We start from the raw sequence: 122698 nt of genomic DNA, 5'->3' as shown, positions 1-122698 counted from the left end.
CCACACCCCTCGCCTGTCCTCAATTCTAGACCTGAAAACTAGGGCACCAGACTGGGCAATCGCTCCAGGCACTCCTGCTCTGGAAGATGGGGCGTGGGCAGCATGCAGAGCCACTGGGGGCCCAGGCACAGCCTGCAGGACAGATGAGGCCCTGCTGTGGTCACAGCGCCACATGCCATTCACACTTGGAGTTGGGAACGACCGCTGCAGAGCTTTGGGGTTTTTTTGCTGGTTTTATTGTTTTAGTCAACAAAAGTCCTTTATTAAGACCAAAACTACTATAGGATAATTCTATCCCAAATCACGCAACCTAAAATAGAGATTCAGGTGGCACAATATGTTCTCAGGACTTCTGAGGGTCCACAGGGCTGCCTATCAAAGTACACAAAACTTTCCAAGATTTTGAGTTAAATATAACCAGCTTTTTATATACTTTGGAAAGATATGAAGTTGTAAAACTAGAGAATTTTGAAGTTTTTAAACATTTTGTTAGTTTTAAATGTATAGAATTAGTAACTAATTCAACTTTTTGTTAGATGAATAATATGAGACTGCTGCGTTTATTTTTTAGCTGAAGTATAGTTGATTTACAATGTGTTAGTTTCAGGTGTGCAGGAACTGCTGCATTTCTTAAATGTAGGTTATGTTATTTTCAGTGATTGGAAATAGTTTTATTTCCTACGTAGTCCAAGCTGGAGAAAATACTTTATAAATACTGGTCATTTGAAGCTGTCCAGACAATATTTTTACCTGACTTTTTTTTAAAAAGCCAACTCCTGACCCCCAAGAGATAGTAAGGCTCTCACAGATCCCAAGGGCTCCATTCAGTGGGGTTAGAATTAATAATACTGATATTTGGGTATTGGGAGACAGGTTGAATTCTCCTCTGCTTTTTTTGGTTTGTTTTTAGTTTGTTTTGACCGTGCTGTAAACCCAAAGCTGCAGGCCGGACCTGGGTGTTTAATTGTGGCATTTGCAGCCCGGCCCCATTAGGTCCTTCAGTGGCATTCCTGCCAGCACTTCATCCTTTTCTGTCGTCCTCGCCTGAGCTGAGCACCTGGCAGATGTCCCCAGGGCTGCCCACCCCAGAAGCCTTCGCTTTGGAGGAGCGGGTCGGGAGCCACCCACGTATAACAATGAGTTGGCAGCCAGACTCGGGGGGGGGGAAAGGTATCGGTGAGAAGATTGCTGCAACCATGTCTAATCTAATCTCTTGAGCGTCTGAAGAAGAGAGTCGAGCCGTCTGTGTGTTCTCCGTCTCCGTCTCAGACAGCCCAGGCAGCTGAGAGGCCAAGGGCTCCTCTCCCCTCCCGGGCCGCGGCGGGACTCCCTGGCAGCCTGTCATTACTGCATTACAGCAGGATGCTGCGGCCACAGTCCCGGCCCTGGTAGGGAGTCCAGAGCTCGCTTACACGGAGAAGGCTCAGGGCTGTTCAGCACTGCCAGGACCTGAGCTGACTCAGAAGAACCCCCACCGGGTCCCCTCCCGGTTCCCACTTGATGCCCATTTCCCACTGGGGTAGTAGCCCCAGAATAGCACCTGGCATGTTGCCTCTGAGCCAAAGAAATCAAGACATCTCCTGGAGAGGTCCGCAGCCGGAGCTGCATGCTTGCTCTGTGCCTCCCGGCTGCCCCTCTGTAACGAGGGTTGGCAATGATGCCTCTGGGTACCTCTGAGATGTTGTCAGGATAACATGAAGAACAGACACAAAAAACACTCAGATTTCTAAGGAAAAAGAGACGAGGATGTGCAGCAGTACCACCGTTATTTACAAGTAACAGAAGCAGTACACATGAAGAAACATGAAATCTTTTCTTTACACCCAGCCATGCGGAGGGCTAAGGAAACCACATAGCTGAGGGGCTCAGGGCCCACAACTTGGAACTCAGAAAGACCTGGTTTCAGTCACTTAGCGGCCATGTGATCTAGGCAAGTCACCTAAGTTTTGGGCACTGCAATCTCTTCATCTAAAAGGGGAGTTTTATAGGGTTTTGTGGGGATCGTTTATGCCTGGGAAGCTCTAAGCCCAGTGCCACAAGGGGAAGGTGACTGTCTCTGGATGCTTCCTTTGGAGGGGTGGGGGGCTTACAGGAGGAAGCAGGAATAAAAGCAAGTGGACACCCAGAGGAAGCCCCAGGTCAAGAGGGACCAGGCCCCCCTGTGGCCCCCACATGGGCCCCATCCCTCCACCTGTACCAGGAGCTTAATTACCTGCATCTGGCCTATTTGTCCTCACTGTGTTTGCCCAGTGCCAGCTGCAAAGCCCAGGAGATGATAGATAACCCAGGCTGGGGCTGCCTGGCTTTGTCACATTAATACCTGCTGCTCAGGTCAATAATTTACTGGAGGCTCAGGGTGGGAGAGCGGCTGGGTGGGCAGCCCTTGGCCCTGCACCTGGAGCAGCTCCCTGAGCCCGTGGGCACCTGGACCATAAAAACCCACTGCAGACGCCGGGGGTTGGGGCCTTGGGGGGAGGGTCGGCAACGGGCACGGCAGTGACCTAATTTTCTCTTATCAGGCATAAGGAAGAAGTCCCCATGGAATCTTGCCCATTTTCAATATAAATAATGTAATTCCCCTGCCTGCCTGCTCAGGGAGGAAGGGGCAGCCTTTGATCCGAAGGAATTAAGTCAGTAAACAAAAGCGAAGAAGGCTGCTGAGGTGTCTCCTTGTAGGCACCTGCTGTGCCATTTACCCGAGAGTGGATTGGAGTTAAATCCAGAACGAGTGAAGTGGACCGGTGGGGACAGCCTCTCTCCTGCCCACCATCCCACTGGAGCTCCCTTCATCCAGAGATACCTTCCAGTCCCCCCCACCCTCCCCAGCAACGGCCCAGCTTGGCCCTGCATAGTTTCCAGGGGAGGGTGATTCCGAGGGAAATGCGTGTGCAGAATTGGAGTGGTCTGGGATTGTCTGGGCTGGAGAAGGGCTCCCCCCATGGGAGGAAGGGGCCCGTGGCTGGCAGAGCCACCCAGACTGATTGTCCCACCCTGGCCTGTCGGGGTCCAGCCTGCGCTTCAGGAGAGCACCTCCCTGCTTCCAGCCGTGTGGCCTTGAGAGGGTCCCTTCCGCTCTTGTCCTCGGCTGTAGGTCAAGTTTGGACCAGAGGAATCCAGACCTCTTCCAGTTCCAGCCGTCTACGAATGTCATGTTTCTAAAAGAATTCCTCAGGCTGGTCTGTTTCACCCTCCAGGGAGCCGAAAAAGACAGACCCAGGATACCAGAGGGACAGCCGCGGCGCAGCTGGTCTTGAACCAGGCACCCTGCAGGGCCAGCGAGCTTCACCCCATCCTCTCTCCCAGCCCCAGTCTCCTCTGGCACAAACTGGGAAGTGGCAGTTCTGGTGCCAGCCCCCGAGTTAATGTGAAGGGCAGTGGGCACCATTGCAGGGGCCTGGCACTGCCACCTGGGCTTCCCCGCAGCCTCCTGCCCGGCAGCAGGTTCAGCTCCTGACAGCCCAGGTGGTGGCTGGGGCAGCCGAGTGCACGTCGGCAAGGCCTGCTGTGGCAGGTGCTCTGCTCTAAAACCCACGGGGACCCCGCCTTCTTTGTCCACGCCTACACCCCTCCCCCAGCCTTCCTCTCCCAGCCGAGTTCCTGAGGCAGAATCTATTAAGTCCTTCATATTAGCCGGCAAAGGGGGAAACGGCCCTCTTTCATCTTAACTGGAGTGAATTTGCATTAACACCTGGGGAGTTCTGTTTGCCTTGAGAAAGCACATTACTATTCTGAGCTGCACACGCGGCGAAGTATCCGTACAGCTTTTTCGCGAAGTATCGGTACAGCTTTTTTCTCCTCCCCCCTTTTTTCCCCCCGGAAAGGGGAGAGTGGCTGGGGATGCCAGGGCTCCCCGCTCCACATAGGAAGGTCCCCGGAAACGCCGAGAAGGGGGAGCAGGGAGCAGCTCTCAGGGGGTGCAGGCGTGCCCCGCCCCCGCTGCCCCCTCCAGGAGGCCGTTAGGCTCCAGGGGCCGCCCCCACCCCAGTGCCCTTATTTGCCAAGCTCTGCTGTAACCAGTTCGTACTGGGCGTAGGGTAGAGAGGCCCAGCAAGGCAGCATTCTGGGAGCCGGAGCCCCACCCCGAGGTGCTCCTTAGTCAGGGAAGGGGGCGGGGTGATGCGGATAAATCAGGGGTGGCTCCCGCTGGGCGGAGGCCAGCAGTGACGACGATGTGGAAGTCACAGCGTTCCAGGTGGGTCTGACCCTCCGGTTTCAGAACCGGCGCCAGCCCACTCTCCCGTCCTGTCACGGAGGCAACTTAAGAGTGTTCGCACCCAGGAACCGTGGGGTCTAGGCCGAGGGTGGTTGGGCATGGTTGTCACGTCTCAGATCTGGAGATGGAGGATCTAAAAGGAGAGAAAAGGGAGGAGGGCAGGGGAGGGAACGGTGCACAGGGAAACACCCCCCCCTCAGCCCCTCGTGCTTTCCAGTTCTCCAGAAGGCCCAGCTCCTCCTCCCAAACCTGGAAAGGATGTGTACCCCCCTCTCCCCCACTCTAGCTCCCATGGGCCGGGAAGCTGAGGGGGGCTGAGAGTCCCATGATGAGCAGGGGAAAAGCAACACCCTCCGACCCCAGGCCACCCCCACCCCACCTCCCACCTCCTGGCAATCCCAGGCAACAGGGAGGGGAGGAGGATGCAGGGCAGACAGGGGTCCAGGCCCCATCCCCTCTGGGTTGGGGAGCAGGGCAGAGGGAGGGCCCCACGAGGACCGGGGGTGGCACCGCAGGGCTGGTGGGGGACAGTGCTGTTCGGAGGAGAGGGCTTGGCCTTTCGAGCTCCACATTCCTCTTCCGCAGGATCGATTCAGTTCCCAGCCCACCACAGGGTCATCAGGTTCTGAGCCAGCACCTGCCACAGCGAGAGTTTATTAAACAAGGCCTGCTGCTGTGTGGTTATAGCTCTTCACTATTAGCTCGTCCTGATTCAGGTATCAAAGGAGACAGCTCAGGGCAGCAGGGGCCATTGTGGGCAGGGAGGGCTTCTCCCACAGCTCTGCTCCCACTCCTGAGCCCTGGGCAGCTGTGCCCCTCTCCAGACCACCCTGAACTGCCCCCCTCCCATGAAGACAGGGGCAGGATATGACCAGCCACAGAGAACCCTCCCTGCCGTGAAGCTGGGGCCCTCACAGGTTGACAGCAGGAGAGGGGCTGGTGGTTGCAAATATCCTTGAGTGGGTGACAGCTGCAGCTGCCTGGGCACAGCCTTTGGGACCTGGGGGGAGTCTGGAGGGTCTGGGAGCCCTGGGCTGGCATCAGCATTCCATGGGCATCCCTGGCCCCTGCCCGCCCCCACCCAAGACTGGGTCCATGCCAGGTGCCACAGCTACCTCTCTCCAGTGACATTTACCAGCTGGGAAGTGGCCACCGAGACGTGAAATCAGGGCCGGCCTGGGGCTGGCCCACTTCGTTAGAGCTGGCTCTGCTCCACTGGGTAGGTCGGCACAGGCCAAACACAGCCCCGCCCCACCAGCCCTCCAGCTCCTCCCAGCCGGTCCAGCCCCACTGCCTGGCTCAGGGGAGCAGGCCCGGCCCCCCACCCCAGCACCGACCCTGTCTGCTCTGGCCAGGCCCCGAGGAGGATGAGATTTACTACAACAGTGATCCGTGTTGGCCTTGGCACACCTGGCCAGTCTCTAATCCTCAGCCCTCCCAGCAGGGGCACGTTCACCACCCTACACACCAGTCCCAGTTCATGGCAGCAGCTCCCGCTTTGGTCCTGGCTGCATCTTGAGGCCACACGAGAGCCCTGTGCTGTCACCATCGCTCCCCTGCGGGACAGGAGGAGAGTGAGGCTCGGAGAGGCCACGTGACCTGGAGCTGGGGTGCGAACCCCGTCCTACCTCCGCCTGGGCTGTTCTGCTCCTCAGCTTCCCAGGAGAGGCTGTCCCTCGGGCCCAGCCCAGAGGCGGGTGGGACAGAAGTCCTGCCCTCAGGTGATCTGGGTGTGGCCACCGGCCCCCTGAGGGGGCTCAGCAGTGGGGACAAACCCCAGGGGCAGGAATGGTTTGGGAGGGGCTGTCAGGTTGGGGCTGGATTCTGGGAGAGGCGTCCTGGTGCTGGCTCTCACCCCCACAGCAGGGGAGGAGCTGGGGATGCAGGGTTGAGCTCGGTGCTGTTGGGGGGCACGGGTTCATTCACGAGCCCCCCGCCAGGCACTCCTCGTTGAGCCTGTCCCTGGGCCGCATGGAGCGAGTGCAGGTCTGAGGCGCAGATGTGGGCGCCTCCCTCCTCCTCCTCCCAGCTGGGGGGCCCAGGCAAGTCAGGTCACCCCTCTGAGCTCCAGGTTTCGAAGCTGGAAAACAGGGTCACCGATGTCTGCCTTGGATGACTAAATGAGAAGAACGCACTTTAAGTGCAGACTGTGCCTGGCCCCCAGGGTGCCATCGCTGCCAGGGAGCACACACCACAGCAGAATGCTGTCTGCCACATTCCCAGTATCTACCATGAGGGATGCAAAACCCAGTCCTGTAACTTCCAGGGTGCGTGGGGCAAGCATGCGGCCGAAGCCTTCTTGTCTGATTCCCTGGTGCCCAGCACAGAGCCTGGCCCAGAGTGGGTGCTCAGTACTTAACTGCTGGGTGAATGGGTCTCAGGCGCCCCCATCTGTGAAATGAAGATCTTTTTTTTTTTTTTGAAGACCTTTTCTTTTTTTTAATATTTATTTATTTACTTAGGCTGCGCTGGGTCTTAGTTGCGGCATGCAAACTCTTAGCTGCTACATGCATGCGGGATCTAGTTCCCCACCCAGGGATCGAACCCAGGACCCCTGTATTGGGAGTGTGGAGTCTTACCCACTGGACCGCCAGGGAAGTCCCTAGAATGAGGCTCTTAATGCCCAAGGATCTCGCCCCACTCCCTAGGCCGTTGTGCAATTCAGGTGAAATGATGGCTCAGAAAGCATTTGTTTTGATAATTAATATGCTGAGGAGGAGGGGGAGGGAGGCAGTGACCTCCCAGCAAACTGGGTGAGGGCTGGGAGAGTCCAGGCCACGATGTCCCCCGGCCGCTGGTTGGGTCAACTGAGCTGTACTTACCGTGGGGCCTGGTCGTTACTCAGCCACCCCCACCCCCAGCCCTCCTGTCCCAGAGGAGCATCCATCAACGTCTCCTTCGCCCTGTTGGCCCAGACATCACTGCTTCGCCCCTCCTCCGCCAGGGGCCGGGCTGGGGGTCAGGGGTAGGAGTGGGGGGTGCGAGGCAAGCATGGTACCTCATCTCTGTGACTCCTCTCCTCTTCTGGGTCAGGGGGCACTGCTGTGTCCCCATTTTACAGATGAGGACATTGGCTCCCAGAGGCCAGAGACTTGCCCAAGTTCACACCCTGGAGCTGTCACTCAAATGCAGATTGGGGTCACTTTTTACTTCTGCCGCCCTTATCCAGGCCTCAGTCTCCCCTGTGCTGAGAGAGCTGCAGACTTCCTGCAGGCTCCAGCCCCGCCAAGCCTGCTCACCCCATCCCAGCCTCCCAGGGACAGCGTGATGGATGAGGGTCCCGTGGAGGGGCAGGTGCAACACGCCCACACACCTGCGGGCTGACCGTTGGGTGATGGATCTCTTCCTCCTCTCCCCTCCCCAGGGGCTCGGCTCCATCTGGTCCGGCGCCGCGCCAGCCTGATGGATGGGCCACCCGCCGGGCCACCCTCGCTGTCGCTGCCACCCGCATCCTCGTAGCTGTGCTCCAGGGTCAGGAGGGCGGCTCCGCAGCCCCTCATTCAGTCATTCAACAAACACATGTTTATCAAGGGCCTACTATGTGCTGGAACACAGAGCAGGCAAGACAGATTAGGAAACCAGTTGTCACCCTCCAGTGTAACAAGTGTGGCCACAGGGCAAATAGAGGGCAGCTGTGAAAGCCAGAGGAGGCCTCTGACTCGAGGGACCAGGGTGATGGTCTGACTAGGGCAGAAGGAGCAGCTTGTACAAAGGGCCAGAAGTGAGAAAAGCAAGGGATGGTCCCACAGCTGTGACAGGTTCAGAATGACGGAGGCGTGGAGACGGGATGGGGCGGGGGCCCAGGGAGGCTGGGGGCTGGGGCGAGGCCAGCTTGGTCTCGCCTCTGGATGAGGGGGAGCCAGAGCCAGGTTGGCGCTTCAAAAAAACCCCACTGCTCCTGGGGGAGGACGGCCTGCCGAGGGTCTGTAGAAATTCAGGAGCAGAAGCAGGCCCTGGCAGGTGGGACTGGAGGGGGCAGCAAAGGGGAGGGAGTGAAAGATTCTGGAGCCAATAGTGGTCAGTGGCAGAAGCCATGGGGGTGATCGCGTTAGCCCCATTTTATAGATGAGGAAACCAAGCCTTGGAGACGGGGCAGGACCTGCCCAAGGTCACACAGAGAGGGAGAAGCAGAGCTGGGCTGGAGGCGAGGTTGTGTGGGAGCCACTGGCCCCTTGAGCCCTGACATCTGAGCCTCGACCCCAGCCTCAGCCTGGCTTGGTGAGGGAGTCCAAGGGCAGCCCCCACCGGCACGGGCACCAACTTATTCAGGGAGGCAGCTGTCCCCTTCGTGCTGCCACGGACAGGAGCCAGGCAAGAAATATCGCATCATTAAAATGACAAATCCCTTCACTAACTGAACTGGAAGGCCTGCCTCCCTGCCTCATATCCCTTAGCCCCCTCCTCCCCCGCCCTGGGCTCATCACCCCTCCCAGACCGGCAGGAGAGCATGGTGGGACCACTGCCTCGCCCCCGAGACGACCTTGGGTCTCCAGCCCTCCAGCAGGGACCCGGGAGGAGGGGTCCTCTCCATTCTACAAGTGGGGAAATAGAGGCTCGGAGAGGGGACGAGACCCTCCAGCAGGGGCTCCCTCCTCTGCAAGGGTCCCGGCTGTCAGGCCCCCCCACCCCACCCCGACTTAGCAGCAGGGGCTCCCCAGGTGACCTCAAAGGCCACATCACACCCTGGGGTTCTGCTCAGAAGAACGAATCCAAATTAAGACTCCCATTCCAGAGTGCTACCGCCATCTGCTGCAGAGCCTTCCCCATCCCTTACCTTGAGGGGTACACTTTCTTGTCTGAGCCCCACCTTGTGAGGAGGATGGGGCACGGGTGGTTCTCCTGGATTTACAGGCAGGAACCCTGGGGCCTTAGGCAGGCTGCTGCCCTCAGTTTCCCCATTTGACAATTCCTTTGGACCAAAGCTGAGGCCGAATTGTGCGGGGCCTGGTGGGCGCCGAGTGAACATCTGTCTCTCCCCATGCCCACCTGTGTACTCCCACACCTCATCCATGCCTGCGTGTCCAGAGAGGCCCACACGTGCAAAGTGCATTGCACACCCAGACACGTGTGACGTGGGCCCCAGCCCTGGGTTCTAGGGGCCCAGGTGCTCAGACCCCTGCACGTGCCTATCCCCCCTGGCACACACGTGTGCACACACCCTTGGCTACAGACGCACATGCACAGGCCCACACCCCTCATGCGTCCAGCAGACCTGTCCACGAACATCTGTGTCACGTACCGACAGCCGTCGGGAGCCCCACATGGAATCCGGGCTCCTCTGGGGAGCAGGGAGTGAACAGATGCCGGGAGATGCCGCCTGGCTCCACAGGCAGCCTGGTTCCCAGAATGACCCCCCCACACTCCCCAACCCTCCTCCAGGCCCAGCCAGCAAGGACGCGCCATCCGTCCGCCCAGTGTCCTGGTCTCCTTGGATGCAGACAGATCCCACGGAGGCGTCTGGCGCATCCTGACTCGGCCGCAGCAACTGCACCAGCCCTCCCGGCCCCCTTCCCTGTGCCCAGCGCTGTCCTGCCCGTCCTTCCCCATCTGCTGGGCAGCGGCACCAGCCCCTCGCGCCCCACCCTCCTGGGGTGGAGAGGCGACTTCTTTCAGGAATCACCACGAGGGGTCTCCCAAGCCCTCCCACCTGACCTTGGGCAGTCCTGCCTCCTTCAAGACCTCAGTTTTCCCCTCTGGAAAATTGGAGGGAGGTTGAACTAGAAATTTGCCAAAGTCTTCTACGTCTCTGGCTGCGCGATTCTCCCAAAGGCCAGGAGAGGGAAGGTGGGGGAGGGGGTCAGGGGGAGACACAGGGAGGAGGAAGCGGACTTTTAGGGATAGCCCCTCCCTGGCCCAGCACCAGGCCTAACAGGGTTGGGAGTGGGAGCGCCCCTGAGCCCGGGGCTGAGCCCGTGGTGAGCATCCTCTCAGGTAATCCTCCCTGCCGCCTCCCAGTGGGTGCTTCATTGCCATTTTACAGAGGCGGAAACTGAGGCCTGGAGAGATGCCAGGAGGAGCCAAGAGCCCCCCAGCTCCCTGCACTTCCCCACACCGAGGGCCACAGTGTGAGCGCCACGCGGGAGACAGCTCCCTCCGCTCTTGCTGTCCTGCCCGAGGTCAGGGAGGGTGGCATTCCGGGAATGGCTTTCTCCAGAGCCAGGCGCCTCCCCACTGCCCGCTCCCGCTCTGGCTCTGAGCCCACCCCTCGGCACTGCCCATCCATCTGCTGTCGCCTCCTGGCAGGGCCACTGGGCCATACATCACCCAACGAAGAAGCCTGAGGCAGCCTGGCCAGGCAGGTGGGCTGGCGCTCGCCCTGGAGGGACCCACCCTGGTGCTGATGGTGGGGTTTGGGGCACTGACTCTTGCCTGTGAACAGGGAGCTGGGGCCAGCAGAGGAGGGGTCTCCTTGGAGTCCCAAAGCCCACCCCAGAGGTAGCCGATTCCTGCGGGAGGAGCACAAAAGAGGCAGTTGGAGGCCATGGGGTGACCCGAAAGGGAGTGTGGGTCAGGCTGATGGCCGTGCAAGTGGAGGGAACCGAGGTGGAGCACTTGGCAGGAGGATGGGGATTTTTATCTCCCCAGCCCCCATCTGCCGAGTAATTTGCTGATGTAGGTCGCTGGGGCACTGCTCCTTATGGAGCCATGCTGGGGGGTGGGGAGCCAGAGGGAAGGCTCACAGGTGCGGGGGTCTCAGTCACCACCCCACCCCATGTCAGCCTCCTGGCCCCCTCAACCTGCACAACACACCCCCACACAACCTGCCTTCACCTCCCAGGGCTGCCTCGGTAGGGAGCCTCCAACTTTGCATTCATTCATTCAACACCTATGTATGAGCATCTGCTCTCTGTCACAACACTAGGGATGCAGCCGTGAACAAAATCCAGCAATAGGCAAGAAAAGTGCAAGCCAGGACAATAAAGCAGGGCAGTGGGAGAACAGGTGTGGTTTGTCTTTTGCTTTGTTTTTTTTAAGCAAGTGTGTGGCCAAGGAAAGCCCAGCAGGAAGGTGACTTTTGAGTAAAGACCTGAAGGAGTGAGCGATGAAGATGTCTAGGGGGAGAGCATTTCTAGCAGACAACACAGCAAGTGCAAAGGCCCTGGGGCAGGAGTGTGCCTGGCACTCTGCCAGGTGAGGCAGCTGGAGCAGGTAAGCAAGGGGAAGAGTCGAGGGCAGAGAGGTGAGGAGAGAGGTACACTGTGCTCCCTTGGAAGAAGGTGGAGGGAACTACGCCTAGGTTAGGAAAGTGACCAGTGGTAGTTTAGCGGACCAATGGGAGGGCCTAACATTGGACAGAGGCCCTCTGTCCATGGTCTGTCTGTCCTCCCTCCCTCCCTTTTCTTTTTTCTTTTTCTTTCCTTCATTAATTAATCCAGCAAATGTTTATTGAGCGCCAGGAATCATTGTAGCCTCTTGTGAACTCAATCCAAAGGATTCTCCACCCTGCCCCCCTGACAAGACACCTCACAACGTCTGCCCCGCATGCCTGGGGTGGGCCTGGACCCCCCCTCACCCCCTCTCTATGCTCCAGATGTCAGCCCGTGTGTCCCTCACACAGGTGCAGAATGGCAGCGATGTGTGTGCAGAAAAGCCTCCAAATGCCGGTTTCCAGGGCTGGTGAGTCTCAGACGCACATATGAGGCCAGAGTGGAGCACACACAGGCTGTCCCCTCCCCTCCCTGGGCCTCAGTTTCCCCATCTGGGAACTGAACAGGGAGAGAGGACCTAAGACCTCTTTCTGATTGCCCAGAGCCCTGGGAGCACAGGGAGGGGCTGGGCTTGAGGGAGCCCCTATACCCCGTTCTATAGGGAACTGAGGTTTGAACTTACAGGTCCCCTCGTGTCGTGCTCGCCAAGGCCTCCTCCTCTCCTCTCGACACGATGGAACCCCAGGTCTGAGAGGGGCATGTGTAGACCCTGGCTGCCCCCGCCCCACTCAGCTGCCCCAGGAGCCCTGCTTGGAAGGAGCGGCACAAGAGCAGGAGGTCCCAGTGGTGACCCAACGCCAGCCAGGGAAGGGCCCCCCCGACCTGCTGCTCGCTGGCCCTGGCCCTGCATGGCCCCCCAGTTCACCCTGGCCCTCCGTAGCTCTTCTAATTACATAGCCATAAAGCACAAATCTCTAACAATCCAATTAGTAACGCCATTACTGCTCTGTCCAGGATTAAAATTACCAATTAAACTGCTGTCGATTTTATCATCACTTAGGCTCGACACAACCAGGGCACTTCAGGCCACAGAGGCCCATTAGCGGCCCCTTTAGTGGGGTCTGACCAGGGCCAGGGCTGGGGGCCTAGCTCAGCAGCTCAGAAGGAAGTCCCTCCACCCACCACCCCTGGCGTCCTAGTGCCCTGTCCCCCAACATCAGGGACTCCAAAAGATCATAGCCCTGTTCCCTACGGAATCAGAAGCGGGCAGGGGAGGAGGGACTTCGGCAAAACCAGCCTCTACCTGGGCAGCACCTCCAGTCTGCGCCTCCCCCACGTTCTCCTCAACAGACTCACCGTTTCATGGCCCCGTGTTTCAGTGCCAGGCCAACCTGCACAGCTGAATCCCAGGACGAGGGGCCGTAAGCACTCATCTGAAAGTCTGGCGCCCACATCCCCTGCCCCCTCTCTCTGCTACCACAGTGCCCTCTGCCCACAGCCTCGAGGTGCCATCCTTACACGGTATCCCCACTGTGCTGGGGCACCGCTCTGATGAGCTACTCACAGATCAGCACTGTCCATCTCCCAGGTGACAAGCAGGTGCTCCTTTGGGGGACCCTCAGTGACTTGTCTCAGCACAGGGGAGATCTTGGAGCACAAAGCCAGAGGCCAGGGAATAGGCAAGTGCTTACCCTGTCTGGAGGTGGGGGGAGTGAGCTCCCCGTCCCTGGAGGTGTGCAAACACAGGCAGCACCCAGGCCTCATGGTGGCAGGTGGAGGCAGAAGCTCACACATGGAGAAAGGTAAATGTTAGGCTGGATGATTGAAGCCAGGTAAGTAATTTGCTTCTCCTGAGAAAGAATATGAGATGTTAGGATCTGAGAACCCCCTTGGGAGGGCCAGAGGGTTCAGTTGTCTGATCTCCAGCCCTTGCCCTGGAGGTGCTTCCACAACAGGGGAGGGGCAGGGGCAGAGGAGGGGAGGGGGAAGGGCCCGGGCAGCTGGAGACGGAGGTAGGGACCAGCTTGAGAACTCAGCCTGGTGTGCTAAGGGCTGCCGGTCCCCGGCACCGCAGTGACCCCTCTGAGACACCACAGGAGCAGTGACGGCGAATGTTTGTGCTGTGCCCTGGACCCCGGGCTCAGTGCCTTCCCTGTCATCCTCCTCCTGTGCTCATCCTGAGAAATGGGTACCCTTATTCCCAGGTGAGGCACCAAGACTCTGAAGTCCAACAACTTGCCTGAGGTCGCACTGTTTCTCTCTCCGGTCTGATCCCAGAGGACATGTCATGTGCAGAGGGGGCTGCAGGGCCCTCCCGCGAGGTCTGCACATTTCAGCAGCTCCTTGTTCAAGTGGAAGCTTATGCACGAGCTCTTTATGTCACCCAAAGAAATGCAGAAAAGGAGAGGCACCCTCGTCCCACTCCAGAGACGGCCAGAGCCTGCAAGGAGAGGCAACCTCCTCCCACCCACACCCTTGGCTGGCGCTCGGGCCGGCAGGACTTGGGGCCTCTTCTGGAGGAGCGGCTGCCCTGGGCAAATCGGTCAAGCATCTCATCAGAGGCGACAGACTGAGGCAGGGATCTGGGAGCCCAGAGAAATTAGAAGCTGCCTTGCGCCTGTCTTCTGCCAGCTGCCACAGCTGTCACTCAGGAAGTGGGCCTGAAGCAGGGGCTGGGCCCCTGATGCCCCAGCCAGTCAGCAGCCTGCCCAAAGGGGGAGACCGAGGCCCAAAGGGGAGCAGGGGCAGGGATCGCTGTCATTTCCTGGGATGGACATGACCAAGTTCTTCTCGCCCTTGCCCAGGCTCAGTTTCCCCGACCAAGCCTTCTTCCCTGGAGCAGTGGTTCTAACCCTTGGAAGCTCCTGGGAAGCTTTTTAAAAGTGCCCTTGCCCAGGCCCCAGCCAAGCTGATTCTCTGGGGTGGGGGGGCCTGGGTGGGTGCCTGAGTCTGTCTCTCCCAGGCCAGGTGTTTCGCACTTATTGACATCAAACCCTGCTGCAAGGACTGGAAGCTTCTCTGCTCCTATGGCCATGCCTCCCTCTGCCTGCCAGACCATTTCTGGGCCCAGGGTAGTGTGAGAGCCAGAAAGGGAGGCGCTAAAGGTCCAGCTCTCAGCAACGCGTCCCAGCACTGTGTGTGCTGGACAGGGCACCAGGCACCTGTGTCATCTCATCAGATCCCAGCAGTCCTCGGTCGGGTAGTGGTAGTCAACCCTATCTTACAGAGGAGGAAACTGAGGCAGGACTGGGTGTCACACCCAGGGCACAGAACTGGTAACAGCAGCCGGGTTTCATGCCAGCCACAATGGACTCCAAGTTCAGTGCTCTTTTTCTACCACCAAGCTGATTCTCAAGGAGTAACAAATTTAAGGACTTGTCCCTTTCACCCTGTTTCCCTCTCATGGACTCTGCCTCCTGCTCTGTCCTGTCTACCCCTGTCACCTGTGGGAGCTGGGCATCTAAGGGCTCAGAGAGGGTGCTCAGGGGAAGGCAAGATCAGAGCAGACAGGGGCCTCTGGGTCCTGGCCCGCACCCCTCATGGCTGGGTCTGCCTCTGCAGGTCTATAAATTCCATTATTCATCAAGTGACTGTGAGTTTTCCCGGATTATGAATATTTTATTCATCTCCACACACTGTCCCCAGCGGGTTCTTGGAACAATATTGTTCCCTAGCCAAGGATCAGAGGCCAGAGCCTCTGCCCTCCCTGGATGTGCCCTTCCCCCACCAGCACCTCCCTGCCTCCCCCAGCAGTCCCCAGGTTTGGGCAGGGCTGTGGTCAGTGGCCCCAGCAAAGCCTTGAGCTTGGTGCTTGCCCTCCCTCCATTTTGATATCCTCTTCTGGATAATGGGTTCATGTATTGCCTGTCAGGCCCTCCCGGATCCTTCCACAACTTTACCCAGTATGGCTTGGCCCTGGGCTCTGCCAGTAGCTCTCCCTGGTGCTGAATGTGGGTGGCGACAGGATGCTGGGGAACATGCTGGTTTTGAGATGAGAGGGCTCCAGTCTCTGGCAGGAAGGCAGCCAGCCTCTGGACAGGGTAGTCCCCACTTCTCTCCTCTTGCCTCCCTGCCACTTGGTGGATTCTCCCAGAGTCACAGATGGGGCACCTCTCCTCGGGTTTCCGGCACCCTGAGACAAGGACTAGTGGGGGAAGTCTGTGGAGACCCCTCTCTGGAGGGCCCATGAGTCTCCTGGTGGCACCCAGGGAGTGCAGTGTGATGGCAGCGGCACCTTCCCCAGATGGGGGAGTGACAGACACAATTCACACCCTGTGATCTCACCATCTGCTCCCCTGTGACGTGCAGAGGAGAGGACGGGGCTGCAACGCCGAAGGGCGGCTGGGCTGGTGTGTGATCCTTCGTTCATTCATTCATTCTCTCATTCATTCTTTCAGCAGATGTTCATCCAGCCCCTGCCACTTTCCCAAGCCCAGCCCAGTCCTGCGCCAGGCTCTCGGATCTGGGAGGTGCAGACCCGGACCCTGCCCTCCAGAGCTGAGTGGGGTCCTCACACATCTCTGAGCTTTTGCCCACCCTTGCTCCTCCTCCTGGAGTTCCCTTGACTCGTAGTAAGAGCCACCATGTTCCGTGCCTGAGCACTTCGCGTGCAGGAACTAAGCATTCACTCTGGGGGCTGGATGTGTTCCTATTTAACAGGTGAGTAAGCTGAGGTTCAGAGACACCCAAAGGCACATGTCCAGCTCTGGTTTCTCCACGCAGAGCTCTTACTGCTCATGGCACTGCCTCCTCAACCAAAAGCCCCGTTTCCATGTCCTTCCTCTGTAAAAACTGCCCCCCCGACACCTGCCCTTCAGCAGGCAATGAGCTTCGGCCTTAACCATGCTGCCCAGCCCTCTGGTGCTTGCTCTGTGAGCCCCAGGTACAAGCAGCTCCCCCTCATCCTCTGACTCCCAGCCTGGCTTGCTCGCAGGACCTAGCACCCAGGGGCTGCCCACCGGAGGGCCGAGGAGGTCGATGAAGGTTCCCAGAGGAGGTGGTGTTCCTCTGACCCTGGAAGGGCAGGGAGAGAGCAGCATGGCCCAGAGCCTGGATTCCCATCCCACCCCTACCCAGCTCCTGCCTTGAGCTTGAACCCCAGCTCTATCTCATAACTCTGCATGACCAACCTGGTCCCTTCAGCTCCCTGAATGGGGTTGCCCTTGACCGTGAGTGGGGTGTGGCCAAACTGCCTTCAGAGTCTTAGGGGACTCTGTGCAGGTCATATGCACAGCCCAGGTGTAGCCCAGGTGCAGCTGGTGGCGTGTGGAAGCTCCCTGGACACACAGCCAGCTCCATGGGCCTCCATAAATATGCCTGAGGTCAAGAATGGCCCAAGCAGTGGGTGCACCACGACCTTGGTGCTATAATCTCTTGGTGCTATAAACCTGGAGGGTCCTGTCCCTTTGGCCTGGTGGGAGCCTGTCCCAGGGAGCAGCCTGGTCACAAGATGGTCACAGACCAAGGCTGAGGCCAGGAGGAGGGCCCATGTCTTAGCAGACACCCACACCTTCCCTCAGCACAGACCTGCAGGTAGTGCTAGTCAGGCCCACACAATTGATTTTTGCTTGATTTACTCGGGGACTGTTTCTGCCCGTCCTTTGAAGATTCTCTGCCTGGACAGCACGGCGGGAGCCACAGGGGATGCAACGGGAGCTCCGTCTGGCGAGCGCCAACATGCTGTGTGGCAGCCTCTTGGAAAGTCACCAGGAGCTGGGTTTCCCACCAGCCCCTCAGCAGGTCCCAGCCTACCTTCCCTAGACGTGGGGGTCCTGATTTAGAACTGGCTAGCCACTCAGTAAACACCAAAGGATTGAGCTGCTGTCATTCACACTCCCCATCAGTATGTTGCAGCTATAATTATTATTATTGCATATTCCTTGGGGGGGGGGTTATGCTAATAGTAAACTCCCAAGAGACACAGGGAGGCCCTGCCAGGCACCTCTCATATGTTACATCTCTTCATCTTCACACTGCCCGGGAGGTAGCACTGCCACCCTCACTTCACGAGGGAAACCGAGGCCCCAGGAGGTTAAGGGAGGTGACTAAGTTCCTACAGCAGCAGCCCCAGGTCTGTCTGGCTCCGAGGTCCAGGTTCTTTCTTCCCCATTCCTCTGCTCCAGCAGAAGACCCGAGGGAGCTCAAAGCACTCAGTTTTAAGGGTGGAACGTCAGACCCGGGACTGGTGGACTAGGAGGGCTTCGGGAGGGGCTTTTCTGGGGCCTCACACAGCTCCCAGCCCCAGGTCCTAATGGGCACCCAGCTGGCCCATAGCGGCTGGGGAGACAGACAGACAAACAGCTGGGGTCCTTCCTGGCTTCTCTGCAGGTTGTAGATGCTGCTGGGAGCCGTGTCCACAGCCAAGTCCAAGAAGTGCTGGGGCCCAGGCCTGGCCCAGCCCAGCTCAGCCAAGGCTGGCATCTCTCCCTGAGCCCCTCTCCCCAGGCCATGCGACAGGGCTGTGATTAATCAGCGACAAAAGCAGAAAAACGTAATCAGCCTGGGAAGGGCAGGGCCGTAGAGGGCCGTGGCAATCAGCTTTCCCCTGGGGCCGAGGGCTGATTGGACCAAAGGGGGCAGGGAGGTGGTTCCGATGGGGCCTCAAGGGGCGGGGTCCGCAGCTGGGGCCATGGCGAGGCCAGAGGGTCAATCCCTCCTTCATAAATATGCATGGCGTCTGCGAACACAGGCCCACACCCAGGGGCCCGCACACTGTCCCCCACCTGCCCACGGGTTCCTGCCCTCCCCTCCCAGCTTACAACCTTGGCACACACAGGTGTCCACACACACTCCCAACATGCGTTCATCTGCGTGTGGACTCGAAAACACATGTACACACCCTCATGGATAACGGATATATGCACAGGCATACTGCTCCCACGAACACCTGACCCCTCACTCCACGCGCACACAAGCTCTGGGGCCTGGGAGAGCCCTGCACAAGTATTAGGTCTAACCTGGAGCTATGTGAACTGACAAAGCCTCACACCAGTCCCTACAGGCACCCAGCCACCTCTGTGTCCCGCACTGCCTCTGGGGCCTGGCTCCCTCTCTGCAGGCTGAGCAGTGGTGAGGGCTTGGGAAGGAGGCTCCACTGTTGGAGGCAAGGTCAGGTGCGCGGTCTCAGCCACAGGGCAGGGAAGCCTGCCCCAGAGCTGTCCCCAGCTCCTGCCTGCCGGCCCTGCCCCATGACCTTGGTCAACGCCCTTCTCTCTCAGCCTCAGTTTCCCCACTTTGGAGCCTCTCCTGGCGCCAACACTGTGTGATTCTCTTCGAGGACCCAGGCGCCTGGGGCAGACCTCCCCTCGCTGCCAGTTATCTGGTCCTCAGTTCCTAGCTCTCAGTTCATGGGGGTGGGGGCCAGCCAAGGGGCTGGAAGGGCCCCACCCCCACCTTAATTTAATCCTGGTGGCTGCGGACTTGGTTTGTATGGGCGCTGGGGGGGCAAGTTATCCTCCTCAGGGAGAAAGGGGAGCCCGGGACAAAAGGGAGAAGGAATCCCCGGCGGGCGACGGGCGGCCGCACAGGGGCCGGCGGCGGGAAGGGGCGGGCTGGGTTGGTGGGGGGAGCGCGAAGGGGGCGGGCGGCGGGCGGGGGAGGCGGGGAGCGCAGCCAGCGCGGCACAGAGCGAGCGAGCGAGCAGGGGAGGCTGCGAGAACCGGAGCGGCGGGCCGGGCGGCCGCGCCGGCGAGCGGACCAGCGGGCGGCGAGCAGCGCGGAGCGCGCGGGGCACCGAGGAGCGGGAACGGCCGGCGTAGCGCGCAGCGGCCCGAGCGGAGAGGCCCGAGCGGCGCCGCCCCCGCGGCCCCTGCGGGGCCCCGGCCGGGAGCCCGACGAGGGAGGGGACGGCATGGACCGGCGGCCCGGGGCGCGGGGGCGCTAGGCCCCCGGAGGGGCGCCCCCCGCCTCGCCGCCACTGCCGCCGCCGGGCCGCCCTCCGCAGCCGCGCGCCCTGCCCGCTCCAGCCGCCCCCGGGGCCGCCGCCGGCCCATGAGCCCCGACCTCAAAGTTTGCGGCGGGCGGGCGGGCGCGGAGCCTCCAAGATGCCGTTCCACCCGGTGACGGCGGCGTTGATGTACCGGGGCATCTACACCGTGCCCAACCTGCTGTCGGAGCAGCGCCCCGTGGACATCCCTGAGGACGAGCTCGAGGGTGAGTGCCCCGCCGGGACCTCCGCCCGCTGGCCCTCCTACCTGTGCGCCCAGGTGAAGCGCGGTCTAGGGGCGCAGGGGCGGGGGGCTGTCTGCAGGTGCCGCTTGCCAGGTGGGCACTCCAGCGAACAGCTGCGCGGGGAGGCAGGACGAGTTCGCACATCTGGGCGCCGCGGTGGGGGTCGCCAAGGCGGAGGGGCGGCCCAGCCCCTGCCCGCGTGGTCCCCCGCGCTGCGGAAACTTGCCGGGCCCTGCAGCGGGGTCACGGGGCCGCGCAATCCGCGGTGACGGTGCGGCAACGCGGCGGGTTGGGTTGGGGGTCTGAGCTGTGTCCCCTCCGCCGGCCCGGCCAGAGCACCCGCATCTTGATCCCCTCCGCGGCGGCCGCCCGCGGCTCTGCGCTGGCATTGACATTCCGCTCGTGTCGCTTTTAAAATCCAGTCTGCTCGGGCAGCGAGAGAAGGGGAGAGGGCGACTGCCCTGCTCCTGCCGGCTCCCGGGATGCCCGCAGCCCCTCTTACGGCCGTAGCCCCTTCCCTACAGCCCTGCGGGGACCCCCAGCCTGGAGCGCCAGGAAGGCGGCCCGGGAGGTGGTGGCGACAACAAGTGGCCAGATTGGGCGGCTTGGTTGAGATAACCAAGCCTGGTAGGGAAAGGCAGAGAGGCCGGGACCTAAATCTGTCCCCCTGGAGTCCCTCCACCTCTGGACATGAATGGGGACCTTAGGCAGCAGGCTAGGCGAGATCAGAGCAGATGGCAGAGGCCAGGGTCCCTAGACAGAGGCTTCTGAGGAGCGATGAGACCCCTGGGGCCTGCGAGCTCTTTCCCTACTGGGCTAAGGACAGGTGCTCAGGTTTTCCCTCCCCCCAGACCTCCTGGGGTCCCATATGGAGTGGAGTGAGGGACTCTGGGCTGATGGGAGTCTTGGCCCCCTGGGATCTGCTTGTCTGCTGTTGGGGGAGGGGCTGCGATCACCCAGAAGCTGGGCCTCTCTTCAGGTACCTTAGGTCCAGGGGTCTCTGTGATCTGGGACTCAACAGGGCCTTTGGGGGGTGCAGCTGAGACACCAGCGCAGTCAGGGATGATGGTGGGAGCACAAGCCATGGAGAGAGATCCAGCCTCATCCCCCAGCCCTGGAGGGAGCAGATCCTGGGGGAGTCAGATGGGATCAGGGGGAAGATCAAGGGGAGAAGGCAGCTACCCCCACCCCACCCCACCCCCACCCCCGCACTGCACCACAGACTATGAGCCGCCTGCTTCTCAGCAAGTCCCCCCAAAAGCCTCCAGAGGTTGGGAGAGCCATGGAAATGGAGCCTGATGTTTGAGGTGGGCAGGACGGATGGATGGGTGCCGCTACTGGGTCTCTGGCCTTGAATTCCAAAGCCCAAGTCCCTGCCCTGTCTCGGCCGAAGCCCAGGAACAAAAAGTCTCATCCAGGGCTTGGGAAAAGGAGGGAGTATGATGAGGGACAAGAGGGCGGGGATGGGCATAGGCTTCTCTTCCCTAACGCTGTCTTCTCCTGCCCTGGGCCACTGCAAACCTCTACCAGTTTCCCCTCCACAGACCCTCACCCACACCTTCCTCCTGGCTACGCGGGCAAGGGTAAACATTGTCCCCCTACACCGGCAGCTTTCCCCTCATTCCCTCCCCTTGCTCCCAGCACCCCACCATGACCCTGGCAGCCCTGCTATGGGCCTCAGTTGTCCCTCCTCTCCTGATCTCCCAGCCCTGGAGTACAGACCCCAAGGAAGGGGAGAAGCTGAGGAGGCTGGGGTGCAGGGGTGAGCAGGGCACAGGGAGGGCAGTCCAGGGGCAAAGAGGCCGCAGGCTCCCCTTGGACCGCATGGCGGACATGCTGGCAGGAGCCCAGGAACGTTAGTCACCAGCCACACCAAAACGCACTCCCTGCTTCTCTCCTGTCCACTTCTCCTGGGCCCTGTGAAGCAGAAGGACCTGGCACAGGGGGCATCTGAAGGACAGAGCCCTCCCTGGGGTGGGCGGGGGGGGCGTCATGGAGCAAGCAGATGCCTGGTGGCCCCAGCCCATCTCCCGGCCTGCGGGCAGCCATGGATGAAGACAGGAAGTCCTCTGTGATCGGCCCCCTTGTTGGCTGCAGGCACTCTGGAAGCCCTTCTCCTAGGAGACCAAGTCTCTGCAGGCCCCAGTGGGCCTTGAGTGCCAGGGGTGGGTGGGAAGGGTGACCATCCACAGCACAGATCCCCCCTCTACCCCCTCCACCTCCCCAGTACCTCATCAGTGCTCCCGCCCCAGGGTAGTGTGGGTAAGGCCCAGGCTCTTTGCTGGGAGGATGCCCATCACTGGGGGAGCCACACATGCCGAGGAGAGGGAGCCCGGTAGCTTGGGATGAAATGCTACAGACAGTATGTGCCTGCCTGCAGAAATCCAGGGGGTGGTGAGTCCGAGGGGGGAGGAGGACTAGGGAGGGAGGTGGAGAGCACCGGTTAAGGTGAGGGCTTCCTAGCCAAGCAGTGGTGGGTTCGAGTTCTCTGCTCCCTCAATTTATGGAGTGACCTTGGGCAATCACTTGCCTCTCTTGCCTCGGTTTCTCCATCTGTAAAAGGGGGTTGACATTGCCCCTCCCCAGGGCTGCCAGTGACAGAGGATGTGATGAAAGTGCTCAGCACAGGGCCTGGCATGCAGTGGGGACTCGGGGACCGGGACGCAGTAGCAGGGAGGCTGAGGGGTGGGGGTCAGGGAAGGCCCATGAGGAAGGAACACGGGATATGCAAGGGGGCCAGGCCAGAAAGGCAGGCTGGGGGAGAGGGTGGGTGGAAATGGCCTTGAAGGTCTGGCAGAGGCACCTGGGGACCCCTGGATGGCAGTTGGCAGGGTAGACGTGGCTCGGCAGAGCTGGTCTGGGTCCTCCAGCCTCCCTTGAGGTGGAGGTACAGGATCTCCCAGATTCTCCCTGAGATGCACACAGCAGAGCTCCCCTGGCCTGTGGCAGTGCTGAGGCTGACCCCAGTGGCATCGACGGGCTTGAGCACCTGAGGGTGGGAATTGGGGCAGCTGCAAGCCCTAGACTGGCCCTCCCTCTGAGAGGGGAGGAGGAAGACGGACGGACAGGCAGACAACCACCAGGGCAGAGGTCTGGGCTTGACACTTGACCTGCTCAGTCAGATGGTGGAGCCTGCAATGAGAGTGGCCAAACGGGGGCGTTCGGGGTATGGGGGGGCAGAGGAGTCCCTTTTCCTGCCCCTCTTCTCTGCGAGCCCAGCAGCCGCCTCTGTCAGGCTGGAATCTCAGGGAGGCCAAAGTGCTGGGGTGCGGGGCCAATGCTGCAGAGAGTGGCTGTCGCCGCAGAGGACAGACACTGCCCCCCTCAAAGTGACCTCCAGCCCACGCACCCCCTCTCTGGACTCTGGCTCCCTGACAGTGCTGGCATCCCTTGGGGGCGGTTGGGGATTCAGGCCCTAACGCAGCTTCTTGGGCCGGGGAGGGGATTGAGGGCGTCAGGCTGGAGGTGGCAGGTAGGGACCAGTGTCGGCCCAGAAACCCAGAGGCCCTGCCAGCCCTTGCCTGGGCCAGGCTTCCCCATGCCAACGTGGAGCACGGCAGGCTTTCCCTGGCCTCGTGGGGAGCGAACAGAGTGAGGCTTTCGGGGAAACGTGCCCAGCTGGGATGTGCCGATGGCGGCAGCAGCAACAGGACACCCACCCCACTCTGGGAGCCCCCAGCAGAGTCCAGGCTTCAGAGATGGGGCAAGAGTCACGTTCCCATCTCACAGGCGAGGCTCTTGAGGTTCAGAGAGGGAGGTCACTCGGCTGCTGAGTGGCAAAGCCAGACTTCAAGCCCGGGCCCCCGAGTCTTGGCACCAGCAAACAGGAAGGCCGGCCTGGTGCTTGAAGCTCCCCTAGTCCTCCCTCTCCTTCCGGCTCTGCCAGAACGTCTGGGATGTTCTGATTTATAGCATCGTGTTCTGAGCCAGGCCCAGCCCCAGCCAAGCACTTACATGCTTGATTTTCTTATTTAGTCATTTCCGCAGCCCCATTGTACAGGTGAGCAAACACCCACTCAAAGGCACCCGACCAGGATGTGGGAGAGCTGGGCTCTGACCCTGAATCTGTGTGACTTAGTGCTGATTCTCTGGCCGAGAAGGTGATCCCCGAACTTGGCCTCAGAAATCAGCTGGTGCTGGGTCACAGCTCTGAGCAAGGGCGAGGACACAGAGTAAGACTGAGGTTGTGAGCCAGGCGTGCCAGGGAGGAGTGGCTGAGGCGACACATGAATGAGGAGGTGGCGGTCTTTGGATTGATCTAGTGGTCTTGGAAGGTTAGTCCTGCCTGAGAAAGGGCTGCCCCTGGGCCTGTCGCCTGCCCACGGACCCCAAGATTCACCTGCCCTCCACTGTCTCCTGTGCATTTTCTCAGGACTTTTAGGAGATCAGGGGCTCCAGTTGAAGCAGCCCTGGGCTCTGGGAGCCACACCTGGCCCCTGTCAGTGTGGGAGGGACAGCCTGGACCCCAATTCATTGCAGGGGAGAGCCAGCACCCACTGCAGGTCCAGGGTTTTGCCATCCCACCCTGAGCTCTCCCGACCAAGCACCCAGAAGGATGGGGTGCCTGCCTTGGGTTCCCCAAACCAGCCCCTGACCTGGGTGGGTCTGAGGATGGTTCCCCCACCCCTGACTTCGGCTTGATCCCCCTCCTCTGGGTGGCCCATGGAGTGAGGGGGTCCTTAGGGACTGCACAAGGGGACAAGCGGCATCCTCAGCCTCCCTTTCTGCTTCTTGCCTGCTTGGGGAGTAGAAACCAAACGCCTGCCCTTACTAGGATCATTTGTAAACTAAGGGTAAATGGGCTCTGAGCGATGACCCCACACCAAGTGGAGCATGAACTTCTGGTCAGCTCCTTTGTGTGTGTGCTCCAGATGGGTGGGCTCCCTGAATCAGTCATTCATTCACTTAACCACTTATTAGCAAATGGTTATGCTTGAATGACAGGCACTGTTCCAGGGAGCGGGGACACAGCGGTGAACAAGACTGACCTGGCTCCTGCTCTCATGGCGTCTCATAGTTCACAATCTGATGTGGTCAGGAAGGAATCCTTGGGGGAAGAGTGGGGTCTGTGGGAGCCCAGAGGAGGGCCAGAGTCAGCTGGGGGGGCGGGGGGGGGCTCCAGGGAGGTGATGCCATCCACGCTGGGAACCAGGGATGTATCAGAATTCACCGTGGTGAAGGGAAGAGCATTCCAAGCAAAAGGAGCCTCATATACAAAGGCCTGGAGGTGGAGCAGCCCTGGTGCCCACCATGACTGAGGTGGGCAGAGCCCATGGCTGGGTCAGGAGGCCAACAGTGCCAGCCAGAAACCTAAGTGTGTGTGTGGAGGCCTGGGCAGAGGGTGTGCCTGGCTGCATGGTCAGTGCCCTCCTCTGAACCCAAAGACTCCCAGGTGATTGGAATTCCCTCAGCAGCCTCTGTAACTGCTGGGCCTCTGCTCACACACCTCTGGGGATGGGGAGCTCACTACCTCCTCCGTGGCCCTGGAAAATTCAGGTGGGAGTTGGCCTGGAGTTCCCAGAGTCCAGGGTTTATAGAAGCCTCTGGGCCTGGCCCAGATCTCCCTTCCCAGCTGCTCTCCTGGCCAAGGGGCCACTGGTTAGGAGACCAGGTTCTCAGGACCTGCCTGGGATGGGTAGGGGGTGGTCCAGAGTCAGAGGGTCTGGGGGCCTAGGCAACTCAGGTGTGGCCCACTGACTCTGTCTTGGCCTGCATGTCAACTGGAACCTCCAGGCATTGGCTATAGATGCCAGGTGGGAAGAGCCTGATGAAGTTTGGGGCTTCAGCCCAAGCCACCTTGCCGTGTGGCTTGGGACACATGGCCACCCTCTCTGGGCTATAGTGGGTCCAGCAGAATCAGGGGATGACCCCAAGGTGCAGGATCCCACAGTCAGTTTCAGGGGCTCACAGACCCTCTAGGCCAGGCCTGGGCCAGCCTAACTCCTGCCCTCACCAGAAACAGCCCTGACCCCACACTGGCCACCTAGCCTCTCTGGGCCTCATTTTCCAGGCAGGCAGCGTGGAGCATCTCATCTGTCTCTCCTTCCAAATGCACGCACGCACGCTCGCACGCACGCACGCTCGCACGCACGCACATGAGCTCACCTCTGCCCGCGAATTGAACAAGGAGACCCCCGGGAGCTGGAGCAGAGAGGGTGGGAGTGGGTTGAAATTCACTCCCCATCAAAGGGAAATGTTCTGTAGGACCCTTCTTGGGCTGAGTAACAATGAAGGGACAGCAAACAGAGAAAAAGAGGTGAAAAAAGGGTGAACTGGGGAGAGGTTAGGACCCTTCAACCCTCAACAGTTCCTGGATGTCCTTGGTAAAACCCTTTCATCCTTACACCATTACCGCCCATTTTACTGTGGGTAAGACTGAGGCTGGCCCAAGGCCACTCACTGGGTTGCTTGTTCCCAGGCTCCCAGCCCAGTGCCTTGCTCCCCACCCCTGAGTCACCCAGGTCCTCAGGCCTGTCTCCCCCTCCATACAATGGGGGGGAGTGACCCCCCGCACCTGAGCTGGCCTGAGGCTGCTCCAGCCCTCCTCTCTCTTCCCCCAAACCTTGGGCTCCATCTGGGAGGCAGTCTGCACTGAGCTGTCAGCCCATTAGCCCGGAGCCGCCATTAATGAGTGCTGGCTGGTGTTAAGGAGCTGAGCCTGGGGAGGAAGTGCGATGGGGATGATGGGAGGGGGATGGAGGGGGGGTGGTAGGCAGGGAAGCCTTTGGCAGCTCACAGAAGCAGCCGGCGTCCTCCCCTGCACCGTGGGACCCGTGGTATCGGCCACACGGGGTCGTCGTGAGCACGCCTGGAGAGGCTGTGGGAGCCTGGCACGTGGAGCCGGAGACCCCCGGGGCGGTCTTGTCACTGCCGCGGGGCCTGGGCACCTTTGCTGCCTGCTTGGCCTGCCCTGAGCTCCAGGGAGGCAGCGCTGTAGTGGACTCTTGAGCCACCTGCTAGTTCTCTCTGACCAGACCTTCGGGCTCTAGAGGGGAAGGGGGGATTCTCCATCCCGGTCTCAGGATGTGGCATCTGGGATCCTGGAGGTCTGGGGAGTGGGCTGTCGGGGACAGGAGTGAGGTCTTGACCTGCTCTGCTCCTCCCACAGAGATCCGAGAGGCCTTCAAAGTCTTCGACCGCGATGGCAATGGCTTCATCTCCAAGCAGGAGCTGGGCACGGCCATGCGCTCCCTGGGATACATGCCCAACGAGGTGGAGCTGGAGGTTATCATCCAGCGGCTGGACATGGATGGTGAGCCCTGCCCCCTGGCTGTTTCCTCACCCCTCACCTGGTGGTGGGGGGCAAGTCTGGGGCCTGAGCCCATAGGGGGCCTCTCACTCTCCCCACTCCCAGCCAGCCTTCCAAGCCCATGGCTTGGGTTTGCAGCTAGGTCTGGCCCCATTTCTCAGCCTGGAGAATTGAGGCTAGAGAGCGTGACAGCCCTAGCCATACCCAAAGGTTGGAGATTCTGCCCCTCTCACTCTGTGTTCCAAGAAATTTTTTTTTTTTTATTTTTTTTTATTTTTTTGCGGTTCGCGGGCCTCTCACTGCTGTGGCCTCTCCCGTTGCGGAGCCAAGAAATTTTTAAAGTACAGGAAAGCAGAACGGATATACTAAATACCCCATTTCCCATCACCAAAAATAAAAAATCAATTTAGTTGTAAATATTTGCCACCTGGCATTTAATCAAGGAAAAACTCATAAGAACCAGTAATGCCCAGTGCCCTCCGCTCATCCTCCTCTGGCTGCCTCCCCCACCTCATCTCCACCCAGAGAGCAGGTGATGACCTGGGCAGGCGGTCCCCCATCCTGAGCTTCATTTCCTGTCTGTGTGGTGGGGAGGATGTCCGGCCCCACCCCTGCTCCGGGACAGCAGCAAGGTGCTGGGAAGCCATGTAGGGTTCAGAGGGAAACGCGTCTCCCACACGCAAGGCCTGCTCAGGGCCCACCTGCTGTGCGCCCCCCCACACTCCCCACCTTGTCAGGTGGGGCCTTAGCACACTTGGTGGCTTCAGCATCAGCCCAGAGACTGGCACATCAGGCTTTGAGGAGGGGACCTGCCTGAGGTCCCATGGTGGCCCAAGGTGCCCAGGTGCAGCCTCACCAGCTGACTGGAACTGTGCCCGCTCTAGGTGATGGCCAAGTGGACTTCGAGGAGTTTGTGACCCTTCTGGGACCCAAGCTCTCCACCTCGGGGATCCCAGAGAAATTCCACGGCACTGACTTCGACACTGTCTTCTGGAAGGTACTCCCTGGCTGATTGGGACCCAGGGCTGTGTGCACAGTGAAGGGCTGTACTGGGCCAGTGAAGGGTCGGGCCCACACCATAAAGGGGGGGATGACACCCCCAGGCTCTTTCCACTGGACGTCTTGTCTCCCAGCGGGCCATGGGGTTCCCTGGGGAGGCTGGTGTTGGTCGAGGACTCAGAGAATGGAGTGAGTGGTTCCCAGCCCTCCAGAATCTGGAGGCTTGTCCCTGGCTTGTGTGGCTGCAGGTGCTGGGCGGGGGGGACTGTGGTGGTGCTGGTGGCCAGAGCGCTGTGTCTCCCCCCACCCAAGTGTGACATGCAAAAGCTGACCGTGGACGAGCTGAAGCGGCTGCTCTACGACACCTTCTGTGAGCACCTGTCCATGAAGGATATTGAGAACATCATCATGACGGAGGAGGAGAGCCACCTAGGCACAGCAGAGGAGTGCCCCGTGGACGTGGAGAGTGAGTGACCCACCCCGGGACCCCACGGGCGGGCCAACTGCTCGGGCAGGGGAGGAACCAGGGGCTTGCAGAGGGGGGCTGGGGGCCTCCTTGCCTGCCCCAAACCTTGCATCCCCGTGTGCCCCGCGGGACGAGCCCATGTGCAGAAGGGCAGACAGCCCCTGAGTCCGTCACTTGGCTGTCCCCTTCTCTCTCTGGTGCTCCCCGGTGGCGGGTGGCCACAGCCTGCTCCAACCAGCAGATCCGTCAGACGTGCGTGCGCAAGAGCCTGATCTGCGCCTTCGCCATCGCCTTCATCATCAGCGTCATGCTCATCGCAGCCAACCAGGTGCTGCGCAGCGGCATGAAATAGGCGCCACCTGGGCGCTCCATGGGGCGCACGGTGCGTGGGGCCCCCTCCACACCCACCGCCGTCCACAGTCCTCTCCCTCCACCAACTCCCTGGGCCACCACCGCGTGTACTTCAGGGCCTGGGCGTCCAGCGGCACCACCCCGCCCGCCCCACAGGCCTTGCATGGAGCTGTGGCCCAGCTGCAGAGGGCCTGGTGGTGGCTCTGAGGACGGCCCTGGCCCTGGCCCTGCCTGCACCCTGCCCTGCCCCACCCTGGCCTGTATGTAGCACTAACTTTTCTCGCTGTGCAGGGGCTCCTGGGAAATTAAGGAGGAATTTATACAGGGCCCAGTAGCTGCAGGTCCCTTGGGCAGGAGGAGGCATTGTGTGCCCAGGGCCACATAGCCAACCCAACCCTGGTCCCTCAGGTCTGCCCAGGGCCATGGAGGGGAGTGCAGGGGACAGAAAGCCTCCTGCTGGAGGGCAACATGAGGCTGGGGTCTCCTGGGCCCTTCTCCCTGGCATGGCCTGAGGAAGCCCCCGGCCTTCTGCTGAATCCCTTCCTCTGACCTTCCTTAGACTCAAACCCAGCCCTCCTCCACACACCCACTAGGGCTAGAGAATCAGCCCATTTCAAAGATGAGGACCCTGAGGCTCAGAAGGCTCCCAGATTTGGCCTCAGTTCCCCCATCAATGGTGATTTTTAGGCAGGGCAGAAGCTCACAGAAGATGGAGCATCTGAGGTGGCCCAGCTGCCACCTCATGCATTGGGCCCCCCACCAGAGGCCCAGTGACCTGAGGGCCACATTGCCCACGAGCACCCCAGCACAGTGGAGTGCAGTGGAGGCAGGAAGCAGAGTTGGGGCCCAGAGGCTGCGAACCCTCTGAGCAACCTATGTGGTCTCCCTACCGACTGGGGGGCTCCTCCAGGGCAGAAGCCACCCCTGGTGTCAGTGCCAGGAAGTTCAGCCAGGCCACTCTCCCAAGCTCAGGGCCCGTCCTCCTGGGTCGCCCACTTCTCCACACCATCCAGGCTGGAGACCCGGCTCCCATCCCTGCCCAAGCTGTGCCATCTCACGGTTGGGCACCAGCTCAGCACGGGCTGATGTGGGGGCCAGGACGGCAGACTGAGTCCTCAGCTCTCCTCCCCAGATCTGGGGCTACTGCGCGCCTGGGCGAGTCACAGCCACACTGGCTGCCCCCTGCCCGGCTGTGCTGAGCCTCTGCCAGCTCCCAAGGGAGAAGGGCAGCAGGCACCGGTCACCCTGGAGAGGACCTCACCTCACTCCAGCCCTGCCCATCATCTGACCCAGGGCCAGAGCACGGAGCTGAGGGCGCCAGGCAAGGGGCAAGAGCAGCCGCACGATGGTGGTGACAGACTTTCTTTATAAACATCTGGAAGGAAGTCTTCTCAAGATGTCCCGTTGGGGTGGGGGGTGGTGGAGCTGCCTGGCTCAGAGCCAGGACCAGGGCTGCACCTGGTTGGGGAGGACTTGGGCCTCAGAGAGGTCAGGCCAGGCCCGGTCTTTAGTTTCAGATGCTCCATGGGGTGCAGCAGGAGGGGGCCTGGGTGTCCCCCATACAAGCCCTTATCTTTATTGTGGCTGATTGGAGGGCTGACTAGGCAGGGATAAGGGACTCAGCCCCACTGGACGCTGGGCTGCAGGGGCCAGCCCCCAGGCGGGGGTGCCCGCAGGGATGGAGGAAGCTCCTGGACTGGTGGCCAGCCCACCGGGTACTGGAAGACGGTGGCTCTGATGGGTTCAGCCCTAGAGGGAAAGAAAAGAACAGAGAATTAGTGTGGAGCACAGCTCAGGCCCAGGCGGGGGCACCCCTCTCCAGCTCACCCTCCCCACCACCCCAGCTGTGGGCAGGGGCAGCTGCCTGTATCACCTTTCTGGAAGGCAGAGTCTCAGAAACACGCAGACCCTTTGAGCCAGCCACCTCACCTCTAGGATTGAGCGCAAGGAAATAGGGGGGCTGTGGGCAGAGACTGAGCTATAAGAAATGGAAATAACCTAAGTGTCCACCTCTGGGGGACTAATTAAATATATATGCACGTCCACAGCAGAGAATGCTATGCAGCCTGCGTGAGAATTAAGGCAAACTTATATGCACTGACGAGGAAAGGTGTCATGATGTATAATACTGTGTGAGTAGGGAGAAAAAGCAGCTTATAAAATAATGTATATAGCATGATACTATTTTTGTTTAAAGATATATAGCATATATAAATGCATAAAAAAAAACCTGGAAGACACAGCAAAATGTTAACAGTGGTTCTATCTGAGCGGTGCAATTATGGGTGATTTTTTTTTACTTCTTTATACTTTTCAAGAAAGTTTTTCAAGCACGCAAGACTTTGAAATGAGAAAAAAATATTGTCTAAAAATTTTTTAAAAGCCTTATTTCTCATGCTACTTACTCCCCTTCCCCTTAAGGTCCACCGCCCCAGGAGCCACCTCCTAAGGCCCGGGGCCTATCTGAAGCACCCACCCTGTGTGCTCAGCCCGGGGTGGCCCTGTCCTAAGGGAGCCGCTGAGGCGCACAGGCGGCCTCCCCACCAACTGCTCCACATTCCGATCCTTCTGGACTCGACCCCCACTCAGACTGCCGCTCCAGGGCTGCTCTGCCCCTCAGGCTACCTTGAACTCACTTGGGAGCTCACGTCGCCCCTGTAGGACTGGAGCTCTCCAAGGGGGAGAGACCAGGGGATGGGGTGGCGTCCATCTGCTCCCGCAGTGCCCAGAGCCGGGCCTGGCACAGGGAGCCACCCAGTGAATGCTTGCTGATGACAAACAGCCATGCTGAGCGCTATTACTGCCTGGATACTTCTCTGGGCCAGACAGCACAGCCGAGAGGAACCTCAAGAATCCTTACTGAACCCCATTTTGTAGATGAGGCACTGAGGTGCACGGAATCAGCCCAAACGACACAGTCTAGAATGGGGGGGTGAGAGGCCGGAATGCCACCTACACGTGGACCCCAGATGTTGGCCCCTCATGCTTCTGCCCCCAGCCCAGCCCAGCCCAGCCCACCCCCAGGTCCCACTTTCAGTGAAGGTGAGGCCCTGGCAGGCTCAGGGGCCCAGTGGCCAGGCCTCTGCAGGACGGGAGCGTCCCAGGCCACTGAGAGGTTTGAAGCCTCGACCAGCCACCCCTCCTGGGCCTGACCTGCTGTCGGACCCAGAGCAAGGGCTTCAGGCAGCCCCGGTGCAGCCTCTGCGGCCTCCCGTGGTGCGAGGACAGGGGAATCCCTGCTCGGCAGCCTGCTGCCCACTGGAAAGCACAGAAAGCGGCTCCCAGCATGATTTATGGTGCCGGGGAGATTTTATAAACTCCACCAGGCGCAGAGAAGGGTGGGAATGGAGGAGGCTCCGCAGTTGCTGGAAGGGAGAGCCCCAGCTGCCAGCCAAGCCCCGGCTCCCCGTGGGGCTGGGGTGACCGCAGTTCTCCTGAGAGGGTGTGATCCATCGGGGAGCCCCTTCTTGTGAGCCTCAGGCCCTTCCTCTAGGACACGGGTCAGACTCCCGGGCAGCTGAGGCCTCCCGCCAGGAGAAGGGTGCGTTCCCCGGGCCTCAGACATGCGGGCCCTGAGGCCTTGGAGCACACCCCTCCAGTCTGCACAGAGCAGATGGGGACACAGGTGCGTAGGACTGTGCTCGTGGCTTCCCTCTTGGCCTGTCTGCCCCGTCACAGGGACAGGGCAGCTCTCTTTCACCTGTCCCCAGCTATGGTCCTAATTAGAAGGAGAGAGTCTTAGGGAGGCACCTGGGCCAGAACAGTAGCACCAGCCCTGAGAGGGGTGCAAAGGGGAAGATTAAGACGGTTAAAGTCACAACCTGAAGAGCCAACAGTGGAAAGCAGGGGCGAGCACTGGCCTCGCAGGGATCAGCCTGCTCACCTGAGGCTGGCCCCTCCCTCCCCCTACTGTCTGCTCCCAGCAGGTGCCTCAGGGTCGGTCTGCTGGGGCACGGGGGGGTGGGGGGGGTGGGGGGGTGAGGGGTGGGACAATGCACCAGGCTGGGGCCCCATTGAGCCTCCATCTCCCCTTTACAAGGATGGTTAGCCTGGCTCACCTTGAGGGCTCCGCTCAGCCTGTGAGGTCAGAGCCCTCGGGTCTGGGTGGCCCCAGGTGGGCCAGGCAGCCATCTCTGCCCTGTGTCCTGGGGGGAGGACACAGACACCCAGAGAGGAAGAGGGGCCACCAGACCCGTCCCCACGAGGCGCCCACGGCACTAATACTCAGGAATAGTCCTGCAGGCCGGGACCCTGCTCCCCCAAATGCTCTCTCATGCAGCCAACATGTCCTGGGTCTGCACCAGGCTGATGACAGTGTGAGCTCAGGGCCGTGAGCGGGAGGCCCGGGGGTGGAAGGGGAGAAAGGGGAGATGTCTCAGCTAAAGCCTGAAGGATGAGTCTGACTTTGCCAGGCAGACGTGGTGGTGGTGGGGCAGTTCCAGGCAGAGGAAATAGTGTGCACAAGGTGCCCGCAAATCAGAAACGCCCCACCACACCTAACCAGCTGCCAGGCGTCCGGCGGGACTGACAAAGAGGCCAGATGGGAGAGGTGAGAAGGTGACCCTCAAGGGCCGTGGAGGCGGCAGGGAAGTTCTCCGGGGCCCTGCAAACTGGGCTGTGGAGTCCGGGTCCCCCCGACGGGGAGGAAGCCCAGGAGGGTTTCAGCAGGGCCGGGGCCAGGGAGTGTTCTAGAAGCTGGTTGGGGCTGTTGTGTGGAGGATGGACTGGAGGAGCAGAGGCAGGTAGGAGACCAGGAAGGGCTGCCGTGACGTCTAGGAGAGCCAGGGTGGGTGAAGGGCAGAGAGGGCACTGTTGCCACAGGGCTGCCTTGATGGTAGACTCAGGGAACAGAGAGAGGCAGCCTCCTGGCTGCAATCCACCCCCCTGACCCCGCGGAGTGGGGGCCAGGGACGCAAGGGCAGAGCCCAAAGCCTGTGGGCTGCAGGGGGTGGGTATCATTTTTCATGAGACCAACCTGAGGGGAGACGGCTGAGGAAGACCGAGGCTGTGATGGCAAAAGCAATGATAAATGGTCACCTCCCTCCTAACAACCTCCTTTTCTCAAGGCTGGACTGGCCTGCTCTGCCCAGGGAGTAATTCATTTTGGCCCCAAGCCCTCAGGAGGCAGGTGGACTTGTGCAAAGGCACAGAGAACAAGTGGAAAAGCAGGTCCCCTGGAAGGGGCCAGGTTGGGTGGTCAGCGGGAGAGGAGCCCAGGGGATAGGGTTCAGCCTAGGGTGGTCCCCAGCGGCAAGCTCTATTCCAGTCACTGCCATCCCAGCAGCCGGCTACTGCCACTACCACTGCAGACTTCCGGCTTCAGTGGCCAACCACTGCACTGGCCCTTGGCCAGCCCTAGACCTGGTAACAGAAGTGGCCCAGGGTCCAAAGCCAGGGCAGGGACCTAAGCTCTCTCTCAAGTGACAGCTGAGTGCTGCTAAGGGTAGTAGGTGTGTGACCAAGGCAGTCACAACCTCCTGGAGGGGAAGAGATTCCTCAGCTACAAACCGGGGGCACCAACCCCCCTAAAGGCCGGGGCTGAGTGCCGGGCACACCACAGCACCAACACACCTGATTATCACGTGGTCACCACTCTTCCTGCGACTCTGGGCCCGTCATTCAGCCTCAGTTTCTCCATCTTGTGCCCTAGTCCTCTGAGTCTCATGGTCACAGGCACGCTGCCTTAGAGAGCACAGGGACACATCTATCCCTAGGAAGGGACTTCAGGGCACCCATCTCTACCCACCCCCACGCCCCCTCAGCCCAGCCACAGGGTCTCCCTGAGCCCTCGGCACAAGCCCAGGGGGTGCCCAGGCCTCTGGGGCTCACTCCCAGCAGAGGAACCATGGTGGCGGAGCAGGGAGGCAGCTGGGTCCAGGGAGTGGGGGAGCGGGGAAGCCCCCAGAGTTCTCTGAGTGGCCTCAGCCCCGAGCTGGGGTGCAGGACATGGGTCCCTGGACCAGTCCCGAGGGAGGTGCCCACACTACCAAGATCACAACCACTTCTGACAGGACCAGACGGAAGGGATGTCACATTCCAACACAGGAGTCATGACTGTACTATATATTTTCAAGGTCGGAGGACAAACTGGGCACAGATTTAAAAACAATTAAAGTTAATTTTAAAATAGCTTAACAAGCTCTCCTCACTGAGGCACGGAGAAGGCAAGAAGCTTGGCCCTCATCTCCTGGCGGAGCCTCAAGGGAAGCCTCACCTCTCCCACAGACTGTCCCAGCCAGGCTGCTATCCCATGAGGCCACCGGGTCCCAGTGCAGGACAGGAAAGGAGGCAGCCCAGCACGGGGTGACTTTACCAAGTCAGGCAGGTCACAGGCACATCCTTTAGCCCTTTTCCTCCCTTCTCTCTCTTTCAATACCTGGTAGAAGACCCCAGGAGCCCTGGCTTTGGTCTTGGCTGTGACCTTGAAGAGGAGAACCTGGGACGGCACACAGCACACACCTGTGGGCTCCTGACCCAGGGTGCTCCCCATACAAGGGGTAAAGCGCACCCTGTCCACTTATGAGCGTCCTGAGTGCTGGGCCCAGGCAGCAGCTGGGCCAGCCCCACCCCAGCCCCCTCCTCGAGGAGGCAGTGGGACAATGACAAAGAGCCTGTCACATGCCTGTGCAATCCCAGCTGTGCCTGCTCCGAGCTGTGTGCCCTTGGACAAGTCACATCATCCCATGAGCCTCACTTCCCCTTCTGCAGGGTCGGAGCAACCATGCCTACCTGGCAGGGCCTAGAGGGGACAGTGTGGTGACTGGCTTTCTGGGGCCTCAGTAACCACAGTCAGGCCTCTCCCTCTGGCAATGGACTTGGTAATGTGGAGTCAAGCTGGCTTGGCCACCTGCCCCCTTCAGCCACTGCAGACTCCACTAAGGCAGGGGGATGAGGCCTAGGCCAGGAACCTTCAGGCAAGTGCCCTTCAGCCTCTGGCCAGGGCTTGGGGACCCAAGAGCTCCCGATGTGGCCCCCACCTGAGGAGTCCTTTGGGGGCACCTGTGTCTGGTCCCTGGGAAGTTCGTAGAGACAAGGGCAAGCTGGCTGGGGTCTTGCAACTGGAGGGCATGGGAGAAGTGGACCCACAGGGCCTGTACCTGCTGCTTGGGGCCGAGCTCAGCTGCTGGGCTCTCTTCTCCAGCCAGTCCTCCACGTGGACCTCAGGGAGCTCGGTGACGTCTAGTGGCCACTCCCTGGCCCACCTCTCCTCTGTGGGGATAGAGAGACAAGCAACTGAAGGGCATACTCACCCCCATCTGAACCCCACACTCTCACAAAGCAGCTGGAACCTTCCAGAGGCGGGGGGGTAGGCACGGGCTGGGAGGCCAGGAGCAGGTCCTCTGGCCTGTCCCCATCCTGCAGCCACCTCCCCAGGTAGCCCCTCTGGGCCTCACTCTGCTTCCCCATGAAGTGAAGGCAAAACACTGGCTGCCTCCCAAGCTTTTTGGAGTTGGACACAGGACAGTTGAGAGCCTGGTCCTCAGGAGGGGTCCAAACCTGGGGTCAGGGAGGCAGTGTGGGCTGCAGAACAGGGCAAAGCCTGCGCTCTCCCACCACGAGTCAAAGGCTCTGAGAGACCATGGCTGGAAGAGCTGGAGATACAGCTGTCACCAGGACTCGCTGGCCTGGCCCATAAGGCCTCACTTCCACCCTGGGAAAGCTCCTAGAAACCTGTGTTTGTGGCAGGGCTGCTGCTACACTGTCATCAGATCCCCAGGGCAGGGCACTGCCCACAGGGTCTGACTGGTCGGAGGGGAGTGAGGCCTATTGGTGGATGAGGGTGAAGGCCAGGCCACCCCAGACGCTCGCTGGCTGCCCGAGGCCACGTGGACAGAGGAGCCGCACTGGATGGGGGCTCACATGAGGCTCAGTTTCTCCATCCATTCAGTGAGGGGCTGCATGCGAAGATCGATAAAGACCATCTAAGTGGGAATTTCCTTATCTCTAATTGGAGCAGTAGGAAGTGAATTTCCCAAAGGCAGACATGCCAGTTTCCAGAGGGAAGCTGAACTTGCCCTTCCCTGTAGTCCCCAGGCCTGAGCATCCTGAGGGCAGGGGAGGTGCTCTCTTTATCCCCTTGTCCCCAGAGCGCAGTGGGGGATCTGCCAGCGGCCGAATAGGGGCTCCAAACACGTTGCCTGATTGAGGAAGGGAGGGTGGGTGTACATGAATGAATGCCAGGCTAGCAGGGCCCAGGTGGGGCTGAGGCACACCCTCGGGACTCCTGGACAGGAAGCCATGCGTGTCACTTTAAACCCAGCCAGGCACATGGATGGGAGCTCCCTGGCTCCTTCCCCACTCATGCCTGGGGTGGTTTGAAAGCAGTTCCTGATGCCCTGGATAGCCCTCAGCCTACCCCACATGGCAGCCACAGAAGAGGGGGAAGGGGGGAGACACAGGGCAGCATTCCCCTACATCCCCCCAGCACCCACCCCTGCCCAGCCCAGGGTCCCAGTGAAACGCACCCTCCACCTGCATACTCAGGTCCTGCAGGTCTCGCTCTGACATGTGGGAAAATCTGCAGTTGGAGCCAAAGTCGCACTGGCCTGCAACAGGAGGAGAGAGTCACTTGCTGCCCGGGATGGACTCCTACCATTGAGCTGAAGGGCAGCCTGATGAGGGGCCACCAGAGTTTTAGGGGCAGGGTGTTAGGGACTAAGGAGTAGCAACTCCAGCCCTGAGGAAGAAGCTGGACTCTCTCTGGCCCAGCCATAAGAGCAGCCAGCATGGCCTGTCTGGTCCACTAGGCCCTGCTCACAGCCCTTCCCTGGCCGGGGACCAAAGTCCACTGAAGCCTTTCATGATTGGGTTCCATAAGCCTCTGCAGGCTTGTCTCCTGTTACCTCCCCTTGCCCTGGCCCGTAGCCCCGACTAACTATGGGTGGGTCCCTGAGAGGGTTCTGCTTCCTCACACCCCCGCCTTGGTGCCCCCTGCCCATGGCAGGGGGTTGGGGGGGAGGAGAGCACAAGTAGCTGGACTGTGCCCCAGAAAGGCTTTAATGGCAGCTTTGTCAAGGAGGTACCAAAGTCCAGGTTGGCTTTCCAAATCTCAACTGGGGAGACCAAAATGTTTCTCAAAATAACAGGAGACTAGGGGGAGCAGGGATAAATTGGGAGATTGGGACTGACATATCCACACTACTATATATAAAATAGATAACTAATAAGAACCTGCTGTATAGCACAGGGAACTCTACTCAATACTCTGTAATGGCCTATATGGGAAAAGAATCTAAAAAAAAAAAAAAAAGAGTGGATATATGTATATGTGTAACTGATTCACTTTGCTGTACACCTGGACTAACACAACACTGTAAATCAACTACACTCCAATAAAAATTATTAAAAAAAATAGGGCTTCCCTGGTGGTGCAGTGGTTAAGAATCCGCCTGCCAACGCAGGGGACATGGGTTCAAGCCCTGGTCTGGGAAGATCCCACATGCCGCAGAGCAACTAATCCCGTGCACCACAACTACTGAGCCTGTGCTCTAGAGCCCGTGTGCCACAACTACTGAAGCCCGCGAGCCTCTCTGTGCTCCGCAACAAGAGAAGCCACTGCAGTGAGAAGCCTGCGCACCACAATGAAAGAGTAGCCCCTGCTCGCCGCAACTAGAGAAAGCCCGCACACAGCAACAAAGACCCAAAGCAGCCAAAAATAAATAAATAAATAAATTTAAAAAGTCATAATAATAGGAGACTAGAGGTGTCCTAAGACAGCCTTGCCTACCAGCAGCGTGTTCACATCAAGGTGCAGCCCATGGGGAATGGCAGCCCCTGATTCGCAGGCCTGGTGCCCATTCTAGGGGCAGCATGGTCTCCTGAGGGGAGCACAGCCATTCACCCCGCTCTCCTAGGCCAACAGCAGTACCTCTCCTTGGTGCTAAGCTCCCTTTTACACCATGTTAATCATCATGGCTTTCCTCTTTGCCTTGGCTGCTAGGAAACTCAAGGCCAAACCCTTAGAGTATACAGGACCTCAAGGCAAGCATGGAGGAGACTAAGCATTCTTCTGGCCTTGTCTTATTTTTCCTACCCTTATTTTCATCTGCCTTTGGCTCCTTCACTTACTGAGGTTTTTGTCTCTTTGAACTATATGCATCTTTATTAGCTGCGTACTGAGCAGTGAAATCAACACCCAGCGTCCTTTGTTCTAACCCTGAAGCTTCTCGGCATTGTCAGGCCTGTTCCTGTCTCCAGCCCTGCCTGCTGGGAGGGAGGGCACAGTGGAGGTCGGGCACAGTGGAGGTCAGGCTCCCAGGCTAACTTAATCAGCCAGTCTATTACACCTATTAGTATCTCCTGGATTTACTTGCAATCTCCCAGCCCTTGCTTGTTCTGGGTAAGCTGATAAAATCACATTCTAGGTCTGAAGAGCTGAGGACCAAGCCCTGGATGTCATAAGGCACAACCCCTGGGAAGGCCCCTGTTGACTGTGTCAAGTCAGCTGACACACCAAGGCCACAAAGCGGGCTCAGGCGGGAGGGTGGGGGGAGGCTGTGCAGAAGTCCAAGCAGACCAGACAGGGCACGCTGGTCCCTAGGGGGACCTGAACGGAGTAGAACACTTTACCTGTCAGTAGAAACTTCCTGCAGGGCCGCTTGTTCTGCTCATCCAGCAAGATGGCAGCTGCATCTGCGAGGAGAGAGGATCTGGGTTCAGACTTTAGCTGCACACAGGCACTTCCTACCACTGAGATCAGGGAAGGAAAGAGGTCCTCATCCACGGAGGAGTGTAAGAGGGGATGACCACAGGTAGGGATGCTGGGCAGAGGGATCCGAGCTTCAGGTGACCTCAGCCCCACCCACCCCACCTAGACCCAGCCAAAGGCCAGGGCCAGGTTTGAGGTCAGAGACCCTCAACTTTGCACAGTAGATCATATTGGGAAGTGTTTTTTTTTGAAGTCTTGGTACCAGAAGAAGACTTCTCTGTACTGTCTTTGCAACTTCCTGAGACTCTCTAATTATTTCAAAATAAAAACCTAAAAAGCCCACCAGTAAACCCCAGGGCCCAGGCATCGCTCCATGGCCAAGGCTGTACCCCACCTCCCTCTGTTCCCCTCTCACACTAGCCACTGGCCTCAACAGGACTTCCTGGCAATCTTTCTGGATATGAACCTTAACCCCGGTTTCCTCCGATTTTTCCTACTTTTACTTTCATCATATAGGTACAGTTTAAATCTTGTATGCTCCTTGGTGGGCAAGGAATCAATCAGTCAAAATCTGTAAGTGAGTGAGACAAGTGAGGAAGGTGCCCTGACTCAGAGGCCCTCATGTCGCCCTGGAGGAAGGAGAGGCCAGGTCTGAGCTGTGCACTTTCCCCGTCCATCTGCTGCCTTTTCTAGAGGCTGCTGGGGTAAAGGAAAGACCATGGGCTACTGAGTCCAGGTACACAGGACCACATCCACCAAATGTCACCATGACCTCCACCTCAGAAGTCTAATGGCTGTTGGAAGCCTTATCCCACCTGACTTCTGACTTCTATGCTTCATTTCATGGTGTTTGCTATTGCTTTTCACTGGATTCCAAAGTCACCGAGTCAAAATAGTTCCCCTGGTGTTTCTGACCTTCACTCTAAGAGCCCCCTGGGTCCTCTGCTCTTCTTTGTTTAGATTTTCTGTTACACTTTCTTGTTTCTTTCCTAAATTTATTCGGAAGTCAAACACATCTCTGCTGGTTACTCCAAGATGGAGACCTCACCACTAAATTCCTACTTAGCCCTCAAGTCAGACTTTCCAGCTGGAGCAGGTAACAAGCATTTCCAATCGAATACTCTCCAGGCCACGTCCAAATGGAGTGAGGGGTTAGGTGGGCTCCTCATTAACGAGCCCTGACTGGTAGATGAACTCTAAGTCTCAGTTTCCCCATATGTAAAATGGGAGGAAAATTCTCACCTGGTAGGGCTGCTGTCAACATTTAATAAGATAACGGATGGAGAGAGCACAGGGCAGAGGAGGTCCCACATTAGAATTGTGGGAAAGTGGGGCTGGGAACGGCTTCAGCATCATGGTCCCCGGGTGATGCTAATGTGCAGCCAGGGCTGAGAGCCTCTGGAGTGGCTGCTCAACAAACAGGAGCAGTTCTGACTCCATTTCCTCCTCATAAACCCACCATTTACATGAACATCCCCATTTTGCAGACGGAAAAACTGAGGTTCACACAGGGAAAGGGGGCACACACATAAGAAGTGGCAGTGCCAGGTCTGAACCCTGGCCTGTGCATCTCAAGCCCCCACCCTTTCCTGTGTGGTTGCTGATTTCCTGGTGGCTGGTGAGTAGCCGACTCTGAGGGAGGCTCCTCACTTCCTCAGGGCTGGCCTGCTGGGGTCGAGAGTTAGCTATCAGAGGACTTACTCCCGGGGCGGCCTGCAGGAGCGTGGGTGGGCCAGCAGCGTGGGGAGAGGGTCAGCACTGGACTTGTCAGACTCAGCCCACCCAGCTGGTGCCAGAGGCTTTCCCTGGGGAGGAGGGCTGGTGGAGGGCGTGTGGACATTGCCCAGGGCCCCACTGGGGTAGGACAGCTAAACTGGAAATGGGGCTGAGTCTGAGTCTTAGACAAGGGGCCCTGGTGGGGTAACTCAGTATGGGAGAAGAGTTCCAGGCTGCCCAGCATCTGGCTGGTGGTTCTCAACTCCAGCCACACGGCGAATCACTAGGCAGCTTTTAAAGTATACACAGCCCAAGCCCATCTTTCTCAGGTTCTGTTGTAATTCATCTAAGGGGAGGGCATGAGAATTGCTAAAAGCTCCTTAGTGATTCTGAAGTGCACCCAGGATTGAGAACCCCCAGCCACAGGCCCTGCTCCTCCGCCTGGCGTTCAAGGCTCCTCATGATCTGACCCTATTGGTCCTTCTCGCTTCAGCTCCCCAAATCAACAGCTGCCCTGCTGCCCTGGGTTTGTTTGCTTGTTCATTGAGATATTCATCTAACAAACATTTACTGAGCGCGTCCTGTGTGCCAGGCGCTGCGCCAGGATGAGGATTTAGTGGAGAACAAGTCAGACCTGGTCCTTCCTTCCACTCCAATAGTCACACTAATCCATGTGGATATAAACGGGGTAAACAGCCAGCACGCAGCCAAATGACCTGACCTGGCCCAGGAGTTGGAGAGGGCGTCCTGGAGGACTGTCTGGGGTGGGGAGGACAGCAGGAAAGCCATGCCTGCAGAGGGGACAGTACTTGTGGTGGTCAGTGTGGCTGGAGCTTGGAGGGACAGGTTAGCAGGGCTTGGAGGCCTGGGTGGGACAGGGGTTCCACCCAGAACACACTGTTGTAATGGGGTGTGAGGTTACACAGGAGAGGGGCCCTGTTTTATTCACCTTTAAGTCTTCAGAGCCTCTCTGGGAGCCAAGGACACGCTAAGCGCTCACCAAGTGTTGGCCGAATGCATGAGCCATGAGATAAAGGGTACAAGGCCAATCCTTTTGTGGACCCATAAGCATCGTTCTTACTTAGTAAGTCCTTACGTGCCATACAGTCATCAGGAGATTACTGAGCCCCGTCACACCCTGGGAGGGGGGGTATGGCTATTACAGCTGTTTTACACATGGCAAAGTTAGGGCTACAGTGCTAGTGAGTGACACGTTGGGACTGACATCAGGCAGCCCAGCTCCAGGGCCCATGCCTGTCCTGACCAAGGCAGATACGTTGGCACTGACATCAGGCAGCCCGGCTCCAGGGCCCATGCCTGTCCTGACCAAGGCAGATACGTTGGGACTGACATCAGGCAGCCCAGCTCCAGGGCCCATGCCTGTCCTGACCAAGGCAGATGGATCATCAGCCCTCTGAGGGTTAAGGGACTTGTTCAAGGCCATGAAGCCGGGAGCAGAGCAGGTCTCGAGTCCTAGCTGAGGCAGGGTACCCTATGCCCTTGCAGAGACTGTGCTGTGTGGTTGTGCAGGTGAGCTGGAGCCCTGGGGAAGCCTCCCAAGGAAGGGGAAAGAGCTCATATGTCAGCTTGGGGACCAGGGTGAGGTGATGCACTGCTCTGGATTTCTAAGTCACCACCTGTAAGTGGGGCTCCCTGGCCTGCCCAGCTTCCCTCGAAGTGCTGTTTTAAGGACTGGATATGGCTGGGGATGTGAGCGAATGCTGGGAACCCTGAGAAGGGGCTCGTGGCACCCACTGTTTCATCTTTTCTATAGCCCTCTTCCAATCAACCTGTACCCACGGGGCCAGGGTTCTTGGCTGAAAGTCTGGGACTAGGAACAAACACCAGGATAACCTTGAGGCCTAGCACCACACCAGATCGCAGCCCCTACTGGATTTGGGGTACAGGGAGCCTCTGCCTGACACCAGGTTCAGAGGCCTCTGAGGCACCTGGGAGACCCCTCCGCCCCTGAATTCCCCTCTGCCCCCACTCCCAGCCCCTTGCAACCATAGCCACGCCTGGTCTGCTGAGTGGCTTGGCCACCCTCCCTCACCCAAACCTGCCTCTGCGGATGGGGGTCAGGGGATCAGTGTTTTTTATTTTAAGGTCTCTAGGTGATCCTAACTCAAAGGGTTTAGATCTGCTGCCTTACAGAGTTACTGAGAAAAGCAAATGACAGACCATGGAAGGCACCTGGCATACAGCAGGCACTCAATAAAATGTGAGTGATCTGAATCTGAGTCACAGACCAGGGAACTCTCTGTCTCCCCTTCTGAGCTGCTGGGACTCAGCTCCTTCCTTCCAGCCTCTGGGCCCTGTCCTGGAATCCTGCTCCCCAGCTCATGGAGCACCGGCCCTGCCCCGGCTCATTCCAGGAGCTCCTGGTCACCCCACCCCACTGCCACAGTCCCCCTCCATTTGTCCAGCTCCTGGCGCCTCTCTCACTACGGCTCAGTGTGGCTAAAGACAGCAGAGCAGCAGCAGCTCCCCTCCAGCCAATGCTCCTGGGTGCCAGGCCCTGTGCCAGGTGCTTATGGCCTTAATTCCTTTGCCTCATAAGCCTTTCCCAGAAGCAGCTCAGTCATTCGACAGCCATTTACTGCGCCCCCTGCTCAGGCAGCAGTCGGCCATCGCCATCAAACGTAGCTCCGGTCGTGGTGGCTATTGCCCACAGCCCTTCAAAGGCTGCCCTCTGCCCATCCCCCTTACCGTGGCCTCTGCAGGCCTGCACGATCTGGCCCCGGCCCTGTGGCCAGCCTTGGTCCTTACCATGCTCCTTCTCATCCTCTCTTTGGCTCCGAGAGCAGCTGGCAATTTGCCCTCTACCCAGGATGGAGCACTGGCTTTTCCCTACCTTTCAGCTGTGGGCCCAGACATTAGCTCCTTAGAGAGGCCTTGTTCGTGGCCACAGTGTCCCCAGAGCCTGGCAAGGCGTCAGAGAACGGAGCCCTCAGTCAGGATTGCAGGGAAAGGAGCTCACCTTCCACCTGCCCTTCTGAGGGCCCATCTGCCCCAGGGGCCAGCAACCCAGGCCTCCTCTCTTTTGCTCCTCAAAGAGCCCAGCTGGCCCACAGCGTTTCCCTGTCTGATGATAAGAAAGACTGGAGAATAGGGCTTCATCAGCCCGGCCGCCAGGCCGGCAACACCCACCTCGGAACATGTCGTACCAGAGCTTCTTGGCCTTGAGGTGCTGCAGCCCGTTCAGGTGCTTCTTGCGGTTGTGGAGGTTGTCCTGGAAGGAGCGGTCGCAGTAGTCGCAGAAGTAACGCTTCCCCATGGTCACCCCCACCAGGTGCTGCTGCTGCCTGGGAAGTCGCAGGGCGCTGGGTCAGAGCACAGAGGAAATGCCACCACCCTGCCTGAGCACGCCCGGGGGCCAGGCCTGCGCCACGTCAGGAAGGCTCTACTTACCCACACCAGCTCGTATGAACTCCGCAACAGCCCATGAGGGGCTACCCGGGCAGATGCTTATGGCCTGAGAGGCCTCATTCCAGAGGGGTCTTTTAACAGTTCTGACACCCAGCTTCCACCCCAGGTCGGTTAAAGCAGAAACACAGTGGGTGAGGCCTGGGCATCAGCATGTTTTAATGCGCCCCAGGGAATTCTTGTCTGCAGCCAGGCTGGAGAACCACCACCTCACCCACTCTGGACAGCACCCCCCACCACCTCTGACGTCCCCTCTCCTGTTCCTCCATGCTGGCCGCACAGCCCCCCTCTCTGCTCCTCACACGCGCCAGGCACACGCCAGGCACACGCCCACTTCCCGCTGTTTGCACCTGCTGTTCCCTCTGCCGGGATGCTCCCCCCGCATACCTGCCCCGCTTGCTCACTTGACTCCTTCGATCTTTGCTCAAATACTACCTTCTCAGTAATCTCCCATGACCACTTTATTTAAAATTGCAGAACCCTCCACCTAGCTTTCTCCATTCCCTGCTTCACTTTTATCACCTTTGAAGTAATAAGTTACTTGTTATGTTTATTATATTTTTCTTTCCTTCAACAGGAATATAAATCCATGTGGGCTGGGATATTTTTGTGTTTTTGTTTTTAGGACACTCACACTTTATTTTTCTACATAAAATTTACAAAGCCCCAGCCCCCAAAGTGGTGCACGGTACAGAGTAGGCAACCAAATATTTGTTATTCAACAATGAGTTAATTCCCATTTTCCTTATGGGACAACTGGGGTTCACAGAGAGGAAGCGATTTGCCCAAGGTCACACAGCTGGTAAGCAGAAGGCAAACCCAGGTGCCCTAAAATCCCGCTGCTGGTGTCCTCCCTTCCACAGCCAGCTTAAGGCTTAGAGAAGCCAGAGGGCTCAGGCAGAAATGCACACAGCTTCCCAAGGAGACCAGCTAAGCACTTAGGTGGCAATCACAGAGGGAAATGAGAACGTTTCAGGGTCTTCAGACACTTAAGATCCCTCAGTCCTGGTGACCACAGCTGCCACTCCTGACCCAGGAGATCTGCAGCCATGACTCAAGGCCAGCCCTTGGGTCCCCGTTTGGTGTCAGAGGACAAATGGGTTCACTCAGGGCCACCAGGTGGGATCTGCAAAGGCTGAGCCCAGAATAGCCTCTCATCTTTCAAGTCCTATAGTCTGACCCCTCATTTCCCAGAGCAGGTTCCTGAGGCCAAGAGGAGGAAGAAAAGTGACTTCCCCAAGGTCACGAGGTAGCAGCCCAGGCCAGCGGCAAAAGCCCCAGACTCCCAGAATCTGGCAAGTAAAGTTAAAGCTGAGACCTGACCCACAGGGCAGAGAGATGGGGGAATACATGTTGGGAAGAAGAGAACGGGGAGAGACACAGAGACAAATAAGCCCCTGGACAGTCCAGGCAGCCAGGCGAGGGATGGAGGAAGCCGCTCCTGCGGCAGACAGCAGCCATTAAGTCAAGGGCTGTAATGGGATCACGAACAGTCATTCAAAATGAAAACGTATAAAACCTCTCTTCTCCCATTACTGCTGAGAAACCGCATCCCAGACACGCGGACTTGATATATTAAATTTGGCAGCTCTAATACACCCCGTCTTGCCAATAAACTTATAGGAATTGGACTGAAATTGTAAGAGATGAACGTTTAACGGCCGAGTGCTTAACTAAGCCATTCATGAAGGCTGAAGCTCAGAGGAGCCACTGGCTCTGGAGCATAAAGGGGAGGGGACGGGAGGGCCAGTGGGAGGGGCGTTCCTCCAGGAGACTGATAAGGAACAGTGGCTCTGCGGCAGACTTAGCTAGGCAAAACCACACAGGGCACTGGGAAGCTAGCTGTGTGACCCTGGACCTCTCCAGGCCTCTACTTTCACTGTAGGAATATGGGGCGGTGGGTCCAACGGGTTGGCTGATTGCTTAGGGAGCAGCACACAGAAGTTTGAATCCAAATGAATTATTAATAAAAGAGTAACAGCAATACAAATGACACTAATAATGTCTGGCATTAAGCAAGTGTACAATAAATGTTATGTAATATTTGATGCACTAAGCACCTACTATGTGCCAGCACTGGGCTAAAAGCTTTATAATCCATCATCTCACTTAATCCTCAGGACAACCTGTGAGGTTTCAGATGAGGGAACTGAGGCTCCAAGAAGTGAAGTGACTTAGCCAAGATCATGCTGCTAGAAAGCAGCCGAGCTGGACTTAGGACACAGGCAGGATGGCTCTAGAGCCCACACTCCTAATCACTTATGAAAGTCGCCTCCTAACAAATCATACTGATGACAGCTTTCCTTTACTCACTACACCCCCAGGACCATGTGGCCCCTTTAAACCCCAAGAGGTATGTATTACAACCTCATTTACGATTGAGGAAACTGAGGCCCAGAGAGGTGCTGTGAGGTGCCCCAGATCACACATCCAGGAAGGGCAAAGCAGGTCTCCAACCAAACCACCAGGAAATGAAGATCGCATGCCCCTCTCCCAACCTGCCCAGCAACACCGATTCAAATGATGAGCCCCTCGGGGCTGGGCTGTGTGTGCCTGTGTGAGCGTGTGTATTTGTGTTTTCCCCTCTCTCTCACATGCACAAACCATGGGGGGCACACCAGCCTCAGCTGAGGGCCATCGTGGCAGCGCTGCCCACCCGTGCCTCCCTCTGCTCACCCTGGCCACCCCTCATCTGGCACAGGGGAAGTGCTCAGCCGTCCAGGACGGGTCAATGGACTTTGTGTCTAGTCCCAGCTCTGCCAGGTGAGGATGTGGCTCTTGCCCTCTCTAGGCCTCGGTTTCCCCACATGTGAAGTGGGACGCAGACAGCTAGACCAGGTGATCTCTAAGGGCACACACACACACGTGTGTCACTTAGCACAGAGCCTGGCCCACAGGAGGCCCTCCAGAAACATTGGCCATCATCACCATCATTATTATTAGCCTCCAAAAGCCTGTATTTCAGAAAACTGAGACTCAGAACAAGGAACAGGATATCAGTGCCCAAGTGACCTCTGTGGTCAGCTATTCCATATTACAGATGAGGCAAGGGAGGCCAGTAAAGGGAACTGAGTTGTCCAAAGCACACAGCACAAGGCAAGGGTGGGACTGAACCTCAGCCCCTTTGGCAGGCTAAGACCTCTGCCTGCACAGCAGCTCTGCAGAGCCCCCAATGCCCAGGAACGGTGTCAAGGGAGCAGAGCGGCTTTAGAGGGGCCAGCACTTCCTGCCTCCTTCACAGGCCTGACCCCATGGAGGCAGAGGCCCTGTCCCTGGTTAGGAGCTGGCCTCCAGCAGGGTGACCTCACCCAGGCATTGTCCAGGTGTGAAGTTCTAGAGCTCCTGACCCAACTCTCTCCCGCTCCAGTGCCCCGGCGCACATTAACAAAAGATGCGGCTGCAGAATCCTCTGGACAGACACAGCACCGGGCCAGACACACAACTTGGCAAGCAGAGTGTATTTCACTCTGCCTCACCTCATAGCCAGGCGTCCTTGCACAAGGCACAACCTGCACCACCGCACTTGGCAGCCCTGAGTGGGAGGTCAGGGAAAGGGGAATGGGGACAGCCGGACGTCTCTACGGCACCCAGACACCAGCATGGGGTGCTGACTAAGCTGGCCCTCTCTGCTGTGATTCATCCTCGTCCTCTGAGGCTGGCGCGCTCTGCAGTGTGTGAGCGAGGTCCTGTCCGGAACACAGGACCATCCGGCCCGACTCCCTCACCAGGAACACAGGCAGTGCCACCCACCCACTCCCAGAGACCAGGTCCACGGTGGCGACAGCATCTGCTGGCTCCCTGGAGCTTCGCCAGGTGACAGGGTGGCTCCTCATGGGCACGGGGCAGAGGGCAATGCTAGTGGGACCACCCTCTGAGGTCACACAGGCCTGGGTTCAAATTCTAGCTCCACCACTAGAAAGTTATTTCATCTCCCAGAGTCTGTCCTTAGCTATAAAACAGGGACCCCGCCGCTGCTGTGAATTTACCACCACAGAGAATGGAGGCCGTTACTGCTGTTGCCATCATCCCCTGGGAGGCTCACTCCCCTCCTACCCCCAGCGCGTCCTGACCAGTTGATTTAAAATTGCAGCCAAAGTCACAGCAGCAAACACGTCTGCCCCCTCACCACCTGCTGTTTTCCATAGCTCGTCTCACACACTGATTTACTGTCACAAGAGCTGCCTCCCCACTAGAATACAGGCTCCACGAGGGCAGAGGGTTCTGTCTGTCCAACTGCACCACCCGGAAGAGAGGATCAAATGCATAACTGCTGGTGGAATAAGCGAGGGAGCCACCTGTGGAGCCCAAGCCCTCCCGCCCTTTACTCACTGACCCTCTTCTCCACAAGCCTGAATCCGGGGACAAGGACGGGGATGAGAAGAGAGACATGTAAGGCCCCCAAAAGCAGGTCTCTGCCACCCCCACCCTCCCTGCAGGGCTTCTGTCTCCAGCAGGGCCCCCACTACCGACTTAGACCACACCTGGCGAGCCCACGGCACCTGACTGCAGGCCTCCGGGCTCAAGGAAAAGATGACCAACGAGTTGAGACGCTGTGGGGTGGAAGAAGGAAGAAAGGAGAATCAGATTTGACTCCTGTGTGCTAGGCGTTCTCTTATTTAATCCTCACAGACCCTCGGAGTAGATATCAAGGCATCCACTTCGCAGATGAGGAAACAGGTTCAGAAACTCTCACTCCTATTTTGCTCAAAGCCACGACCGGGAGAGACACTGATAAGGAAGATTTCTCATCAACCTGAGTGCTGCGGGTGGGCCAGTGGTGCTGAGGGCCCCCGTGCACCTCCTGTGGAGCCCTCACCAGGCGTGCCAAGGCACACCGGAGCCAGCATTCACACTGGGGCCTGGCTGACCCGGGACCCATTCTCTCCCCACCCCACCGCTCCACCGTGAGGCTGGCTCAAGGCAGACATCTGTGCTTCACTGATATTCTTGGTTGCTTTCATCACGTGCGTCTCAGGTACAGAGCTGGCTTTGGCACAAGGCTAAAATCAGTCAACAGCTCGGCCGTGGCCAGGGGCTGGGATGCATGCTGTAATTATACAGGACTTGTGCTCACCACATGCTGCCCTCGAGCTTACCTGTCATTTCTTCTAATTATGGCACCACCAGACCCCAGGTGAACAGCAAACCGCAGCCAGAGGACGGCTTTACTGCACGCCCACTAGGAGCATGGCAATGTCCCAGCGCCACATATGCCCGCCATCTGGAGTTGGCGGCATCGGACCCGGCCCCTGCAGGTGGTCTGCAGACTGCCTGCTCAGGACCCAGCTCCAACAAAAGTGCCAAGAAGATCCAGATGTCTCCCCTGATAGGAGCCCTGATATGTTAAGGGTCTCCCTCAGATGTCCCAGGGTTTTGTAGCAACCACGAAGCTTTCTCATCCTGACCTTATTCACGTGTTCACTTTTTTTTTTTTACATCTTTATTGGAGTATAATTGCTTTACAATGGTGTGTTAGTTTCTGCTTTATAAACGTGTTCACTTCTTAAAGTAAAGTATATCATCCACTCTCAGCAATATAAGGCAGTGGGGACTCCACCCACAGCGATTTCTTAACTCAGCAGGTCTGGGACAGGGGTAGGGTCTAAGGAGGCCCTGATGCAGAGTCCACAGACCATACTTGGAGAAATGCTGGTCTAAGGGGGGAGATAACAGACTGAGGAACAGAGAAGGAGGGAGTTTGCCTGAAGTCACACAGGCCACACAAGTCAGCCCTTACTGTATAGCCATCCACCCAGGCCTGAATCCCAACCCTGCCACTCGCGGGCTGTGATACTCTCATCAAACTACCTACCCCTGAGCCTCATCTGGAAGTCGGGGGTAATAATACTTTTCACAGGAGTACTGTGAGGATTGAATCATGCATGCTAGGTGCTTGGCAGAGTGTCTGGCAAGCCAGTGCTGCTTAATGCACATCTGTGGACGTGGCAGCCAGCCTCTGTGGCACCCAATGACCCCACCTCCTGGTGTCTGCACTTTGGTCTCCCGTTCCAAAGCATATCAGGGTTGGTCTCTGTGACTAAGAGAAGAGAGCCGAGGGATGGTATGTCACCCCCAAGATCAGGTTATAAGACAACGTGGCTTCCATCCTGGTGTCTCCCTTTCTCTGATCACTTGTTCTGGGGGGAAGCCAGCTACCATACTGTGAGCAGCCCAGTAGGGAGGCCCACATGGCAAGGAATTGAGACCTCCTGCTAACAGCCAAGTGAGTGGGCTTGGAAGCAGACCGTCCAGCCCCAGTCAAGCCTTCAGAGGAGGGCAGCCCTGGCTGACAGCTTGACAGCAACCTTGTGGGAGACTCTGAGCCAGAACCACCCAGCTACGCCACTCCCAAATTCCCAACCATCGGAAACCGTATCAGATAATGTTTGTTGTGGTAAGTCACTAAATTCTAGGGTAATTTGTTATGCAGCAACAGCTAACTAATACAGTGAAATAAATGAATGGAAAAGCTAAATCACTTTATAATTTGTGATGGCCACAGGTACAAAGTGCCCCACAATGCAAAACTCTCCTGAGTCAAGTCAAAGGAGGGCCCCCCTCCCACTTGCATATGCACAACCCTAAAGTTCTATGATTCCCTTTTCAGTCATTCATTCACCAGCCAAACACACTGAGCACTTCCTCTATGCCAGACTGGGGTTCACGCTTCATGACACAGAGTCCATGCTCTCACGAGAACGTGAGCTGAGTATGTGCTGGGGATGGGTAGCTGACAGATGTGCCCCCAGTAACAGTCATAGGTAACAAGCTCTGTGCCGGGGGTCCCAAAGAGGGGCGCCTGCATCCAACAGGGACTTCCTCCAAGGAAATGATCAGAGATCATCTCGAAGATCTAGGTACCAAGGTGAGCACTGCAATGTAGCTTGTCCTGAAACCAAACTCCAAATGTCCAAGAGTAAAAAGAGCTGACAGTTATCCATTGCTCACCACATGCCAGGCAGACCGCTCAGGGTCCTGTGTAGAGAGGGGGAAGGGGTTCAATGATGATGCACAAAGCCTACCATCCTCATTTTACCCTAAAAATAACTTTGAGTAGAGGGAGCCCACAACTGGCAAGGAGCAAGAGTAGGGTGTAAGCCAACCTATTCAATGGTGCCATTAAAAATCAAGTCAGGGTTTCCCTGGTGGCGCAGTGGTTGAGAGTCCGCCTGCCGATGCAGGGGACACGGGTTCGTGCCCCGGTCCGGGAGGATCCCACATGCCGCGGAGCGGCTGGACCCGTGAGCAATGGCCGCTGAGCCTGCGCGTCCGGAGCCTGTGCTCCACAATGGGAGAGGCCACAACAGTGAGAGGCCCGCGTACCGCAAAAAAAAAAAAAAAAAAAAATCAAGTCAAAGTAATACATCAACTATACTTCAGTTAAAGAAGAATCAGTCAAAGGGAACAATTCCCTACAGGGACAAAATGTTCATTCCATATTGTAAATGAAAAATGACTCATTGTCACAACAGTATGTACAACATGATACCACTTTTTTAAGGAGAAAGAACTTCCCGCCTCAACACACACATATACACACAGACACACATACAAAGACTGGAGAAGACACAAAATATTTACTGTAGTTATGTCTAGAGAATAAAATTATGATGTGCGGGATTTTTTTTTTTCATTTTGTGTTTTTCTGTTTTTCTAAGTTTCTACTTTTGGTGTGTATAGTTTTAAAATTTTCCCCAAAAATTCCCTTCAAAAAAGTGGGAAATTTGTCAGGCAGGGATAAACCCTATTCCTTCTTCCTTAGGAGGCTGCCATGGATGGTTCCAGTGACCCGGTTCACCTGGATGAACCGGCCAGGGGTGGTGTTGAAAGGGATCTAGCGTAAACATTTTCCTCAGTCCAGGCTGACGGTTGATAGGACAAGCCCTGATTCCAAGTGGACCTGGCCCAGTTAAGGTCAGCTGAACCCAAATCTGGGCTCCAGGAGCTTCAGGATGGAGACAGTTTCTCACCAGATAGTTAGAGGTCCCAAGAGGCCAGAGTTTCCAAATTGGAAAGGCAAAAATAGTCTGAAAGAAGCTCTTGAACCATATACCCTAACTCATATAAACACCTCTGCCTTTCCCTTCTCTCCCCACCACCAAGTCTGGGCTCCAAATACCATGTGACTCTCTGCTACCACTGCCCAAGTCAGGTCTCACCCCTTCACATCTGGACCAGCCTCCTTAGTTCAGCCCACCCTTGGCAGCATCAGATCAACCCTCTCAAAACAACTCCTCAAAATTTTCCATTGCTCCTGGTGAGGAGCTTATTAAAAATGAAGTCTCCTGAATCAGATTCTCAGGAATTCTGGCTCAGCAGATCTGGAGAGGGGCTCAGAAATTTGCATTTTAACCAGGGACTCTAGCCACCCCCAGTAGGTACCCCCAAGAAATAAAAGTCTGGAGAACTGAGCTTCCACTGTTCATTGACCTCTTCATCCCCTGCATCCCAAAGGCAGCCTTTGCTGAAGGCAGTCACTCTGGGTAGACACAGCCCACAAATCTGTGTCCCAGTCAGAAACTGGTCGGACTATGAACCACCTCAGTAAGCTGAAATGGTAACCCCGACTTGATGAGAATGCTAAGCACAATTTGTTAGAGTGGATAAAAGTGTTTTCTTACTGGCTAAGCGTCCTGTCACACTCCAGGAAAGCTTAAAATTGAAAACAGAGGTAGTAGACTAAATCAATTATTGTACTAATGTTCCTGTCCTAAGATTATTAATAATCAGTGTCTACCTGGTGCTTAAAAGTATCACATTGAAAAGAATTTGACATGTTGAGTATATAACAGAAAAGCACTGTGATTCCAGTTTAAAATATAAAAGTTAAAATATGTAGTTAGGTAATTGATAAAGTATCTGTCAGTAATTTATATGAAACTTGTGATTCTAAGTTGAGGGGTCAGCAATGGTTGGAAACACTGGCTGCACGTTAAAATCACTGAGGTGCTATAAAAGCTACTAAGGGTGCCCGCCATATCCTAATTTCTTGTCAGAGATGGAGCCTGTATTTTTTGAATCCCCCGACTGAGAACAAGTTGACAAAACAGAATTTGACTAAGTTTGTTAAAAGTATTGAAAAGTATTAAAATTTATTACATTTATAAGGTTAATTTATTAGATTTTCTAGTAACTGTTTAAGTATTCTGGGGAAATTATGCTTGTTAGGTTATATATCTGAAGTACTTAAAAAGAAAATCAAATATATTAAATGTATAAGTGGACTTAAACGTGTAAGGGAATGTAACTGAGCTGAAGATAGGGCTGAATGTTTAAAGGAATTTAGTTTGTTCAAGTTGAGTTCGACATTAATCAAAGGGAAAGTTAAGGTCATTTTTCTAATTTTTCTAGATTTATGTAAAGAATAATAATTTCTAAGTTGAAATCGATGGCCTAAAGAAAATTAGATTTTTAAAAAATTGTTGCTCCAAAATGAGAATGAACTAAAAAGGCAAAAAAATAAAACAAGTCCCACCTTAACTCCCTGTGGTCTTCCCTACCCATCTCACCTAAAATAATTCCTCCCTCCTCTGAACTCCTCATCTGGGAAGTTATCAGCAAGATATAAGTATTCTTTCCCAGAAGCTTCACAACTTCCTGCCCGAAAGGGCTACCAGGACGCTTTGCAAATAGAAAATAACTGCATGGTGGATATAGAGCATTTCACGTTTTTCCTACCAGTCCCCAAACAAGGCATTACTGTTGCTTTTACAAGTCAGAGGCAGATCCAGGTCTCGAATCCAGTCCCTGGTTTTCAATGCCACACGTACGCCAATGACTTTTATCTCTGGCTCAGGCCTCTCCTCTGAACTCCAGATCCAAATCCCAATTAGCCTCTGGACCCTCCATTTGATGCCTAAGGGGCAGCTCAAACTTAACGTGGCCAAACAGAACTTAAGATCATCCTGTTGATTTTAAGTTGCTGAGGTCAAAACTTTGATGCCATTCTTGAGTCCACTTTCCTGTAAGCCCTTACATGCATCTGTCAGCTTGTTCTGTTTGTCCCACCTCCAAAAATACATCCCAAATCTGATCACTACTCTAATCCACACCCTAATCTAAATTACCACCCTGCCTCAATTGACCCACCACAGCAACTTCCCCTCTTCAGTCTGTTCTCCAGAGCAGCCAGAAATGACGACATTAAAATGTAAATTAGATCATGTCACACCGCAGCTGAAAACCCTTCATTGGCTTCCTAGTGCAATTAGAAAAAACTAAGACTTTTTACCACGGGTTACAAGGCCAGATATGAGCTGACCTGAGCCTACTTCATAGTCCACTCTACTTTTTCCCCCCTCAAACACCCCAGGATAGAACAGCCTCAAGGCCTTTGCACCAATGTTTTCCTGTTTGAACGGCTACCATTCACTCAGGTCTAGGGTTAAGTGTCGCCCTGGGGCCCACCTTGTCTAAAATATTACCACCACCACCCCCTCCCCAATCAACCTTTCTTCAGCTCTTCAAAGCATTACTTGTCATTACTGCACCTTCCCATCTACCCATACACAGTAGAATGGGCGCTCCATGAAGGCAGGGACTTGTTCACCGCTGGGTCCCCAGCGCAAGGCCCAGAGGCACTTAGAAAACATGTGCTGGACGGCCCTAGTCCTCCAAAGTCCTTGCTATTTCTATTCCCAAGAAGGAATGAGTGGATCTAGGTCTCCTGCCTTCCAAGCCAGGATTGCCAGCTGCGAAACCCAGGGATGAGGGTAACATGAAGCATGGGCAGAATCGCCACTTCCCCTGAGGCTGGGCAGAGGGATTCAGTCCCCAGGACCCGACTTGTTCCACAGGCTCCAACTCTAGCCCTGGACTTGGGGCTGACAGAGACAGGACGGGGGACAAGCCTGGGACCGGGCACCCAGGCCTCGCTCCCCTATCCACTCCGCATTCCGTTTAATAGTGTGGCCCGCCGCGGGGCTCGCGGACTTAGATGGAAGAGCCCAAGCCCTCCTGTGGGGGTAAGGACACTCGCCCTCGACATCCCGCCAAAGAAGGTACCTGGCTCCGCGGGGCCCAACGGCTCTGAGCTCCTCCTCCTGCGCCCTCACGCCACGAACTGCTTGCTGGGATTTGTAGTCCTTCCTTGGGTATCGGTCCACCCTTCCCAGAAACCTTTGCGAATCAAAGCTGAGACCGTGCAGGAGGAAGCGGAGAAAGCGCGAGGGCTTCTGGGTGTTGTAGTTTAAAATATTCAATCAGCAAGAAATGATTGGGGAGAAAAATTCGGTAATACATTTTACCAACTATTTGGGCTGCCGTGATCTGGATTTTAGGAGATCTGAATCACGCGCAAGCCATCAGTTACTTCCATAGTTCAAAACGACGAGCGCTGAGATCCAGAAGAACTACAAATCCCATAAAGCGTTACAAGTTGAGGACCTTTGGAGAGAAAGCTCGGTCGCGGTGCATGCGCGGTGGCGCTAGTTCGGCAGCGGACAAACATGGCGGGCCCGACGTTGGCTGCGAGGTTGTACTCCCTGCTGTTCCGCAGGACCTCCACCTTTGCCCTCACCATAGCCGTGGGCGCCCTGTTCTTCGAGCGCGCCTTCGATCAAGGCGCGGACGCGATCTACGAACACATCAACGAAGGGGTGAGGGCCTGGGCCGATCCTGACCTTGGGGCCCTCTGAGGGGTGACAGAGTGAGGGTGGGGCGGGATTCAGTCTACCTTTACGAGGAGGGGGGGATCCCTGGGTGTCTTCTGTCTGCAGACTGCCGTCTGTCCGCTCCGCCCGGTGTGAATCCTAAAACGTTCAACGGGGTCAACAGATCCCACTTTGCAGGGGTTTTAAGTATTGCTGTCTTCCGCCCCGTACACCCACTTGCCCATTTGCAGAAGCGAAGACTAACCTAGTGAGAGCAAAGGACTTGTTAGGGCTACATCACCAGGGAGTTAGAGGCAAGTCAGGGCTGGACCCGGGACCCCCTATCTCGTCTGAAGGTTTCAAGGGCAGATTTGAGCGGGCGACGGTCGTGAAAAGAACAACTCTTTAGATACCGTGGCTGGCCTTTTCAGATAGCACTTTTCAGTTACAAAGTCTTTCCATGCTGTCAGCGGTGGTATTAGTAATGGTTAAGAGTAGGGTGGGTGTGAAATCAGAGAGCCCTGGATGGGAATACTGGGCCTTATCAATTAATAACTGTGGCATTAAGGTGGGCGAGTTTCTTAACCTGTCTGAGCTTCACTTTTATCTGTGGAATAGAAATGATAATAATAGCAACTATCTCAGGGAATTATTGTGAGGATTATATGAGATGCAGGCAAGGTGCCACAGTACCTGGTAGGTGGTACTCCCAAAAAATGTCATTTGTTACATTCCTCACGAGAAAGTGGAAGCATAAGATAGAGCATAACAACACTTTTTAGACTCACTGTGTGCCAGGCACTGTGCTGGATGCCTTGCCTGCTTTCTGTCGTTAAATTGTGGCTCATACTGGGGAAGGTCTTGGACAAATAAGGCCTGTGCCACCACTCACTCTGTTTTTAACTTGAAGCGGTCTGGCCCTACAGCCCAGGCAGGCTCTGTCCACTGATGTACTGCCTGTGGCCAGGTCAACTTTCTGCCCTTATGAAAGTGCTGCTACTGTTCATTTTCAAGCAGTTCCTCTGGCCGTTTCCAGTGTGTGGGGAAGGCATCTCAGGATGTTGTCATAACCCACCCATCTTTGTTGCTTTTAGGAATGAGAATACAGCTAGTTCCTGACCCAATGATCATAGGTCTGAGGAAATTTTTAAAATGGCTCAATGTGAAGTATTTGGGGACCATGCACTTAGGACCTCTTGAGTAATACCTGGGAGTTGAAAAATGAGACATTTTCCAGCCTCTGTTACTTAATAATTGTATGCTCAGGGGGTAGGTCCCTCAGTCTCTCTACCTGTTTCCTGTAAAGTGAGATCATGCCTTCCCACTTACTTCACACACTGATTGAGAGCATCAGAGCATCCTGTAAATGTTAGGAATGTACATCAAGCCTAGTACTGCTTCCAGTTTGCCCACTGCACACTGTCAGCATGTGCTACATGTTTCTCTCAGGTTTGTTTTAGAGACCAGGGCAGTGGGAGGAGTTATAAAATGTGAGAGGCAAAACTAAGTTTGTGGTTCTTGTCTTTAAAACGCAGAAGCTATGGAAACACATCAAGCACAAGTATGAGAACAAGGCGTAGCTCCTTGGAGGCCCCAATCCAGGCCAGAAGGACCAGGTCCACCCACCAGCTGTTTGCCCAGAGTCAGGGCCTCAGCTTGAAGATGAAGCTCATGTCACTCTACACGGGCCACCTTTAGCTGTTGGCATGAGATGACGTCACCTGAGAGACTCTTTAACTTCTGCTATGTTTGAAGTATGTTTAGTCAGAGTCATCAACAAATAAATGTAAATTGTCCTTGAGACCTGCTTCTGCATGGGGTGCTTTTTAACTACCTGATCTTCACTTAACAGTTATTTGACACCACTTCAAAGTCCTCTGCGAATATCTGAAGGGCAGATTCCATTATTTTGGGTTTCCCATTAACTTCCAAAGAAGAATTGTAGTTTTCAAACCATGAGCTAGAGTTGGTGATGTTATCTTCAGCTTTGGCTTCTAAACCAATAACTCCATTCTTAAGTCAGGCAGAGGATAGCTAACTGGCTTGGCCCTAGGGAAGCTCTGTGGATCCAGCGGGGGAACAAACCATGGCCTGAAGGTTTAGTCTCCATTCTGCCTTTAACTTGCTGAGTATCTTTGGGTAAGCTGGCATACCTCTCTGGGCTACCGCTTATCTTCTGATGGCTGTAAGGGACGTTGGAAAACATGCAGCATGGCTGGGAGCAGCCATGGAGAGCACTGGGATGTGCTGAACAGGAGAAGAGCAGTTCTGTTTGGTAACTGGCCTGGGAAGATGAGTGACTCACCTGTCTGCCATATTTCACCTGGAGCTTGGCATGATTGGGCCAGAGCTGGATCAACCACCATCAACTAATGGGGAAGAGTCAGGTCGGGAAACACAGGGGTAGGAGAGAACCTAGGAATTGCCCAGTTTGCCCTACCTGAGGCATATCTTAATGAAGATGAAGTCAGGCCCTCGAGAAATCATGACATGCTAAAGGTAGTACAGCTCTGGGGGCCAAATCAAGACCTGAACCAAAGTAGAGGTTCATTCTAAGACTGATTCTAAGAATGATTTCAGCATTAATAGAGGAACACTCTGGGGGTTGAAGATTGCCACTTACTTTACACTGTTCCCAACGATTTGAGGGCAATGTGCTGGTGAAAAACAATAAAGCAGGGAGCATTCTCGCAGAGTTATTCTACATTATTCTTGAGCACCTGATGACGAGCTCAGGGCAGCAGGGTTAGAATGAGTTTAGTTGATCACTTGTCTCGGGGCACATTCAGCCCAAGCAGCAAGCGTATTCCTAAGCCATTCTACATTAAAATGCCCTTTACTGGACTTCCCTGGTGGTCCAGTGGTTAAGGCTCCGTGCTCCCACTGCAGGGGGTGCAGGTTCGATCCCTGGTCGGGGAAGATCCTGCATGCATTGTGGCCCAGCCAAAAAAAAAAAAAGACGCCCCGTTATTTATCATCAGCATTTCTGGGCTGTTGAGGTTGTTTGTGTGTGTATTTCCTTTCAATAAGAGCCAACATTAAAATAATCCCTGTTTTACTTATTTTAGGGGATTGAATATTTTCCACCCAGAACCTCAGAATGTGACCTTATTTGGAACTAGGGTCTTTGCAGATGTAATTAGTTAAGTTAAGATGAGGTCGTAATAGGTTGGGGTGGGCCCTAAATCCAATGACTGGTGCCCTTTTAAGAAGGCCATGTGAAGACAGCAACAGAGATTGCAGTTGAGCTTTCATAGGCCAAGGAATGCCAGAGATTGCCAGCAACCACCAGAAGCAAGGAAAGGGACAAGGAAGGATTCTTCCCTAAAAACCAGAGGGGGAATTCCCTGGCAGTCCAGTGGTTATGACTCTGCGCTTCCACTGCAGGGGGCATGGATTCGATCCCTGGGTGGGGGAACTAAGATCCCATATGCTGCATGGCGCAGCCAAAAGAAATGATATGGAAAATTGGCACAGATGCACTACCGGAAAGAGTGTGTGAAGTGGTACTATTTCCTGGAGGATGTTTTGTACATATGTATTAAGATCCTTAATATACATACCCTTGATCCAATAAATTCCACTTCTAGCAACTTTTCCTAAAAAAAAATTAAATAAATGAAGGTCCACAAGAGATGTTCATCATGTTGTTTATAATGGGCGGGGGTGGGGGGGGGATGAAATATCCAAAATAGGAATTACTATTGAGGTGAAATATGCAGTCATTTAAAACCAAGTTTTAACTGGGAGACAATATCTAACAAACATGGCATATCCAACCTCATTAATATGAAGGAAATATCCAACAAACATGGCATATCCAACCTCACTAATATGAAGCAGTCTTCCAAATCCATAAGACTAAGTAGAAGCTGGGTGAATGACAGGAATAGGCAATTAAGGAATACAAATGGGGGCTTCCCTGGTGGCGCAGTGGTTGAGAGTCCGCCTGCCGATGCAGGGGAAGCGGGTTTGTGTCCCGCTCTGCGAAGATCCCACATGCCGTGGAGTGGCTGGGCCCGTGAGCCGTGGCCGCTGAGGCTGCGCGTCCAGAGCCTGTGCTCCGCAACGGGAGAGGCCACAGCAGTGAGAGGCCTGTGTACCGCAAAAAAAAAAAAAATAAATAAATAAAGGAATACAAATGGCCACAAACATGAAAAGAAACATGAAAACTAGTGGCCCAGTTTCACTAATAAAGAAACAAAATGAAATACCATTTTTTGTGCATCAAATGAACAAAGATGGAAAAGATTAGCAGCACCAGTATTTTAGTGAAGAAGCAGGCACTGCCCACAGGCATTGGGACAGTGATTTTGGACGGTACTTTGTCGACATCTATTTTATTTAAATGTTTGTTCCTTTTGACCTTGATCTTCCACATCTAGAAAAATATCTCCAGAATCCCATGTGTACGTGAACCCATACAAAAAGTCATTGGAGCATTGTTTGGAATTAAAAAAGAAGAAAAATGCCTTTCAATAGGGGAGTGGTTAAATACAAGGTAGATTCATACCACAGAAATCTATGCAGACAATAAAAAAAAAAGACTGAGGTGACTCAGCGTGTAGTTGAAAAGAAAAAGTGAAAACGAAATCAAGTTGCAAAACGGTATGTTTAGTTGTTTAGTTTGATCTCACTTATGGTAGACACACACACATTGATAAGGGTACACACAGAGTACTGTAGGATGTGCACTAAATTTTCCTGGGAAAACACACACCTGAGGGCTAGGATTTCAAACAACCTTCACTTTGTGCAACAGTGATTGACTTTTTCTTGCAACAAGCAGATGTTGACGTTCTAATAAAAATATTTTATAGCAAAGAAAGCAATTCATTAAAAAATGTTTAAGGCAAATGCTTAGATAAAACAGTCAAAATATAAAGCTGAGTGAAAAAAAAGGAGGTCACAAATTCCTATAAAGCATGATACATTTTTTAAAATTATTTGTTTTTATTTTTGGCTGTGTTGGGTCTTCATTGCTGTGCGCGGGCTTTCTCTAGTTGTGGCGAGCGGGGGCTACTCTTTTTTGCAATGAGCGGACTTCTCATTGTCGTGGTTTCTTTTGTTGCAGAGCACGGGCTCTAGGAGCGCGGGCTTCAGTAGTTGTGGCACGCAGGCTCAGTAGCTGTGGCTTGCAGGCTCCAGAGGGCAGGCTCAGTAGTTGTGGCACATGGGCTTAGTTGCTCCGCAGCATGTGGGATCTTCCCGGACCAGGGCTGGAGCCCATGTCCCCTGCATTGGCAGGCAGATTCTTAACCACTATGCCACCAGGGAAGCCCAAGCATGATACATTTTTTAAGACTCAGCGCTTTCACTGCTGTGGGCCTGGGTTCAATCCCTGGTCGGGAAACTAAGATCCCTCAAGCAGTGAGGTGTGGCCAAAAAAAAAAAAAGGAAATGCTCACACCAAATTGTTCACGGTGGTGAACTGGCTGAACTATTTTCTTTTCCATTGTATTTCCCCATGATTTCTAAGTTTTCTGCATCAAGCATGTACTCTCTTCATAATGTGGGAGTTTAAGTAAAAGGGGGAGAGAGCTTGATCACAGAGAGATGAAAAATGTGAGCCCCCAGCCCTGGCTCCAGGCCTGGAACCCGGCTGCTGGGTGGCCCAGGGCTCCTCTTCCTGAGGTCCCAGTGGGCACTTGTCCTTGATTGGCACTGCCAAATTGGAGCTGGACCTACCCAGGGCTGGGTGGGTCTGTCCGAAGGTGGGGGAAGTGAGGATTAGCACCCTCCTCAGACTGACGCAGAGAAGCTGTTTATTACTGGAAAAAATTCACCTCTGTCCCAAGCTCAGCCGGAGGCATGTTTTGGAGATGAGAGCTGTCTTTACAGTTAGAAAGCCCCAAGGACTCTGCACCTGGTCCCCTTGCACAGGTGTCAGGAAAAGCTAATTGCCTAGGTCCCTCATAAAGCAAGTTCCAGAAGGTCTCTGAAATTGTCTTCAGAAGTTAGCATCTGGTATAGCTCTGAGCAAGTAGGACTGCTCTCTGGGCAAAGAGTTTTGTGCTGATGTCCTATTCCTCTAGCTTCTCTCTTGCATTCAGAAACACCTCTCCAAACTGGTAGAAACCATTCATTCATTCATTCAACCAATACATCTCTGCTGAGTGCCTGTTCTTCCTGGTGCTGTCCTAGACCTTGGGCAAATAGTGGAGAACCAGAAAGACCCCTACCCTCTTGGAGCTTAAGCATTCTAGGAGGTGAGACAGACAGTAAACAAGAAAGTAAATAAGAATTATAGCTCATGTTAAGGGCTATGAAGAAAATAAAACTGGGTAACATATAGGGAGTGACTCAGATTTGAAGAGCAACATTAAATGGTCAAGGAAGTCTTCTCTATGGAGATGACATTTGAGCTGCGATTTGAATAGAAATCTCAGTCAGGTAAAGACCCAGAGTAAGAGCATTCCTGTAAATGAGAACAGCAAGTGCGCAGGCCCTGAGGTAGATGTGAGTTTGGTTTAGTCACTGTACTGAAGGAAGAGAGGGAATGATAGGGTCAGATGCTGTGTGGTCTTGTAGGCCACACTAAAAGAGTTTGGATTTCATTCTTTTTTGTTTTTTTAATAAATTTATTTATTTGTTTATTTTTGGCTGTGTTGGGTCTTTGTTGGTGCACGCGGGCTTTCTCTAGGTGCGGCGAGCGGGGACTGCTCTTCATTGTGGTGCATGGGCTTCTCATTGCCGTGGCTGTTCTTGTTGTGGAGCACGGGCTCTAGGCATGCGGGCTTCAGTAGTTGTGGCTTGCGGGCTCTAGAGCACAGGCTCAGTAGTTGTGGAACACGGGCTTAGTTGCTCCACGGCATGTGGAATCTTCCCAGACCAGGGCTTGAACCCATGTCCCCTGCATTGGCAGTTGGATTCTTAACCACTGCACCACCAGGGAAGTCCTGGATTTCATTCTAAGAAGAAAGGGAAGCCCCTGGGGTGGGGGTGGGGTTCTGATTAATGATTTACATTTATCAACCATTTACTATGAGCCAGGCATTGTACTCAGTGCTCAGCAGTTCACATGTCATTTAATTTGAACAATAACAACAATCCAAAAGGTCATATTATTGATATTATTCCTATTGAATAGCTCTAGTGAAGTGTAAAGAGCACTAATTTTAGAATGGACAGTCCTGCGTTGGAATTAAAGCCCCACCACTCACTACCTGTGTAAACTCAGCCAAGTTACTTACCCTCTCTGAGTTGGTTTCCTCATCTGTAAAATACTCACTGTGATATTCACAATGACAGCTATGATTCTTATTATTTCTGGAGATGTTGTGATCTTGGAGGGGTGTCAAGGGGAGTAAAGATTACTTACCGTAAATCCTCACCCAGCTGTCTGCTTAATTAACCCAACTAGGGGCTACCCTGGAAACTTCTGGCACTCCAGGGCAGCCTGCCAAGGCTCAAAACTTTTCAGCTCTGGATGGAGTCCAATTTGTCCTGGCAGCTCAAAGAAAGAAGGAAGGCCCAGCCCTCAGAACATTCTAGGCTAGTCCACGGTAAACACAAGAATGCCACCTATCACAGGCTGGGTTCCCTGGGAAGCAGACTCTGGGCTGGAAGTTAGGGTTCAGGAGGTTTATTAAGGAGTGCCCTTGGGGTTAATATCCTTCAGGTTGACAAAGGAAGGATAGGAAATAGGGCCACCAGAGGGAGAAGCCAGATGTAAATGCTGTCTTAATGGAGTCCTCGGGGCCGTGTATACTTGCATCCACTCCTTGGGGCTCTGCAAGATCCAATTTGCAAAATAAAGATAACTAGACATGCTTTTGCCTGTTAAAGGATGCAGATGAGAACTGGAAAAATGTTCACAATGTTTTATTAACTGAAAAAATGGTGAGAACAGCATGTGTCGAATGATCTCATTTTTGTAGAAAACCAATGTTTATATTCCTTTTTCTAAAATAATGCTAGAAGGATGAGAACTAAAATCCTAACAGCGATTATTTCTGCTGGTTTTTCTTTCTTTGCTTATTTGTGTGACCCACATCAAGCATGTTACTGCTTTTGTAAGAAGGTAGAGGGAGGCCAATGTAAGTTACTAAAAAGAAATAGATTTCATCCTGTAACACAGCCAGCCCTTCCAACAACAAGGAACAAGGACTGTCCTACAGTTGAGCTTGAAGTCTTCTGAGGAAAGGACAGAAATCAATGAATTTAAAATGTCTGAGCACGTAGAGAATGGACTTGAGGACATGGGGAGGGGGAAGGTTAAGCTGGGATGAAGTGAGAGTAGCATTGACCTCTGTACACTACCAAATGTAAAATAGCTAGTGGGAAGCAGCTGTATTGCACAGGGAGGGGAGATCAGCTCCATGCTTTGTGACCACCTAGAGGGGTGGGATAGGGAGGGTGGGAGGGAGACGCAAGGGTGAGGGGATGTGGGGATATATGTATACATATAGCTGATTCACTTTGTTATACAGCAGAAACTAACACAACATTGTAAAGTGATTATACTCCAATAAAGATGTTAATAAATAAATAAATAAATGAAGAAAATAAAACTGGGTAACATATAGGGAGTGACTCAGATTTGAAGAGCAACATTAAATGGTCAAGGAAGTCTTCTCTATGGAGATGACATTTGAGCTGCGATTTGAATAGAAATCTCAGTCAGGTAAAGACCCAGAGTAAGAGCATTCCTGTAAATGAGAACAGCAAGTGCGCAGGCCCTGAGGTAGATGTGAGTTTGGTTTAGTCACTGGACTGAAGGAAGAGAGGGAATGATAGGGTCAGATGCTGTGTGGTCTTGTAGGCCACACTAAAAGAGTTTGGATTTCATTCTTTTTTGTTTGTTTTTTTAATAAATTTATTTATTTGTTTATTTTTGGCTGCGTTGGGTCTTTGTTGGTGCACGCAATCATCCAAGTGACCCCTCCCTGACACCACCGTTGTCCCAGCTGCTTTAAAACCACGTTCCCTACCTCCTTTCCATCCCTCTGAGGATGGATCACTTTCTTGTGTTCCCCTCTTTGTCCCTTGACAAGCTTGTTTTCGGTGTCTCTAGCACTGTTGTAAACCCAGCAGCCTCGTGTCTTCCTCAGGCAGACCTTATCTCTTCCCCACACCTTTCACTGTGTAACAGAGTCCTCTGCTTCCGGCCATCTTCCTTCCTTCCTGATGTCGAAGCAGACTTCTGTCTCCCTCCTGTATAGGCTTCCAACAGAGAAGCCACTTCCTGCCCTGGGGCTGAAATTCCACGAGTTGCCTTGTCTCCTTGGTTCACTAAGCTTTCCTTATGAAACCCCTCCTTCAAACTGGGCCGTCCAATGATTATCCTTTCCTTCCACTGGCAGACAGGAGACTGTGGCAGAGTAGGGATTTGGAAAATAGGTCCTGCCTGGCTTTCTACTCTCCTCTCCTTTCCCCTGCCCCTCTGTCAATGGAATGACTCTATTAGAGGGGTTGTATCATCAGAAGTATGGTATTTAGAATGAAGGAGGTGATAGGTCCTCTTTTTCATGCTAAGCCAACCGCATGTAGAGTATTGTGGCTTCCGGTTCAAGTGCCAAGCTATGGAGAAGTAGGAAAACCAAGAGGCTGAAAATAGGGACTTTGGAGGCTGGCAAACCTGGGTTTGAATCCTGACTTAGCCACTATCAAGCGACTAACCTGCTAAATGGGGCTTATAATCACACCTATCACTGGCTTTGTTTCAAGGATTCAGTGAGGTAGTTTACAGTCCCCTGGACACCTCCTCTGGGCTCCCAGGGCACCCAGCACATACTTACCAGGCTGACTTGTACCTGTCCTCTTCTCTCTCTGGCTCCTGTGTGTCTAGGTCATCCTGAGCCCAGAGGCCTCTGGGAAGACTGCCCTGGAGGAGTCAGGGCAGCTGTGCTGAGGGGTTGAGACGTGGGGTGCCCAGAAAGCTGGCTGGAGCATTGGTGGGAGGCACCCACCACCCCTCACCTGGGTCCCTGTGAGCAGGGCCCTGCGAGTTCACTGGCCACCTCACAGCAGGCCACGACTGTACACACCTTGTCCCAGCCATCCTGCCAGCATCTCCAATTTACAGACAAGACAACTGTGGCTCGGAGAGGTGAGGCCACCTTGCTCAGAGTCACACAGACTGACAGTGGCTGAGGCCAGCTGGCTTCTGACCCCAGAGCCTGGCCCCTGCTCTGAATGGCAAAAGCAAAATAGGCTACTGGCCATTCAGAAGCCCCAGATCCCCAAGGAAAAGTTCTGGCCTGGCCATTGCATGTTACTCTGAGTTAACGACTCTCAGGGAGGAACCAATGCCTTTTTGTGCGGACCCCTCCTGAGCGGGGGAGTCTGGTTTTCAAGGTGTAACAAGCCACGTGCATCCCCTTTAGCAGGTCACCAAGCTGGTCCTCACCTGTTGCTCCTCTCCTGTGACAGAGGCTGACTGGACCTGGGGGCGGGGCTCTGCCCTTCGTCATGTGGACCTGGTGAGCCTGTCACAGGAAGAGACGGCAGCCTCACCTGCCACTAATCAAACTCCCATCCAAAGGGGTCTCAGCTTGACTGTTCCCGAGGCTCCCTAGAGGCAGGGGCCTGTGGGGAAGGCTGTTTCATGAAAGAACTTGCCCACGGAGGTAAAAGCCATCCCTGATTCTGTCCTCCTGGTGGGAGCTGTCAGCAAAAATACAGATAGAGGCAGCTCTAAAACTGTTCGTGGCCCTGGGACCCCAGAATCCCACGTTTAGAAATGTGCCTCCCCTGGAAATAACAGGTGATTTGTGCAAAGAGGTTTGCGGCAAGGTGATTAAAAGAGAGCAGAGTAATGCAGGGCTGGACAAATGCAGAGTGGAGAGGGCTGCCCACCAGTTTTCTTCTTTCCCGACTGAACAAGTTCACTGCTGTCAGAGTGTCCCCCAGTTGTGACCTCATCTGACCCTCACAGTTACTGGTCCCCACGAGGCAAGAGGGCTTAGAGAATGATCATCCCTGTTTCGCACAAGAAGAAATCAAGGCCCAGAGAGTCCGAGTGACTGACATAAGGTCACACAGCTTATTGAAGTCTAGAACCTGGGCCCCAGCCTCCTCATCCTCCATCCGGTGCTTTTTTTCACCACCCCTGGCCACCTTTATGAGCAAATTAAAAATAAAAAGGATGGACACGTGAGGCCTGGGAACGTGCATGTGAAAGAATGCTAAGTAGATCAGACCATGAGATGGGAGACAGGGTGGGTGCCTGCGTGTAATCTCTGTAAATAAAATTCCTAAGTGTACAGGAATGATTGGTGCTCATCCTGCTGGAGGCTCTTTTTCTGCCAGGATCTTCTATGAAAACCACTTTAAGGAGGAGAAAACCATAATTACCCCCTTGGGATGGCAGAGCACTTAAGGGACATGTCAGGTTGCTGAGGGTGGGCTCACGCAGCCAGACAGAGCATATTCAATGTCATAATTTCATACGTGGAGAACTAGAATTAAGGACCCGTTGTTTTTGTAATTCAGACCAAAGCAAGTGAAGCTCCACACCACCTCCAGGGCTGGGAGAGACCCCCAGGAGCCCAGTGAATTCTTAAGCAGGGCAAACTTCCCCATCCCCCGGGGAGGAGGTGGAATCCAAAATCCCAGGGCCTGAGATTGGGGCAGGTTAGGGGTTTTAAATAGGTTGAAGAACTCTGGACTAAATGCCCTTTAAGGCTCTCCAGTTCTGCCAGTCTGTGTAAAATTCTCTTGGTGATTATCGATTGTTGGAAGAGAATTTCTAGTATGATGTGAAGTTGGAATTTAATGCTCATTTTACAATCCCTCCACCCCTCATCACACGCACACACAGGACTGGAGATGGTAACCTTTAGACTGAATCTTTCATCTCGGTTCAGCCTGCAGAATTGCAATAGCTTCTGACTGAGGTCAAGGCCCCTCCCTGCTGCCCCGGCACAGAGATCTAGGTAAGAGCTGATGCCAGGCTGCCCCTTGCTCCACTGGGCTGATCTGAGAGCTCCATGGGGGCTCTGGCTCCACCCTTCCCCTCCCTGGGGACTAGCATCCCCAAGGTGGGTCCCCTAGGCACCTCCCCAGTTCCTTCTGAAGATCCCATAAACATGCTCTGGATGCCAACACTCCCTCCTCACCTCTGAGCCCCCTCTTCCTTCTCTTTGATGCCAAGTTCCTCCTTAGGTGGGCCCACTCTCCTGCCTCCTCTTCCTCATTTCCCATTCTTCCCACTGGCTATCTCCCCACGACTTCCTGGCAAAGCTGTGCAGTGAGCCCCATTCTTAGCCTGCTTGACCTCTAAACTGCAGCCTAACACTGCATTCCCTCTCCTCTGCACCCCCTTTCCACATTCACCCTGGATCTCTTGACTTTCCCACCTCCTGGCCCCCTCCCAGGTCTCAGTGCTCCCCAGCCTCTGCTAGCCCCATCTTAGCCTCCAGCCCTAGAGAGACTGGACACAAAAATGAAGAATCATTCAGTGGGCTTAATGGCAGACTGGACACACAGAGGAAAGGATACATGAATTTGGAAATAGAAAGTTTAAAAATGGAACTCAGAGCATCTGAGATCTGGGGGACAATATCAAACAGTCCAACATACATGTAATCAGAGTCCCATCAGCTTGGTCTGCTGAAATGGCATTTCCCATCCTCTTGTTCTACAGCTACTACTTGTATTTTTCTTTCTTTGTAAGAACAGGATGCGGGGGCTTCCCTGGTAGTGCAGTGGTTGAGAGTCCACCTGCCGATGCAGGGGACACGGGTTCGTGCCCCGGTCTGGGAAGATCCCACATGCTGCGGAGCGGCTGGGCCCATGAGCCATGGCCGCTGAGCCTGTGCGTCTGGAGCCTGTGCTCCGCAATGGGAGAGGCCACAACGGTGAGAGGCCCACGTACCGCAAAAAAAAAAAGGATGCGGGTGTGGGGGAAATGAATGGTAGGTGGCTTGGGGTTCAGAGTCGGCTTTAGGAGACATCCTGAGACTAAATCCTCCCTCAGTCACTTGCTAAATGTGTGACCTTGGACAGGCCACCTACCCTCTCTGTACCTCGGGTCTTCTCATCTGTACCTGTGTGAGGATTAAACAAGATAATGCAAGGAATGAGCCAGGCAGAAACTCTGGCCACAGTTAAGTGCTTTTTATTCTAATTACAAATAATTGTGGTCTCACCACCATTGTCGTCCATGCTCTTATCATCATTTTCAGTTACACACAATCCCTTCCAGACTTGGAAAAATGCAAAAAAAATTTTTTTCTAACATTTTCACAATCATGGTGCATTACCATGGATTCTGCTTTCACATTTATTCTTAAATAAAAAAAAAAATTCTTGAATATTTAGTTTCTCATGTTGCTACCAAGTATTCATTGACATCATGTTAAAGGGCTACACAACACCCCCCTGCATTTTTGGTGGGTTTAACTTTTATTTTTGTTTGTTTGTTTCTCTCCCTGTATTATTTAACCCAAGCTTCTGGTGTGGCTGGGACAGGCAGTTTCTTGCCAAGTATTTACTCTTCCAAACTGCACCTAGCCATCTCAGAGGGCCACTCAGAAAGGATCTGTATCCATGGGCTCCGGGCATGTTACTTGCCCTCCCTGGGCTGCCAGGGCCCCTTTGAATGGCTCCGCCCACCCACCTCACAGAGGCACAGGTGCACTGTTCAAACTGACATGTCCACCGTCATTGCCAATCATGGACTGGAGACGAAGACACTCAAATCTTAAGTCCTCTTGGAGGCACAAGGTCTTAAAAGCTTCTTGGGAAATGCCTGTGATAGTCATGTTCTCTGCCAGGGTACAGAGAAGGCACTTAGAAAATTCCTGCTTAGGAGCAGTCATGGGGGTGGTAGGGCCCAGTGAGTGAGTGGGCAGGGTTCAGAGCCTCCACCCCACTTCACTTATAGTGCTGCCCATCTTAAACCCTGGGGCCTCCTCGGTGGATCTAATTGGCACCAAATGGAAACCATTCATCTGGTCCAATGTACCCACTTTATATGTAGGAAAACCGAGGCCCCAAGAGGTGAAGGGGTACGTCTGCCAGCACTATTCTGGATGACCCCTGAGCTGTTTCCAAAGCAAGCCCGAAAGGATGCCCTCATGATCTGAAATGGAAAATCACCTTGAGGTGATTCTTCAAGGGAGATTAAGTTGGACCTGGCACTACATTCTGGAAATTTTCAAAAATCCCCCGTCTTCTCAAATCGTTTAAACCAGGACGCTAACGTGAAGCCTGAACTCCAGGTGGTCAGGAGGTACAGATGACAAGTGAAGGTGTGAGGGGCTGTATAAACAGTAACAGGTAAGGCAGGTAAAGCGAAGGAGCCCCCCGCAACCCACCTTACTTCGCTCCAGGGCCAAGGGCTGGGCTTGAGCAGCTCAGACAGAGAAAAAAAATGGGCCTGCCACTGAGCTGGGTCCCTGGCAAATGCCTCCAGGAGGAAACAGAGTCTTCCTGCTGCCTGTCAAGACGGCTGTCCCTGGGCCTGATCTCAGCTAATTTGACAGCGCGAGGGGAGGACACCACCCCCATATCTACTCTGCATCTCAAACACACCGAGAGAACTGGCGCGACAGAGGAATTGCTATTGATTTCCACTTGTGCAGGCTGACCTAACAAAACCAATTCATCAAGTGCCTGTCTGCCTCGCTGCTTCAGACGCTCATCCTAACCACGTGCAAATAAATTGCACTAGCATCTAGGGTGATTTGTCAAGGTCCAGCTGGGCAGGGGCCCTGGCTTCCAGTGATGGACTCCGGGCCAGGCTGGCGGGGGGTCAGCCCAGCAAATGCCCTGCTGCTGATCCGCCACCGATCAGCCACATTCTGGGTGGCCCAAGAATCAGGACGTCTGGCAGCTGCGGCCATGCTAGGAGCTGGTTGGCCATGCCTGGGAGGGGGCTTTGAGGAACAAGGCCCAAGTCCCTCTCGCTTCAACAGGACTTGGTAGTGACATCGTCACTTGTTTCTTCCTGTCTCCGACCCCTTGATTTTGGAGGATTTAATGGAACGTCTGTGCAACCAGGAGGCACTGAGTTCTGGTTTTGGCTCGGCCACTGGCCAACCATCCTTGGGCAGCTATAAGATGGAGATGACACCACCCGTGGGGGCCCAGGACCCTGAAAAGGCCAGGGGTCAGACTGGGTGTCCAATCCCTGTTCTCCCACCTCCTAGCTGTGGGCGGACAGCCACCTGCTGTTCTCAGTGCCTGGCCTCCTTCATCTGTACTATGGGGCTGAAAATCGTACCTACCTACCTCCTAGGGTGGCAGTCATGGGGACTGAACGAGCTCACAGAAAGGACTGCAGGGCCTCACACACTCAGCCCCTGCTTCTGCAGGCAGGGACCGGAGGCTCAGAGAAGGGAGTGATGTTCTCTGGGCCACACAGTGAGGCAGAGCGAGATCAGGAGGCGTGAAAATAAGAGGCAAGCATGAAAGGCTGATGAAAAGAGCACCGCCCTGCCGCCTTCCTCTCCTGACGGTGGCTGTCATCGAAGCACTGGGACACAGGGGGAGTGGGTCACAGGCCCGGCATGGATCATTTCTTGAAAGGGTCAAAACTTTATTCGCAGGGCTTTTTTTGTGTTTTTTTTTTGTTTTTGAATACACAGGTTTCCTGCCGTCCAGGGAGAAAGGGGCATGGTATCCGGCTGCACGAGGTTTGGGGGCTGGCCTTGGGGCTCCAACCCCGTCCCTTGCACCTGTGTGCTGGCCGCTCAGTTCCTCTGCTGTGGATAAGGCACTGTGTGTTCTGCAGGATGGCGCTCATGGCTGGCTGGCAGACAACGAGGCAGCCTTCTCAGGAGCTGCGAAGCTGAGGCTGTCGAGGGGTGGACTTGAACTTGGGGCCTGGCAGGGGGCCAACTGGCGAGGAGGCCCCAGGCTATGGTACCTCAGCCTGGCAGGTCCAGCTGGCCCTGTTGCAGCGGCCTCAGGATGGAATCATGCCTTTGCTTCTTTTGCGGTCAGTCATGGTTCTCCGGTTGTGGTTGGCTCGTGTGGCCTTGCTGGATTCCTTCTTCCTGCGTTCCTGTGTTGTCTCTCGGCTCTGCCCGTGGCCCCGGGGGCTGCCAGCCACTGCCATCGAGCTGTCATGCCGGTACCTGAGGGAGGAACAACCCGCCCCCACAAGAACCCATCAGCCGAAGGAGGAGGCCCTGATGGGAAGAGCCCTTTGCCTTCCTCGGAGGTCCCTGGGAGAGGACCCAAAGCTTGGGCCAGGATACCCCCGTCCCAGCTTCCAGGGGGAGGAGAAATGGAGCCCGGCAGGGGCAGGGCTGTGGGGGCTCCAGCCAGCGCCGTGCCCTCTGTTTACTCTCCTCTGAGCTCTGCCTCCCGATGGGCCTCTGGCTAAGATCTGAGGGTGGACCAGCTAGTGGGCTGAACGCAGCCCACAGTGCAGAGAGGACGAGGGCCTGGGGATGGGCCCCTCTCTTCTCCACCCAGGGCCACGTGATACAGATGAGGTAGGACTCCAGTTCTACACCCCAGGGCCTTGCTTGGTGGCCTCCCAAGACCAAGTACACTCAGATATGACCTTGGGCCTCTTCAGACCACATCAGCTGCTGGGTTTACCCAGAGCTCTGTGCTCAGGGCGCTGTGATGGATCAGAGGTCAGAGTCACTCTGCTCTCTGCTCAACGACCTTCTGTGGCTCCCGGCTGCCTTCAGAATGAGATCCAATGTCTTCCCCACTTGGTTAGGCCCCCTGCACCCAGTGCGCAGGGCTGTGGGAGTCCCAGGGCCAGGATGGGGGACTGGGCTTGAAACCCCTGGCTTGGCTTTAAGTGGAAAAGGGACCTGAGGCAGGTCCTTGGCCCCTCTGGACTGCACCCCACCCCCAGGAAGACAACGGGGTGAATTAGAGGAGTCTCTAGTTACCTGTTCCCAGCTCCCCTCCGAAGGCCCCCTCCCGGACCACCCTGAGCTTTCTTGCCTTTTTCCCCTCACATGAAAAACTCCTTTGCACACTTTCCACCTTTAAGGGCCCAGCTCACATGCCCCGTCCCTAACATGCCTCTCTCGGCCATAAAGGATATGTGCCTGTCTGTCTATCTGGGCTCTCCCAGATTTTACACTCGGCCTGACACCAGCGAGCCGTGGACACATCATGCTCCCACACTGGGTGATAAACCCCTTGTAGTGTCTATCAAGTAATGGTTACAAGTGTGGACCCCAGAGATAGGCCACCTGGACTCAATCTCTGCTCTGCCACCTACTAGCTGTGTGACCTTTGGCGGGTTACTTAACATGTCTGGGCCTCAGTTTCCTCATCTGTAAAACGAGGATAATGGTAATAGTAGCTACTTCATAGGTCTGTTGCCAGAACTAAATTAACACATGTAAAGCACTTGGGGTTTGTGTGTGGGCTTCCTGTGTGGTTGGCTGGGCTTCCCCCTCCCACCAACACAGCCTATTAAATGCTCACCCCTTCCTGGCCAGGAAGGCCATGCGCCTGGCTTCTGCTTTTTCCCGCAGCACTGCAGGGTCCTGCACAAAATGGTCAGGCTGTGGAGGGGAGGGGAGAAAAGAATCATGAGCTGCTCCATTTCCCTAAGCTGAGGTGAGGCTGCACCTGGCCCAATCCTGGTGACACCCCTATGCCAGGAGTGGGGCTAAGCCACAGTGTGGCTGGGCAATGCCCCAGAATGCAGCTGGCTTGCTATGGTCCAAGGTTTCCACCAGAAGCCCCTCCTCTGACCCTCCCACCAATTTCCGGAAGAGAGGCAGCTAAAGATGGCTCCATCATAGCAGGAGCGTGATGATGACAGGTGGGAGCAATGGGGGAAGGCCAGGATGGCCGCCATGAGAGACCACACAGGGCCTGGAAACCCAAGAGAGCGCCCTGGAAGCTGACTCCTCTCCCCGCTGGCGCCACAAGCAATGGGCTGTGGGAGCGCCCGCCCTGTGCCAAGGTGGGGAGAGACTGGACTAGCGGGAGAAAGCGGGACCCAAGGACCACAGACAGGCTTTGGGGGCCCGGGCTGTTTCACAAAAACAACAACAAAACAAGGGGAATTAGTAACTTTTGAAAACTTCAGGATTTGACATAAAAATCCAGGCTGATCCCTTGCCTGGAAGAAGGGAAAGCCCTGGAGGGTCCGGGCCTCCACAGTGCTGAGGAGTCCCTGGGCAGGGCACGTGTGTCCCCCCACCTCAGTTTCCATCAGGCCCCGCTACTCATTTACGTTGGTGGCCTGGCCCCGGACATGTCTGAATTTGTCACCCTGGTGGGAGGACATGGGGGGGGATCCGGGGTCCCAGGCTGCTGCCCCATTCAACCTGAGCAGCGCTGCTCTTATCTATTTTATATGAGGCTCTAGTTAAGATTTCACTTGAAGAAAAAGTTTAGTGGCTAAAAAACTGAATTTTCAAACCCATCGTCCCAGATGACCTCCAAAGGGCCCTTGGGCTCTAACGCCTCTCTGATTTCAAGAATTGCCAACCTGGGCACAGAGGCCAACAGCTGTCCCTCTCCTGGGCCCCAGGCCTAATTAACCCAGCAGCTCGAAGGCCCGGCCTCTGATCCATCCTCTGGGCCCTCACTGGGCAGCAGAGGCGGGTTCTAAGCTAGCAGCTCTCCAAGCAGACATCCCGGGCTCAGAGGGACCCCCACCCTCCCTGGCAGTAATGCTGGAGCCGCCTCAAGGCCAGGTTCAGAGAAGGGGGGCACAGATCCCGATTCACCTCTCAGAAGTGTACCCTCCCCTTCACCTGCCACCTGCCAAGGAGGTACCTTGGGGGCCTCGTCCTCAGCCTCCTCCTCCTCCTCCTCCTCGTCCTCCTGCCCTTCTCTGGGCACTTTGGTTCTCAGCACCTGAGGGATGGTGAAGGGCCTGAGGGTTTAGAGAGAAAGTGAGATCAAAGACTAGACTAAACCTGGAGAGTGAGCCTCAGGGAGGGGGAACCCCACTGGGTGAGAGGGGCTGCCAGGACGGGGAAGGGCTCAGGAGGCCGGGAAAAACCAAAGTGCTTTTGAAGCCAGCTTTGCTCCAGCCCCTGGATTCTGTGTGGGTACCAGGGTCTGACGTGGGGGCTTTGGGGAGCCTGAGCTGGGGCTGTGGGGGTCTCCAGTTCTCTCTAGTCAGGGCAGCTCTGCTTTCAACGGGGAATTGGGGAATCTCCATAAGATCCCATTGGGAAAAGTTTTCTGCAATTAGGAAGAAAAATGTAAAACTCCTGAATGAGACCTAATAAATGCTGCCTCACTCAGGGTAGGTTGGACCAACCGGCCAAGGGGGTGGCTGGGGTGGAGGGAGCACTGGACTAGGAGTCAGGAGGCCTGGGTTCGGGCCCTGGTTCTGCCACTGACTTGCTCACGTGACCTGGGCCCTGGCTCCCACATCTGTATAAACAAGAGGCTGCGGGAGGCCACTCTGCCCCTGGAATTTGACAGCCTCACCTGCGGCTGATGAGCTCATCATCAGAGTCTGCATCGTTGGCGCCCACCTGGTTGCCATCGTATGTGTCATCATACTCATCCTCGTAGTCGTCACTGCGGTAAGGCGAGTCCTCCCCTGGCTGCACTGGCACCTGAGACGGCAGAAGTGTGGGTCCGAGGGGCCCGGGGCTGGCCGGTCTCCCCCCGCAGCACGGCCGGTGGCCTGGGGACGCCTACCTCCTCTGCCACCACGCTGTACTGCTCGTAGCGCCGCCGCTGCGCTACCACCTCCCGCTTGTCGTTCAGCAGGCTCCGCGCGCTCTCCTCCTTCCTGGCACCGAGAGGGAACAGCAAGGAGACACAAAGGAAAACCATTAGGCTTTGAAGGCATGGGAAGGGGCTGCAGCTTCCATGGCTTACTTCTTCCCGCCTCAGGCCGCCACAAACCAAGATCAAGCACTGGTGGGGGCGTGGGGCTCACCGCTGCTGGTGCCCATGTGACTGGGTCCAGCCACTCTAGAGGGCACCCCAGGAGCAGCTGTTAAAGTGGAAAAAATGCGCCCCCTTCAGCTGGGAGACTCCCTTTCAAGGCGTCCACCCTGGAGCAACACTGGCCATGTGCGCACAGAGGTCTGATTGGGGATTTTCTTTTCAGCATCGTCTTTAACAGTGAAAGATGGAGAGCAACTCATGTCCATCACGGGTGAAACGGCCAAAGGACCTGTGCTCCCTCTGTGCCACAGAATGCTGGGCGGCAGCTCTCAAGAATGACGGTGATCTATTTGTGTTGATGGAGAAAGAAATCTAAGACATTCTCCAGGAGAAAAGCAAGCAGAGAAAAATGCACAGTATGATCCCATCTGTATAAAAAGCAGAAAGCAAACCAGAACAACTGTCTCCTCTTGTGGGCACATACCTATCTATGCACGTAAATGCAGAGAGAGAGGGCTAGTAAGCCCCCTGCCAAATGCCTGGTTACTCCAAGGAGGGGCCTGGGGTTATCCAAATCTTTTAAAACAAACACAAACTGAAGAAAGAGCAAGGCCACATGTTGCTTTCTTAGTGAGCTCAGGGGAGCCCTAGGTGGCCTCAGGGTGTGAGGGGCGAGGAGGGGTCCCAGTCTCTCACTTTCACCCCCGCTTTAGCACAGGGTCTCATCCGTCCTGCAGTTCAATCTTCCATGTCAGATTGCATGGCAAGAAAAAGTCTGAAAGTTTAACTCCTGTCATATCACAGGGGAGGAAAGTCGGGTGCAGGGGATGGAAGGGGAGAGACGTGTTTGGGAACACAGTGAGCTGTAGCACAGCCATAGTGGGGACTCAGGCCTCTTGACTCCGGGTTTTGCAAATCTGTAGAAAAACCTGGTTTGTCAGACACATAGGCCTGTGGAATGTAGTTTCTAGCCCTGCAGGGGAAATCAATATGAGATGCCAGGAAAGAAAATCCAGCTTAGCTGTGAAATCGGGCCTCTGGAATGTATCAAGGGTAAGGGGAAAAAAAAGAAGAGACACAAAGTCTGTAGCATTCATAAAAATCTTCTATTAACTGGCTTTTGGTGCAGGGAGGGGCAGGTGCCTGAGTCTGGCCTGGGAGCCTGGTGCAGGTCAGGACTGCAGCCCCCAGCATGGCGGGTTAGGATTTGCTTCCTTCAACAGTTTTTATAAAGGGCCTACTATATGCTGGGCAGGGTGCTAAAGCTGGGTTAGGGAGAGATTCAGAAAAGAGTAAGATCTGGATTTGCCCTTAAGGAGCTCAGTCTAGTGGCAAAGAGTAGAAGTGTGCTAGATGAAGGCAAGCATGTCCTGGAAACACAAGTAAAGGAGAAATGAACTGGGGTGCAGGGGGCCTAGCGGGGGCGCTGGAGAAGGGGTAATGGAGGCTCTATGGTGCAGAGACGTTTGTCTGGACCAGGGAAAAATCTTGGTCCACAGGAATCTTTCAGCTCATGTCAGGAAAGGGGGCGTGTGACTGTGGCCTCGGCCCTTACCTGGCTCTCTTTGCCACATTGAGGGCTGGAGAGAAAAGAGGCAGAGAGGAAATGAAAGGGGCCAAGCATGTTCAGGTGGTTGGTGCCACTGGCAGAAGCACACCCATTCAATCAACACACGTTTCCTGAGGGCCTGCTAGGCGCCAGGCCCTGAGCTGGGCCAGGGGACCAAGGATGGATGAGAGCTGTCACTGTTCTCTCTGCCACATCTCACAGCTCCTGGTCTACCTGGCCCCCAGTCCCGGCAGTAGGGAGGTTCTTTCACACGGTGCGCCCTCTGGTTTTGTTGCTCCCAGCAGGACCACAGAGAAGCCTGGCAAACTGCACCTGCCCCTGTGTCCTAGGAGAGGACACAGGTAAGGACAGAGGAGCCTGGTGCCCTGGGTACCCCATCCAAGAAGGTGTGGCTTTGGCCCCATGACCTCATTTGGAGCCAGAGAAGGAAACGAAAATCAGGGGCAAAACCAGCCAGGAAAATATCCATCTGACCCCGAATAGCCAAAGTAAACTTGAGAAAGAAAAACGGAGCAGGAGGACTCAGCCTTCCTGACTTCAGACTATACTACAAAGTTACAGTAATCAAGACAGTATGGTACTGGCACCAAAACAGAAATATAGATCAATGGAACAGGACAGAAAGGCCAGAGATAAACCCACGCACATATGGTCACCTTATCTTTGATAAAGGAGGCAAGAATATACAATGGAGAAAAGACAGCCTCTTCAATAAGTGGTGCTGGGAAAACTGGACAGCTGCATGTAAAAGAATGAAATTAGAACACTTCCTAACACCATAAACAAAAATAAACTCAAAATGGATTAAAGACCTAAATGTAATGCCAGACACTATAAAACTCTTAGAGGAAAACACAGGAAGAACACTCTTTGACATAAATCACAGCAAGATCCTTTTTGACCCACCTCCTAGAGAAATGGAAATAAAAACAAAAATAAATAAATGGGACCTAATGAAACTTAAGAGCTTTTGCACAGCAAAGGAAACCATAAACAAGACGAAAAGACGACCCTCAGAACGGGAGAAAATATTTGCAAACGAAGCAATTGACATAGGATTAATCTCCAAAATATACAAGCAACTCATGCAGCCCAATATCAAAAAAACAAACAACCCAATCCAAAAATGGGCAGAAGATCTAAACAGACATTTCTCCAAAGAGGATACACAGATTGCCAACAAACACATGAAAGATGCTCAACAACACTAATCATTAGAGAAATGCAAATCAAAAACACAATGAGGTATCACCTCACACCAGTCAGAATGGCCATCATCAAAAAATCTACAAACAATAAATGCTGGAGAGGATGTGGAGAAAAGGGAACCCTCTTGCACCGTTGGTGGGAATGTAAATTGATACAGCCACTATGGAGAAGAGTATGGAGGTTCCTTAAAAAACTAAAAATAGGGCTTCCCTGGTGGCGCAGTGGTTGAGAGTCCACCTGCCGATGCAGGGGACGCGGGTTTGTGCCCCAGTCCGGGAGGATCCCACATGCCGTGAAGCGGCTGGGCCTGTGAGCCATGGCCGCTGAACCTGCACATTCAGAGCCTGTGCTCCGCGACGAGAGAGGCCACAGCAGTGAGAGGCCCACATACCGCAAAAAAAAAACCCAAAAAAACCTAAAAATAGAACTACCATACGACCCAGCAACCCCCTACTAGGCATATACCCTGAGAAAACCATAATTCAAAAAGAGTCATGTACCACAATATTCATTGCAGCTCTATTTACAATACCCAGGACATGGAAGCAACCAAAGTGTCCATCGACAGATGAATGGGTAAAGAAGATGTGGCACATATATACAATGGAATATTACTCAGCCATAAAAAGAAATGAAAGTGAGTTATCTGTAGTGAGATGGATGGACCTGGAGTCTGTCACACAGAGTGAAGTAAGTCAGAAAGAGAAAAACAAATACTGTATGCTAACACATGTACATGGAATCTAAAAAAAAAAATGGTTCTGATGAACCTAGGGGGACAGGAATAAAGATGCAGATGTAGAGAATGGACCTGAGGACACGGGGAGGGGGAAGGGTAAGCTGGGACGAAGTGAGAGAGTAGCACTGACATCTATACACTACTGAATGTAACACAGATAGCTAGTGGGAAGCAGCTGTATCACATGGGGAGATCAGCTCAGTGCTTTGTGACCACCTAGAGGGGTGGGATAGGGAGGGTGGGAGGGAGATGCAAGAGCATGGGGATATGGGGATACATGTATACATAGAGCTGATTCACTTTGTTATACAGCAGCAACTAACACAACATTGTAAAGCAATTATATTCCAATAAATATGTTAAAAAAAAAGGATCCATCTGAGAGCCAGAACATCAGTCAAGCAGCAGTAGCTTCGGAGACCGTATTTGGAACAAGTTGCTTGCGTGGCCTCCTACAAGCCCAGGGAACATGTGGGCTCTCCTGAAACGTGCCACCTTTTCCCTCCTTGTTTCCTCTAGCCTATCCTTCAAGGCCCAACTCAAACTGGCCCTTAGTGGGGTGACACCCACTTTTGAACCTCTAAAGGGCCTGCAGAGGCAATAAAGCCCCCCTTTTCCAGGTGAGGAATCAGGAGATCCAGAGAGGCAATGTAACCTTCCCAAGGTCACACATCTTCTACCAACAGAGCCAGGGCCATAACACAGGCCTCCTGACTCAAGTCTGCTTGGCTACTTCCTGTGTGGTGTGATCACAGGCTGGCCCCTTATCCTTGCCAAGACTTAGTTCTGCCTCCCAGGGATGTTGTCAGCATGAAATCAGACAATGAGCAGAAGTGGACCTGGCACCTGCTGAGCTCAGCAAAGGGAATCCTATTTCTTTCACTACAGGCCTTGTCAGAGCCTTTAATGTACTAATGTGCCCTGTGACTCTCCAGGAGGCACACAGGGTGCACAGACATTTTTGGCAATAGAACTAATTTGAAAGAGAACACTTATTATCTTCCAGGGCACCACTGTCCAGTCCAAAGGAGTTAGGGGACCCCACCTTACACACACCGCCTCCTTCCTTAGCTACTATACACCTGTGGCACACGTGCTTGGCGTCTACCCAACAACCCCCCTTTACCTCACCCCCACTCCTATCCGACCCTCTTTTTGCTCAGGTCCTCCCCCTTCCCCCTTTTCCGGGAGCACTGGACCTTAGCCCTGTGACCTAGTTCCTCAGTGAGATGTGAGGGGAATCTGGGGAGTTCTGGGAAAGGTCTCCTGGCCTCTAAGAGAGATGCAGAAAGACCTCGTCCAGACTTCCTCTTGGCTGTGTCATTTCTGGACGTCACAGCTGAAACAGGTGCAGTTACCCAGTGGCCCTGAGGGAGCAAGATGCACCCTTGATGATATGGCTGCACCACAGGTCAACCAAGCCTAGACTTCCCTATCCTGTGACTGCCTGTCACGCAAGGGGACAGATTTCCTTATTACTTGAGCCACTGAGTATATCATATCTGGTTTAATGACACACACACATTTTAACTCAAGGGTGATCTGCCTTGTGCTACTTAATTTCTCACATGCTCCGTGAAGGCAGGGCCAAGGCCCTAAGCCCCACTGCCCTGCCCGCATCAGGACAGGGGTCCCCACTGAGGTCCCTCCGTGCCCCATCCTGGTACCTCTCCACTCTGTCACGGCCTGTTTAATGTCCTAAGTCTTTCCCAGGGTCTCTGTGCCCTTTGAGAATGAGGCCTGGGCACCTTGCTCACCTTGTCTCCTGGTGTCTCTAGCACAGGATCTGGAGATAGTGAATCACTTAATAAATATTTTCTGTATGAATAAATAAATAATGAACACATGAACAGAGACTCTGCCCAGGCTACCCGGCACAACGAGCTCAGTAAACATTTGCTACCTGGTCTCTCTGCCAGGCAGCCGGGAGCTCCTTCTAGCAGGGGTACAGCCCTCCTCGTCTGCCCCTCTCCCCATGGCTGGGTCATTCTGGCCTGCAACAGTGGCCACTGATACAGGAAAACATCGCCAGCTTGGGATCTGGGGATGTTGCAACGTGTGTGACTAAGCAGTTTGCAAATGCTTCCTGTCCAGCCAGCCAGATGGCTTTATAGTTGCCCTGTGCCGGGTACCCAGGCCAGCAATCAGCCACGCTTCTAGCGTTGGACAGCCCCGGGAATGGGGAACAGCTTGAGCTTCTGGCACTGAGGCTCCTATCCCAAGAACGGGGCAGGTCCTCTCTCCTCTCTGACCCTCACCACCTCCATCTATGTGTTGGGGGAGAGGGCGGGCTGGACTCATCCAGCAGTTCCTAGATTTCTGGATTCCGTGAAGCAGCCCCATGCAGGAGAACGCTGGGGGTCTAGTGCAGGGCTGACGGTGTCTGATCCCGCCATTCTCCATCATGCCATGTGGCTGCTGACTCTCAGCCCCTCCAAGGGGTCTCCATTCCAAAGCCAGGTGATCTTTCCAAAACATATAATGTACCGGCTCAGGCGACCCTCACCATGCTCCCACGTCCTCGGGGCCACCACCCCTGCTGTTCACTCTGCTTGGAAAGCTTCTCCTGCCCCCCTTGCACAACTGACCCTTCCTCGTCCTTCCACAGTCATTCCCACATCATTTTCTCCAAGGAGCCTTTCTGCCTGGACTGAAGCCCCGACTAGAGGCTTGGAAGTCTGCGCACCTCCACCTTGGAGAATCTTTTTCATCTGCAATTTCATGTTGCTTGTTTGCCAAGCTGATTAGTGCAAACTCCACGTGGGCAGGGGCCCTGCCTGTTTCACTCCCCACCACATCCCCAGCACCTAATAAATCCAGGGCCTAGAAGCACCAGGCAAATATTTGTTGAATAAATGAATAAATCATGAATGGACTTTTCAATGCCAAAAAAGTAAGAAGGACATAGATCAAACATAAGTGGAAAGGCCTTAAAATGGAATACATTCACTTCTGAAAAGCTCACTCAGGACAGGTCCTTCATTTGCTCATTTTGTCATCAGATGGAAAAATTCAGGTCAAGGAGCAGCTGCTGGGAAGCACTGCCCAGCTCTCCCACCCAGGATTCAGTGGTGGACACCTCCAAAGATGAAAGAAGGGAAGAGGGGCTGGTTTTGGTCCCACTGGCCTTTTGCTGTCAAAAAGAAGGACTCACTAACTCTGTGTGCAGAGTTGGAGCCTAAAGCGGGATCATTAGAGACCCTGAGCTCGGCTGCTGGGAGCACATGGGTGCCAGGTATGGGGGAGCCCCGAGCTGAAGCTCCATGACCAATTCCATCAAGATGGGGGCTCTGAGTTTCTCGCTTTCTCTCTGCACTTGCAGAGTTGGGGTCCCTGGAACCCCACGGTCCACCAAACTCACCTCCTGCCCTTGTGTACCCGGCTCAGGTCCACTGAGTCCCTGCTGAACACGTCAAACTCATCATTCTGGAAGATGTTGTGACGAGATGCCAGCAGGGGAGTCACGTCTGGCTTCACCTGTCTGGGGGGCAGCACAGAAATCCATTTCAGGGGTCCTTGCTAGTGGATGCCTACCTGCACCCACTCCCCCCATCATGTCCTATCCATCAGAGACTCCACCCCCTTCAACAGCCACACCTGGGACACAGCCTAAAAACCTGCCCAATCCTGTCCAATTCTGCCCCTGCCTGGGTAGGCGGCCACCCCTCATACAAAGTGTCCCTTGGTCCTGCATGCCATTCACACAGGTTTTGCTCACGACAGCCCTATGAGATAGTCAGAGGTCACTCAAGTTCTTTTTGCCTCAAGTGCCCTCACCTGTAAAATGGACACATGGAGGCTGAGGAGCTTGTCCAAAGGCAGAGCTAACTTCATTCATTCATTCAATAAACAACATTTATTCATGGAAGAAACACCCATTCCTGCACTCATTCCTTCTGCCTCCCGGGGCCTTCAGGGAAGCAGTGGGCCCAACTCAGGAAAGGTGGGCATGGGGGAATTCCCTGGCAGTCCAGTGGTTAGGACTCTGCGCTCTCACTGCCGAGGGCCCAGGTTCAATCCCTGGTCGGAAACTAAAATCCCACAAGGCGTGCGGTGCAGCCAAAAAAAAAAAAGAAGGGTGGTTGTGAAGGAAGTGAGAAGCTTTGGCTGTCCTCCCTCAGGAATCTACTGGGAAGGTGGCAATGACAGGGCAGGCCAGCAATATCAGAGCTCTGAAGGCTCTCGACCCCTTGGTCACATCCCTGTGGCTCTAATGGGTCTTCCTACGAGGTGGAGCAGGGCAGTCCAGCGGTGCCCACTCTGCCCTGCAGGGGGCATGTGAGGATCTCCTGGGCCTGAGGTTTCTGTTTCCTCAAAGAGGACATTAGCTTCCACGGTTGGGAAACTCTGCTGTGGGGAAGAGCAAGCGAGCTGAGTCCCGGGACACATGGGAAGGAGGCGTGGGAGGCAGAGGAACTAAGAAGGGCCCCTGACAAGGGCCCCGGGGCAGGCTGGACGCCGTGAGCCTCCTCCCACCCGTCTCTCCCACCTGTCTAGGCCGCGGTCCAGCTGGCTGAGGGCAGGGGCCAGCCGCCCCTCCAGGATGTTGTTGATCACCTGCTCCGGGTCATAGCTGTAGTGCTCCAGGCAGGCCAGGATGAAGCCCTCGCCAAGGTCTGGCAGCAGGTCCTTCACTTGGGAGATGAGTGAGTCCAGTTCCACGCCACACACCGTGGGGCCTGGAGCAGCCGCTGCCCCCAAGCACTGTGGGAAGAGCCAGAGTGAAGGAGGGGAAGGCTAGGTTGGGCTAGTGACAGGGCAACCGGCCCCCAACAGTGCTGGTCTCAAGTCAGGGTACCTGGTTTGAGTCCCAGCCCTGCCCCTCCTGGCCGAGGGACCTGAGCCAAGTCACTTAAGTGAAAGGGGGCACTACGATTTACCAGCTGAGCTACTTCTGGCTGTGTGACTTGGGGCAGTGTGCTTTTGCACAAAAAACGCAGAGCACTGTGCCTGGCATGGACTAGGCTCTCCATAAACGGCCATGGCTTCTATGAATCAAGTCCTTTTCCTGCTCTGACAGGTTGATGACTGATGTCAGAGCGGAACAGCAACCACCAGACCTGACTATGTGGAGATGCTCTCCTTTGATTATCTCCACCTCGATGAGGGGGATTCAGTGCATAGACAGCTCAAAGTGGCTTAATTTTTTAGGCTTTTAAGGAAATTTACAAATCAAAAAAAAACAGTAAAACTCCTCCATGTCTGAAATAAGCCAAACAGGGAAAAGGGGGTGTGTGGGGGGAGGCACAAGGGGCTGTCATTCTCCAAGGTCCTGGGGCAGCAGTCACGGGGCCTGGGGTCTAACAGGAAGAGCAGCAGCGTCTGTCAATGGAGCACTGAGGGCCAGCCAGGCTCAGAGCATTCACTCCACACAGCAGCTCTGAGCATCATCCCACAGCCACATGGAGGTGGGTGGGGACAGTGGCAGTCCCCACCTTACAGGTGAGAAACCAAGGCTGATGTGAGGGACGTGCCTGAGGCCATTCAGCCGGCGGGTGACAGAACCAGGATACTTCCCTGAGCTGCCTGACCCCAGAGACTGTGTGGTCTTAATCCCCACATCATGGTGCCTGACATTCAGCGAAGAGTCCTGGGCTCAGTGGCTGATCAGTACGGCCACAGACTTGGCGATGGTGAGTTCTGTAAAAGCCTGGAGTGAAAGCACTAGATCAGAGGTTTCCACTCTGTTTAGAGGAGAGTGCCAACAAGGATTTCACATGGAAAAAGCTCCATTGCTTCATCTTATGGAGGGGAAACTGAGGCTTTGACAGCTAAGCGACTTGCCTTCCTCACACCCTGCCTAGCACGCCCGCAGCTCAGAACCCTCTAAAGGCAACGCAGAGCCTACCAGCAGCTCAAGACTGTCAACTCCAAAAGAAACCCTTTTCCCTGAGAGCAGGAACAAAGAAGGCAGGTTTCCCGCTGCCCAAACCTCTCGATGGGGCCAGGAGGGGCTGGGGAGCAGGGGAAGCACCGCTCTTGTCACACACCTCCTCTTCCTCCGAGTTCTGGGGAAGCGATGACGGTCTGCTGACCGCCTCCGCCGCCACCACGACCCCGTTAGGATTCTCAGCCACCGGTGGGTCTTTGGCATTGGTGGCTTTCCTTCGGTCCACCCCTTCCCATGCACTCTCAACTGCCTGGAGGATGTAGGCGGTCCGAGTCTCGTCCCTGTGAGGACGTGTTAAGGAGTCTCTCGGGAGGGCAGCTCTGAGGCAGCATTGTTTCTCAATCTATCCCCAGCATCTGACTGTATGGCTTCGGCCAGGGGCTGTCTGGGCTGCATCCAGTGGGCATCACGGGCACCTGGGCTACATGAGGAAACGGGCCAGGCAGACCACAGCCACACTAGTCTGAAAACCCAGTACCTGCCACTCAGCAGAAAGAAGCTCTGGGTAAAGACCGGGCCAGGGGCTGGCAGCAGAGCATCCTGGAACATGGCATTTGGACAATCCAGCAGCTCCTCCTCTGCACTGACCCCCAGGAGGAGGGCCCGGTGGGGACACTACCACTGGGCTTCCTGTCGAACCAGTTGCGGGCTTTCTGTAAAGGCTGGGGGCCCACAGGGTGTCCCTGAGACAGGACTGAGCAACCTACCCAGTCACCAAAATGGTCCTTGGGCCTGCTCGTTCCTGCCCCTCCTCCCTCTCCACTACCCTGGGTATTGCCAAGCCAGATGCTGGGGAGTTGCCCTAGACCCCCTCACTCTACTTCTAACCCAACCCCCCACCAGCCAAAGTATGAAACTGACAATGTCACCCTCTGCTTCACACCCTTCCATGGCTCCCCAGCACTTGCAGGGCTGACCCCAAACTTCTCAGTGAGGGCCATCCCTGGGCCATGCAGGTCTGCTCGGCCCCAGCTCATCTGCCATGGCCTAAACCCCCTCCCGCTAGACCCCTTCCCCTCAGCCCTCTGCAATCTGCACACAACATCTGTGGGCTCCTCAGACAGACCTGCTCTGTCCGCTGTCCCCTGGGAACACTTAATTCAGGGTTTGGCCACCTCCTCTTCCTTGCGCTGTTCTCAACTTGGATTTCACTTCCGTGTGACACCCCCACCCCAAGCTCCACTGGGTTGAAGGCCCCCTTGGTTTCCCCTGACTCTGAATTTCTCCCATATGACACTCTAACTGCCTATTTAATTATCCGTCTCTCATCCTGCAGTGAGGTCCATAAGGGCAGGGCTGAGTCCATCTTGGTCACACAGGCCCAGAGGCTCAGCAAAGACTAGGGTAAGTAGGGCTGTATTTGCCCCAAGGATCAGAGCAGTCATCTCCTCCAGAGACTGGGGCTGGGGCCTCGGCGGGCATCTAGGGAAGGCTGGCCTAGACGTGTTCTGGGGCCAAATGTCCCTCCAATCCCTGTGGGTCTGACCCGGTCAGGTCAGGCCCGTCCCAGGGGCTGCAGTGGAAGGATACAAGGCTGACGAGGCCTGCTGCAACAGGCTGATGTCATCGGCCACGGGGAAGAGCGCATCATAGTCCCGGAGAAACCTGCCAGCGAGAGCGCAGCGGGGGTGGGGGGGAGGGTGTCGGGGAAGACAGGGCTGGAGCCACAGGGGCTGGTTTGCTGAGGGCCACTCCCTGTGTCTGCTGCCCAACCACAAATGCCAGAAGCTTAGACCGTGGTGAGCACATGGCAGGGGCTCTATTACGTAAGGTCTCCTGGGGCTGGTGGGAGTGCCACGGGCCCGTCCCAACTCAGCTACACGCTCACCTCTTTTCCTGCAGCAAGGAGCTGAAGATCTGAAGGAACTCTTCGATGAAGCCCTGAATGTTGTCACAGCTGGAACAGGACACAGGCAAGATGAGCTCATTCCATGCAGACAATCTGCAGCTCCCTTCCTCGCCCGCTCACCCCACCCCTCTGCCAGGCCTCCAGCCAGTTGGGGGAAAGAGGCATTTTTCTCAGTTTCCCATCTTTGCTCAGCAACCCTGGAGCAGGGGAGGGACAAGATGAAGTGAGGGAAACGCCTTTGCTGGGCTTGGGGAGGGGCTCTTCCACCTGGGTGGGGCAGTGGCTCCCGAGTGTTTACCTGCTTTCTAGGACTGGGAGAAGGCAGATCTGGTTCAGGAGGATGTGAAAAATCTCCAGTAGCTTCTTCCTGGAATGGGAGAGCCTCTGCCACAGGTCACCTAGCAGACTTCGAAGGCCACAGAGAAAAAAGAAGTAGATTTGAGAGGCAAAAAGGGCACCGAGGGAACTTCTTTCCAGCATTTGCAGGTGCCCCTTGCCCCCCAACCCCTGCCCCCGCCCCCAGGGGCTGGGAAAGCCTCACAGTTTGCTGTTGACAGCAGTTGGCAAAAGGCTACAGGCTCTGAGAGGCCGGCTGGTTCCAGGGCCACTTCTCAGCTCAAACAGGTGGTCAGGAACCAGCAGGTCAATAAGAGCTTAGAGCAACAGCTGAAGGGAAAAGGCTTCAATACAGAGGCCGGGAGGCCATTAGGTAGGGAGGCACCAGCCAAATCCGCATGGTCCGTGGTCCCACCCCCTTGACTTAGAGATGGGGATGCCAAGGCCCACGGAGGGCAGGGCCCGAGCTGGGGCTTCTCTCTCCCACAACAATACTCTTAGTTTTGTCCCCGCCTCACTTGCTATCTTCAAGCCTCCTCTTCTTAATTGCAGACTCCAGTTCGGAAATTGCTATTTCGTAAAAGGAAGCTAGCCTGTGGTGGCACATGTGGGTAAAAGGCTGGATTAGCTCACAAATATCACACTTCATTAGAAAAAGCAAAGCAAACTCAAGGGAGTGGGAAGGCCTATTTCTTGCTCCCAAGTTGTCACCACAGTTTTCTCCCGGGACCACCCTGGCTCTTCCTGAAGTTCACCCCAGATTGTCCCACAGTGGCTGGTCCTAGAAAGAGCCTTGTGGGAAATGCCCTGGAGCTACTTCCCCCATTCATATGGGAAACCAAGGCCCAGATAGGCTCATTCTAACAGAGCAATGAGAAGGCCACCCAGGACTCACTGGGGTTTGAGGAACAAATACAAGGTGACTTTTTTCTTGCTCAAAAACTGCCAGCAGCTCCCTACCTCCTATGACATCAAAGTGTAACTCCTCTCTGGTACATCCGTACCCGGCACAGTATAGCCAACCCTGCTTCTCACCTCAGCAACCTCACAGCCACCCCTTCTCAACTCAGATTTAAACTCTCCATCCCCTAAATTAGGAGATTGGGATTAACATACACACACTACTATATATAAAATAGATAATTAATAAGAACCTACTGTATAGCACAGGGAGCTCTACTCAATGATCTGTAACAGGGCTTCCCTGGTGGCGCAGTGGATAAGAATCTGTCTGCCAATGCAGGGGACAGGGGTTCGATCCCTGGTCTGGGAAGATCCCACATGCCGCAGAGCAACTAAGCCTGTGCATCACAACTACTGAGCCTGTGCTCTAGAGCCCGCGAGCCACAACTACTGAAGCCCGCGCACCTAGAACCTGTGCTCCACAAGAGAAGCCACTGCAATGAGAAGCCCGTGCACCAACGAAGAGTAGCCCCCGCTCGCCACAACTAGAGAAAGCCCACACGCATCAACGAAGACCCAATGCAGCCAAAAATAAATAAATAAATAATTTTTAAAAAAATTCGGAAAAAAAATTCTGTAGCAACCTATTGATATATGGGAAAAGAATCTGAAAAAGAATGGATATATATATATATATATATATATATATATATATATATATATATATATAACTGATTCACTTTGCTGTACACCTGAAACTAACACAACATTGTAAATCAACTATACTCCAATAAAAATTTCAACAAAAGCGAAAACAGAAACTCTTCATCCCAGCCACACGCTTCCTGATCACGCTCACCCCTGTGATTACTCCTCCCCGGAACTAGATGTACAGCACTCAGAAGATCGTGTTTTTACAACTTAAAATGCAGCTACCTCTCTTCTGGGGTGTAATTCTATCTCTGAACATCTTAGGCTTCCCAAAGCCAGAAATGCAGCTGACGTGCCTAGGACAGTGCTGAATCTGCAGTAGGCACCCTGTAAACATCTGTCTGTCAATCGGCTGGCTGCTGACAACTTTTTCCTAGTGCAGTGCTGTGCGTAGCAGAGGGTAAGCCGGCCCAAAGAGGCAGGCCTTTCGAGGCCCACAGCATGGCACCCAGAAGACGACAGAGAGGGTAGTTTGGCTCAAGCAGAGTCAGGCGTTGCCAGGATACACTGCTGGTGGGAGGGTTAACTGAAACAACCCGTATAGAGGGTGATTTGGTGAGATCTGTGAAAATTTTAAATGCATATACCATCTGTTCCCACAATTCTACTTCTAGGAATTTATTTCTCAGATATACTTGTAAAGAGGTACATAATGACCTGTGTACAAAGTTATTCTTTACGGCAATTTTTTTTGTAATAGCAAACAGTTGGAAAAAACCTAAATCTCTGGGGGCTGGTGTCCCACACAACGGAATTCTACCCAGCCATACCAAAGACTGAAGGTGCTTTATGCATAGATGTACATTAAATTTAAAAGTAAAATGCAAACAGTACATACAGTCCTCATAATATGCCAGTATATTAAATATTAAAAAGAGGGCAGGAGATTTATAATGTGTATATTTGCTTATATGTGCATATTTATATGCATATCTCTGGAAAATTCCACAAAAAAAACTAACCCGATGCTTGTGTGTGAGGAACAGAACTGGGGAAGGGGGAAAGGGAGGCTTTTCAATGTGTATTTTATACTTTTTGAGTTTTGAACCATGTGAATGCATTATTCGTTCACAGAATTAAAGGACAGAAAGAGAGGAGGGCGGAGAAGGTTGTTCTGAGAGAGATTAGCTAGAGGGCTGTTTGGGGAGGTAGTCCCTTGACCAGAGCCCTCTGGGACTGAGGGGCTGCTTCGCTCAGCGGGTGTTCCTGGCCTCCAGCACAGTTGGAACAGGCTGAGCCAGCCCCAGGCTGTTTGTGGGTCAGAGGCAGTGTCACTTGCCAAAGGCAGGGTCACTCGCAGTCAAGAGTGTTTTCTTTTCTTCCTCCTCATCTTGAGATGGGTGGAGCTGCTCCCCTGCCGCCACGGGGTACCTCGCAGGAAAGTCAGCTCTTCCAGAAATGACCCTCCCATCTCCAAAGACCCTTTCCAAAGCCATCTGCGCCATGTTTGGGAAGATGCTTTCACAAAATGGGAAAATGCTTATGGTGAGTGAAAATAAGTCTAAGAACAGCATGATCTCTCATAGAAATTTTCATTTCCTACCTTTGGGGATTTCCCAAAGTTCCTACAAGCATTTGCCACATTTAACATGAGAAAAGATACCTTTTAAAAACTGTGACAACATTTTTAAGAGTCCCATCCTAACCCCTTCCTTCTGGGGAAAGTGTGGATCAGTGCTTTATTCTAACGTTCTCCGGGAGGCTGATCAATCTTCATGTCTGATTTTTGTGAGCTGAGGAGAACCAGGCGGGCTCAGGGCACCAGCTGCCATCTCTGGCACATGCCAGGGCTAGATAAATGTTTTGTTGAATGGGTGAGCAAATGACCGAATGGACAGAGGGCTGGGTGGACGGAGCTGGGCAGCTCCCAGAAGCTCCTGCAAATGGTGGGGAGAGATGCCTGGCAAGAACAGCCAGAGGCCACTGAGAACAGGGCAGCCCACCCCCACCTTCTGCCATTGCCAGGCAGTGTGCCAGTTACCAGCTCACCCCCTTCTCACTGCACACGGAACAGATGCCCACGGTGCTAAGTGGGCAAAGAGGGTCTCCCTCCCTGCCCCGTATCCCCCTTGGTATCTTTCTTCATCACAGCAGGATCTTTCTATGAGTTATTTGGATAAAAGCCTCCAGGGCCTCCCTCCTGCCTGCCCAACAAAGGCCCCACTCCCTGCCAGCACACATCAAACCAAGTCTGACTTCCCTGGAGCCCTCTCTGGTTGTCGCCTGCTCCCCACGCCCACACCCGCCCCTCGTGTCACACTCCACTCCCCTGTTCTCCCCGGAACACACACTGGGCCTCCGCAGGCTTCACTCCGCCAGCCTGAATGCGCTTCCGGCCATGGAAACCTTTCTCTGCCTGGAAGGTTGCTGTTCATTCTTAAGACCTCATTTAAGGGTCGCCCTGAAACCTTCTCTTATTTCATCAGATAGAACTTTGCTCCCTCGTCTGTGTTCATAATTCGGCCCCAACTGCTGGCGCCACACGGGCGCACATCTGCTCACATCCTCACGTGTGCTCTTCCCTGGGCTGGAGGCTGAAGTCCTCAGCCCGCTCCTTATCATCTGTCACTCCCTGTGCCTGCCTGTGACAGGGGGTCTGAAACAAAACGGGACTGAATTGAAACTGCCCGACTCTTGGGTTGGTGTTTTTCTTCCTCCTCTCCCCTGTTCTTAGCCCCAAATAGCAGTGCTTCTCAAATGCAGCCTCCACACAGGCAGGAGCTGGAAGAGGGCCTGGTGCATCCTAAGCACCCAATAAATACTTGCTGAACGAAGATGTGAACTCCAACCTCGACTTCAACAGCCAGAACTACCTCTGTACCTGTAACAGAAGTCGTGTTTCTGGAAGGTTGGGCAAGCCAAAGGGAAGATATCCAGAAAGGCCCAGAGTGTGGTGCAGGTATCACAAAGGTAGAGAACGATGTCCTTTAATTCCTGTCGCCAAAGGAAAACACTGCATTATTCTCCTTCGCCCCCAGGGACAACTCTGTAGAGGGTCTGAGACAAAGCTGACAAAGCTGGGGGTCCCCAACAGGCAGGTGAACGCTGGAGGTCCCGGGCAAAGACTGGCTTGTCCATCTCTAGAAGGACGATCTGGGGAGCTCAACCCAAGCCTTGGGTCTTGCTACTGTAGTTCCAACAGATGCACAGCCGGGGATCTCTAGGGTGACTTCTAGCTCTGGGCTAATACGATTCTCTCTCTCTCTCTTTTTTTAAATTAAATATATATATATTTTTTGATGTGTACCATTTTAAAAGTCTTTATTGAATTTGTTACAATATTGCTTCTGTTTTGTTTTGGTTTTTTGGCCGCAAGGCAAATGTGGGATCTTAGCTCCTCAACCAGGGATCGAACACGCACCCCCTGCACTGGAAGGCAAAGTCTTAACCACTGGACCGCCAGGGAGGTCCCCTGGGCTAATACGATTCTCTCTTGGAAGTTGAAGGAGAACCCATCCCTGAATCTGAAGACAGCGCCTGAGGTCCCGCACAGAAAGTACATCCCAGTGAGGACAAGAATAGCCCACCCTACTTTCCTTAGAGTTTGAAGCGCCTGTACAGAACAGGGAGTGCATCCTCATAGGCTTCTCTGATTCTCACGATGACGCTAACAAGCAGGCTGGGATCTCCATTTTACAGATGAGGAGACTTATCTGTAGAGACTTCTCTGCGGTTCAGAGGGGTAACATGCCCTGCTCCCACAGCACTCGGTGTGCCCTTTTCTGAAACACTTGTTTAAGGCCTGTTCTCTCACGAGATCGCAAGCTCCAGGAGGGCAGCTCACAGCTGCTTCGTTCCTCCTCTAACTCTGGTGCTTAACACAGGGCCAGACGCACGTCCAGGCTCCTTAAACATTTACCTCCCATCTGGCATCCCCATTAGATTCTGAGTTCCATGAGAGCAGGCGCCGTGTCTGCTTCTGCTCACTGCTTCACCTTCACAGCCCAGCCTGGGGCCTGGCACGTGCTAGGGTCTCCTCCACGCAAATCGGCGCAGTGGATGAAAGGCTCAATGAATAACGCACCCAGGAACCTGTCCACCTGAACTATGTGAAGACTAAACCTCCATCCTGTTCCCTCCGCTACTCCATAAATGAAGCTCCCAGTGAAAAGGCCTGCTGAAACGCTCTAAACCTGTGTGATGGGAACAGCTGCTGGTGGGGTTGGGGTAAAGGGCTGTGAGCAGGGGAAGAAGCTGCTGGGCCTTCTACTGGCCAGAAAGAAGCTGGGCTGAAGGGCAACCTCACCAGGAGAGGCATGTCGCTGGGGGTCAGCCGGCCCCTCTCCTCAAGCTTCTGGGGTGTGGTGCAGGCCCCGTCCCCTTGCAAACCACAATGCTGGAGGATATTGCTGAAGACCTGTGAAACACAAGAGATGACTCTCCCACATCCCGTCGAGCCAGCAGCTAGACCCCCATCCTGCAGCTAGCGACTGGTGATCTGAAAACTGCTTTGGAATCTTTAGAATATATGCCAGCGTTCCTGGGACACCAGCTGAGACAGTGACCTTCTCAGAGAGCGGGGTCAGAGTGGAATCTGTGTCAAAGTGGAGTAATGGGGGCATCCTTCTTGAAGGATTGTGGTGAGGATTAAAATGACAAAATGTATGTAAATCCTATGGATATTACCTGGATAGACTGGACAAGTGTATGGTGATGAATATTTAAGAGTTACAGTCAGTAACATATGTTTTTGAATCCCCTGGAGATGGCAATTTATGGGAACTATATTGAAATAAAAGACAAATCAACAGTGAGGGGAAAACAGAGCCCATCATAAAATCATGTAAGTATTTAACTGATGGTGCTATATTTTAAGTATGCTAGCATGTAAAATTCTAAGAGTTACTGTGAACAGTGGTTATCTCTTGGTGGGATTATGGAGGGAGATTAATCTCCCTCTTTCTGTTTTTTTGTTCTTTTTTTAAAATTTTCCAAATTTTCTACAATGAACATTATTTCATCTGATTTGAGAAGCGTATAGGGGTATACTTAGAGGTAGATGGCTGTTGACAAACAACACAAAATGCACCCCAAGCTCTTTCTGTATGAGTGCTGGACAGCCCTTAGATTTCAGTCCTGTTCAAGAGAGGGAAGGATGAATTCAAAGGAGTGAGGTGAGGGGTGCAACACAGTGACAGTCTGGAGGTGAATCTGGGGTGGCGGGTGGGGGGGATTTCTCCCAGACTCTTCCAGGAAAGTTGAGAAACATCAGCAGGTAGGAGAAAGGCTCTGCCTCCCCTGGGCAGGGCTGAGAGCCAGTCAGTACCTGAAGGATGGTGGGCATGGTTTCATCCAGGTCATTATAGTAACTTGGCTGTTGGAGAAAGATGTTTCCTGAAAAGAGAAGAGAAAGGTAGGAATTGGGAAAAGACAGTAGGGGTGGAGAGGACACAGTACAAATGGTTGCCAGCATGTTCTGTGACCTTTCTCCCCTTTCCTAAGCCTGCCTGCACTAAAGCAGTCCTGGCCCCGGCCCCGCTGGCACAGAGCTTTGGCCCAGCCTAGAAACTTCCCCAGGGTGAGGGAGGGACCTTGCTCAGTACAAGTTAACCTTTTAAGCACCTCTGCCCAGCGAATTACGTAAAAGACCCTCCCTGGTCAAACCAGCTCACCCTACCATCCCCAGGGAATGATCACACTTGGGCACTGTGCTTTGTATGACAACACTGGCTTTGTAAATAGGAGCTAGTCATCCAGGAAAATTAGGAGACAGGATCACTCTGCTCAAGAAACCTGGGTGCTACAATCCAGGAGTCTTGCCAGGCCACGCCTCTAGTAATGTGAGGAGATTCTAGGGAGAAATTTCTCTAGAAATTCTCCTACCCTCTGCTTTTGAATCTGCTAGCCATACTAATCCCTACTCCAAGGTGAGAGGCCTGCCAGGGACCTGGAGATAGATTTACCGCACATTTGCACTTATTCCTATAAAATGAAGCCCCTCTCCAAGTGTTCACTATCCTCCAAGTGCTGCTGCTGAGTGTGGAGGTTAGAGCATATGGTAACTGGAACAGAAACCAATCGTCCTGGCTGCCCAAATGCGTGGGGGAAGGGGGGAGGGAAGGAGGATCACAGCTAGCTGGGGGACAGGATGCAAAATGCCACTGCCCTTCAGAAGAGGCCTGGGTTCCTCATCCCACTACAATCCCAGGACCTAAGGCTGGCTGACTGTCAGGGTGCTCTGACCTCTAGGTGTCCTCTGTCTTTGGGCAGGTCTGTCCTCGGTTGCCTTAATGATAACCCTGCAGCCCTCACTCTATCCTGGATGATTTGAAAATGAATGAGATCAAAGGCCAGATGGGGCTGGGTGAGTAAGCAAGTCACTAGGTGGCTGGACTTTCTGTAAACACCTTCCTGGAGGCCGCTTCATTCCTTGATTCCAGAAAGCTGAGTTTTACCAGCAGGTGCTTCCTCAGCACCTCCCATCTGACCCCTCAACCTGTGAAGGTACTCCCTGACCTTCTGTGCCCACCTGCTCCTGACAGGCGGGGAGTGACTGAGCTGTCTCCCCACCCACCTCTGCTCTTCCTCATAAAACCCTCCTAGCAATATCCTCAAGGGCAAGTTTGAACTCCTGACCACGGCACAAAGGGCCTGTAAGATCTGGCTTCTGCTGGCATCCCCGGCCACCCTCTTCCCATCCCTCGAATTGCATTCTTCCCTCACACCATCCTCAACCTCACACAACGAGCCCTGTCCCCTCCCTCTGCCTGCAGTGACCTCCCAGAGCTAAGTCCACCATAAGGCAGATGTCACCCTCTCCAGGCAGAGTCTCCTGACCCAGGCATCAGGAGCAGGTCTCCTCCCATAATTCCCAGGCCACACAGTGGTCCTCACCACTCCTGGACCACCGGGAACAGGGGAAGGCACTCTTTCATAATCCTTCCCATGCTTAGGCCTGAGTAACAGGGATATTTTATAAGCATCAAAATAGATCACATTTCACAATCTACCCTTGAGGTCTTTGGAGTCTCCTTCTCCTTTATCTGATTCCAATGACATTGAAGATCTGACTTTTGATCTCTTAAAGAAATAATTTAAAAAGAAGGGACAGGAATGGCCTCCCTTGAAATATCCCTTCTCAGACTGAAGCAGTTCAGAAACCCAGGGTGGATGCAAGGTATTGTCAAACAGATCAGTGCTGTCCTCCACGGGGCCAAGGGCTCATATACTCCTGCTCTGGCAAAGCAGCTCCAAGAGAGTCTAACTGAAGGGCCCTGCTTTCACAATTACACTTGCTGATTCACAACACCAGCCTTAAGGTTGAAAAAAAAGCAGGAGGCAGGGACAGGGCAAGGACTGGGCTTCTGCCCAAAGGACAGTTGGCCAGTTCCCTTGCTCCCCCCTTGTCTCCTTTGTCAACCCTCTTCCAGCTGATCTGCTTTGCTCAAGAGCTTCTGTGGTGGAGAAAGTGAAGGCTGCCCTTGCTGTGTCTCATGTCTTCTGCTCAAGGGTTGGAAAGAGAGCTTGTGTGTGTGTGTGTGTGTGTGTGTGTGTGCGCGCGCGCGCGCGCGCGTGCGTGTTGAAGGGTGTGGAGAAGGGGCCTGCAGACGGAGAGCCAGACAGACAGACATACACACACAATATGAAGGGGCTCCTGATACCTGATCCTGCCCTCTTTTCTGTGAACCAGCCTCTGTGAGCCAAAGAAAGGGCTCTCCTTAATAAGCCAATTTAGGGTTCTCAATCTAGGGATGAGAATATTCTAAAACAGCTCAAACTCTATGAGGGAGTATGTTTTCCTGGAGACAAGCTTTCATCTGATTCTCAAAGGAGTCAGTGACCTAAAAGATTAGGAACCCTGGCAACAGGCGGAGCTCTCTCACACCACCCTTGCTTGTCTGGAAATGCGGCCAGACAGCATCTCTGCCTGGACCCTCACAGCCGTCTACAGCCCACGGACCTAATGCTGCCCTTGCCTCTACTTACAACCTGCTCCCCCACCTCAAGTTTTCTCCAGATTCGTTAAGACTCCTCCCTCCAGCTGACCTCACTAAGCCCCGCTTTACTCCCAGATGTGTCCTTTTCTGCCCCAGCAGCCCAAGCAGGCTCTCACATTCAAACCCACACTGAAGCCCTGGCCCCCTCCACGGGCTCCCGTCACCACCCTCCCCACCTGCATGCTGCCAGATTAACCTTGTCGCCAGATGGCTCCCCACCCTGCTCCAAGCTCCTAGATGCTCCAAGCTCCTAGAGGCTCCCACAGCCTCGTCACAGTAAGAGCTCGTCCTTACCAAGTGCCTGTAACGTGCCAGGCTCTGTGCTGAGCACCACCTCATATTTAATCCCCACAACCATACTACAAGTTGGTCTTCCCTTTCTTCAAGTGAGAAAACTCAGGCTTAGAGTGGTTAACTAACTTGGTCAAGGTGACACAGCTGGGACTAGAGCTGTGGATTGGGCAATTCAACTCTAGAACCTGCCTTCTTAGCCACCAAGCGATACTGCTCCCCAAGTGCCAAAGCCTGGCGTGGAGCCCTCCTTGATCCGGCCCCAGCTTCCTCCCCTGGCTCCTGCGCTGCCCTCCCAGAATGCTCCACTCCAACCAAACCGGCCTAATAATTGTTTCTCTAGCTAATCGTGCCTGCTTTTGTGCACTCATCCCAACCTCTGTCTAGAGTATAATTATTAAGGGTCTTTCCCGGGGAAAATAAAAGAAATTAACTGATGATCAGGCAATAATTAGATTTGAATGAGAAACCAGAGGTCGTTCCAATGAAAAGCTGGATATGAAATTTCATACATATTATGCTCTAATATGTTTTAAAAAAAATACAAAGAGAAAAGAGTAGAAGGGAATAATCACCAAATCATTGTCTCTGGGTGCAGGAATTTAGTAATTGCTTTCCTGTTTCTTTACACTTGATATTCTTTCAAAATTTTCTAAATTAACATATATTACCTTTATTATTGCGGTGGGGAGGTAGGAAGGAAGGGAAGAAGACATTTCTAGGGATAACTGAGCTCTGTAACTGGGCATTTGGAAGTCTCTATCTTATAATCTCAGGGTGAGGAGTGCTGACAGGGGTGTCCAGGGTGAGTAGCTCTCCGTGCCAGTCCAATGCCATGAGTGGCTATTCAAAAATGAGTCCACTGTGGCACTGTTCCCTCTGTAACTTCCCAAGAAAGCTTCCGGCTCTGAGTGAACCTTCCAACCCATGGCCTCCTGATGGGATCCAACTGCTGATGTCTGTTCCCTTCACAAGCCCAAAGGGTCCTCCCTGAACTCTGCCCCCATCTGTTCTCAGCAGCAATGCAAATCTTGACATTTCTGAGGCAGCCCCATCACCCCTGAGGCAGGGAGTGGCCAAGGGTGAGAGCCTGAGAGTCAGGCCCAAGTGACATAAATCCCAGCCTGGCTACTCGTTAGTCACGGCCTCTCAGGCAAGTCCCTGACATATAACCTCAGTTTCCTTAACTGTAAATGGGGATGATGACACCACTGACATCACAGGGCGACTGGGAGGATCAACTGAGATGACATATGAGGAGCATCCGCAGAGTCACCAGTGAGCACTCAAATAACTGTTAGCTGTCGCCACCGTTCTTACTCTCATTGCCGAAGCAAACTCCCCGACTCCTTCGATTGTTTGACACATGGCCTAATGCTGACTTCAAGATCCTGGAGCAGCTGCGTGATGCCCATTTTTGTCTCCACTCCCCCACCACCACTTAGTCACTTCTTTCAGAGTTGACACACACGTCCACTAAGACATTTCCAAGCACCACCCACTGCTGCTGCTCTGAATCCCCCTGTGCTCATCCGGGCGCCCGCCTTTGGAATTTGGGGGCCATCTCTGTGCCCCCCCGCCCTGCCGCCGTCAGGCCATAGCCCCTACTCACCTATCATCTTCTGCAGCAGCGGGGAGTTGCCTTTTCCAAAGAGCACGCAGAGGTCCAGGATCTTTGGGATGTCAAACAGGAAGTTGTTGTAGAGGATTTCTCCAAAAGCAGAGGGGGAAATGAAGTGATCCTAAGGAACAGTGCAGAAAGCATGAGAGACTTTCCAAAAACATGTGCATTGCAGGGTAATAGCAAGCTCACAAGAAACAACCTTCAGGTCCATCAGCAGGGGCCTGGCTAACAGAAGCAGCTCTGTCCACACCGCGGACATGTCTGAGCCTCATGGACTGACCTGGAGCAGTGGTCACACTTCATCTTAATGTAAACAGAAGCAAAAGCTCACTATAAAACCATCAGCTGGGGAATCATTCTAAAGTATTTATGTGTAAATCACCATGATGTCTGGGATTATTTAAAATACTCCAAGAAAAACAGAAAACTCAGGGGGAGGGAGCAAACAAGATGTCTATACCTGTTGAACCCAGGTAATGGGTACATGGGAGTCATTATACTTTTGTGTATATTTGAAAATTTCCATGTAACAAGTTAAAAAAACAAAAAAGCAAGATACTATTTTTAAAATAAATATGTGCGCACACACACACACATTGAAAGGAAAAAAGTTTCCTGAAGGAACATGCACCTTGACAGTGGTCATTTTGAGGGGAGGGAGTTTTGTGGATGACTTTCATAATCTACAAAATATTTCTGTTATGTTTGAGTTGTTTAGAGACAGCATTATTATTTTTAAAATCAGGGGGAAAAAAGTAAAGGTTTTTAAAAAGCACATACGGGTCCCTCTAAAAACTCAGAACCAATGTATTCGCCCTCTGACGCACAAGGAGGGCATAGTCACGCGCCACCTGGCACAGGGCCTTCGGCTCCCCATCGATGAAAACATTGGGTGTAACGCAGGCGACCCGGTGACTTAGAGGATAAGGGAGGTGGCACAGATTTCTTCCCCAATGGTGGGAATAAAAGCAGAGGGGAGACAGAGGAAACATGATACTTCCAGAGCCTTCCTTCCCAGGGCTGAGAGCCTGGCACAGAGGTGTCAGGTGGCGGTGGTGACCTGTCACGGGATCCGGGGCTTACTTTGGATTCCTTGTGAGTGGACATGCGAAGGAAGGTGAGAAAAACACTTCGGTGGAGGCGCTTCTCCATGTCAACGACCTCAGGGGCCGGGGCCACCCAATCATCGAACTTTCGGGGGACATAGTGCAGGTAGGAGTCCAGGCACTTCTGCAGAGTCTCGTCGAAGACAACCTAAGCCAGGCGACAGAGGACAGCAAGGGCTCGTCACTGAGGCCCAAGGGCGTGTGGGTGGACTGTGCAGGGCTCACGGCCCATCAGCCCTGGCCTGTGGCAAACACTCCAACCCCAAGGGACCGAAGAGGTATAAATGAGCCGAGGGCTAAACACGAGTTTCTAAAAATGACGTGTTGGAAGGCGTTGTGTAAACATCACTAAGACTGTGATACAAGTCAGAGCAATCCAAACCACAATTTGCTGTTAAGGATCCAGTGTAAGAAGCAGAGAAAAAAAGCATCTCCTGGGAGAGAAAAACAACAGCACCCAACCAATGGCATGTCATGTGCTTTGTCTTAGCGTGAATTTTGATAGAATGTTACCTGGCACCAGAATTTATCGTGAGGCAGGGCCAGGAGCCAGTCGAGGTCATTGGCTACGAAGGTGGCGCGTTCCAGGTACTCCTCCACTAGGGCAGGAATGTTGTCTTTAGGGGGCGGTTTGTATAACACAAAATACCGGTCTGCCTTCTGCTCGGGGTGCTACGGATCCAAAAACCACGTGTTAACGTGGCAGAGGTTAGTCAGTGAAGGCCCATTTGCCAACCCACAGCAATGACAACACTGGGCTGTTCCAACCAGTGACCCTCAAGCATAAAGAACTGAGTGTCTCTGACAAAGGGGGCTTGGTTGCAGCCAGGGAACACCAGGCGGGCATTAAATACCATGTTTTTTGGAGAATATTTAATGACATGGGGAAAGGTTAAGGGAAGAAAAAGCAGGACACAAACCTCTCTATTTTATAACCAGTTTGGGGAGTAAAAAAAAAAGTACACATATTTAACACATTCACACACTGGTACAGATTTTTTTTTAAAGTGTGTGTGTGGGGGGCAACCCCCCAAAGCTCACAGTGGCTGTCTCTAGTGGAAGGGATTATGACTTGACTATATTTTCCCATTAAAAAAAAGAACATGTATTATTTTTTAAATTATTTTTTAAATCATACAAGTGAGGCATGAGCATCCTTTCTTTCAAAAACTCACAATAGTACAGAAAGGTGAGTTGCCTGGCCCATACCCCCAGCCCCTGTGTCAACCCAGAGGTAACCCCTCACCATTCCCTGAGCATCCTCACAGACCTTTTCTAAGTATTTACATTAAAATGTGCCCATATGAGGCATTTCTTTGGACCCATTTTCATCTTTCTGACACAAACAGTATCATACTGTACATATCACTGTGCTATACCCTTTGTATAATCAGAAAAAAACCTCAGTATTTTTTTTAAAAGATGCTAATCAGGTAATTGCAGGTCTCAGCTTAGCATCACAAGCTCTCTCTTCCAACCCTTACCTTGCCATGAACAAATCTTACTTTGTTCACCATAAAGAAGAGAAGATGAGCTCAGTTTTCTCCTCTGACTACATAAGGGCTGCTTTCTCTTGGGGAGGGGGGGAGGTGATAACAGGAAGAAGGCTGGGCTGCGTCTCAGCTATTATCAACCACAATCCACCCACTTCCAGGTCTGTCAATCCAGGGGGCACAGGAAAACCACAGCTGATTGGTCAGTCTCCTCGAGAACCACCTACACCTCCCAACTGCCTAACGCAAGTTTGCAAACTGTGGAGTCTTTGAGTCCCGCAGGATTCCTTGGGGGTCACCTGCCAGGCGGGTCTTCAGGACCCCTCCCATTTAAATCATAATTTATACAAAAGGAATCCTGCTGCCTGAAACAAATCCAAAACTACTCTCTAGGCCCTAATTTCATCTCCTTGGTTTTCGAGTTCCCCTCCTGCCTTTGTCTGTCGACATCTCACCTCTTAGGTCACTTCTCAGGCCAGGCTACTCACCCCACTCACCCAACAGACACACACATACACACACCCCTGAGAGTCTACCTCCCTACAATCCTACATATTTACTGACACCCTGCTGCGCACATGAAGAAAGGCATCCTCTACAGAGGGGAAGATGCACATCTAAGCTATCAAATGAGCACAACACAGACAGCTCAAACCCGGCAGAGAGACTGTGAGAGGGCAACAGGTGATTAACTGCGCCTGGAGGACGAGGGGCCGCTTCCCAGGGCCGGCAGCATCTGAGCTGGCCCTTGGAGGATGAAAAGGATTTTTAGGTGGAAAACACAGTATTTTTATGGAGGCATAAAAATGGGCCATTTAAAAAAAAAAAGGGTACAGACTGCACCAGGTGGTGGGAGATGGATTTGGAGGGAGAGATGCTGGAAGGATAATAAAAGCCGTCACTCACGGAGGACCTGCCCTGTGCCGGCTGCTGAGTAGGCCTGTCCCCCAGCCCATTTCTTTTTTACCTAGAACAACTATTTCAAAGGGAGACAGTATTCTCCCCATTTTACAGAGGAGGAAACCAAGACTCAGTCAGATTCAGCAACTTTGCCAAGGTCACAGGGCTAAGGAAGCAATTGAGGCAGGATCTGAACCAAACCTGACACTGCAGACCTACTAAATGACCTAAGGTACCACGTGTCACCCTGGTCTCACTGCTCATCCTTCTCACCCCAGCTCTGACCTCACCTCCTCCAGGAAGTCTCCCAAGTCCCACCCTGACTAGGTTAGGGGTTTCACCTGGGCTCCCCAACACCTGCACTCTATGCTTCCCCGACTGTAGCACTTGTTAAACTGTATCAGAAGTGCTTGCAGATCCGTGGTTGCTGTGGAAGGGGACAGAGGAAGGGACAGATTATAGGGGGGGCACCAGGACACTTTCGGGAGTAGTAGAAATGTTCATTATCTTTTTTTTTCTGGCCACACCACACAGCATGTGGAACCTCCCCGACCAGGGGTACCAGGGATCGAACCCGTACCCCCTGCAGTGGAAGTGCAGAGTCTTAACCACTGGACCACCATGAAGTCCAGAAATGTTCATTATCTTGATTATGGTGATGGTTTCATGGGTGTATGCAGATGTCAAAACCAATCAGATCGTATACTTTAAATAAATACATGCAGTTTATTGTCCTCCAATGATACCTCAATAAAGTGATACAAAAGGGAGGGCCTGCCTTCTCCTTCTCCCCCAGTACCCTGCAGGTCTCTGGAGGGAGTCTGAGTCTTGCTCACCACAGCAGTCCCAACCCCTAGAACAGTGCCTGGCATCGAGCAGACTCTCCATGTACATTTGCTGATTGAACAAAGGAATGCATGGAGGTAATGAAGGACCAGATCCTGTCAGGGTCTCTGAAGGACCTTCAATGCCACGCTCAAGAGTAGGGGCCATTGGGGGACTTCCCTGGTGGTCCAGTGGTTAAGACTCCATGCTCCCAATGCAGGGGGCATGGATTCGATCCCTGGACAGGGAACTAAGATCCCACATGCCGCATGGTGCAGCCAAAAAAGAAAAAAAAAAAAAAAAAATGAGTAGGGGGCATGGAAGATTCCAGGGCAAGGAGCAGCAGGCTCCAACTGTATCTTCCACTCTTCAGGCCTGGCTTAGGTCCCACTTGCTGCATGAAGCTTTCTGAACATTCTCTGCCCATCAAACTTCTGCTCTGTTTATCCTGATAAGAAACTATTCTGGACTGTTCTCCAAATGCTCCACTTATACGAGTCTTGTCTTTCTCAAGAGCCCATTCACCCACTTTGGCCCAAGACTTGATTTCTTTTGGATCTTCAATAGTAAGTATGTGCATCTGCACGGTAACTACTCAATAAACATTAGCTTCAGCTATCACTCTGCAGAGGCAGCATGATGGCTGTCCCTTTGCTGGAGATCTTCTTCTCCCAAGTTGGGACTAAAGAGACAAATACAGGGCGGGTACATCTCTGAGGACAATCTTTCAGGAGCTTCTGGTGGCCTGCAGCACAGCCAAAAGACTGCTCCTCAATCAAACAGCTGTCTTCCTTAGCTTGTCCCTCTTCCCACCCTACACCCCATTCATAATGCCGCTGTCACCGTCACAGCTGTCATCACCGTCTTCATTGAGTGCTCACTATGTCCTAGGTTCACTGCTAATTCACAGGCATCTCATTTAATCCTCACAACCACCCCAGCAAGGCTGGTTCTACTGTTACCCTGTTTTGGATCCTGAGGCTTAGAGATGTTAAGTAACTTGCCCAAAGTCACAGGGCCAAGTCTGTGTGACATTAAACACAAAGCCGGGCTCCTTAACTCTGCTTCCACCCCAGGTGGTTTGTGTAGGAGTCAGGCTCTCAGGAGTCCAGGCCAATAGACACAGGTCGTCCTGCCAGGTCCATCCTCCTCCCATTGCTCTGCCCGGCTATTGCTTACTCACCCTTCAATACCCAGTTCAGGATCCCCCTCTTTCTGGAAGGAGTTCCTGGCAGTGTGTGCTCTCCCACCACCCTAAGACCTCCCCGTACCCATAAACCCCGCTGGTCTGGATCAGCAGCCTGGACTTCCTTCCCTCATATCCTGATCATGCTGCAGAGAACTACCAGTCTGCTTTCTCCCCTCAAGGGCAGGAACCATGTCTTTTCTCTTTGTAGCTCCAGTGCCTGTCACAAAGCGTGGCTAGGGTCCTTGACTCATTTACTGAATGTCTGCTGAGAGCTACTACGTGCCTGGCACTGGAAAACCAGAACAAAGGGAAGGGCCCGGTCCCTGCTCCCACGGAGCCCACAGTCTAGCAGCCCAGGTGTCCAGTACGTGGGGAAGGACTGAGGTGGGAAATCAGACCCAAGGAACCCGTCTCCACCAGCGCCGACCAACAGAACCTCTGCAGTGACGGAACTGCTCTAGCCCTGGTCCGTGCTGGCCAATACAGTAGGCTCTCACCACATGGGACTATTTTAACCTAAATGAACTAAAACTAAATTAAAAATCCAGTTCCTCAGTTGAACTAGCCACAATTTCAAGAGCTCAACCACCACACGTGGTGAACAGCTAACATATTGGACAGAACAGTTCTCAATTTTCTGATCAATAACCCCCTTACATAAAAAGATTATGAATACAAGGATATATTGCACAACACAGGGAACACAGCCAACATTTTATAACTATAAATGGAATATAACCTTTAAAATTGTGAATCACTATGTTATACACCTGAAACATATAATGTTGGACATTGACTCTACTTCAATTTAAAAAAAAGTTATAAAAAAGAAACAAGAGGCTTTATAGCAGAAAGGTTAAGCCTACGGGCTCTAGGGGCAGCCTAGCTGTGTTCCCATCCTGGCTCCCCTAATTTTCCAGTTTTATGACCCTGAACTTTTAGTTTCCTCATCTGTAAAATGGGGACAACCAAAATGCCTACTCAGAGGGCTGTGGTTCGGCTTACATGAGATAAATCCAGGTGAAAGGTTTGGCCAAGAGCGAGTGCTCTATAAATATTTTTTTAAATTTTTATTTATTTATTTACGGCTACATTGGGTCTTCGTTGCTGTGCACGGGCTTTCTCTAATTGCGGCAAGCAGGGGCTCCTCCTTGTTATGGTGCACGGGCTTCTCATTGCAGTGGTTTCTCTTGTTGTGGAGCACAGGCTTTAGGCGTTTGGGCTCAGCAGTTGTGGCTCGCGGGCTCTAGAGCACGGGCTCAGTAGTTGTGGCACACGGGCTTAGTTACTCCGTGGCATGTGGAATCTTCCCCGACCAGGGCTCGAACCTGTGTCCCCTGCATTGGCAGGCGGATTCTTAACCACTGAGCCTCCAGGGAAGTCCCCTCTATAAATATTAAGTACTATTATTAGAGAGTAGTTAGGAAATAATAGGAAGCCATCCAGAAAGCAGGAAATAAAACACCAAGCTCGTTTCCCACAATTTTACTCAAGCTCCCAGAAAATACTTCCTCCCACCTTGTTCAAGTAAGCTCATATTCTTGGGAAAACAGCAAGGGGGTATGGGGACTCCAGTCCCCGCGTCTGTCTCCTTCTCCAGCACCCTGGCACCTCTCTGCGGCTCTAATCTCTCCCCGCAGCTGGTAATCGGCATGCTCACAGCCTCCTTAATTTTCAGTCTCACAAGCCCTGCCAGGTCTGTGTGTGGCGCTTCTCAGCCCGTTCAGAACTGACCTCTGAAATCAGTGTGCCCCGCCAAAGTGGATAGCAGCTGGGACAGCTCTGAAAAAGGCCCATCCGAAACCTGAGCACCTCCCACAGGGTCCAATCCCCAAACCCAGCTTTGGGCCAGCCCCACTGCTAGGCCAGCTCAGGCTGAGTCAGAACTGCCATCAGACTGATTCAAAATGAAATGCTTTGCAGGCAAGGTGTGGGGTGGTGACATGGAAAATACCACTCAAATTCAAGCTGCTCGGAAAGGAAACTTCTACTCTACGCTGGGCCTGGAAGGACCTAATAGCGTCCCGACTACTGAATTACAGACTGTGGCCCTTGGGTCATTCTAGAACAGATAAAGAAGGAATTTACTTTTTGCTTCTGAAATTGCAAGAATGATAATATCAGGCTGAACGGCCTCAAGGCACCGGCTCACCAGCGCTGGTGAAGTCCTCAGCTTCCCTGTCTTCAGGTCCTTGTGGGTGATCTGGAGTTGGTCCAGGGGCAGAGCTGGCATTGTGCTGCATTGACCCTCCTGAAAGGAATATGGATGGGAAGAAGACAGCAGACACAGAGGCTCCTGGGGGCAGGGGCCTGCATTGGGGCTGATCCCAGAGCCAGAAGAGAAGCTTCAACCTCTGGCCTCAAAGGCTTCAAAGGCCTGCTTCCTGTACCTACTAATCTAGACCAAAGTGACTTTTTTGCCTAAAGCAGCAGTTATCAGCTGAGGAGGAAAACACTCCCCAGGTGACTCCTGAAATATTCCCACCCAATTTGAGAAGTACTGGTTAAAAGTACCTAGATTATCTTTATTATGGCTCCAGGTCCGTGCCCTCCTTGGCCTGTGAACTCTGTGAAGACAGTACCTGGACTCTCCTTCTCTTGCCACCTTTCCTGTGACAAGCATAGGCCTGATACAGAGGTGGCTTCATCAAATATTTCATGAACAATTGAATATGAGGATACTTTTCTTACCACTCTAACCAGATTTTAAGTCTTTTGAGGGTTGGAGCCATGGGCCTTTCTTCACTTGCAGAGGGAGTTAAGAGTTTACAACCTTTCTAGGCTTCAGGGAAGAAGGACATGGATAAACAGAAGGACCAGGGAGGGCAACAGAATTCACAGAAAACTGCCAGAGCAAGCTCCTTTCTAGAGAGGCACAAACTGGCCTCAGAGTCAATGAGCAGCAGACACCACGTCTCCTGTCTTCCCATCCAATGCTCTTTTCTCAATACAACTTGGCCTGACCTGCGGAAGGACATGCGTATTGGCTGAATCATGGCACAGAAGTGACTCAGGCCTCAGACATGCCACAAAAGGCCAGCACAGTCTCAATGATGACATGAAGACATATCAAGGCTGGGATGAGGAAATCATCACCTCCTGAATCCTCGCAGAGGAGCTGAGGGGCATGGTCAGCCATGAGTTACTGGAGTCCCAGCTCTCAGATATTAGGCCTGGCCCTGGTGTTATGAAGACAGACTGATAAAGCAGGGTCTCTGCCCTGGGGGAGCTTCTGATCCAATAATAATAATGACAATAGCAGCGGCGGAAACATGCTTCTCATGTGCTGGTGCTCTTCTCAGTACTTTTCAGCATGAACTCGCTTTATGCACCTTAAGTTGCTTTACATGTATTAATGCTCGTAACAACTCTAAGGTTGGTACTATTATTACCTTCATTTTATCAATGAGGTAACAGAGGCTTGGAGAAGATAAGAAACTTGCCCTAGGTCTCAGAGTTAGTGGCTGGTGAAGCACGCTGGCTCTTAACCATTCGCTGTACTGAGTCTAGTGCACTTGAGCTGGTGGGGGCTGTGGCTGTCGGAGAAGCATTTCTAGAGGAGTGCCTGAAGGCTCAGGAGAGCCTGAGTTGAGTCTTGAGAGTGGAGACTGGCCAGGGAAGAAGGATGTCCCAGGCAGAGGAAACGGCAGGAGCAAAGGTAAGGAGGTAGGAAGCAGCTTGGTATACGAGGAACCTTGGTTCAGCGGCTGCTTTAAAGACTGTGAAGATATCCATCTTCACATGGGATGCAAAGACAGAGGTCCAGTCTGTCTAGTCCTGGAGGCTTGTTCCAGCTCTAGGATCGCAGTGGATAGTGGATCAGACACATGGTCCCTGTGTCTGAGCTTTCATCTTTCACCTTTGCAACATGTAGATAACACCATCTGTTGTATATACATTACTTCTAATCAAGTTACTATCTTACTAGCCTTTTGCAATAACCCAGATAAGAACGACAAGGATTATTATGCTCAGATGTCCTAAGAGGGGCCCTGATTTGCTCAGGTAAATACATGAGTGGCCAAGTTGAAACTGAAGCCCAGCTCTTGTGCCTGGACACTTGGGTCTCTTGTGCTGATGCTAAAAATACTTCTTTCCTAACCCCTCAGCGATGCTGGGAGGGCAGCTGGAAACATCAGTGGTTGGCTCACCAGTGCAGAAGTCACAAGCCCAGTCCTTTCCATACTTACCTTCCAAAGACAGTAGTGGGAGTGTCCAGTGTGGAGACCTAGGGTGGGGAAAGAGTCATAATGAGGAGGCGGCTCTCCACCCTTATAATTCTAGGCCCCATAGTTCAGGCCTAGACAGGTAGAGACGGCACCTGCTTTTGGAAGAAATCTACTCCTACAAGCCAGTGCCTGTAAGGGTAGTTCAGACCCAGGCTGGTGTGATGGTTGAAAGAAAAGTTTATAGTTCTACAGCCTGGGTTCAAATCCTGGCTCCATCCTACCCATGTTGAGACCTTGAGACAGTTCCTTAACATCTCTAAGCCTTGATTTCCTCATCTGTAAAATTGGGATAATAACAGCACATAATCTCATAAGCTCTCAGGGTTGGCATGAGAAGTAACCAGTACTAAGTCATCAGGATAGTACTTGGCATATAATAAGCACTCAGTAAAGTTCACTTGTTGTTATTATTCAAGTCCCAATCATAAGCAGAGCACTTTGGGCTTCCTCAGTTACTCGACAAACACTAACTGAATACATTCTGGGTCCTGGGCATGTAAATGACTATCATTCCGTGTAGTTAGAGCTGTAACTGGAAATTTCCAGAACAAGCACAGCAGAGAAAGGAAGGATGTCACAGAGAAGATGACTTACAACCTGACTGTTGAAGGATAGGAGGAAAAGATGAAAAGGAAGGACATTCCAAGCAAAGAGCAAGCATGAGCAAAGGCTCAGAGCCTGTGGCTCTGAAGGAAGAGGGAGACATTTGGGATGGCTGAAAACACAAGGTCAGAGAGGGGGTGACAGAAGTGGAGAGAAGAGGTTGGATAGGAAAGATGCAGCCATGTTAAAAAGAGCCTCAAATGCTATGCTGAAGATTTTGGCCTTTCATTTGAAGGCAGTGAGGCGTCATTTAAGTAGAGGAGAGACACCATCAGAAAGAGAAGATAATAACTTGGTGCAGGAGAGGCCTTCTTTGAACCACTGGAGAGCAAACACTGTGTTCAATAACTGTGTTAATAGGCCATTCAAAGAGTTTTTGAGTACCTACTATGTGCCAGGCACGGAAGCCTGCCTGGAGAATCCTAAGGCGGGCAAGTAACAGACCTGATTCTGCCTTTCATAGTGTTTACAGTCTTGATGGTTAAGACAGATATGAACCAGACAGCCATACAAACAAGTAAAACTCAACACCGTGAGTATGCTATGCAGGTAAGGCCCTTGGGACTATGACAGCATTTAACAGAGTGAACTAACTTTAGGGAGAGAGGATGTCAAGGAAGTTTTGAGTTTTCATCTCAAGTATGAATAGAAATTAACTAGGCAACGACTGGACTCTAAGTTCCAAAAGGATAAGGACCATGACCATGATGATATCTGTGCCCCACCAATGCATCCTCAGTGCCAAGCAGGGCAGTAGATGCCACAAATTAGGAAAGGGCCTCATATTGACCAATTTCAGTAAGTCCTGGGAGCATCCCCAGGGATACTGCTGCCTCAGTTTCTGTCTTCACCCTTCTGGTCTCAATTCAATATTACTCTTCTCAGAGACCTTACCAGACTACCCTATCTAAAGTATCCACTCCCCTAGTTACTGTCATATCTTTAATTACCTAGCGCATTTATTTGTCGTTGACTGTCTCCGCTCATTAGACTGTAAGCTCCATGAGGGCGGGAGCCTTGTCTGTCTTGCTCTGTTTGTATCCCCAGTACCTAGATCTGTGCCCGGCACATTGAAGGCGCTGGACATATATTTGTTGAACGAATTAATGAACGCTGACGAAACTGAAGCTCGGGGTGAAGTGGGAGAATCGTGACTCGTCCAAGGCCAAGGTCACTCTCGGGCCGATCCTCGAATCCGAGACTCTAAGCTCTGGCGGCCTAATTGGGCGGGGGTCGGTGGAGGGGTAGGAGGAACGGGGCGACTCGCGGCCCCTGGGGCAGTGTAACGCTTGGCCCTGCCGTGTAGGCAGGGAGGCCCGAGGCCGCGTAAGGCACGGCTGCGGCCCTTCCCAGGTCCGATGCCCCACATCCGGCAGGGCCCAGCCACGCACTCACCTCGGCGGCTCCACTGCCGGCGCTGTACCGCCGCCGCCACAGCCGCCGCGGTCCACGATGACAGCTCCCACAGCGCCGGCACTTCCGGGGTCAAACTGCGCTTCCGCAGGCGCAGACAGGAAGCCTCGGCCCGGCCCCGCCCCCGAAGCCAACTGCCGCCGGGAAGCCGGGCCCGGGGCCACGCCCCCAGCCGCAAGACTCTGCCCCCATTAGGAACAGCCCACTGTCCCCCCTTAGCTCTCTTCATGCTTTTGCAGAGAGAATGGAAGGTGGGCGGAGAGCAGGTATGGTTCCACCTCTTGGAAAAAACAAGTATGGTACCTGGGTTCTTAGGATCCCAGGCTTCCACCTCCTTCCTTAACCTGCTCATTCATAATCTCAAGTCCAGGAGGAATTCTGCAGCTGAATGCTGCAAGCTGTGTCAGAACACTGAATGCTTCCCTTTATTGACATCATTTTTTCAGGCAAACTGAACATCCAGTGATATGGAAGGGACAGAAAAAAAGTGCCAGTAACTCCATGTTTTTTTCTTCTGGCATCACATCCATTGGCCACACAGGAAATATAATTTGTATCTTTGTGGTTGGTTGGAAGACAATAATGTGTGGCAGCCTTTGGTACAGAGAAAGCTTAAAATAGGACTTCTGGCAAAAGTGTATGGATTGGTCTCATCATTCCCGATGGGTATTAATATCACTGAAGTTTTAGAGCGAAATAACATGACTATAAAAAGAGAAAAACATCCAATAAGACACCTGACTTCTCTAAACATGTCTCAGTTTCCTCATCTGTCAAAAGGGGTCATTGATACCCACTTCATCATCATTAGGAGACTTAATGAGATAATACAGACAATAGCAAGCACATAGTAGGTGCTCAAAAAATTGAATGGAGAGAAAGGAAGGAAGAAGAGGAGGAAGGGAGGAAGGAAGGAAGGAGACTCCCTATCAGTTGGAGTGTTAACCCTTATACATATATATATATATATATATATTTTTTTTTTTTTTAGCGGTACGCGTGCCTCTCACTGCTGCAGCCTCCCCCACCGTGGAGCAGAGGCCCCGGACGCGCAGGTTCAGCAGCCACAGCTCACAGGCCCAGCTGCTCCGCAGCACGTGGGACCCTCCCAGACCGGGGCACGAACCCGCGTCCCCTGCATCGGCAGGCGGACTCCCAACCACTTGCGCCAACAGGGAAGCCCTAACCCTTATGTTTATTTCATCTTTGTTTTCTCTTCTTTGCCTGAAAAGATTAGTGAGGAATGTGAGCTTCCAAAGGAGGCATCCTTGTCTGAGCTATCATATGTCCAACTGAAATGAAATTAAAAAGCCACTATAGGGACTTCCCTGGTGGTCCAGTGGTTAAAAATCTGCCTTCCAATGCAGGGGTTGTGGGTTCGATCCCTGGTTGGGGTACCAGGGATCCCACATGCTGCGCGGCAACTAAGCCTGCTCACTCTAGTGTCCGCGCACAAGGAAAGATCCCACATGCCGCAACGAAGATCCCGTGTGCTGCAACTAAGTCCCGACGCAGCCAAATAAATAAATAAAATTTTTTAAAAAAACCACTTTAACAGGAGAAATCTTAAACCATGTATTAGTTACATACAAGTATGGAGGAATGTGGGGGCCTCTATTCTCTAAATTAAAAGAAACACAACAACAACTAACTTACTTTAAGAGCAATTATTTGGGTTGGCAAAGGAGGCGAGTGTCTGTGGTGCTCATAATCAGTCAAGTCTAGGGATAACTAAAGAGAAAAACTGTCAGGAGTTGGAGCTAGAAAATCAGCACAGGAATATCTGGGACTGAGTCCCACATGGCCCAGATGCTCTGAGTCACCTAAAATGAATCAGTATTGCCTTTGTGTTTCTATCCTCCAGCAAGTGTGTATTTGCAGAGCACCCATTGTTGGGGTTAGCTGTTGTGTGGCCCACACAGTGTTCATTTCCTGTTTTCCAACTCACAGCAGCTTGACTACTCCTCAGAGAACCATCCTTCCCGCTTCAGTCCACATGGAGTAGGACTGACTCTTCACCCAGAGTTGAGGGGTGTACAACTGTATTAGTTATCTATTGCTGTGCAACAAATCACCCCAAAACTCAGTGGTTTAGAACAGTAATAATTATTTATTATTTCACATGGTTTCTGTGGGTTAAGGATGCCAAATTGGCTTGGCTGGGTGGATCTGGCTCAGGGTCTCTCATGAAGATGCAATCAGATGTCAGTTGGGACTGCACTCCTCTGAAGGCTTGATCAGAGCTAAAGAACCCACCTCCAGGTGGATCCGCTCATGTGGCTGGCAAGTTGGTAACAACTGTTGGCCAGAGGCCACAGTTCCTCTCCACAGGGCTGCTTGAGTATCCCCACAACATGGTTCCTGGCTTCCTTCAGAGGGAGCAATCCAAGATATCAAAGCAGAAGCAGCTGTGCCTCTATGATTTAGCCTTAGCAGTCACATGCCATGACTTCATCCATATTTCTGTTGGTCACAAAGGCCAGCTGTTGTTCAGCATGGAGGAGACAAAGGACATGAATATCAGAAGGCAAGATCATTGGGGGTCATCTTGGAAAGTGGCTACCACATGGATCTGAGTCTGGCAATCAGCATATTCCAAACCCTCAGCCATAGTGACTGGCTCAAGAATAGATACATGATCCAAATTATACCAAATTCTGAGATCTTTATTGGAGTCAAGAAGAAAGAAAAGTTCTCTTTCTTTTTTTCGGTCGCGCCATGCAACGTGCAGGATCTTTGATCCCCCAACCAGGGATCGAACCTGTGCCCCCTGCAGTGGAAGCGCAGCATCTTAACCACTGGACCACCAGGGAAGTCCCCCAACCCAAGCTTCTTTACATGGTGGTTGGGTCCCCACAGAGTAACAGTGGGAGCTGCCAGATCTTTTGAGGCCTAGGCTCTGATACTCATACAACATCACTTCCTGCATATTCTATTGGTCAAAGCAAGTTATAAGGCCAGCTCTGATTCATGGGGAGAGGAAGTAGCCCTCCTGCCCCATCCACAAGCAGCCACTCATCTACTTTCTGTCTCTATAGATTTTTTTTTTTTTTTTTTTTTGCGGTACGCGGACCTCTCATTGCTGTGGCCTCTCCCGTTGCGGAGCATAGGCTCCAGACGCGCAGGCTCAGCGGCCATGGCTCACGGGCCCAGCTGCTCCGTGGCATGTGGGATCTTCCTGGACCGGGGCACGAACCCGTGCCCCCTGCATCGGCAGGCAGACTCTCAACCACTGCGCCACCAGGAAAGCCCTCTATAGATTTTTGATGGCCGTTTTACAGGCAACCTACAACAGCTAGGGAGACTATGCAATAAGAGAGATTTGTGTGGGAGATAATGGTGTTTTGAGCTCTGGCAGTAGCAAAGTATCCTCAGGAGAAAATGAAACAATAGCAGTGAAATCTCTTTGCAAAGTGTTACATAAAAATACAAATTTCATAATCTACACTGTCCCTAGCCAGGAACTGCTGTCCCCAGCAGCTTTCTGTTAAGCCAGGCTTTCTCTCCATAGGCCGTGTCTGTCCAATCCCCCTGCCCTCTGTCGAGTTCATCAAAGATTCTGCTGACTCAAGAAGAATCTAGAGAATGATCACTGCAGTGAAAGCCTCAAATCATCCCCCAGGGCCCCTAATAACAAAACATCTGCTTGCCATTCTTCCCTTTCCCTCTGGGTTTTAGTGAGAAAGCAGCATTAAATGAAGATAATGATAAACAACTTAAAAACTAAGCCTCCTGGCTTCCAAGAAGGGAGGCTTAATTTGAAGGCAGTTTATTATCCACTCTATAATTTACAGATAGTGGTTATCTTGCCTTCCGTCACTGGTCTGCAAACAGTAGTTGGAAAGATTAAAAAAAGTCCGGACTTCCCTGGTGGTGCAGTGGTTAAGAATCTACCTGCCAGTGCAAGGGACATGGGTTCAAGCCCTGGTCTGGGAAGATCCAACATGCCGTGGAGCAACTAAGCCCGTGCGCCACAACTACTGAGCCTGTGCTCTAGAGCCCGCGAGCCACAACTACTGAAGTCCACGCACCTAGAGCCCGTGCTCCGCAACGAGAGAAGCCACTGCAATGAGAAGCCTGTGCACCGCAACGAAGAATAGCCCCCACTTGCCTCAACTAGAGAAAGACTGCACACAGCAACGGAGACCCAGTGCAGCCACAAAATAAAACAAAATTTTAAAAAAAGTCCAAGCTAATGCATTTTAGAAAGAAAAGGGCAGAGAACCCCCAAGTCAAAGAAAAGAATATTATCAAACATGTAGTCCAGATTTCTCATTTGGTGGGTAAGGGAACTGAGGCCCAGAAAGGGGATGAGACTTGCCCAGAGAGGTCCACAGCTGGCGGGTGGCCAAAGGGGCACAGGAATTGAAATCTCCATGCTGGCTCCAGCCAAAAGCTCCACCCAGGGAGATGAAAGTGTAGCTCTGTCTGCCCCATGCTGCTCAGAGACTGCACTCAGACCACCCATCGAAGTGGCAATTGGCACATCCGGGCTCTCAGTAATCATCAGTGTGGGACGATGGAGCCACAGAACCGGGGGTAGAAATAATTCCTCAAGGGCTGCGACCAGGTTTAAATTGCAGCGAGGGCTGGGCAGGGGGATTTTTGCTTCACTTTAAGATTGAATATTTTTTATTTGGTAGCGTCTCAGACTTTTCATGTAGGCTCTGAGATGAAGGGCTTTCAAAAGGCACCTCCAGCTACTCTGGTGATGGGAAAGGTAGGTACTTGATGTTTTTAACCATTAAGCCTGGGGTTTCAATATGGTGGAATAGTGCCAGCTCTTTAGCTGTCCTTTGGAGAGCATGAAAAGAAGTTACTGGAAGATATGCCTTGACTATCATGAAAACAGAGGAACCTTGCCTTCTCATGTTTCTGGGTGTTTTCTCCCTGGGCCACATAGTCCCCAGCGGACTCCAGAATGCAGCCACTCTGACCTTCTAATTTCTTAAATGCCCCGGTCCCTTCACACTTCAGGGCACTAGCCATGCTGCTTCCTCAGCCTGAAATGCCCCCCATGCTCTCCTTATCAAGGTAAAGCCTTCATCTCTTCTTTTCCCAGGTTATAATCATTTTCCCGATATATACACTCCTAGCTAGCTCCCTGAATTTCCCCATGTATCACTGCTCACAGTTCATCATCTTGTATTTTTTGTGAGATTATTTAATCAGTGACTGCCTCCCTCATTAGACTATGTGTCCTGACAAGTTATGAACCTCATCTGTTTTGTTCCCTAAACTTATTCCCAATTCTCAGCTTAGTACCTGGCACCTAATTGCATGCAATAAATATTTGCTGAATGAATGATTGAATCAAAGTGCCAAGATAGTCTAGAATGACTCTTCTTTCTTAAAAATATTTATTTATTTATTTATCTGGTTGCACCAGGTCTTAGTTGTGGCAGGCAGGCTCCTTAGTTGTGGAATGCATACTCTTAGTTGCGGCATGCGAACTCTTATTTGAGGCATGCGAACTCTTATTCGCAGCATGCATGTGGGATCTAGTTCCCAGACCAGGGATCAAACCCAGGCCCCCTGCATTGGGAGTGTGGAGACTTATCCACTGTGCTACCAGGGTAGTCCTAAGAACAATGCTTCTAATTCCAAGTAAAGAAACTGTGGCCCAGAGATGGGCAATGGTTTCCCCAGGATCACATGCAGGCATCTAATAGGTCCTTGCTGATTATTCACTCCCTTAAAATACCTTGGCACGTGGGACACAGCCACTTCAAGGCAATGCAAGGCTGAGGGACTCAGCTGTGTTCCATACTCTGGACAACTGTAGTCCTCTCCTTAGCAGCAGGCTCCCCATGAGGCAGGAATTCTAAACCTGAGTCAATGAAGGGGCTCCAGGATCTATGCATCCCCTGAAATGTATGCAGGTATACTGGGGAGCTTTTTTCAGTAGAAGGGCTGCCAGGTTTTATCCGGACTTTAAATGAGCAAGATCCCCAAATGCTAAGAATCACTCACACTAGCTCTCTGCTGAATCTCTTCTTTCCTTCTCACTAGAAAAGCCACTCCACGGCCCAAGAATCTCTGGCAGCAGAAACATGGCTTAGTGTGGGGCTGTGAGGCTAGCAGAGGTCAGGGCTAAGTGGCTAACACGTGCAATCAGAGAGAAATGCATTTTCAGCTTCAGCCGGTTGAGGGTATCAGGGAAAGCTTCCTGGAATAGGTGCCAATTAAGCTGGGCTGTAGTGAACTGTGAAGGTTTGAGGGGCTAGAAGTGATGTAGGGAGAGGGATAGGGTCCCAAATTCCCTTCTGGGAGCCCCAATGTCCTCATCAACTCCCCATGCCCCAAAGGAGAGGTCATTTAAACTGTCTAGCATCAGAGTCTTTTGGGTCCAGACACCAGCCTGGCTGTAGAATCTCTTTTTCCTTCTCCCTTTTGAAGGCAACACAGGCTGTTTTTGTGATGCCAGCCATCGCCGGCAACCCTTTGTCCCCTCTGTTGAATTATTCATCCGGTGAGATGAATTATTAATTTCTAATTTTGTACAGCAAATGCCAGGCAAACAGGTAGAAATGGATTTGGGACCCTGGGCATGGAGCCACAGACCTCCCCAGGTCCCCTTAAGCACAGGCCACCAGGGCCAAGAAATTATGCAGGAATTTGCAAGGGTCTCGCCCTGGAATGCATTTGACTGAGGGCGAAGTTGGTACAAGATCATGGTGCCCCTTGAAGTGGCTGGGCTCCACTCTCCTCTGGCTCTCAGGCACGTTACTTTCCTGGGTCTTCGCTGTGGCGATCCTGACTGGCTCCAGTGCTAGGCTGTATTGCGTGTCCACAGTGGGCCCAGCTGCATTCTGTGGAGTGAGTTGGATTTGATTCTGAGCCTAGAATCTAAGTGGCTCAGGGTTAATCAAGCAGGATTTTTCAACCATAGCCCTGTTGACATTTTGGCCTAGATAACTCTTTTTTGGGGACTGTTCTGTGCATTGTAGGATGTGGAGCAGCATTCCTGGCCTCTACCCACTAGACGCCAGTAGCATACCTCCCCCTGCCCCCAGCTGTGGCAACCAAAAAGTCTTGACATTGTCAAGTGTCCCCTCGGGGGCAAAGTTGCTCCCACTTGAGAGCCACTGGGTTAGTGCTTTCACTTCTTTGAGTCTTTTTCTTTCTTCTTCTTCTCCTATCTATTCAGTGGGGATCTAGGTAGTAATTACCAAGGTGAAATATGATGGTCAAACAAGATCACAGATGTGAGGTCTCCACTTGTTCAGAGTGTCCCCATCCTGGGACATTTCTGTTATAGGAACTGACGGTTCTCTTTTATTACTGAGTCCAGGTCTCAGTTAGGATTGTGTTCAGCTGCAGGTAACAGAACAACCACCTTAACCTGACTTGAACAGTGAAGGGGAGTGATTGGTTCATATAACTGGAGTCCCAGAAGTAAGTTGATCTTCAGGTTTGGTTGATCCCACAATTCACCCATGTCCTCATCCTCAGGGACCAGTTCTTTCTGTCTTTTTGCTCTGCCATATACAGTGAGGGTTTCTACTGAGATTGGTTCACCTTCGGGCCCTAGAAAGATCTTCAACAGCCGTCAGCACCATGGGCCTTCTTATTCACTTCAGGGTCTGAAAGAACACATCTGTTCCTGCATTCCAAGCCAGAGTCCTGAGAGACAACCTGACTGGGCCACTTAAGTCACAAGCCCACTTTGAAATTAGCATCTACATTCAGTAGAATGGGTGTGCTGTGTGGTTTATGCCCATCAAGTCCCACCCCTGGAACTTGGGATGGAATCACCTTTCCCAGGGTATGGCTGTGTAGATACTCAAATGAAGAAATGAAGATCTTAGCACCAACAGGATCCAGTGAGTGTTCTAGAACCAATCATTCTAGTGGAGGGGAGGAATAGACTAGTTGATTGGCTGGACCTGGGTCTTGGCCAACCCTTGGAGATGAGGGCATGGGGAGGTGGGGAAGTCAGCCTCACCCAAGTGGAGGGACTGAAAGGGGGGGAAGCTTGGTTTCCTAATCCCCAAATAGGGATGCAGCTACCAGGAAAGGGCATAAATGGATGCTGGGCAGGCAAGAATAAAAGGTGTCCATTGAATGAGGTCAAGAGAGGGCTGTGGAGGTGGGGGCATGTTAGGATATCTATAGAGGGGATCAGACATCTCTGTGTACCACTTCAGCGGCACGGAGCTCACCATTTATTCCAACTAATGATAGGTGCTCTCAGGTGCGACTTGACAATGCCCCTCCTCTCTCTATGCCACCTGTCAGGCTCAGTACTCACCCTGTGTAACCTAGAAATGTGGGATGTTAATGCTCACACAGCAACCCTTGACCAAAGGGATTCGGAGCTGATGGCTAAATGCTTTCCCTTTTATTCCTCAGAGTGGACACATCCCAGATATATTTCCTAAGGCATCTCAGACAATCCCAAGGTATTGAGCCACCAGTCACCCACATCAGATCCACCCATGGCTCGCCTTGTCCTGGCTCTTGCTCCTTGCCTGTCCTTCACTCCTGCTCCCTGGGGCCACTTCCTAAATAAACTATTCACACAGAAGCCTTTATCTCAGATTCTAATTTTGGGGGGGACTTCCCTGGTGGCACAGTGATTAAGAATCCGCCTGCCAATGCAGGGGACACAGGTTTGAGCCCTGGTCCAGGAAGAGCCCACATGCCGCGGAGCAACTAAGTCCGTGCGCCACAACTACTGAGCCCGTGTGCCGCAACTACTGAAGCCAGCACACCTAGAGCCCGTGCTCCGCAACAAGAGAAGCCCACAATGAGAAGAGAACCACAATGAGAAGCCCACACACCGCAATGAAGAGTAGCCCCGGCTCGTGGCAACTAGAGAAAGCCCGCGCACAGCAATGAAGACCCAACACAGCCAAAAATAAATAAAATAAAAATAAATAAATAAGTAAAATAATTTTGGGGCAACCCAGGATAAGTCAAAGATCTTAGCTAGTCTGAGATTTAGATGTAAGTCTTTATACTTTTTAGACAGCATGTGAAAATAAAAGAAAGTTTTGTGCCTTTAAATTGGCCTCCTGCCTGTTGATTGGGGGCCATGTTCAGTGGAAACTGCTCTCAGCGCTGAAAGTCAAGCCTCTTGAGACCATGTGAGTTCCAGACCTTTCTTGGCAGGAGGCAGTGGTCTGCCAGCTGCTGTGCCCAGGGTGTGCCAGGCGGGCGGCAGGAGTGTCCCAAGATGAACCCCTGCCCAGAGAAGCTGTCAGGGGCTGACTGCAGCCTTGAGAACTTTATCAGGATGTCACCAGCCAAACTGGGAAGGCTGCCCTGCCTCCAGCTGCACCCTGTGATTCTGACTGACATGCCCTCAACTCCACTTGGGCATCAAGAGCTCACTTGGGGTGGCCCGCCGGTGACAAGGCACAAAGCAGTCTTTGCAGAGATAGTGAGAGGGGCCTGGAGAAAGGGCTGTCTCCTTTTCTGTAGCCGCCTGCCTCTCTTCCACTGGCTATAGACACATGTCACAGTAAGTCTCTGCTTCCTGCTCCCTAGGCTCAGTTTCCTCCACCAATGCCCACTGACAATCCCTGACACTGTTGGGATGAATGCCTCATTTTCTCAACCTTCTGGCCACAGCCCATACACCTACTGTGCGCCCCTCCTGGCGGGGCCCTTGGCCACCTCTCCTGAGGTCAAACCTTGCTCCTTGCTGCCAAAAAGGCCCTCAGGCCCAGTATGCCTTGCCTTTTGACAATCCTCTAGCTCTCCAACAGAAACTCAGAGCAGGGCTGGCAGGGCATGGAGGCAGCCCAGTTTATACATATTTGGCAATATCTCAGTTTATGATCAGGTATACCAGGGAAATTTGGGACAGGACTGAATAGTAACGGATTAGCCCCAATCTGTGTCATTTCTCAGCAATTTTTTTGGGGGGAAGGGGCCACATCGCATGGCTTGTGGGATCCTGGTTCTATTATGTAGAAAATAAACTACAAGGATATATCGTACAACATGGGGAATATATTTTATAATAACTATAAATGGAGTATAACCTTTAAAAATTGTGAATCACTCTACTGTACACCTGTAACTTACATAATATTGTACATTACCTATACTTCAATATAAAAAAAAAAAAGCAGGGACTTCCCTGGTGGTCCAGTGGTTAAGGCATTGCACCTCCACTGCATGGGGCATGGGTTCAGTCTCTGGTCGGGGAGCTAAGATCCCACATGCTGCACGGTGTGGCCAAAAAAATTAAAAAAAAATTTAAATTTTATAAAAGCAAAGCTTAAATAAATAAATAAATCAGGTTAAACATTACTCTTCCAATTGCACTCCTCTTATTTTTTTAAAAATTATTTTTGGCTGCGTTGGGTCTTTGTTGCTATGCACAGGCTTTCTCTAGTTGCAGCGAGCGGGGGCTACTCTTCATTGCGGCGTGCCGACTTCTCAGTGTGGTGGCTTCTCATTATGGTGGCTTCTCTTGTTGTGGAGCACGGGCTCCAGGCATGCAGTTTCAGTAGTTGTGGCTCGCGGGCTCTAGAGCACAGGCCATTGTGGCACATGGGCTTAGTTGCTCCGTGGCATGTGGGATCTTCCTGGACCAGGGATCGAACCCTTGTCCCCTGCATTGGCAGGCGGGTTCTTAACCACTGTGCCACCAGGGAAGTCCCACACTCCTCTTTACCTTCATGTTTTATGGATTTTATGAATCAAATAAATGTATTTTCTAAGTAGTTTTAAGCTCTTCCTTCCTCCAGTCCTCCTTTCTTTCTTTCCTTCCTTCCTTCTTCCCTTCCTTCCTTCCTTCCTTCCTTCCTTCCTTCCTTCCTTTTCTTAAGTATCATTGAATCTGGCCTATTCTTTTCTCCCCCCTCGGAATCACCGCACCTCTGTGACTGCTGGTTACTGAGAGGGCATCTCCACAGGCTCTTACTACCCACACCTTGGTGAATCCAAGAGCTGGGAGGCCTAGAATTCTTGATTTTGCTCTCCTCTCCGTTTCCATCCTTGGTGACCCACGGGCAGGCCTCTAATTTGTAAGTCTGGGCTTACCTGTTTGGAAAATGGGTTAAATTATTGATGCCTCCCTCAACAGGGTGTTGAAATTTAATTACTGTTTGCAGCATTGCTTAAGATGTTGAGATGAAAGGCAGTTTTAAAAGTCCGTGTTATTGGCATTAGTAATAAAGCTGAGGAATTTGTGAGTTTGCAAGGTTGTCATAACTGGGAAAAGGGGGAAAAAAAAAGGTTGATTTTATGTGGAAAAACCTTGCCCAAAAAACAGCCACAGATCCTGGTTGGTATAAATAACAAGAACATCCTGTACCTCAAAGGACTTTGCAAATTTCACATTCTTCCCTGTCCCTAAAAAGATAGACCCCACACTTCCAAAACTGAAAACAAGGAGTTACCTGGGGTTTTAAGGAAAGAAATTCAGGGGCCAATTTTTGGCTGGGACAGTTCTCAGTTCTCTTCACAATTTATAAGAAAAGCGTAGTTAAAGAACAAGTTCTTCATTTTTACCCTCAATACTTTGCTTTTTCTTTTTGCATTCTGATCACATTTCTACCAACATAGCAGTTAACAAGGACTTTTAGAAACCTACTATTTTTGTGAACACTTTGTAAGGGGAGGTTAGGATAAAATAAAAGGTTAAAACTCAGCCCATGCCCTCAGAACATTTACTGTCAAGCCAGAAGATAAATAGGAGCAAGTGGCCTATATTTAGAATTTATTTCACGGTGCCCTGTTATTAATAATAACTGCCCCCTTTGGACTGTCCCAAGTCCTTTGAAATGTATTACTTCATTTGATCCACTGGCAGTGCTGGAATTACAAGCTCTGATTTGAGGTGAGGAAGCTCAGACACAAGTGACTTTTCTAAGGCCATACAGCCTGCAAGTGATGGTTTTGGGACTTAAACTTAGTCCTGGGAATTGGAATGGTCTAGGGGAATCTAGTGGAAAGATCTAGTGTTCCTTCCACTGTAGTACTGTCACACTTGGAAGCTAATCAAAGGAAAGGCCTAGCCTTTTGCCCCAGGTTCAAGACCAGCTTAAGCCAAAGACCAATGCCATGTGGCATCTAATCAAAGAGGAGCAGTGTAGAGGTTAAGGGTGTGGGTCTTGGACTCAGAGGCTCTGGTTTTGTTCCTGACTCTTACTTACTATGTGGATTGGGGCAAATGACTTGACTTTGCTGAGCCTGTTTCCTCATCTA

The 122698-nt window shown here is 53.2% G+C and overlaps 4 protein-coding genes across 9 annotated transcripts; 2 read left to right on the top strand and 2 right to left on the bottom strand.

Annotated features, from left to right (window-relative positions):
• Positions 1 to 19320: 19320 nt before the first annotated feature.
• On the top strand, positions 19321 to 30843 carry CABP7 (calcium binding protein 7). The gene is made up of 5 exons (XM_067700306.1): positions 19321 to 19512; positions 26639 to 26782; positions 27664 to 27776; positions 28091 to 28244; positions 28469 to 30843. Exons 1-5 carry the CDS (start codon positions 19404 to 19406, stop codon positions 28594 to 28596), a joined length of 648 nt encoding a protein of 215 aa, XP_067556407.1. The 5' UTR covers positions 19321 to 19403; the 3' UTR covers positions 28597 to 30843.
• On the bottom strand, positions 29941 to 55546 carry ZMAT5 (zinc finger matrin-type 5). 2 transcript variants are annotated; one of them, XM_067700308.1, is made up of 7 exons: positions 55390 to 55546; positions 44110 to 44264; positions 39165 to 39227; positions 37061 to 37141; positions 35693 to 35804; positions 34167 to 34277; positions 30126 to 30344 (listed from the first exon to the last, which is right to left on the bottom strand). In XM_067700308.1, the coding sequence occupies exons 2-6, from the start codon at positions 44234 to 44236 to the stop codon at positions 34211 to 34213; spliced, it is 450 nt and encodes a 149-aa protein (XP_067556409.1). In that variant the 5' UTR covers positions 44237 to 44264; positions 55390 to 55546; the 3' UTR covers positions 30126 to 30344; positions 34167 to 34210. The 2 variants fall into 2 exon arrangements, with proteins under 2 accessions (XP_067556408.1, XP_067556409.1); XM_067700307.1 differs by lacking the exon at positions 34167 to 34277 and having other exon boundaries at positions 29941 to 30344.
• Positions 55547 to 55792: 246 nt separating this feature from the next.
• On the top strand, positions 55793 to 57777 carry UQCR10 (ubiquinol-cytochrome c reductase, complex III subunit X). Its single transcript, XM_067700309.1, has 2 exons — positions 55793 to 55982; positions 57512 to 57777. The coding sequence occupies exons 1-2, from the start codon at positions 55833 to 55835 to the stop codon at positions 57554 to 57556; spliced, it is 195 nt and encodes a 64-aa protein (XP_067556410.1). The 5' UTR covers positions 55793 to 55832; the 3' UTR covers positions 57557 to 57777.
• A 13665-nt stretch (positions 57778 to 71442) lies between these two features.
• Positions 71443 to 110636, bottom strand: ASCC2 (activating signal cointegrator 1 complex subunit 2). Of its 5 annotated transcripts, none has more exons than XM_067700300.1 (21): positions 110513 to 110636; positions 108476 to 108513; positions 106438 to 106536; positions 100392 to 100550; positions 99856 to 100026; positions 98761 to 98890; positions 94187 to 94254; positions 93167 to 93277; positions 91742 to 91854; positions 87825 to 87899; positions 87269 to 87376; positions 86950 to 87018; positions 86652 to 86726; positions 85222 to 85402; positions 83721 to 83935; positions 82593 to 82712; positions 75519 to 75612; positions 75303 to 75433; positions 74637 to 74736; positions 73329 to 73408; positions 71443 to 72004 (listed from the first exon to the last, which is right to left on the bottom strand). In XM_067700300.1, exons 3-21 carry the CDS (start codon positions 106516 to 106518, stop codon positions 71833 to 71835), a joined length of 2253 nt encoding a protein of 750 aa, XP_067556401.1. In that variant the 5' UTR covers positions 106519 to 106536; positions 108476 to 108513; positions 110513 to 110636; the 3' UTR covers positions 71443 to 71832. The 5 variants fall into 5 exon arrangements, with proteins under 5 accessions (XP_067556401.1, XP_067556402.1, XP_067556403.1 ...); XM_067700301.1 differs by having other exon boundaries at positions 100392 to 100477; XM_067700302.1 differs by lacking the exon at positions 87825 to 87899.
• Positions 110637 to 122698: the final 12062 nt, after the last annotated feature.

This window comes from Pseudorca crassidens, chromosome 12 (assembly GCF_039906515.1).
Source record: "Pseudorca crassidens isolate mPseCra1 chromosome 12, mPseCra1.hap1, whole genome shotgun sequence".
Taxonomy (NCBI): domain Eukaryota; kingdom Metazoa; phylum Chordata; class Mammalia; order Artiodactyla; family Delphinidae; genus Pseudorca; species Pseudorca crassidens.
This window is presented reverse-complemented; position numbering and strand designations above follow the sequence as displayed.

Coding starts and splice junctions, on each gene's coding strand:
- CABP7 (XM_067700306.1), top strand. CDS start 19,404: ATGCCGTTCCACCCGGTGACGGCGGCGTTGATGTACCGGGGCATCTAC. Junction 26,783..27,663: donor CCAGCGGCTGGACATGGATG/GTGAGCCCTGCC, acceptor TGCCCGCTCTAG/GTGATGGCCAAGTGGACTTC. Junction 28,245..28,468: donor GTGCCCCGTGGACGTGGAGA/GTGAGTGACCCA, acceptor GGGTGGCCACAG/CCTGCTCCAACCAGCAGATC.
- ZMAT5 (XM_067700307.1), bottom strand. CDS start 44,236: ATGGGGAAGCGTTACTTCTGCGACTACTGCGACCGCTCCTTCCAGGAC. Junction 39,228..44,109: donor CTGGTACGACATGTTCCGAG/GTGGGTGTTGCC, acceptor CTCTCCTCGCAG/ATGCAGCTGCCATCTTGCTG. Junction 37,142..39,164: donor CAGGAAGTTTCTACTGACAG/GTAAAGTGTTCT, acceptor CTCCTGTTGCAG/GCCAGTGCGACTTTGGCTCC.
- UQCR10 (XM_067700309.1), top strand. CDS start 55,833: ATGGCGGGCCCGACGTTGGCTGCGAGGTTGTACTCCCTGCTGTTCCGC. Junction 55,983..57,511: donor ACGAACACATCAACGAAGGG/GTGAGGGCCTGG, acceptor TTTAAAACGCAG/AAGCTATGGAAACACATCAA.
- ASCC2 (XM_067700300.1), bottom strand. CDS start 106,518: ATGCCAGCTCTGCCCCTGGACCAACTCCAGATCACCCACAAGGACCTG. Junction 75,613..82,592: donor CGGGTACACAAGGGCAGGAG/GTGAGTTTGGTG, acceptor TCTCGGTGCCAG/GAAGGAGGAGAGCGCGCGGA. Junction 74,737..75,302: donor GATGAGCTCATCAGCCGCAG/GTGAGGCTGTCA, acceptor CTAAACCCTCAG/GCCCTTCACCATCCCTCAGG.